At 52.6% G+C, this 139,299-nt stretch overlaps 13 protein-coding genes and 1 pseudogene across 14 annotated transcripts in view; all 14 read left to right on the top strand.

Annotated features, from left to right (window-relative positions):
• Positions 1-2,289: 2,289 nt before the first annotated feature.
• LOC309445055 (protocadherin beta-16-like) lies at positions 2,290-6,896 on the top strand (the record flags this gene model as incomplete). The annotated part of the gene is made up of 2 exons (XM_082063505.1): positions 2,290-4,725; positions 6,009-6,896. 2 exons carry the CDS (start codon positions 2,290-2,292, stop codon positions 6,126-6,128), a joined length of 2,556 nt encoding a protein of 851 aa, XP_081919631.1. The 3' UTR covers positions 6,129-6,896.
• A 949-nt stretch (positions 6,897-7,845) lies between these two features.
• On the top strand, positions 7,846-14,820 carry LOC309445304 (uncharacterized protein; the record flags this gene model as incomplete). The annotated part of the gene is made up of 2 exons (XM_082063934.1): positions 7,846-10,285; positions 10,411-14,820. The coding sequence occupies 2 exons, from the start codon at positions 7,846-7,848 to the stop codon at positions 13,590-13,592; spliced, it is 5,622 nt and encodes a 1,873-aa protein (XP_081920060.1). The 3' UTR covers positions 13,593-14,820.
• A 1,105-nt stretch (positions 14,821-15,925) lies between these two features.
• On the top strand, positions 15,926-17,327 carry LOC309445305 (protocadherin gamma-A2-like; the record flags this gene model as incomplete). Its single annotated transcript, XM_082063935.1, is given in 3 exon segments — positions 15,926-15,974; positions 16,237-16,475; positions 16,479-17,327. Coding segments are annotated over 3 exon segments (1,137 nt in total).
• Positions 17,328-18,119: 792 nt separating this feature from the next.
• LOC309445057 (protocadherin beta-15-like) lies at positions 18,120-22,266 on the top strand. Its single transcript, XM_082063507.1, has one exon. The coding sequence runs from the start codon at positions 18,283-18,285 to the stop codon at positions 20,722-20,724; it is 2,442 nt and encodes an 813-aa protein (XP_081919633.1). The 5' UTR covers positions 18,120-18,282; the 3' UTR covers positions 20,725-22,266.
• Positions 22,267-25,597: 3,331 nt separating this feature from the next.
• On the top strand, positions 25,598-28,213 carry LOC309445307 (protocadherin beta-15-like; the record flags this gene model as incomplete). Its single annotated transcript, XM_082063937.1, has 1 exon — positions 25,598-28,213. Exon 1 carries the CDS (start codon positions 25,772-25,774, stop codon positions 28,211-28,213), a length of 2,442 nt encoding a protein of 813 aa, XP_081920063.1. The 5' UTR covers positions 25,598-25,771.
• A 6,316-nt stretch (positions 28,214-34,529) lies between these two features.
• Positions 34,530-43,438, top strand: LOC309445308 (uncharacterized protein; the record flags this gene model as incomplete). The annotated part of the gene is made up of 6 exons (XM_082063938.1): positions 34,530-36,967; positions 37,594-37,647; positions 39,254-39,713; positions 39,870-40,076; positions 40,173-40,415; positions 40,638-43,438. 6 exons carry the CDS (start codon positions 34,530-34,532, stop codon positions 43,215-43,217), a joined length of 5,982 nt encoding a protein of 1,993 aa, XP_081920064.1. The 3' UTR covers positions 43,218-43,438.
• Positions 43,439-47,900: 4,462 nt separating this feature from the next.
• On the top strand, positions 47,901-61,749 carry LOC309445309 (uncharacterized protein). Its single transcript, XM_082063939.1, is given in 5 exon segments — positions 47,901-50,375; positions 56,187-56,357; positions 56,359-56,744; positions 56,786-56,981; positions 57,439-61,749. Coding segments are annotated over 5 exon segments (6,237 nt in total). The 5' UTR covers positions 47,901-47,937; the 3' UTR covers positions 60,485-61,749.
• Positions 61,750-67,328: 5,579 nt separating this feature from the next.
• Positions 67,329-87,218, top strand: LOC309445310 (uncharacterized protein). The gene is given in 9 exon segments (XM_082063940.1): positions 67,329-69,871; positions 70,214-70,260; positions 74,630-74,750; positions 74,752-75,128; positions 75,301-75,391; positions 82,565-82,948; positions 83,231-83,394; positions 83,839-84,396; positions 84,453-87,218. Coding segments are annotated over 9 exon segments (6,768 nt in total). The 5' UTR covers positions 67,329-67,433; the 3' UTR covers positions 87,041-87,218.
• Positions 76,379-80,081, top strand: LOC309445058 (protocadherin beta-15-like). The gene has a single exon (XM_082063508.1). It carries the CDS (start codon positions 76,458-76,460, stop codon positions 78,897-78,899), a length of 2,442 nt encoding a protein of 813 aa, XP_081919634.1. The 5' UTR covers positions 76,379-76,457; the 3' UTR covers positions 78,900-80,081.
• A 6,657-nt stretch (positions 87,219-93,875) lies between the features above and the next one.
• LOC309445056 (protocadherin beta-15-like) lies at positions 93,876-98,185 on the top strand. Its single transcript, XM_082063506.1, has one exon. It carries the CDS (start codon positions 94,081-94,083, stop codon positions 96,520-96,522), a length of 2,442 nt encoding a protein of 813 aa, XP_081919632.1. The 5' UTR covers positions 93,876-94,080; the 3' UTR covers positions 96,523-98,185.
• A 5,384-nt stretch (positions 98,186-103,569) lies between these two features.
• Positions 103,570-107,455, top strand: LOC309445059 (protocadherin beta-15-like). Its single transcript, XM_082063509.1, has one exon. The coding sequence runs from the start codon at positions 103,784-103,786 to the stop codon at positions 106,223-106,225; it is 2,442 nt and encodes an 813-aa protein (XP_081919635.1). The 5' UTR covers positions 103,570-103,783; the 3' UTR covers positions 106,226-107,455.
• Positions 107,456-120,465: 13,010 nt separating this feature from the next.
• Positions 120,466-127,983, top strand: LOC309445311 (uncharacterized protein; the record flags this gene model as incomplete). Its single annotated transcript, XM_082063941.1, has 2 exons — positions 120,466-122,907; positions 125,440-127,983. 2 exons carry the CDS (start codon positions 120,466-120,468, stop codon positions 127,981-127,983), a joined length of 4,986 nt encoding a protein of 1,661 aa, XP_081920067.1.
• Positions 127,984-129,651: 1,668 nt separating this feature from the next.
• LOC309445312 (protocadherin gamma-A10-like) lies at positions 129,652-132,532 on the top strand (annotated as a pseudogene). The gene has a single exon. The product of its transcript is annotated as a protocadherin gamma-A10-like (transcript).
• A 1,694-nt stretch (positions 132,533-134,226) lies between these two features.
• LOC309445313 (uncharacterized protein) overlaps positions 134,227-139,299 on the top strand; it is a gene marked incomplete at both ends in the record, with an annotated part of 9,929 nt that continues 4,856 nt past the window's right edge. Inside the window, 2 exon segments of the mRNA XM_082063942.1 lie at positions 134,227-134,232; positions 137,670-139,299. The exon segment at positions 137,670-139,299 is cut by the window's right edge and continues 1,123 nt beyond it. Of these exon segments, the coding sequence (XP_081920068.1) occupies positions 134,227-134,232; positions 137,670-139,299 (1,636 nt within the window).

Below are 139,299 nucleotides of genomic sequence, written 5' to 3' on the forward strand. Positions count from 1 at the left end.
TCCGACAGAAAACACCAGCATTAGCTATCCAGTGGTACACGTAAGTGACTTTCTTTATTTCCATTTCTCTAAAATCCGGAAGGATAGGAATTTCACTCTCAGAGCAGCGTCTTCTGATGTGCGAAGTTACTATGACAGCCAAGAGCTCCATCAAGGATCACTGTTCCTCTTATATCTTTTTACATCTGAAGCTGAAGGGCACCACTTCCCTTCTGAAATAAAGGAAGCAACAATTACCGACTTACTGCAGTCAAGGTGGGAAGTGACTTTGGAAGCTCTTCTCAGCTTGTGGCTGTTCCCTGCTGAGCAGTGGTGTTAAAGATTAGGTTATGGAGAAGCAAATCCCCCTTCCTCTCTCGGAGATGCCAAGAGCTGAGCAGGAGCACTGGGAGGAGAACATAACAAATGCCATCCAGGTGTCGCTGATTTCTGCATGGCACAAATGAGGAGAGAAGCCACGTTCTCAACGCATCTATTGCTGTACTTGGCCTATGGTTGGCTTTCCACCAAGCTTCTGTGTTGGCAATAATGACAACAACTCGAAAGATGGACACGTCCCTGGAAGTGAAAAAAGGAAGAAAGAGCTGACCTGGCCTTTTTGATTCTATCACACTTCCAAGTCAAAGGGTCGTAAGAAGAAATTACCGTAAATGGCTGCATCTGTGCAAAGTCCTCTAGTAGGTAAAATTCTGGGGAATCCTAAAGTCAACCCTACTTGTTACATTCTCCTACTGATACGGTCAGAAAGTTCTTTATTTTAAAACAAACGCAGGCATCAGCAAATTTCTAGTACTTCACCCGGTTAGTATTGTTCCACAGTGTCAGCTCTTTTAGCAAAAAAAATAAGGGGGAAACATCCAGGAAATTAAAGGAAAGGTGTCAAAACATGGAGGTTAGGATACTTTCTGTATTAAAAATAGTGTGGTTTCTTTTATAGTAAAAGCTGAATTACAATTGCTTGAACCAACGGTACGTAGTGGAAGCGTATTTTGACTTGCCCCTTTTACCGAGTTTGTTCCTGCCTCTAATCATCCCTTAATAAGATTTGCATATTCCTAGAATCCCCTTCAAACATCTCATAATGTTTGCTCTTTCCAATGAGCGTCTTTTTGTTAATCAATTATATTCCCCCCCCCTTATCGTTTACAAAGTTTCTGGTTGAACCTCTTGGACTTTACACTTGAATGTTTCCTTTAATCACCCGTCGATCGGTGTCGTTAGATCCCTGCTCTTTGAAATCGTCTCCGTTATCTCCTGCTCATTAACATCTGTGTATCTGGGGGTTTAACTTACGAGGTGTCCTGTTTGTTTCCTTGTCTTTTGTATTTAACAACTATTGGCCGTATATCCATACACAGGTAGTGGAGTTCAGTTTTGACCTCTAAGTACAGAGACCTTTAAAGTATTTCTAAACCCGTGTGATAACATCAGAGGAGAAAGGACCTCCAAAACCTCAATACAGGTTGCAGCATTTCGATGTTCGTGTACATTTTTCACGAATGTTTATACCTTATAATGGGTGCAAGGGTCAGCAGGCGGCAGGGGAGGATGCTCGTGACAGTTAAGGAGAAAAACTCTTGTCATACAGACAAGCATTCAAGTTGTTTGTTCTTTGAGGGAGGTGTGATACCTAATGTGAAGAAAACAGCATGAGGATGATGTGTCCTAGAACAGCATTGTCATCTAGGGTGATGGTGACCTAGGTGAAGATGAAGCATTTGATTTCGGGAACTTTCCCTGGCACCAGCTCTCATACTCAATAGCGGTGCTTCTCTGACCAGTCCCACTTGCTCACTCTCCTTAACAAGTGGGGAAGAGAAGGAAAATCCCGCCATGGATCCTGTGGAAGTGGCAGATCTTGCACTGCCTTCACAACACAGAGGAAAATCAGGAGCTGGGTATGGAGAGCTGGACAATGACACCCAGAGCAGCGCTCTGTAAGCGGGGAGGGACCCTGCTTCTAGGCTAGGAGAGCATTTACACTGTATCTTTTGGCTTCGGTTAGGGATGGACAGTGCAGAGTAAAGCAGCAAACTCCAAACCAGCAGCTCTGCCCCGAATAAGGCGGCAGAGGAAATATTCCCCCTTGCGACGCTGGGTGGGGATGTTGGCCACGGAGAGGCTGTTTCCTCTGTCTGCACCGGGTTTGCAGATACAAGAAGACAAAAAAATCCGTGTGAGCTGCTCGGGAAGGGCGGCGGGACACGGAGCCGGGGTGCTCCGGGGCTTTCAGACCCCCTTACCCCGGATTTCTGACAAACACCGCTGTCCCTCGGAGGCTGCTTAAAAATGCTGGGGACCACGGAGGACGGTGGATGGCTTTTCTGGAGACTAATGGCGTGTGGGAGACGGAGCAGAGGCAGAAAGAGGCAAGTGATCTTGTTTATTCTCTGCGTTTGCGTGTGTCAGAGCGGGGCCGAAACCCTCCGCTATTCTCTGGCGGAGGAAATGGAGAGGGACTCGTTTGTGGCAAATATTTCAAAGGACCTGGGGGTTTCTCTGAGCCAGCTCGCAGCTCGCAAGGCCCGCGTTGTGTCCGAGGGGAACGAGCAGCTTTTCCGCCTCAATCGAAACACCGGAGTCCTGACGGCCAAGGAGTCGCTGGACCGAGAGGAGATCTGTCCGCAGAGCGATACTTGCACGCTGTTCTTTAAGATATTCTTTGAAAATCCGTTGCAGCTGATCCGAGGGGAGGTGGAGATTCGTGACGTGAACGACAACTCCCCCGTGTTCCCGCAGAAGGAGATGGTTTTAGAGATTCTGGAAACGGCATCTCCTGGGTCCCGTTTCCCTCTGGAAAGCGCCCAGGACAAGGACGTGGGCAGCAACGGCTTGCAAAACTACAGCCTTGGGTCAAATTCGCGTTTCTCCCTTGCTCTTGGAACAGGGAAAGGTGGAGCAAAATACGCGGAGCTCGTCCTAGAGCGGCAGCTGGACCGCGAAGAGCAGCGCGAGCTGAATTTACTCCTCACCGCCACCGATGGAGGGTCACCACCCAGGTCGGGCACGGCTCAGGTCCGGATCGTGGTGCTGGATGCCAATGACAACAACCCGGTCTTTGGTCGGGAGGTCTACGAGGTTCGCCTGGCTGAGAACAGCCCCCCGGGGCAGCTGGTGCTCCGAGTCGCGGCCGCGGATCCTGACGAAGGGTCCAACGGGAAAGTGCGGTACGGCTTCACCCAGACACCGGAGCGGTCCCGGCAGCTTTTCGAGCTGAACCCGGACACCGGGGAGATACGGGTCGCGGGCAACCTGGACTTCGAGGAAGCGAAAAGCCATGAGATGGTGGTGAGAGCCACCGACGGCGGGGGGCTGTCTGCGCATTGCAAAGTGCAGGTGGAAGTCCTAGACGTGAACGACAACGCCCCGGAGATAGCGCTCACCTCCCTCACCGCCTCAATTCCGGAGGATGCCCCGCCCCGCACCGTAGTGGCTCTGTTCAGTGTGCGGGACCGGGACTCCGGGGACAACGGCAGGACGGAGTGCACAATCGACGGGGACTCGCCTTTCAGCCTCACCCCCACTTTTGATAATTACTACGAGCTGAGGACAAATGCCGCGCTGGACAGGGAGAGGACAGCTGAATATAACATCACCGTCACAGCCGTGGACTGGGGCACGATGCGGCTGAGCTCTCGGGAAAGCGTATTCGTGCAGATATCCGACGTGAACGACAATCCCCCAGAGTTCACCCAGGAGATTTACACCATGTCGGTCACGGAGAACAACAGCCCTATGCTCCGGATCGGCAGCGTGAACGCTACGGATGCCGACACGGGAAAAAACGCCCAAGTGAGATACACGCTGGTGCAGCAGCAGGGCAAGGAGCAGCCCGAAGTGTCGGTCAACTCTGAAAACGGGGACGTTTACATCCTCCGCCCGCTGGACTATGAGGAGGTGCGCGCCTTCGAGGTGGCGGTGCGCGCTGCCGATGGCGGCTCCCCGCCGCTCAGCGCCCAGGCACTGCTGCGCGTGATAGTGCGGGACGAGAACGACAACGCGCCCGTCGTGCTGTACCCGTCCCCCGACAACAGAGCGGCGGCGGGCGAGTTGGTGCCGCGCTGGGCACCGACGGGCTACCTGGTGGCCAAGGTGGTGGCGGTGGACGCGGACGCGGGGCAGAACGCGTGGCTGTCGTACGAGCTGGCCAAGGCGACAGAGCCGGCCTTATTCCGCGTGGGGATGCACAGCGGCGAGGTGCGCACGGCGCGACCCGTGGCGGAACGCGATACGCCCCGGCAGAGACTCGTTGTGCTGGTGCGAGACCGCGGGCAGCCGCCGCGCTCTGCCACTGTCACTCTCGGCATCGTCCTAGTGGACGGCTTCTCCGAAGCGCATTTGCGGGTGAGCGAGGAGGCGCCGGCCGCCGAGCCCGACGGGCCGCTGACCTTGTACCTCATCGCCTCCCTGGCCTGCGTGTCGGCGCTGTTCCTGGCCACCGCGGTGGCCACCGTGGTGGCGAAGGTGCGGCAGGCCAGGCGGAGCGAGGCGGAGACCTTGCCTACATTCCCCCAGGCTGCCACGGAGAGCGACGCGGGTTCCCTGCCCCGCTACGTGTACGACGTCTGCTTCGCCGCCGGGACCGTCAACAGCGAGTTTCGATTTCTCAGGCCCCTCTTCCCCTGCTTCCCCGCCGGGCTGCCCCCCGGCCCTGGTGAACAGCGGAGTTCGGTGTGCTCGCAAGAGGCGGCCAGTCTCGGGGCAGAAGGCGACTGGGCTGCACAGGTGAGGGACCTGGACGGGCCGAGGCGGTGGGGGTGCGAGGAGGGAGCAGTGTGGGATGTGGTTGTTTGTGGGGGAGGGCTCACCGCGGCATTAAAACTACCGATGTCGCGGAGCTGTTGATGGAGGAGCCACCGGGGCGGGAGTAGAGGGCGGAGAGGGTGTCAGAGCCTTTGACCCGCCTAGGAGGATCTGTCATAGCTCCGCTGCTCCCCAAATTCTTACTAACCCCACCCGCCACACCTTGCTCTATGCTCTGAGTATTCGCGTTAGATCAAGTTTCTGGTGCCACCACAAGGAAGGGACAGCTGGATCGTAAGAAGATGAGAAGTAGAGATATAGATGTGTGAGGCACACAGTGGGCCCTGTCCACACACGGTGTAGAACACGCAGGGACCCGGAGAAGGAACTACACCGCTCCCAGGGATACGTCCTCCCGGAGATGGCAGCACCAGGAATGTAATGGTCCTGGCCAGCTTCAAGCGGGATTGCGGGGACAACGGTGCAAAAGGCTGTCACATCCCGACTGCGTTTTCTGCACTGCCGTTCGGAGCTGGTGCTCAGTACTGCCAAGTACCGTTCACCAGGGTGGTGGCAGAGCTGAACTCAAGCTGTCTTCCAAACTGCTGGAGATCACGGAGGTGGGCACCTCTACCATTAAATCCCCTTATTTTTGTGTCCCTTATTTTTCTGGTATTGGCCAGAATAGTGTGGTTATCGGAACTTTAGAATGCACTCTTTCAGTCCTTTTCTGACCCAGCTGGGTGTTCCCAGATAGTACCAACACCTCTCTTATCAGTGCCGCTGCGAACCTGGAGTTATGTCTGAGACGTCCTTTAAACTTCCTTAAATGTCCTTTAAACTTGGGGGCAACAAGAGGTGATAAAACAAACAACTCCTTCTCTCCTCACTCTCCCACTGAGTTCAAATCCTCCCTAATCATGAGGTTACTGGTTTCCGGGAATCCATCTAGCCGTTCACAAGAGCCCGGAAGAGGAACATATATGATATTAAACCACATTCACTGTTTGTGAGAAAGTGGTTTTATTTTGGGCTCTTAAATGAAATTCAGACTCATGAAAGGTTTGCAGTAGTGCCTTTGTGATGGCCACAGTGGAGGATGGATTCTGGCTTTAGGTTTTCCCTGTTCAGGTCAGAGACTCGCTGCCTTTGGCTCTGGGTAGAGAACAACGATGTCACACCCGCAGTGGTGTGACCATCACCTTCTCGCTGATGCCTTCTTACCTTCAACGCCCAAATAACAACATCCACTCTGTTCTTTTCAGGGTGGAACTCCCCTCTCTGAAGACACGGTTCGCAGAGCTGCAGAAGCAGCTTGCACTGCAAACAGGGGAGTGGAGCTAAATGTCAGTTCTGGTCAAAACTCTTGGCTCACTCATCAGTAAATGAAGAATAAGACAAGTATGTCTGTCCTCACCGGCTAACGTCCTCACAGGGAAAAGAGGACGAAGAGACCGAACACCCATAAAAAGGGACCAGGGAGTTACAAGGTTTCTCTGTGAGGGAGTAAAAACTCCTCTTCAGCAGTACTTTATTCATGTAGGTATTTTGTAATTGTGACATGGATGGAGGAGGAGGACTGTGTTGCATGTTGATTACACAGAGGCTTGATGTATGATTGTGAGAGTATCACTTCTTCTAAATGTTAAGGAAAGTACTAAAAACTGGAAGTAGACCTTCAAGATAACATATTAATTTTCTTCCTACGTAACCTTTTTTTTTTGCCTTTTAAAAAAAATTATTATTTTTTTTTCCTTGTGAAGAGGGCTCTGTAATAACGTCTTAACTTTCTGCAGTTTGTTCAATGCCAGGCCAAACAGACGTTAAGAAAAATTAAGTGGTGTTTGCAAAGGAAATCCTTAGTAACAAGTAGAAGCTGATTGGAAACGGCTGATATCGGCACACTTAGCGTATTTGACCAGGAGTTTACAGGTTCTCCATAATGTAAAGAGTGGGCTTTGAGCAATAGTGTTTGGTTTGTTTGGTTTTTTTTTTTTTTTTTTGGTTGGTTGGTTTGTTGTTTGGGTTTTTTTGTGTGTTTTGTTTGTTTGTTTGTTGAAATGTACATTTCAGGATTTTTGAGCATAAAGGTAGTAGAGAATTAAAAGTACTGTTTGTGGTTTTACAGTAAGGCAGGCTAAACCATTTACAATAAAGGCACTGTAGAATATAGAATGTCAAGAAGCTTTCTGTTTAATTACTTTGTGTTCATCTATAAAGAGGTGTTTCCTGTCGCTCACACATTTTTAAGAGTCTAATGCCTGGTGACAGAAAACAATAAAACCTACTTGGAACTCCGTTGGATGAGTGTGCTGTCTCGAAGATCACTTGCCACAGTCATTGCCGAGGAAACAGCCATCCCAAGAGCAGATTTCAGGAATAAATCCGTGCTTCGGAGTGGATTTTATGCAGGGGAAATACAGCGACCTGGAAAGTAGTCCGTTCTCTGAAGCCGAAGCAAACTGGAGTGGGATGTTCGGAGCCAAGAGAGATGCTGCCTTTCTTGAGGGCTCCCAGCCTGAGAGGTCGTGAATCGGGGAAACAATATCGGTCCATTCCAGAAACACACCCGAGAATTACTATGGGGAACTACACGGCGATCACCGCTGTGGTTGATGGACCAGCTCAGTCATGCTGGACATCTGCAACAATACGCAACTTTTTAAGCTAAACAGCCTGAAAGTGATTCCTTCACTCTGCATAAACAGTTCAAATAGAAGTTCAAATATAGAGAGCGACATTGGTAAAAGCAGCTTTAAATAAATCTCGTTGTCAAACAGAAGCATTGGTCATTCATGTGGTGGCCATACTTCGAACAGGCTGGTAGAGTCCAGTTAAATCTGTATGCCTGGATTCCGGAAGGGAGAAATCAAGCGGTTTCTCGCTGTGCTGCAGGCTTTGCTCTGGGAAATCTCCACGTACTTCTGCAGATCGGCCGCCCGGTGCCGCTGTTGACCGCTGAGGCTCCGCACAGCTCCCGGATCCACCGCCCCCGGGACTGCGGGGCTGCACCAGCCCGGGCTGCTCCGCTCGGGGCTCGGCAGCCTAGATCGGCAGCTCCATCCAGCTCACAGGGGGAAGAGATCGCTTCGCTGGGAGGGAATGGAGCTAAGGAAGAGGGAGGAACCGCTCTCAGGGCGAGTGGTAGCTCTGATCCTGGTCCTCTGCGTATCGGGGATGAGAACAGAAGCCGCTCGGTACTCCGTACCCGAAGAGGCGGAGAGGGGCTCTTTTGTGGCGAATATCGCTAAGGATTTGGGACTAACCGGTGAGGAATTATCGGCTCGACAGGCTCGGCTCGTTCCGGAAGGAGAAAAGCGGTATTTGCAGCTGAACCAACACACCGGGGACTTGGTGGTGCGAGAGCAGATGGACCGGGAGGAGCTATGCGGGCAGAGCGAGCCCTGCCTGCTGCGTTTCGAGGTGTTGCTGGAGAGCCCGCTGCAGTCCTTCCGAGCCGAGGTAAGCCTCACCGACATAAATGATCATGCTCCCATGTTCTTAAATAGAGAGATAGTTCTAAAGATTCCGGAAACTGCAATGCCAGAAACTCGATTTTTGTTGGAAAGCGCTCAGGATCCAGATGTAGGGAACAACAGTCTTCAGCATTACAGTATCAGCTCGAACGAGTATTTCCATATCTATACCCGGAGGCGGAGTGACGGCAGGAGGTACCCCGAGCTGGTGTTGGACCGAGCCCTGGACAGGGAGCAGCAGGCAGAAGTGGCTTTCAGTGTCACGGCTGTGGATGGTGGGTCTCCACCGCGCTCTGGTACAGCCTTAATCCGTGTCGTAGTCCTAGATACAAATGACAACATCCCGGTATTTACCCGGAGTCTGTATAAAGTCCGTGTATTAGAAAATAGTTCCCAGGATACCTTAGTGGTGGCGGTGTCTGCTAGCGATTTAGACTCAGGAACGAACGGGGAAATAACCTATTCCATAGTTCAAAATTCAGAGGAAAATCACCAGACGTTTAAAATAAATTCAGAGACAGGGCAGATTCGAATCAAAAAGCCGGTGGATTATGAAGAAACAAAAATCTACGAGATAGACGTGCAGGCCACAGACGGAGGAGGACTGTCTGCACACTGCAAGGTGGAAGTGCAGGTGGAGGACGTGAATGACAATGCCCCGGAGGTGATCATCACCTCCCTCACAAGCACCCTCTCAGAAGCCGCCCCTCCGAACACCGTGGTGGCCCTTTTCAACGTGCGGGACCGGGATTCGGGGGATGACGGCAGGACGAGCTGCGAGCTGGCAGGCGAACAGCCCTTCAGCATCACGCTGCTGGCAGCCGACGCGTACGCGCTGGTGACATCGGAGGCGCTGGATCGGGAGCAGGTGGCAGAGTACAACGTGACAGTACGGGCCCGAGATGAGGGCTCCCCCGCGCTCTCGGTGTCCAAGACGCTGTTCGTGCGCCTGTTGGACGTGAACGACAATGCGCCCACCTTCACTCAGACCATTTACACCATGGTGCTGAGCGAAAACGAGCCAGCGGGTACGAGCCTGGGACGTCTGAACGCTACGGACGCCGACGCGGGAAAAAACGCCCGAGTGAGATACGCACTGGAGCCGCCCTCGTCGAAAGGCCACCCCGTCGAATCCTTCGTAAGCGTGGACGCGGAAACTAGAATCGTGCGGGCGCTGCGCCCGCTGGACTACGAAGAGGTGCGCGCCTTCGAGGTGGAGGTGCGCGCTGCCGATGGCGGCTCCCCGCCGCTCAGTGCCCAGGCGCTGCTGCGCGTGCTGGTGCGGGACGAGAATGACAACGCGCCCGTCGTGCTGTACCCGTCCCCCGACAGCAGCGCGACGGCGGGAGAGTTGGTGCCGCGCTGGGCGCCGGCAGGCTACCTGGTGGCCAAGGTGGTGGCGGTGGACGCGGACGCGGGGCAGAACGCGTGGCTGTCGTACGAGCTGGCCAAGGCGACGGAACCGGGGCTGTTCCGCGTGGGGCTGCACAGCGGCGAGGTGCGCACGGCGCGGGCCGTGGCGGAACGCGACGCACCGCGGCAGAGACTCGTTGTGCTGGTGCGAGACCGCGGGCAACCGCCGCGCACTGCCACTGTCACCATCGGTATCGCCCTGGTGCGCGAGTTCTCCGACGCCTTCCTCCAGCTCAACCACGGTACTGAGAGCAAGAGGCAGCAGCAGCCGCAGGTGGCCGAGGAAGAACTGCTCACCACCTACCTCATCGCCTCCCTGGGCTGCGTCTCCTCGCTCTTCCTCCTCTCCGTCCTCGCTTTTTCGGCGGCCAAGCTCTGCCATGCTCGCCTCCGGCCACGCCCTTCGCCTCCCTCTGCCCGCTGCTACGCTCACGGCGACTTCCCCACCGACGACGCGGGCGCGTCCCGCACGGGCACTCTGTCACCGGCTTACCACTACGAAGCCTATCTGACCAGCGCCTCGCGGAGGAGCGAATTCCAGTTCGTAAAGCCCGGCCTACCCAGCCCACCAAGCAGTGCTGAGTCAGGGGCAGGCAAGCAGGAAGAATCGCTGTGCTGGTCGCAGCCCGCTGGCGAGCGGGAAGCAGAAACGGGTAGCTCAGACCTTCCTCTCGCTCAGCCGTTTGACTGCCCGGCCGGCAGGCGCGTCCACGCCTGAGCCTTGCCGGGACCCGCCTCCGTTCCCCGTCCTCAACTTGAGATTCCCGTTTCCGTGTAGCACCGAGTCCTGCTGTTCCCTGCGTGCTGCCCCAGCGGAGGCTCTTACCCATTTTCTCCGGCCGGGGAGGGCGGCTACGTCCCTCCGAGCTACCGCCGCCGAATGGTGCCGTGGGTAACGCAATGTACTTGTCGTGCCGAAGGGCAGGGATTGGCCTCCCGAACGCCAGGTGCACAGACACCTGCTCCCGGACTCATGGCAGCGGGGAGCAGGGGAAGACACGGGGCAGGTGCCGCCATTGCTCCTGCGCTCGGGCTGACCCGGCGGCCTCGCAGGGCTCTACACTCTCCGTCCCTGCGCTTCCCTCGCGTTGTGCGGGCGTCCTGCCCCGGGACCCCAGGCGGGCGAGCGGCTGCAGCCGCACGAGTGCGCGCGGGTCCGTTCACCCGTGGGAGGCGGCAGCGCGGACAGCGGGCGGCGGCGGGCGCAGTCTGGCGGCGGGCCGCAGGGTGGCGGTCCCGGCCAAGATGTCGCCGAGCGGCTGCGAGCTGAGAGGCGGCCGAGCCCGGTCCGGCCCTGCCCTGCTCAGCCCAGCCTGGCCGGGAAGCAGCGGCGGCGGAGAGCCGGGGCGAACGGTGCCCCGTGCCATCCCCTGCCGGACTCCCCAGCCGGACTCGGCGAGAAGGAGGGAGAAACGGAGGGCTCACGACCGCGCCCGCCGCGCTGCTGCCGGGCGCCGCTTTCCGCGGAGGACTGCACGGGCGATCCGCGAGACGGAGGCTGTCCCGGACCGGCCCGACATGGCGATCGCAAGGCAAGTGCTTTGTCTCTCTGCTTTCCTGTCTCTGCCGCACGTTCGCTCGCAGCCCCTGCGCTACTCCGTAGCCGAGGAGGGGGAGAGCGGCTCGGTGGTAGCCAACGTGGCGGAGGACGCGGGGCTGGCCCCGGCGCAGCTCTCGGCCCGCCGCGCCCGCCTGGCCTCGGAGGACGGCCGGCAGCACTTTCGCTTAGAGCGCGGCACCGGCCGGCTGCTCGTGGCGGAGAGGCTGGACCGGGAGGAGCTGTGCGGGCAGGCCGCTACCTGCACGCTGCCCTTCGAGCTGGTGCTGGCCAACCCCCTGCAGTTCTTGCGGGTCGAGGTGACCGTGGAGGACATCAATGACCATGCGCCCGTTTTCCCGGAGGAACAGGTCACATTTAAGATTCTGGAAAGGAGTGACCCGGGCTCGCGTTTCCCACTGGAGGGAGCTCAGGACCTGGATGTTGGCAGCAACAGCATCCAGGCTTACAGCATCTCTCCCGAGAACGAGTACTTTAGTGTCTCCTTTGGGAGTCGGACCAATGATAACAAATATGTGGAACTGGTCTTGGAAAAGCCGCTGGACAGAGAGGAACAGGCAGAGATGCATTTCACTGTCATTGCCTTGGATGGAGGTGTTCTGCCCAGGAGTGGGACCACACAAATCCATATTGTAGTTCTAGATGTAAATGACAACGCACCAGTCTTCATGCAGGATCAGTATGTTGGGAAGGTTTTGGAAAATGCACCGGAGGGTTCTGTGGTTCTCAGCGTACTGGCGACTGATCTGGATGCAGGACCTAATGGGGACATCTCCTATCAGTTCAGCCAAGCAGTGAGCCGCAGTGACTCAGCATTTGTCATTGACCCTGTGAGTGGTGAAATTAAACTCACAAAGCCTCTGGACTTTGAGACAGCAGAGAATCATGAGCTCAGTGTACGAGCCACTGATGGTGGTGGCCTGTCAGCAATCTGCAAGGTGTTGGTGGAGGTGGTGGATGTGAATGACAATGCTCCAGAACTAATGGTCAGTTCCTTCAGCAGCCCCCTCCCAGAGAACGCATTACCTGGGACAGTGGTCGCCCTCTTTGCTGTCAGGGACAGGGATTCTGGAGCCAATGGGAAGATCTCCTGTGCCCTTGAGGACCAGCTGTCATTCTCCCTGCGTCCGGCCTATAAGAATTACTATGAGCTGGTGACCGTGAGCGAGCTGGACCGGGAAGAGACAGCACAGTACATCCTGAGTGTCACAGCAGCAGACGCGGGGTCACCTCCTCTCACAACCACCCAGACCTTCACAGTGGACATCTCTGATGTGAATGACAATGCACCTGTCTTCAACCAGACATCATACACCATGTATGTGCGTGAGAATAATGTCCCCACAGTGCTTGTTGGAGCTGTCAGTGCTGCAGATGCTGACACAGGGTCGAATGCCAAGATGACCTATTCCCTGGTACCAGCCCACCCCACAGAGCAGCCTCCCTGCTCCTGCATCTCTGTGAACTCTGAGAACGGGGATGTGTTTGTGCTGCGACCTCTGGACTATGAGCAGGTGAAGCAGATTGAAGTCTTAGTGCGTGCCTCTGATGCTGGGTCTCCTCCCCTCAGTTCCAATGTCACTGTCCGCCTTGTTGTAGTGGATGAGAATGACAATGCACCATTGGTGCTGTACCCGTCACAGGACAGCAGCCCACTGTCCAGCGAGCTGGTGCCCATGTCAGCTGAGGCAGGTTACCTTGTCACCAAAGTAGTGGCTGTTGATGCCGACTCGGGGCAGAACTCGTGGCTCTCGTACCACCTGCTGAGGGCCACCGATCCTGGGCTGTTTGTGGTGGGTGCCCAAAGTGGGGAGGTGCAGCTGAGGAGGCCCGTGACAGAGAGAGACCCCATGAAGCAGAAGCTTGTTGTTCTGGTGCGAGACAATGGGCAACCACCGCTGTCAGCCACAGCATCACTGAGTGCACTTCTGCTCAGTGACTTCTCAGATGTGCGCCTGCCACACAGCAGCCTGGCCAAAGAGGATGAGGGTGACTCCCTAACAATGTATTTAATCATTTCATTGGTCTTTGTTTCACTCCTCTTCCTCGCATCCATGGCAGCCTTTGCTCTTCACAAGATGTGCAAGAGAAAGGAGTTTAAGGGTACACATGTGTTTTACGATGCCGGTAACCTGCAGAGCAGCCTGGCAGATGCAGCCGCTGCAGGGACCCTGCCCCACCCCTATTGCTATGAGATCAGCCTCACAACAGGCTCAGGCAACAGTGAGTTCAAGTTCCTGAAGCCCATCCTCCCCAGCCTGCCACCACAGCACTGCACCATGGGCAGGGGCACAGATGATGAACAGAATTTCCCCTGTGGCCCTATCACCATAGAGGATATGGCACCAGACAACCCAGGGATGCTCCCTGTGGAGGAGTTCAATAGTCTTTCCTTTAAGTAGGTGGAGTCAGCACAGCCAGAGGCTTCGAGCCTTGTGATAGGAAGGGATTTGGGCTTCAACATTTGGCAATGGTTCCTTTAGAGTAAATCTGAATTTCCGATTGGAAACAGTGTTTCCCCTCAAATTTTAAGTCTGATGGAAGCTTGTCTCCTCCTCAGAAAATCCCTAAAGAATCTAAAGCTTCATCAGAGAGTTAATAGTACATAGCAGGTCTGTTACAGCCGTTTCCAAAATACTTCAAGAGTGTGGTTAATTCCAGGGCACGCAGCTAAGTTCTTGTCTCAGGACCCTCTTATTCTTGCTGTAAGGCAATGGCACAGTTGGACAGGCAAATCATCAGCTTGCTGAAATGCATGTAGCCCTTCTGGGTCAGGAAAGCAAGGAAATTGTGAATAGTGTGTTACACTGCAGTGCAAGCACGAGGATGTCTCTGGATGTTCTGGATGTCTCTGCCTCTGAGACATACAGGCTCTGTGTTTTGCCTTCTGGTCACTGTATCTGTCTGTACAGCCATTGTGTGTCTGCATATGCTGCTCTAGTGCTGCCTGTTGAAGCAGGGAGTTGCTCACAGCCACCCATTTTGATCTGTGAACTTCCAGATCATCAGAGAAGAAAGATATCTTGATCCTTTGAATACAGCCATCTCATCTTCTTTAGGGGGGAACAGCAACATGCATAATGAAACTTTAATTTGGCATATGAAAGGGAGGTGGGCAGGTGGACTTTCTCCCTGGGATTGCCTTGAAATTACAGCAGCAAAACAATATTTGTATACAGTATAACTGTACAGAGTTGTGAAAACACATTCATTGTCTTTGAGTGCATTGCAAGGAAAGTCCACAAGATGCTACAAAGGACATCGTCTAAAGGTAGAATCAAGATGAACTTGGAAAGAAGCTGTTGAGTTTGGTCTTGTCATTGTTGTTCCCAACTTCAGAGACTTCTTGATGGGAGTGGAAATCTGTCCTGAGATGATTTTCTGTGTTTGTGTAGAGCTTTTGCATTCTTCTATTTGCCCTTTCTCCTTCTCCTTTGTGAACTGTCTTTGAGCATTTTATTACCTATTCCTCTTAAGAAGGACTATCACCCTGTGTATAATAATGGATTGTATGAATGAAGGCAGTGTGACACACTATATTTGAAACCCTCGTACTGTCTTGTGCTTCAGTTATAAACTCTACCATTGTGAACTATAATACATTAATGTCTAAAAGTGAAATAAAAAGAATGTGCACTTGAGTAGAGAGAGTAGTCTTTGTAGAAAAGTTGTTTCTGGGAATTCTGTGTCGAAGTTTTCAAGAGGACTGGAGTTTTTTCCCCTATTATCCTCTGAAATGGGTTTGTGGGGGTGTTTTTCTGCAATTTGGAGATGCGGCTTGTAGAGCACTCAGGAAAATTGTTGGGAGGAGGGAACTGCTTTGTGAATATTCTGGGCACAGAGCTTTTGGCTGCAAACTCAAGGAGTGAATGATCGATTATCCAGTTAACTTGAATAGAATCATAGAATAATTTAGGTTTAAAAGGTCCCTGAGACCATCAAGTCCAACCATTAACCTAGCACTGCCAAGTCCCTGAGCACTACTTCCTGGGGTGGCAACCCAAAGACTTCCCTGGGCAGCCTGTGCCACTGCTTGACAATACTTCCAGTGAATAAATTATTGCTAATATTGAATCTAAATATCCCCTGACACAACTTGAAGCCATTTTTACTCATCCTATCACTTGTTACTTGGGAAAAGTGACTAACAACAACCTCACTACAATGTCATTTCAGTACTGGCCTTTGCTGTCACATGCTTGTTCTACAGTAGAAATTTTGTATCAGAACAATAAACTCCAGTCTGAGGATTGTGCAGGCAGCTCTTCATGTGCTACAGGTGAGAAAGCCACCTATGAGCAAGAAGTCTACATGCAAAGTTGTTTTAGTGTGGCAGCAGAAATGATGAAGAGAATTGATTTTCTGCAGGAAAGTTCTATGATAGCTTGAGAAAATGAAATGGGTGCATTCGTTCTTTTGTATGACTGGGTTGTGCATGGCATGCTGTGTGTGACTGCAGTCCTGTGTGAATCTCCTCTGCTCAGAGTTCTCCTCATCTAATGGGATTCAGGTTTATCTGTGTTAATTTCTTCCAACAGTGTGCGCTATCATCAACTGAATTGTGAATGAGACTTAGTCACGTCTCTCTTACTGACATGACGAGGAACAAGCAGCTCTTGGTGTATAACTGTTGCATCTCATCTTGGTCCAGTTCGAGGGTTTGTGTATCTGATGCAGTTCATAACTAGATGATCTACGGTTTTTGCCCTATGAGAGGGTGGGTCTATTTCGTGCAATGGAGGGCCTGAACATGCTGCTGAGCTTTCCCGAGGGGCTCGTCGGAGGTGCTGTACCTGAAGCAATGTGGTGGGCAGGACTTGTCGGACAGATTCTCCTGGATGCACGCATGTCCCTGTACGCACTGTTGTCAGTGATGAGGGCAAACGCGGGGCAGCTGTAGGCGCTGTTGGCTGAGCAGGTGGGAGGGCGAGGCAGAGACCGATGCCCAGCGCCAGAGCGCTGCAGTTGCTGTAGGCGAATGCGAGTGTTGCTTCCGTTCTGTTTGAATAAGTCCTTCGAGGACTCCTATCGCGTGGTGATGGCAAGAAAATGAACCGGGAGGAGGTGTGGAGTACAATGTAACGGTGTGGACGGCGGAGGGTGGGTCGCCGGCGCTGTGGAGCAGCGCGGTGCTGTGGCTGCGGGTGCTGGACGTGAACGACAACGCGCCGGTGTTCGCGGAGGCGCGCTACAGCGCCCGTGTGCCCGAGAACAACGCGGCGGGCGCGCTGGTGCTGAGGGTGCGGGCGTGGGACGCGGACTGGGGGCAGAACGGGCGCGTGCGGTAGCGGCTGGGGGAGGGGCGTGTGCGGGGCGCGCCGCTGTCGTGGTCCGTGTCGGTGGAGGCGGAGACGGGCGCGCTGTACGCGCTGCGCTCGTTGGACTACGAGGAGGTGCGCGAGGTGGGGCTGTGGGTGCGGGCGGAGGACGGCGGCGCGCCGGCGCTGAGCAGCAACGTGTCGGTGAGGCTGGACGAGAACGACAACGCGCCGCAGGTGCTGTACCCGCCGGCGGCGCCGCTTGCGGCGGGCGCGGGCTGGGCGGGCGTGGAGCTGGCGCCGCGCTCGGCGGAGCCCGGGGCGCTGGTGGCCAAGGTGGTGGCGGTGGACGCGGACGCGGGGCAGAACGCGTGGCTGTCGTACGAGCTGGCCAAGGCGACGGAGCCGGGGCTGTTCCGCGTGTTGCTGCACAGCGGCGAGGTGCGCACGGCGGGAGAAGGGGCGGAGCGGGACGTGCGTCGGCAGATGCTCGTCATGCCGGTGAGAGACCGCGGGCAGCCGCCGCCCTCCGCCGCCCCGACCATCGCATCGCGTTGTCGCGCGACTTCTTCAGCGGCTTCCTCCAGCTCAGCCACGCTCCCAGGGGCATCTGCGAACCACCTATATCATTGCCTCTCCGGTCTGGGTCTCTTTGCTATTCCTCCTCTCCGTTCTCTCCTATTCTCCAGCCAAGCTGTGTCAGGCTCGCCTCCGGACACGCTTGTCGCCTGCCTGTGCCTGCTGCTGCTGTCACCGCGAATTGAACAGGGACTGCGTGGACGACACCAGTACGGTCACTGTGTCGCCGGCTTATCGCTACGAAGCATTCCTGTGCAGCGGCTCGAGGAGCAGAGAATTCCAATTCCTGAGCAGCACTGAGGGGAGGCCGGGGAAGGACGAACAACCGCTGATCAGCTCGCTGCTCACGGGGGAGAGGAAGGTCGAACCCGGGAGCAGAGCTGCTCCTCCCACTCAGCCGCTTGACTGCCCGGCGGACAGGGGCTTTCAGGCCTGAGTCGTGTTGGGATTCTCCTCCGTTTCCCGTCTGCATCCTGAGATTCCCGAGTCCATGTAGCGACGGGCTCTGTTGTTCCCTGCATGTTGCCAAGGCGGAGCCTCTTGCCCAGATTCTCCGGCCGGGGAAGCCAGCTCCATCCCTCCGGGCTCAGCCTCCACTTCACGATGCCCGTGGGAAACGCCCTGTGCTGGCCTTGCCCCCGTGTTTCTCCAAGGGTACGGACTGACCTTCCAGGTGGCAGGAGCACCCTCCTGCCCGTTCTGGGAAACGGAGGAAGACGCGGGCAGGTGCCGGCGATGCCCGAGCACTCGGGCTGACCTGACAGCGCCTCAGGGCTCTCAGCGCTCCGTCCCTGCGCTTCTCTCCCCGGCGCGTTGTACGCCCGTCCTGCCGTGAGATCCCAGGCGGGCGAGCGACCGCAGCCGAGCCGCGCGTGTGCGCGTGGGTCCGGGTTCCGGTGCGAGACGGCAGCGCGAACAGGGGGCGGCGGCGGGTGCATTCTAGCGGCGGGCCGCAGGATGGCGCTCCCAGCTAAGACGTCGCCGAGCGGCTGCGAGTTCGGAGTCTGACGAGCCCGACCCGGCCCTGCCCAGCCCAGCCCGTCCGGGAAGCAGTTGCGGCGGCAGCGAGCGGTGCCCCCTGCCATCCGTTCCCGGACCACGGGAGCCTCGCTGTGTGTCAGAAACAGGACTCGGCGAGAAGGAAGGAAGAAGGGAGAGAGGGGAAGCGCCCGCCCGCCTGCCCTACGCCGCGCTGCTTCCGCGGAGGACTGCGCGAGCGATCCGTGATACGGAGGCTGTCCCGGACCGGCCCGACATGGCGATCGCAAGGCAAGTGCTTTGTTTCTCTGCTTTCCTGTCCCTGGTGCACTGTCGTTCTGAGCTCCTGCGCTACTCCGTAGCCGAGGAGGGGGAGAGCGGCTCGGTGGTAGCCAACGTGGCGGAGGACGCGGGGCTGGCCCCGGCGCAGCTCTCGGCTCGCCGCGCCCGCCTGGCCTCGGAGGACGGCCGGCAGCACTTTCGCTTAGAGCGCGGCACCGGCCGGCTGGTCGTGGCGGAGAGGCTGGACCGGGAGGAGCTGTGCGGGCAGGCCGCTACCTGCACGCTGCCCTTCGAGCTGGTGCTGGCCAACCCCCTGCAGTTCTTGCGGGTCGAGGTGACCGTGGAGGACATTAATGACCATGCGCCCCTTTTCCCGGAGGAACAAGTCACTTTTAAGATCCTAGAACTAAGCCACCCGGGCTCGCGTTTCCCACTGGAGGGAGCTCGGGACCTGGATATTGGCAGCAACAGCATCCAGGCTTACAGCATAACTCCTGAGAATGGGTACTTTAGTGTGTCCTTTGGGACTCGGATTAAGGGCAAGAAATATGTTGAACTGGTCCTGGAAAAGCCGCTAGACAGAGAGGAGCAGTCGGAGATGGGTTTCAGTCTCATTGCCATGGACGGGGGATCTCCGCCCAGGAGTGGAACCACCCAAATCCGCATTATTGTTCTGGATGTAAATGACAATTCTCCCATCTTTGCCCAGGATCTGTATGTTGGGCAGGTTTTGGAAAATGCACCAGAAGGCTCTGTTGTTCTCAGCGTACTGGCGACTGATCTGGATGCAGGACCTAATGGGGACATCTCCTATCAGTTCAGCCAAGCAGTGAGCCGCAGTGACTCAGCATTTGTCATTGACCCTGTGAGTGGTGAAATTAAACTCACAAAGCCTCTGGACTTTGAGACAGCAGAGAATCATGAGCTCAGTGTACGAGCCACTGATGGTGGTGGCCTGTCAGCAATCTGCAAGGTGTTGGTGGAGGTGGTGGATGTGAATGACAATGCACCAGAGTTGGTGGTCAGTTCCTTCAGCAGCCCCCTCCCTGAAAATGCATTACCGGGGACAGTGGTCGCCCTCTTTAATGTCAAGGATAAAGATTCTGGAGCCAATGGGAAGGTCTCCTGTGCCCTTGAGGACCAGCTGTCATTCTCCCTGCGACCAGCCTATAAGAATTACTATGAGCTGGTGACTGTGAGCACGCTGGACCGGGAAGAGACAGCACAGTACATCCTGAGTGTCACAGCAGCAGATGCGGGGTCACCTCCTCTCACAACCACCCAGACCTTCACAGTGGACATCTCTGATGTGAATGACAATGCTCCTGTCTTCAACCAGACCTCATACACCATGTATGTGCGTGAGAACAATGTCCCCACGGTGCTTGTTGGAGCTGTCAGCGCTGCAGATGCCGACACAGGGTCCAATGCCAAGATGACCTATTCCCTGGTACCAGCCAACCCCACAGAGCAGCCTCCCTGCTCCTGCATCTCTGTGAACTCTGAGAATGGGGATATGTTTGTGTTGCGGCCTCTGGACTATGAACAGGTGAAGCAGATTGAAGTCTTAGTGCGTGCCTCTGATGCGGGATCTCCTGCCCTCAATGCCAATGTCACTGTCCGCCTTGTTGTGGTGGATGAGAATGACAATGCGCCACTGGTGCTGTACCCCTCACAGGACACCAGCCCTCTGTCCAGTGAGCTGGTGCCCATATCAGCTGAGGCAGGGTACCTGGTCACCAAAGTGGTGGCCGTCGATGCTGACTCAGGACAGAACTCATGGCTCTCGTACCACCTGCTGAGGGCCACTGATCCTGGGCTGTTTGTGGTGGGTGCCCAAAGTGGGGAGGTGCGGCTGAGGAGGCCTGTGACAGAGAGAGACCCCATGAAGCAGAAGCTTGTTGTTCTGGTGCGAGACAATGGGCAGCCACCACTGTCAGCCACAGCGTCACTGAGCGCGCTTCTGCTCAGTGACTTCTCAGATGTTCGCCTACCACAGAGCAGCCTTGCCATGGCGGATGAGGATGGCTCCCTAACAATGTATTTAATAATTTCATTGGTCTTTGTCTCAGTCCTCTTCCTCACATCTGTGGCAGCCTTTGTTACTCACAAGGTTTGCAAGAGAAAGGAGTTGAAAGGTGGGCACGTGTTTTACGATGCCGGTAACCTGCAGAGCAGCCTGGCTGATGCAGCAGCTGCAGGGACCCTGCCCCACCCCTATTGCTATGAGATCAGCCTCACAACAGGCTCGGGCAACAGCGAGTTCAAGTTCCTGAAGCCCATCCTCCCCAGCCTGCCACCACAGCACTGCACCATGGGCAGGGGCACTGACAATGAACAGGATTTCCCCTGTGGCCCTATCTCCATGGAGCATGTGGCACCAGACAAGCCAGGGACACTCTCTGCGGAGCAGTTCGATAGTCTTTCCTTTCATTAACATTGTGTCAGCACAGCCAGAGGCTTCATGTGTTGTGATAGGAATAGTTATGGGCTACAATGTGTGGCAATGATTCCTTCAGAGTTAATCTGCATTATCAATTGGCAATATTGTGTCCCTTCAAATTTTTAGTCAGATGAAAGCTGTCTCCCCCTTGCAAAATGAACCAAAAGGCTTTGTCAGACAGTTCATCATATGTGTCAGCTCTCTTACAGCCATTTCTGAAATGCTTTAAGAGTGAGGTGTGTTCCAGAGCCCCCAGCTAATTTCTTGTCTCACTTGCTGTTAGGCAAGACCATGGCCCTCTTATTCTCTGCTGTAACCCAACAGCACAGTCTGGCAGACAAATCACCTGCTCTCTGAATTGCACATTCACCTTGTCCTGGTCAGGAAAGCAAGGAAGTTGTGAGTACTGGGTTCTGGCTGTCTCTGTTCCTGAGATATTTGGGCTCTGTGTGTTTTGTCTTCTGGTCACTATATCTGTCTGTACAGCCATTCTGTGTCTGCCTGTGGTGCCCTAGTGCTGCCTGGTGAAGCAGGGAGTAGCTCACATCCACCCATTTTGATCCGTGAACTTCCAGATCATCAGTAAGAAAGGTATCTTGACCCTTTTGATACAGCAGTCTCATCTTCTCTAGTAGGGAGCAGCAACATGTAGAATGGGGCCTTACTTTGGCACATGAGAGAGAGGTGGAAGGGTAGACATTCTCCTTGGGAGTGCCTTGAAATTACAGCAGCACAAACAATGTTGGTAGAGACTATAATTGTACTGAATTGGGAAAACACGGTCTTTGTCTTTGAATGCATTGTGTGGCAACTCCACAAGTCACTTAAAAGGAGCTTGTCTGAAGGTAGAATCAAGATGAACTGGAAAAGAGAGAATGAGCTGGGCCTTGTCATTGCTGTTCCCAAATTCAGAGGCTTCTTGATGGGAGTGGAAATCTGTCCTGAGATGATTTTCTGGGTTTGTGCAGAGCTTTTGCATTCTCCTTTCTGCCCTTTCTCTTTCTTTGTGAACCGTCTTTGACCTGTTCCTCTTAAGAAGGACTGTCACCCCATGTTTAATAAGGCATTGTGTGAATGAAGGCAGTGTAGCATGGAATTTTTGGAAACCCTCACACTCTCTTGTGCTGCAGTTATAAACTGTGTTATTCTGAATTGTAATGCATTTATGGCTAAAACTTAAATAAAAATAACAATGTTGGCATAGACTCTAACTGTACAGTTGTGAAAACACATTCATTGTCTTTGAGTGCATTGTAAGAAGACTCCAAAATTCACTTCAAATGAGTTTGTCTGAAGATAGAATCAAGATGAGCTTGGAAAGGGTTTGTTGAATTTGGTCCTGTCATTGTTGTTCCCAAATTCAGAGGCTTCTTGCTGGAAGTGGAAAGCTGTCTCAAGATTATTTTCTGGGTTTGTGTAGAGCTTTTGCATTCTCCTTTTTGCCCTTTCTCCTTCTGCTTTGTGAACTGTATTTGAGCATTTCCTTACTTATTTCTCATAAGAAGGACTGTCACCCCATGTATAATAACAGACTGTTAAAATGAATGTAGTGTGGCATGGAATATTTGGAAACCCTCAGGCTGTGCTGTGCTGCACTTACAAGCTGTACCATTGTTAACCATGATACTGTTGCATGTAAAAGTAAAATAAAGAGAACCCCTCAATGCCGTGTGTGGAGACAGTATTTGTAAAAATGTTCTTTTTGGGAAAGTTTTCAGGAGGCTAGATTGATTTTTTCTTTTTTTTCTCATTTTGTTCCCTTACTGACGTAAGGTTGAGCGGGTACATTTCTGCATTTTCAAGATGCAGACAATAGAGCATTCTGAAAAACTGTGGGAGAATGGAATTACTGGCAGGTCTCTACAGGTCTTCAGAGCAGTGAACTTCTGGCTGTGACAGGACCCAGTTGGTCCTGGTCAGGGGAAGCTGGTCCCTGCCTAAGAGTGACCCTGGGTGTGCAAAAGCCTCGTCGAAGCAGTGAGGTGTTGGGAGTGACCTTTCCGTCTCTCCAGACAACTCCAGCTGCAGATGGGAGCTCTGAGGTGTTTGAGTATGAAGTGTTTGTGACACTAAATGTGTAGGAGTTTCAGAAGATGGATGGCATGAAGATGGCACACATTTTTGGTTTGCTGCATGAATCCTGTGGTGGAAGCATAAACTCAACTCAATGTAACCAAGAAATGTACAAGCATCTCCCACATGGTGCTGGGGAGAAAGCCCTCTGCAAGCAAAAAGTCTACACGGGAACTTCTTTTACTGTGGCACAAGAAATTATGAAGACAATTTCTTTCTTTCAGAAAAGTCCTAAAATTTCTTGAACGACTGAAATGGGTGCACTCTTTATTTTCTGTGACAATGGTCTACCTTTAGATCATTGATGAAAATATTAAACAGAGCTGGGCCTAGAAATGTACCCTGATGAACATCTGTGGTGGTTGGTCACCAGCAAGATGCCACCCCATTCATTACAGCTCTTTGAGCTTTACACTTCAGCCACTTCTTCAGTCAGATCACCATGGACTTGTTCATCTCACAGTTGGACAGTGTGTCTAGAAGGATGCTGTGTGGGACAGTATCTAAAGCCTTACGAGAATCCAGGCAAACTACAGCCACCAGCTTCCCTTCATCCATGAGGCATATGACCTTATCCTAGAAAGATGTCCAATTAGTTAAACAGGACTTTCCCTTGGTGAGTCTATGTTGACTGTACCTTATTATTTTGTTGTCCTTTAAATGCCTTTCAGTAGTACCCACTATGATTGTCACCATAACTTTTCCAATAACTTTTCCTTACAATATCCATTCAGGCACAGGCTTGAGGTGTCCTGTACTGTGTTGTGCTGCAGAAATTCTGTAGCAGAGTGATAAACTCTGCTCATTGTAAACAAAAAATGCAGGGAGTTCCCACTTGGTGCTAGTGAAACAGATACCTGGAATAAAGACATCCAGACAACAGTTATTTTACTGTGACACTCAAAATAATTAAGAGAATTGCTTTTTTGCAAAGAAGTACTGTAATGTCTGGAATGACTGAAAAGGGGACGCTCATTCTTTCCTATGACCAAGGTCTGCATGGCATGCTCTGTGTGGCCGGAGTGGTGTGACGCTCTTCTGCTCAGGGTTCTCCACATCTAAAGGGACGTCGGTTTTTCTGTGCTAATCTCTCCCAATGGTGTGAGGTATAATTGACAGAGTTGTGAATGAGACTTAATCAGCATGTGTCTCTTAGTAAAATGGCAAGGAACCAACCCCTCCTGGTGTAAAACTGCTGCCTCTTGGGTTGTTTCAACTCAACGGTTCGTGTGTCTCAGGCAATTAATAACCAGATGGCTTATTCCTGTTTTTAGCTTATGAGAGGGGAGACTATTTTGTGCACTGCAGGACCTGAACACTTTGCTGAGGTTTCCGGAGGGAATCGTTGGAGGTGCCGTTATGAAGCAATGTGGTGGGCAGGGCTTGTCAGAGAGACTCTCCTGAGCGCACGCATGTCCCTGATTTTGTAAGCATTGTTTTCAGGGATGCTGGCAAGGGTGGGGCTGCAGCAGGTGCTGCTGGCTGAGCAGGAGTGGGAGGGGGGCGAGGCGGAGGTCGCAGTCGAGCGCCAGAGCGCTGCAGTTGCTGTCGGTGGCTGCGAGTGACGCTCCCGTTCCCTCTGGACCGGTGAGATGCGAACGGCGGGGACCGGGCAGGCCTCCATACGCCCCGGCAGAGCCTCTTCGTGCTGCTGCGAGACCGCGGACAGCCGCCGCGCTCCGTCACTGGCACCCTCAGCACCGCCCTGTGTGGGGCTTCTGCTTTCTCCAGCTCAACCACGCTTCTGAGGGGAGGAGCCTCCATAGCCGATGGCGGCCGAAGGCACCTGCGTACCCTCTACCTGATCGCCTCCCTGGGATGATACTCTTCGTTCTTGAACCTCTCCGTCGTCGCCTTTTCGGCGGCCGAGCTGCATGAGACTCGACTCCGAGCACGACTTTCGCCTCCCTCTGCTCCGTTGCGGCGCTAACAGCTACTTCCACACAGAAGGCGTAGACGGGGTTGATAAGGGCGCTCTGTCTCCGGCTTACCGCTATGCATCATGCCTGACCAGCGGCTCGAGGAAGAGCGAATTCCAGTTCTCGTTCAGCGCTGAGGCAGGGCCGGGCAAGGATGAAGAGCCGCTGCGTAGCTTCTGCGCGGTGGAGAGAGGGAAGCACAGCCCCTCCTCCCGCTCAAGTCACCGCTTGAACCTTGCTGGGACCCGCCTCCATTCCCTGCCCACAGTCTGATATCCCAGAGTCCATCTAACGCAGTCTCCTGCTATTCTCTGTGTGCTACACCCGTGGAGACTCTTGCCGTGTTTCTCCGTCCGGGGAAGGCGTCTCAGACCCTCCGGGCTCAGCCTTCGCTTCATCTTGCCCGTGGGAAATGCCCTGTGCCGGCTTTGTCTCCGTGTTTCTCCAATGCCACAGCTTGACCGGCCGGCAGGCAGGCGCACACATGCTCGCGGGCTAATGGCAGCGGGGAGTGAGGAAAGACGCGGGGCAGGTGTCAACGCGGCCCGTTCGCACGGAGGGCTCTCGTCTCTCCGTCCCTGCGCTTCCCTCCCCGGCGCGCTGAGTGCCCGTCCTGCCGCGGGACCCCAGGGAGGAGAGCGGCCACAGCCGCGCGTGTGCGCGCAGGTCCGTGCGCCGGTGCAAGGCGGGTGCTAAGCGGCAGCGAGCGGCGGCGGGCGCAGTCTGGCGGCGGGCCGCAGGGTGGCGCTCCCGGCCAAGGCGTCGCCGAGCGGCTGCGAGCGGGGAGGCGGCCGAGCCCGGTCCGGCCCTGCCCAGCCGAGCCCGGCCGGACAGCAGCGGTGGTGGCGAGCGGGAGTGAGCGGTGCCCTGTGCCATTCGCTGCCGGGCTACGGCAGCCGCGCTCTGGTCCACCAACAGGACTCGGCGAGAAGGAAGGAAGAAGGGAGTCAGATAAAGAAGGCGCCCGCTGCGTTGCTGCCGGGCGCCGCTTTCCGCGGAGGACTGCGCGGGCGATCCGCGAGACGGAGGCTGTCCCGGACCGGCCCGACATGGCGATCGCAAGGCAAGTGCTTTGTCTCTCTGCTTTCCTGTCCCTGCCGCACGTTCGCTCCCAGCTCCTGCGCTACTCCGTAGCCGAGGAGGGGGAGAGCGGCTCGGTGGTAGCCAACGTGGCGGAGGACGCGGGGCTGGCCCCGGCGCAGCTCTGGGCTCGCCGCGCCCGCCTGGCCTCGGAGGACGGCCGGCAGCACTTTCGCTTAGAGCGCGGCACCGGCCGGCTGGTCGTGGCGGAGAGGCTGGACCGGGAGGAGCTGTGCGGGCAGGCCGCTACCTGCACGCTGCCCTTCGAGCTGGTGCTGGCCAACCCCCTGCAGTTCTTGCGGGTCGAGGTGACCGTGGAGGACATTAATGACCATGCGCCCGTTTTTTCCGAGGAACAAGTCACTTTTAAGATCCCGGAAACAAGCAACCCGGGTTCACGTTTCCCACTGGTGGGGGCTCGGGACCTGGATATTGGCAGCAACAGCATCCAGGCTTACAGCATCTCTCCCGAGAACGAGTACTTTAGTGTGTCCTTTGGGGGTCAGAGTGAGGATGAGAAGTACGTGGAACTGGTCTTGGAAAAGCCGCTGGACAGAGAGGAGCAGGCAGAGATTGGTTTCACACTTATTGCGATGGATGGGGACTCTCCTTCCAGGAGTGGGACCACACAAATCCACATTGTTGTTCTAGATGCAAATGACAATGCTCCAGTCTTCACGAAGAGAGTGTATGTTGGGAAGGTTTTGGAAAATGCACCAGAAGGCTCTGTTGTTCTCAGTGTGGTGGCAGCTGATCTGGATGAAGGACCTAATGGGGACATTTCCTATCAGTTCAGGCAAGTTGTGGGCCAGAGTGGCTCGGCATTTGTGATTGATCCTGTGAGTGGCGAAATTAAACTAAGAAAGCCTCTGGACTTTGAGGCTGCAGAGAAATATGAACTCAGTGTGCAGGCCACTGATGGTGGTGGCCTGTCAGCAATCTGCAAGGTGTTGGTGGAGGTGGTGGATGTGAATGACAATGCTCCAGAATTGGTGGTCAGAACCTTCAGCAGCCCCCTCCCTGAAAACGCATTACCTGGGACAGTGGTCGCCCTCTTTGCTGTCAGGGACAGAGATTCTGGAGCCAATGGGAAGATCTCCTGTGCCCTTGAGGACCAGCTGTCATTCTCCCTGCAACCAGCCTATAAGAATTACTATGAGCTGGTAACTGTGAGCTTACTGGACCGGGAAGAGACAGCACAGTACATCCTGAGGGTCACAGCAGCAGACGCGGGGTCACCTCCTCTCACAGCCACCCAGACCTTCACAGTGGACATCTCTGATGTGAATGACAATGCACCTGTCTTCAACCAGACATCGTACACCATGTATGTGCATGAGAATAATGTCCCTACAGTGCTTGTTGGAGCTGTCAGCGCTGTGGATGCTGACACAGGGTCGAATGCCAAGGTGACCTATTCCCTGTTACCAGCCCACCCCACAGAGCAGCCTCCCTGCTCCTGTATCTCTGTGAATTCTGAGAATGGGGATGTGTTTGTGTTGCGGCCTCTGGACTATGAGCAAGTGAAGCAGATCGAGGTCTTTGTGAGTGCTTCTGACGCAGGGTCTCCTGCTCTCAGTGCCAACGTCACTGTCCGCCTTGTTGTGGTAGATGAGAATGACAATGCACCACTGGTGCTGTACCCCTCACAGGACAGCAGCCCACCATCCAGTGAGCTGGTGCCCATGTCAGCTGAGGCCGGGTACCTTGTCACCAAAGTGGTGGCTGTTGATACTGACTCGGGGCAGAACTCATGGCTCTCGTACCACCTGCTGAGGGCCACTGACCCTGGGCTATTTGTTGTGGGTGCCCAAAGTGGGGAGGTGCGGCTGAGGAGGCCCGTGACAGAGAGAGACCCTGTGAAGCAGAAGCTTGTCATTCTGGTGCGAGACAATGGTCAGCCACCACTGTCAGCCACAGCATCGCTGAGTGCACTCCTGCTGCATGACTTCTCAGACCTGCACCTACCACACAGCAGCCTGGCCACAGAGGATGAGGGTGACTCCCTAACAATGTATTTAATCATTTCATTGGTCTTTGTCTCACTCCTCTTCCTTGCATCCATGGCAGCATTTGTCACTCGCAAGGTGTGCATGAGAAGGGAAATGAAGGGTGGGCACGTGTTCTACAGTGTTGGAACAATGCAGGGCGGCCTGGCTGATGCAGCAGCTGCAGCTACCCTGCCCCACCCCGATTGCTATGAGATCAGCCTCACAACAGGCTCAGGCAACAGCGAGTTCAAGTTCCTGAAGCCCATCCTCCCCAGCCTGCCACCACAGCACTGCACCATGGGCAGGGGAACTGATGATGAACAGGATTTCACCTGTGGCCCTATCACCCTGGAGGATGTGGCACCAGACAACCAAGGGATGCTCTCTGCAGAGCAGTTCAATAGTCTTTCTTTTAAATAGTGTGGAGTCAGCACAGCCACAGTTTTCAGGCCTCATGATAGGAAGGGATGTGGGCTTCAACATACGGCCATGTTTCCATCAGAGTTAATTTGCATTTGCAACTAATGTCACTGATTTGCCTCAAGTGTTAAGTACAATGAAAGATTGTCTCCCCCTCCAAAAAATCCTCCAAACCCTCTAATGGTTCTCTGATAGGGAACAATGTTTCAGCTGTGATATAGGTCTTTCCGAAATGCTTCAAGAGTGGGATTAGTTCCAGTGCCCCAGATAATTTCCTGTCTCACTTGCTGTAAGAGGGCCTCTTTTTCTCTGCTGTAACACAATGGCACCATTGGACAGACAGACCACCTCCATGTAGCCCTTCTCCTGGGTCAGGAAAGCAAGGAAGTTGTGAGTACTGTGTTACCATGTGGTGCAAGCATGGGGCTTTTTCTGCTCTGAGTTCTGGATGTCTCTGTGTCTGAGATGTGTGACATCTGTGTGTTGTGCCTTCTTGTCACTAGGTCTGTCCATACAGCCATTGTGTGTCTGCATATGCTGCCCTAGTGCTGTCTGCTGAAGCAGGGAGTTGCTCACATCAAACTGTTTGTGATGCAATGTTTACTCTTGGAGAACAGCAATCTTGTTTTCTCTAGGGGAGAACAGCAACATGCAGAATGAGACTTTGCTTTGGCATGTGTGATGAAGGTGCATGGACTGTCTGTCTGCTTGGGATTAGCTTGAAATTATAAGAATACAAACAGTGTTGGCATAGACTGTAAGCGTACAGAGTTATAAAGACACATTCATTGTCTTTGAGTGCATTGTAAGGAAACTCCAGAATTCAATTCTAAGGAGTTTCTCTGAAGACAGAATCAAGATGATCTTGGAAATAGGGTGTTGAATTTGTTCTTGGCATTGTTGTTCGCAAATTCAGAGGCTTCATGATGGGAGTACAACACTGTCCTGAGATGATTTCCTGGGTTTGTGCAGAGCTTTTGCATTCTCCTTTTTGCCCTTTCTCCTTCTGCTTTGTGAACTGTGTTTAAGCATTATCTTACCTATTCCTCTTGAGAAGGACTGTCACCCCATGTATAATAACAGACTGATTGAATACAGTGTGGCATGGAGTATTGGGAAACCCTCAGACTCTGTTGTGCTGTACTTATATACTGTAACATTGTTAACCATGATACAGTTGTGTATAAAAGTGAAATAAACACCTCAATGCTGTGTGTGGAGACAGTCTTTTTAGAGATATTCATTTTGGGAAAGCTTTCAGGAGGCTGGGTGTTTGGTATTTTTTTCACACTTTCTTCCCTTACTGAGGTAAGGTTGAGCAGGTACATATCTTAATTTTGGAGATACAGCAATAGAGCTTTCTGGAAAACTGTGGGAGAAGGGAATTGCTGGCAGGTCTCTACAGGTCTTCAGAGCACTGAGCTGCTGGCTGCGACAGGACCCAGTTCGATCCAGGTCAGGACAAACACTCCTGCCCTAAGAGTGACCTTGGGTGTGCAAAGGCCTCATCAAAGCAGTGAGGTGGGTGGAGTGGCCTTTCCAACTTCCCCAGCAGCTCCAGCTGTGGATGGGAACTGGGAGGTGTGTGAGCACAAAGTTTTTGTGACAGTGTGTAGGGGTTTCAGATGATGGATGGCAGATGGACAGCACACTTGTTACTTTGGGAATCATTGGTGGGCATCTGGTGGGTGAAAACAGCTACCACGGAGAGGCTTGGTTCTTGGGAAATGCAAAGGAATACAGCCATCCCTTCCACAAGTCCCTGATGAAAAGATAAGTCTGGAAGACAGGTTGGTGAAGTGCTGCTGACCACAAGATGACTGCATGCAGAGGAGCGAATGATCCGGTATCCAATTAACCTCAGTAGGATCACAGAAACATTTAGGTTAGAAAAGATCCTTGAGACCATTAAGTCCAACCATAAACATAGAACTACCAAGTCCATCACTAAACCATGTCTCTGAGTGCTACATTGAGGGATTGTGAGTCAGCTGCTTCCCTGGGGAGCTTGTTCCAGTGCTTGACAATCCTTTTGGTGAAGAAATTTTTCTTAACCTCCAATATAAACTTCTCCTGGCACGACTTAAGCGAATTTACTCTTGTCCTATCACTTACTACTTGGGAAGAGACTGACATCCACCTCCTAGGATGCTCCTTTCAGACACAGGCCTGAGTGTACTGTCCTGTGCTTTGTTGTGCTGCACAAATCCTGTGGTGGAAAGATAAACTCAACTCATCGTAACCAAGGAATGTGCAAGCATCTCCCATGTGGTGCTGGTGAGAAAACCCCCTGGAAGCAAGAAGTCTACATAGGAACTTCTTTTACTGTGACACCATTAATGATGAAAAGAATTTTACTCTTGCAGGAAAATCCTAAAATGGCTTGAATGTCTGAAATGGGGCACTCTTTCTTTTCAATTATGAGGGTCTGCATCTATATCATTGATGAAATTTTAAACAGAGCTGAGACTAGAAATGTACCGTGAGGAACACCTGTGATAATTGGTCACCAGTGAGATGTCATCCCATTCACTATAGCCCTTTGTGCTTTACACTTCGGCCACTTCTTCACCCAGCACACCGTGACCTGCTTTTCTCACAGCTGGACAATGTGTCCAGAAGGATACTGTGCAGGACAGTATCTAAAGCCTTACTAAAATCCAGGAAAAATATAGCCACCACCTTCGCTTCATCCTTGAGGCAGGTGACCTTATCCTAGAAAGGTGTCAAATTAGTTAAACAGGACTTTTGCTTGGTGAGCCCGCGTTGACTGTGCCTGATTATTGTGTTGTTCTTTAAATGTTCTTTCATTAGTACCCACTATGATTGTCACCATATTTTTTCCAGGAACTGAGGTTAGACAAACAGGTCTGTAGATTCCTGGGTCTGGAAGACCCTCACACACTTCCTGTAGATTGGAAGAACACTGGCCAGCTTCCCATCAGCAGGGACCTCTGTAGATACGCAAGACCTTTGCAGGTAATCAAGAGGGTCCTCCTGTAACATCCATCAGCTCTTTCAGTCCTCTGGGATGAATCCCATCAGCCCCATGGACTTGTGAACATTCAACTGGTAGAGCTGGTCCCTTAAAACTTCAGTGTCCACAAAAGGCAAGTCACTGTTCCTGAACTTGTCCTCTGACTCAGTGGATGGGAGAGCACAAGATCTATCAGTATAATTGAAGCCTGAGGCAAGAAAAGCATTCAATACCTCCAGTTCTTCTTCATCCCTGTCAGTCAAGTGACCAGCTTCAACAACTATCAATCCAATGTTTTCTTTGGACCTCCTCTTGTTATTAATGTACTTTAGAAACCCTTTCTTGTTGTCTGATACACCACTGGCCAGTTTCATCTCTACTGGTCTCTGGCCTTTCATGTCCTATATCTACATATAGGAATCAAAGCTCTGCAATCTTCCTGCAAAGCCTGACCATACTTTCAGAGATGATACAATTTCTTTTTCCTCATGAACTCTCTGAGGAGTTCCCTGTTTTGCCAAGCTTGTCTTCTGTCCCACTTGTTAAATTTTGATGTAGTGGAAGTGCCTGCTAAAAGGTGATAAGTATACAGAGTTGTGAAAACACATTCATTGTCTTTGAGTGCATTGTAAAGAAACTCCAGAAGTTGCTTCAAAGGATTTTGTTGGAAGGCACAATTGAGATGAATTGGCCATCGATTTTGGTCTTATCATTGTTGTTCCCAAATTCAGTGAGTTCTTGAAGGGAGTGGGAAACTGTCCTGAGATGATTTTCTGGTTTTGTGTTAGAGCATTTGCATTCTCATTTTTGCCTGTTCTTCTTCTACTCTAAGAACCATCTTTGAGTATTGTCTTACATATTTCTCTTAAGAATGACTCTCACCCCGTGTATAATAACAGATTTTTTGAATGAAGGCAGTGTGGCACAGAACATCTGAAACCCTAACGCTATGTTGTGGTGCAGTCATAAACTGTGACCTTCTGAACTGTAATAGTTGTGTGTAAAAGTGAAATAAGAAGAACACCCACTTGAATTGAGAGAGTAGTCTTTGTAGAGATGTTCTTATTGGAAAACCTCGGTCAAAGTTCTCAAGAGGCTGGGAGTTTTTTTCTCATTTGGTCCCCTGGCTGAGGAAGGTGGAGTGGTTACATTTCTGCAGTTTGCAGATGCAGCCAATCGAGCATTGAGGAAAATTTTGGAGAGGAGGGTATTGTTGGCAGGCCTCTATGGCTCTCCTAATCCCTGAGCTTCTGGCTGGGACACGAAGCTGTAAGTGATAGACTATCCAGTTAACCCGAGTAGCTGTTATAGACAGAGTTGTGAATGAGACTTAATCAGCATGTGTCAGTTAGATGACAAGGAACCAACCCCTCCTGGTGTAAAACTGCTGCCTCTTGGTTTGTTCCAGCTTGACGGTTCGTGTGTCTCAAGCAGTTCATAACTAGATGGCTTATTACTATCTTTACCTTATGAGAGGGAGAGACTATTTTGTGCACTGGATGGCCTGAACAAGCTGCCGAGGTTTCCCGAGGTGCTCGTCGGAAGCGCCGTTTAGAAAGCAATGGGAATGGCAGGACTTTTCAGAGAGACTCTTCTGAACGCACGCTTGTCCCTGATGGTGTAAGCGCTGTTGTCAGGGATGCTGGCAAGCGCGGGGCTGCAGCAAGCGGTGTTGGCTGAGCAGGCGGCGATGCAGTGGCCGCTGCCCAGCGGCAGAGCGCAGCAGTTGCTGTAGGCGAATGCGAGTGTTGCTCCCGTTCTGTTTGAATAAGTCCTTCGAGGACTCCTATCGCGTGGTGATGGCAAGAAAATGAACCGGGAGGAGGTGTGGAGTACAACGTAACGGTGCGGGCGGCGGACGGCGAGTCTCGGGCGCTGTGGAGCTGCACGGTGCTGTGGCTGCGGGTGCTGGACGTGAACAACGCGCCGGTGTTCGCGGAGGCGCTACAGCGCCGTGTGCCGGAGAACAACGCGGGGGGCGCGCTGGTGCTGAGGGTGCGGGCGTGGGACGCGGACTGGGGGCAGAACGGGCGCGTGCGGTACCGGCTGGGGGAGGGGCGTGTGCGGGGCGCGCCGCTGTCGTCGTCCGTGTCGGTGGAGGCGGAGACGGGCGCGCTGTACGCGCTGCGCTCGTTGGACTACGAGGAGGTGCGCGAGGTGGGGCTGTGGGTGCGGGCGGAGGACGGCGGCGCGCCGGCGCTGAGCAGCAACGTGTCGGTGCGGCTGGTGATCGTGGACGAGAACGACGACGCGCCGCAGGTGCTGTACCCGCCGGCGGCGTCGGTTGCGCTGGTGCGAGAGCGCGGGCAGTAGCCGCGTTCCGACAGTTTCTCCGACATCACGCTGCTTTCTCCGCTCAGAAACACTCCTGAGCAGAGGATGAAGCAGTAAACGCTGGCGTCCACCGCTGAGTCGGGGCGGCCAAGGACGAAGAATCGCTGTACAGGTCGCACCCCACTGGTGACATGGAAAACGACCCAGGGAGCTCAGCCCGTCCTCCGTTTCAGCCGCTTTAATAGCCGGCCGGCAGGCATGTCCACGCCTAAGCCTTGCTGTGACCCGCCTCCCTTCCAGTTCCTCAGGCTGAGATTCCTGAGTCCATGACTCGCCGAGCCTTTCTGTTCCCCGCGTGCTGCCCAGGCTGTGACCCTTGCCTGGTTTCCGCAGCCGGGGAAGGCGGCTTCGTCCCTCCGGGCTCAGCCTTCGTCGTACTGTAGGAAACACCTCGCGTTTGTCGTGCAGAAAGGCACGTATTGGCCGGGTGCTGCATAGAGCAGGGGAAAACGTGAGGCAGGTGCCGGCATTGCCCGTGCGCTCGGGCTGACCCGGCGGCCCCATATGGCTCCCGGCTCTCCGTCCCTACGCATCCCACCCCGGCGCGCTGTGCGCGCGTCCTGCCGCGGTACCTCAAGCGGTCGAGCGGCCGAAGCCTCGCGTGTGCGCGCGGGTCCGTGTGCCGGTGCAAGGCGGCAGCACGGACAGCGGGCGGCGGCGGGCGCAGTCTGGCGGCGGATCGCAGGGTGGCGCTCCCGGCCAAGGCATCGCCGAGAGGTTGCGAGATGAGAGGTGGCCGAGCCCGGTCTGGTACTGCCGAGCCCAGCCCAGGCCGACCGGGCAGCACCGGTGGCGACGGACGGAGGTGAGCGGTGCCCCGTGACATCCGCTGCCAGACTGCGGCAGCCGCCCTCCGAACCCCGCAGCCGGACTCGGCGAGAAGCAGGAGGGAGACAAGAAAGGTGGCCGCATCCCCCCCTACTCCACGCTGCTGCCGGGCGCCGATTTCCGCGGAGGATTGCGCGGTTGATCCGCGAGACGGAGGCTGTCCCGGACCGGCCCGACATGGCGATCGCAAGGCAAGTGCTTTGTTTCTCTGCTTTCCTGTCCCTGGTGCACTGTCGTTCTGAGCTCCTGCGCTACTCCGTAGCCGAGGAGGGGGAGAGCGGCTCGGTGGTAGCCAACGTGGCGGAGGACGCGGGGCTGGCCCCGGCGCAGCTCTCGGCTCGCCGCGCCCGCCTGGCCTCGGAGGACGGCCGGCAGCACTTTCGCTTAGAGCGCGGCACCGGCCGGCTGGTCGTGGCGGAGAGGCTGGACCGGGAGGAGCTGTGCGGGCAGGCCGCTACCTGCACGCTGCCCTTCGAGCTGGTGCTGGCCAACCCCCTGCAGTTCCTGCGGGTCGAGGTGACCGTGCAGGACATTAATGACCATGCGCCCGTTTTCCCGGAGGAACAAGTCACTTTTAAGATTCTGGAAACGAGCAACCCGCGGTCGCGTTTCCCGCTGGAGGGAGCTCGGGACCTGGATATTGGCAGCAACAGCATCCAGACTTACAGCATCTCTCCTGAGAATGAGTACTTTAGTGTCTCCTTTGGGACTCGGAGTAATGGTGACAAATATGTGGAACTAGTCTTGCAAAAACCACTAGACAGAGAGGAACAGGCAGACATGCATTTCACTGTCATTGCCATGGATGGAGGTGTTCTGCCCAGGAGTGGGACCACACAAATCCATATTGTAGTTCTAGATGTAAATGACAATGCACCAGTCTTCACACAGGATCGGTATGTTGGCCATATTTTGGAAAATGCACCAGAGGGTTCTGTGGTTCTCAGAGTGGTGGCAACCGATGAGGATGCAGGACATAATGGGGACATCACCTATCAGTTCAGCCAAGCAGTGGGCCAGATTCCTTTGGGATTTGTGATTGACCCCATCAGTGGTGAAATTAAACTCACAAAGTCTTTGGACTTTGAGGCTGCAGAGAAATATGAGCTCAGCGTACGAGCCACTGATGGTGGTGGCCTGTCAGCAATCTGCAAGGTGTTGGTGGAGGTGGTGGATGTGAATGACAATGCTCCAGAACTGGTGGTCAGTTCCTTCAGCAGCCCCCTCCCTGAGAATGCATTACCTGGGACAGTGGTCGCCCTCTTTAATGTCAAGGATAGAGATTCTGGAGCCAATGGGAAGGTCTCCTGTACCCTTGAGGACCAGCTGTCATTCTCCCTGCGTCTGGCCTATAAGAATTACTATGAGCTGGTGACTGTGAGCACGCTGGACCGGGAAGAGACAGCACAGTACATCCTCATTGTCACAGCAGCAGACGCGGGGTCACCTCCTCTCACAACCACCCAGACCTTCACAGTGGACATCTCTGATGTGAATGACAATGCACCTGTCTTCAGCCAGACATCGTACACCATGTATGTGCGTGAGAATAATGTCCCCACGGTGCTTGTTGGAGCTGTCAGCGCTGCAGATGCTGACACAGGGTCGAATGCCAAGGTGACCTATTCCCTGGTACCAGCCCACCCCACAGAGCAGCCTCCCTGCTCCTGCATCTCTGTGAACTCTGAGAATGGGGATGTGTTTGTGTTGCGGCCTCTGGACTATGAGCGGGTGAAGCAAATCGAGGTCTTGGTGAGTGCTTCTGATGTGGGGTCTCCTGCCCTCAGTGCTAATGTCACTGTCCGCCTTGTTGTGGTGGATGAGAATGACAATGCACCACTGGTGCTGTACCCCTCGCAGGACAGCAACCCACCATCCACTGAGCTGGTGCCCATGTCAGCTGAGGCAGGGTACCTTGTCACCAAAGTGGTGGCTGTTGATGCTGACTCTGGGCAGAACTCGTGGCTCTCGTACCACCCGCTGAGGGCCACTGACCCTGGGCTGTTTGTGGTGGGTGCCCAAAGTGGGGAGGTGCGGCTGAGGAGGCCCGTGACAGAGAGAGATGCTGTGAAGCAGAAGCTTGTTGTTCTGGTGCGAGACAACGGGCAACCACCACTGTCAGCCACAGCGTCACTGAGCGCGCTTCTGCTCCATGACTTCTCAGATGTGCGCATAACGCACAGCAGCCAGGCCACAGAGGATAAGGGGGATTCCCTGACAATGTATTTAATAATTTCATTGGTCTTTGTCTCACTCCTGTTCCTCGCTTCCATGGCTGCCTTTGTCACTCACAAGGTTTGCAAGAGAAAGGAGTTGAAGGGTGGGCATGTTCTTTATGGTGCCAGCAACTTGCAGAGCAGCCTGGCTGATGCAGTTGCTGCAGGGACCCTGCCCCACCCCTATTGCTATGAGATCAGCCTCACAACAGGCTCAGGCAACAGTGAGTTCAAGTTCCTGAAGCCCATCCTCCCCAGCCTGCCACCACAGCACTGCACCACGGGTAGAGGCACAGATGAGCAGGATTTCACCTGTGGCCCTGTTACCATAGAGGGCATGACACCAAACAACGCAGGGACACTCTCTGAGGAGCAGTTGAATAGTCTTTCCTTTAACTAGTGTGAGTCTTTCCTTTAACTAGGCAGAGGCTTCATGTCTTGTGATAGGAAGAGATATGGGCTACATGTAGTGATGATTCCTTCCAAGTTAATCTGCATTATCATTTGGCAGCATTGTTTCCCTTCAAATTTTTAGTTATATGCAATCTTGTCTCCCCCTTGCAAAATGAGCCTAAAGGCTTTGTCAGACAGTTCATAATGTCTGTCAGCTCTGTTACAGCCATTTATGAAATGCTTTAAGAGTCAGGTGAGTTCCAGGGACCCCAGCGAAGTTCTTGTCACTTTTCCTGTTAGGCAAGACCATGGCCCTCTTCTTGTCTGCTGTAATGCAATGGCCTGGTCTGGCAGACAAATCACTTGCTCTCTGAATTGCACGTACTCCTTGTCCTGTTCCGGAGAGCAAGGAAGTTGTGATTTCTGTGTTACAATGTGGTGCACTCATGGGGCTTTTTCTGATTTGGGTTCTGGATGTCTCTGTTTCTGACATGTGTGGGGTTTTTGTGTTTTGCCTTCTGGTCACTATATCTGTCCATACAGCCATTCTGTGTCTGCATATGCTCTCCTAGTGCTTCCCAGTGCAGCAGGGAGTTGCTCACATCCAGCCTTTGTGTTTCATGCAATTCCAGCTCATCAGGGAAGAAAGATATTTTGGCCCGTGGAGAACAACCATCTCATCTTCTGTAGGGGAGAACATCAAAATGCAGATGAGATTTTCCTTTGCTGCATGAGAGAGAGGTGGGTGGAAGGGCTTTCTCCCTGGGATTACCTTGAAATTATAGCAGAACAAACAATGTTGGCATAGACTGTAACTGTACAGAGTTGTGAAAACACATTCTTTGTCTTTGAGTGCGCTATAAGGAAACTCCACAACTCATTTTAAAGGACCTTATCTCAAGGTAGATTTGAGATAAACTTAGAAAGAGCCATTAATTTGGTCTCATCATTGTTTTTCCTGGATTCAGAGTCTTCTTGATGGGAGTAAAAAGCTGTTCTGAGATGATTTTCCGGGTTTGTGTAGAGCTTTTGCATCCTCTTTTTTTGTCCTCACCCCTTCTGCTCTGTGAACTGCCTTGAGCATTATCTTACCTATTCCTCTTAAGGAGGACTGTCACCCCATCTATAATAGCAGATGGTTTGAGTGAAGGCAGTGTGGCACAGAATGTTTGGAAACCCCTCTTACTGTCTTGTGCTTCATTTATAAACTCTGGTGTTGTGAATTGTGTTGCATTTGTGTGTAAAAGTGAAATAAAAATGACACCCACTTGAGTTGAAAAAATAGTCTTTGTAGAGATGTTCTTTCTGGGCGAGCTCTGTCAAAGTTGTCAACAGGCTCTGAGGTTTTTTTCTTTTTTCTTTGTCTTCCACTGAGGTGAATATGAGTGGGTAATTTTCTGTAGTTTGGAGATACAAAAGTAGAGCACTCAGGAAAATTGTTGGGAGGAGGGAATTGCTGGCAGGCTTCTCTGGGTCTTCGAAGCACTGAGCTACTGGCTGCAAACTCAAGCAGTGAATGATCAGCTATCCAGTTACCCTGAGTACAATCATATAATCATTTAGGTTGGAGAAAGTTAATGAGACCACCAAGTCCAGCTGTTAACCTAGCACTACCAAGTCCACCACTAAGCCATGTCCCTGAGCACCATGTCCTTGCATGGCAACTCAAAGACTTCCCTGGAAAGCCTGTGCCACTGCTTGACAATACTTTCAGTGAATAATTTTTTGCTCAAATCCAATCTAAATCTCCCCTGGCACAACTCGAAGCCATTTTTTCTCATCCTATCACTTGTTACTTGGGAAAAGAGACTGACACCGACCTAACTCGAACCTCCTTTCAGCACGTCTGTGCTGTCTCATGCTTGTTGTTCTGCAGAAATTTTGTAGCAGAACAATAAACTCAAGTCTGAGGAATGTGCAGGCAGCTCTGCTGTGGTAGAGGTGAGAAAGCCACATACGAGCAAAAAAAAATCTGCATGCAAAGTTGTTTTACTGTGGCAGCAGAAATGATGAAGAGAATTGCTTTCCTGCAGGAAAGTGCTATAATAGCTTGAAAAACTGAAATGGGTGCATTCATTCTTCTCTATGACTGGGGTCCGCATGGCACGCTCTGTGCTGCTCCTCTGCTCAGGGTTCTCCTCATCTGGTGGGAGGCAGGCTTATCTCTGCTCATTTATTCCAAGAGTGTGAGCTATGAGGGACTGAATTGTGAATGACACTTAGAGAGTTGCGTCTTTCTTACTGCCATGAGGAGGAACAAGCAGCTCCTCGTGTACAACTGCTGCCTGTCAGGTTGTTCCAGCTCGAGGGTTTGCGTATGGGTGGACGGCTGGGGGAGGGGCGGGTGCGGGGTGTGTCGTTGTCGTCCGTGTCGGTGGAGGCGGAGACGGGCGCGCTGCACGCGCTGCGCTCGTTCGACTACGAGGAGGTGCGCGAGGTGGGGCTGTGGGTGCGGGCGGAGGACGGCGGCGCGCCGGCGCTGAGCAGCAACGTGTCGGTGCGGCTGGTGATCGTGGACGAGAACGACAACGCGCCGCAGGTGCTGCTCCCGCCGGCGGCGCCGCTTGCGGCGGGCGCGGGCTGGGCGGGCGTGGAGCTGGCGCCGCGCTCGGCGGAGCCCGGGGCGCTGGTGGCCGAGGTGGTGGCGGTGGACGCGGACGCGGGGCGGAACGCGTGGCTGTCGTTCGAGCTGGCCAAGGCGATGGAGCCGGGGCTGTTCTGCCTGTTGCTGCACAGCGGCGAGGTGCGCAAGGTGAGAGACGGGACTGACCTCGAGTCGCCCCGGCGAAGTGTCTTTGTGCTGCTGCGAGAGTGGGGGCGGCCGCCGCGCTCCGTCACCTGGCACCCTCAGCATCGCCCTGCTGCGGGGTTGAATCTTACTCCAGCTCGACCACGCTCCTGAGGGGAGGAGGCAGCAGTAGTCGTAGGTGGCCAAGGGAACCTGCGCACCCTCTACTTCATCGCCTTCCTTGGCTGCGACTCCGCGCTCTTAATCCTCTCCGTCGTCGCCTTTTCGGCGGCCAAGCTGAGTCAGGCTCTCTTCCAAGTACGGCTTTTGCCCTTCTCTACTCCGCTGCAGCGTTCACGGCGACTTCAAACCGACGGCGTAGACGGGGTAGGAACGGACAATCTGCCTCCGGCTTACCCCTAAGAAGCGTTCCTGACCAGCAGCTGGAGTGGGAGCGAATTCCCGTTACTGAACACCGCTAAGGCAGGGACGGGCAAGGACGAAGAACCGCTGCACATCTTCAACCCGCTGACGAGAAGGAAACAGACCAAGGGAGAACAACGTTCCTCCCGCTCGGGCCACCGACCTCGCCGGCCGACAGAAGAGTCACTCTCGTCTCTCCGTCCCTGCGCTTCTCTCCCCAGCGCCCTAAGCGCCCGTCCTGCCGAGGGACCGCAGGCGGGCGAGGGACCGCAGCCGCCCGAGTACGCGCGGGTCCGTGGGTTGGTGAGAGGCGGCAGCGCGGGCAGCGGCAGGCGCAGTCTGGCGGCGGGCCGCAGGGTGGCGCTCCCGGCCAAGGCGTCGCCGAGCGGCTGCGAGCGGGGAGGCAGCCGAGCCCAGCCCGGCCCTGCCCAGCCCAGCCCGGCCGGGAAGCAGCGGCGGCGGCGAGCGGTGCCCCGTGCCTTACGCCGCCGGGACAAGGCAGCTGCGTTTAGGACCCCCCAGTAGGACTCGGCGAGAAAGAAAAGACGGAGAGAAGGAGGGAGGGCAGACGACCGCGTCCGCTGCGCTGCTGCCGGGCGCCGCTTTCCGCGGAGGACTGCGCGGACGATCCGCGAGACGGAGGCTGTCCCGAACCGGCCCGACATGGCGATCGCAAGGCAAGTGCTTTGTCTCTCTGCTTTCCTGTCCCTGCCGCACGTTCGCTCCCAGCCCCTGCGCTACTCCGTAGCCGAGGAGGGGGAGAGCGGCTCGGTGGTAGCCAACGTGGCGGAGGACGCGGGGCTGGCCCCGGCGCAGCTCTCGGCTCGCCGCGCCCGCCTGGCCTCGGAGGACGGCCGGCAGCACTTTCGCTTAGAGCGCGGCACCGGCCGGCTGGTCGTGGCGGAGAGGCTGGACCGGGAGGAGCTGTGCGGGCAGGCCGCTACCTGCACGCTGCCCTTCGAGCTGGTGCTGGCCAACCCCCTGCAGTTCTTGCGGGTCGAGGTGACCGTGGAGGACATTAATGACCATGCGCCCGTTTTCCCGGAGGAACACGTCACCGTTAAGATTCTGGAAACGAGCAACCCGGGTTCACGTTTCCCACTGGAGGGAGCTCGGGACCTGGATATTGGCAGCAACAGCATCCAGACTTACAGCATCTCTCCCGAGAACGAGTACTTTAGTGTCTTCTTTGGGAGTCACAGTGATTATGAGAAGTACGTGGAACTGGTCCTGGAAAAGCCGCTGGACAGAGAGGAGCAGGCAGATATGCGTTTCAGTCTCATTGCTATGGATGGCGGCTCTCCTCCCAGGAGTGGGACCATGGAAATCCACATTGTTGTTCTGGACGTAAATGACAACACTCCAGTCTTCACACAGACAGTGTACTTTGGGAAGGTTTTGGAAAACGCACCAGAGGGCTCTGTGGTTCTCAGAGTGGTGGCGACAGATGTGGATGTTGGACCTAATGGGGACATCTCCTATCAGTTCAGCCAAGCAGTGAGCCAGAGCCACTTCGCATTTTTGCTTGACCCTGTGAGTGGTGAAATTAAACTAAGAAAGCCTCTGGACTTTGAGTCTGCAGAGAAATATGAGTTTAGTGTGCGGGCCACAGATGGTGGTGGCCTGTCAGCAATCTGCAAGGTGTTGGTGGAGGTGGTCGATGTGAATGACAATGCACCCGAGCTCGTGGTCAGTTCCTTCAGCAGCCCCCTCCCTGAGAATGCATTACCCGGAACAGTGGTTGCCCTATTTAATGTCAAGGACAGGGATTCTGGAGCCAATGGGAAGATCTCCTGTGCCCTTGAGGACCAGCTGTCATTCTCCCTGCGTCCGGCCTATAAGAATTACTATGAGCTGGTGACTGTGAGCACATTGGACCGGGAAGAGACTGCACAGTACATCCTGAGTGTCACAGCAGCAGATGCGGGGTCACCTCCTCTCACAACCACCCAGACCTTCACAGTGGACATCTCTGATGTGAATGACAATGCACCTGTCTTCAACCAGACATCATACACCATGTATGTGCATGAGAATAATGTCCCCACGGTGCTTGTTGGAGCTGTCAGTGCTGCAGATGCTGACACAGGGTCGAATGCCAAGGTGACCTATTCCCTGGTACCAGCCCACCCCACAGAGCAGCCTCCCTGTTCCTGCATCTCTGTGAACTCTGAGAATGGGGATGTGTTTGTGTTGCGACCGCTGGACTATGAGCAGGTGAAGCAAATTGAAGTCTTAGTGCGTGCCTCTGATGCGGGGTCTCCTGCCCTCAGTGCCAATGTCACTGTCCGCCTTGTTGTGGTGGATGAGAATGACAATGCGCCACTGGTGCTGTACCCCTCACAGGACAGCAGCCCACCATCCAGTGAGCTGGTGCCCATGTCAGGTGAGGCAGGGTACCTTGTCACCAAAGTGGTGGCTGTTGATGCTGACTCGGGGCAGAACTCATGGCTCTCGTACCACCTGCTGAGGGCCACCGACCCTGGGCTGTTTGTGGTGAGTGCCCAAAGTGGGGAGGTGCGGCTGAGACGGCCTGTGACAGAGAGAGACCCCACGAAGCAGAAGCTTGTTGTTCTGGTGCGAGACAACGGGCAACCACCGCTGTCAGCCACAGTGTCACTGAGTGCACTCCTGCTCAGTGACTTCTCAGATGTGCGCATAACACACAGCAGCCTTGCCACAGAGGATGAGAGTGACTCCCTAACAATGTATTTAATAATTTCACTGGTCTTTGTCTCACTTCTCTTCTTCGCATCCATGGCAGCCTTTGTTCTTCGCAAGATGTGTAAGAGAAAGGAGCTGAAATGTGGGCATGTGCTTTATGGTGCTGGAAACTTACAGAGTGGCCTGGCTGATGCAGCAGCTGCAGGGACCCTGCCCCACCCCTATTGCTATGAGATCAGCCTCACAACAGGCTCAGGCAACAGCGAGTTCAAGTTCCTGAAGCCCATCCTCCCCAGCCTGCCACCACAGCACTGCACCATGGGCAGGGGAACTGATGATGAACAGGGTTTCACCTGTGGCCCTATCACCCTGGAGGACGTGGCACCAGACAACCCAGGGGTGCTCTGTGCAGATCAGTTCAATAGTCTTTCATTTAGTTAAATGTGGAGTCAGCTCAGCCAGGGGCTTCAGGCCTCATGATACGAAGGCATGTAGGCTACAACATGTGATAATGATTCCATCAGAGTAAATCTGCATTTGCAATTGGCAATATAGATTTCCCTCAAATCTTTATTCAGATTGAAGGTTTTCTTCCCCTCTAAAAAGAGAGAAAAGAAGCTAACAGCCCTGTTACCCTGGAAACAACGTGTTCCATTTCTGTTACAGCCTTTTCTGAAATTTTTCAGGAGTGGGGTTAGTTCCAGGGTCCCCCAGCTAAGTTCTTGTGTCACTTGCTGTTAGGCAAGACCATGGCCCTTTTTTTCTGTCCTGTAACACAATGGCACAGGCAGTCAAGTCACCTGCTCACTGAAATACACGTAGCCCTTCTCCTGGGTCAGGAGAGCAAGGAAGTTTTGTGTACTGTATTGCAATGTGGCACACACACAGGGCTCTTTCTGTTCCGCATTCTGGATGTTTCTGTGTCTGAGATGTGTGGGCTCTGTGTGTTTTGCCTTTTGGTCACTATGTCTGTTCATACAGCCATTTTGTGGCTGCATATGCTGCCGTAGTGCTGTCTGGTGAAGCAGTTAGCTGCTGACATCCAACCTGTCATGATGCAATGTAGATATCTTTACCCCTGCAGAATAGCAATCTCATCTTCTCTAGGGGAGAACAGCAGCATGCAGAATGAGACTTTGCTTTGGCACATGTGATAAACGTGCACAGACAGGCTGTCTGCTTGGGACTGGCTTGAAATTATAGCAACACCAACCATGTTGGTAGAGACTATAACTGTAAAGAGTTATGAAAACACTTTCATTGTCTTTGAGTGCATTGTAAGGAAACTCCACAAGTTGCTTCAAAGGACTTTGTCTGAAGGTAGAATCAAGATGAACTTAGAAAGGGGCCATTGATTTTGGTGTTGTCAGTGTTGTTCCCAAATTCAGTCAGTTCTTGATGGGAGTGGGAAACTGCACTGAGATGACTTTCTGGGTTTGTGTCACAGCATTTGCATTCTCCTTTTTGTCTGTACTGTTTCTACTCTAAGAACCATCTTTGAGCATGGTCTTATATATTTCACTTAAGAATGCCACCCCATGTATAATAACAGATTGTTTGAATGAAGAAAGTGTGGCACAGAACATCTGAAACCCTCGCGCTGTGTTGTGCTGCAGTCATAAACTGTGCCCTTCTGAACTGCAATAGAGTTATGTGTAAAAGTGAAATAGAAAGAATGCCCACTTGAGTTGTGAGAGTATACTTTATCACAGTATCACAGTATGTTTGGGATTGGAAGGGACCTCAAAAGATCATCTAGTCCAATCCCCCTGCCAGAGCAGGAACGCCTAGATGAGGTCACACAGGAACATGTCCAGGTGGGTTTTGAATGTCTCCAGGGAAGGAGACTCCACAACCCCCCTGGGCAGCCTGGGCCAGTGCTCTGTCACCCTCACTGAGAAGTTTCTTCTCAAATTTAAGTGGAACCTCTTGTGTTCCAGCTTGGTCCCATTACCCCTTGTCCTATCATTGTTTGCCACTGAGAAGAGCCTGGCTCCATCCTCATGGCACTCACCTTTTATATATTTATAGACATTAATAAGGTGCCCCCTTAGCCTCCTCTTCTCCAAACTAAAGAGCCCCAGCTCCCTCAGCCTTTCCTCATAAGGGAGATGCTCCACTCCCTTAATCATCTTTGTTGCCCTACGCTGGACTCTCTCCAGCAGTTCCCTGTCCTTCTGGAATGGAGGGGCCCAGAACTGGACACAATATTCCAGATGTTCTCATTGGAAAACCTCTGTCAAAGTTTTCAAGAGGCTGGGAGTTTTTTTCTCGTTTGGTCTCCTGGCTGAGGAAGGTGGGGTGGTTACATTTCTGCAGTTTGGAGATGCAGCCAATAGAGCATTGAGAAAAATTGTGGGGAGAAGGGAATTGCTGGTGAGCATCTATGGCTTTCCTAAACCCTGAACGTCTGGCTCTGACACTGAGGTGGAAATGATTGACTATCCAGTTAACCTGAGTGCAATCATAGAATCATTTTAGTTGGAAAAGGTCCCTGAGATGACCAAGTCCATCTGTTAACCTGAAGACTACCAAGTCCACCACTAAACCACGTCCCTGAGCACCGTGTCCAGGGATGGCAACTCAACCGCTTCCCTGGGCAGCCTGTGCCAATGCTTGACAATACTTCATGGGAATTAGGTCTTCTTAGCATCCAAATTTAAACTTCCCCTGGTGGAACTTGAGGGTATTTCCTCTCATGCTGTCACCTGTTCCTTGGGAAGAGACTGACACCCAGCTCCTTACAATCTCAAATCAGGTACAGACTTCAGATGTCCTGTACTGTGTTGTGCTGCAGAAATTTTGTAGCAGAACGATAAACTCAGCTCATTGTAAAAAGGAACATGCAGGGAACTCCCACCTGGTACTGGTGAGTCAGCCACCTGTGATAAAGAGATATGGGTTTTTTTTACTGTGACACTCAAAATAATTAAGAGAATTGTTTTCTTGCAAAGCAGCATTGTAATGTCTTGAATGCCTGAAAAGTGGGTGCTGATTCGTTTCTATGACCAGGGTCTGCATGTCACATTGTTTGTGGCTGGAGTCCTGTGTAATGCTCCTCTGCTCAGGGTTCTCCACATCTAAAGGGACGTCAGTTTTTCTGTGCTAATCTCTCCCAATGGTGTGAGGTATAATCGACAGAGTTGTGAATGAGACTTAATCAGCATGTGTCTCATAGTGAGATGACAAGGAACCAGCCCCTCCTGGTGTAAAACTGCTGCCTCTCGGATTCTTCCAGCTCGACAGTTCGTATGTGTCATGTAATTCATAACGAGATGGCTTATTACTATCTTTACCTTATGAGAGAGGGAGACTATTTTGTGCACTGGAGAGTCTGAACAAGCTGCTGAAGTTTCCCGAGGGGCTCGTTGGAGGTGCTGTTTAGGAAGCAATGCTGTTGGCAGGACTTGTCAGACTCTCCTGGATTCACGCACGTCCCTGATTCTGTAAGCATTGTTGTCAGGGATGCAGGCAAGCGTGGGGCTGCAGCAGGCGCTCTTGGCTGAGCAGGAGTGGGAGGGCGGCGAGGCAGTGGCCGCTGCCCAGTGCCAGATCGCAGCAGTTGCTCTCGGCGGAAGCGAGTATCGCTCCCATTTCGTTTGCAGAAGTCCGTCGCGGAGTGTTACTGCCTGGTGATGCCGAGGAAACGGACAGGGAGGAACTGTCGAATAACAACGTGACGGTGCGGGCGGCGGACGGCGAGTCTCCGGCGCTGTGGAGCAGCGCGGTGCTGTGGAGCAGCGCGGTGCTGTGGCTGCGGGTGCTGGACGTGAACGACAACGCGCCGGTGTTCGCGGAGGCGCTACAGCGCCCGTCTGCCCGAGAACAACGCGGCGGGCGCGCTGGTGCGGCTGGCTCGTTGGACTACGAGGAGGTGCGCGAGGTGGGGCTGTGGGTGCGGGCGGAGGACGGCGGCGCGCCGGCGCTGAGCAGCAACGTGTCGGTGCGGCTGGTGATCGTGGGCGAGAACGACAACGCGCCGCAGGTGCTGTACCTGCTGCCAGTACCGGTTATGCTGGTGCGAGAGCGCGGGCAGCAGCAGCGCTCCGACACTGCTTCTCCGGCATCACACTGGTTTCTGCAGCTCGGATACGCTCCTGAGCGGAGGACGAAACAGTAGCCGCTGGCGTCCAGCGCTGTGTCTGGGCGAAAATTAGAAGAATCGCTGTACATGTCGCAGCCCGCTGTCGACAGGGAAAGAGACCCACGGAGCTCAACCCGTCGTCCCTCTTAGCCGTTTGTATAGCCGGCCGGGAGGCGCGTTCACGCCTAAGTCTTGCCTCCCTTCCCGTTCCTCAGGCTGAGACCCTGAATCAATGTCTCGCTGATCCCTTCCGTTCCCTCCGTGCTGCCCCGGCAGAGGACCTTGCCTGGTTTCCCCAGCCGGGGAAGGCGGCTCCGTCCCTCCGGGCTCAGCCTTCGTCTTACCGTCAGAAACACCTTGCGTTTGTCGTGCAGAAAGGATTGGCCGGGTGCTGCATAGAGAGGGGACTGACGTGGGGCAGGTGCCGGCGCTGCCCATGTGCTCGGGCTGACGCGGCAGCCCCGCAGAACTCTCGTGTCTCCGTCCTTGCGAGTGTGTAGAAAGACACTGAATGGCCGGGCGCTGCACAGGACGGGGGAAGACGGGGGCAGGTACCAGCGCTGCCCGTGCGCTCGGGCCGACGCGGCGGCTGCGCAAAGCTCTTGTCTCTCCGTCCCTGAGCTTCCCTCCCCGGCGCGCTGTTCGCCTGTCCTTCCGCGGGACCCCAGGCGGACGAACGACCGCAGCCGCGCAAGTGCGCGCGGGTCCGTGTGCCGGTGCGAGGCGGCAGCGCAGGCGGCGGCGGGCGCAGTCTCGCGGCGGGCCGCAGGGTGGCGCTCCCGGCCAAGACGTCGCCGAGCGGCCGCCAGCGCAGAGGCGGCCGAGCCAGATCCGTCCCTGCCCAGCCCAGCCCGGCCGGGCAGCAGCGGCGGCGAATGGAGGTGTGCGGCGTACTGTGCCACCCGCTGCCAGACCGTGGCAGCCGCTCTCCGGGTCGCTAGCCGGAGTCTGTGAGAAAGAAAGAGGGAGAGAGGGAGAGAAAGTGACCGCGCCCGCCGCGCTGCTGCCGGGCGCCGCTTTCCTCGGAGGACTGCGCGGACGATCCGCGAGACGGAGGCTGTCCCGGACCGGCCCGACATGGCGATCGCAAGGCAAGTGCTTTGTCTCTCTGCTTTCCTGTCTCTGCCGCACGTTCGCTCCCAGCCCCTGCGCTACTCCGTAGCCGAGGAGGGGGAGAGCGGCTCGGTGGTAGCCAACGTGGCGGAGGACGCGGGGCTGGCCCCGGCGCAGCTCTCGGCTCGCCGCGCCCGCCTGGCCTCGGAGGACGGCCGGCAGCACTTTCGCTTAGAGCGCGGCACCGGCCGCCTGGTCGTGGCGGAGAGGCTGGACCGGGAGGAGCTGTGCGGGCAGGCCGCTACCTGCACGCTGCCCTTCGAGCTCGTGTTGGCCAACCCCCTGCAGTTCTTGCGGGTCGAGGTGGCCGTGGAGGACATTAATGACCATGCGCCCGTTTTCCCGGAAGAACAAGTCACTTTTACGATTCCTGAAACGAGCAACCTGGGCTCGCGTTTCCAACTGGTAGGGGCTCAGGACCTGGATATTGGCAGCAACAGCATCCAGGCTTACAGCATCTCTCCCGAGAATGAGTACTTTAGTGTCTCCTTTGGAATTCAGAGTGGGGGTGAGAAGTATATTGAACTGGTCTTGGAAAAGCCGCTAGACAGAGAGGGGCAGGCAGACATGCATTTCACTGTCATTGCCATGGATGGGGGCTCTCCGCCCAGGAGTGGGACCACTGAAATCCTCATTATTGTTCTGGATGTAAATGACAATGCTCCAGTCTTCACACAGAAAGTGTACATTGCGAAGGTTTTGGAAAATGTGCCAGAGGGCTCTGTGGTTCTCAGTGTGGTGGCAACTGATCTGGATGCAGGACCTAATGGGGACATCTCCTATCAGTTCATCCCAGCGCTGGGCCAGAGTGACTCGGCATTTGTGATTGACCCTGTCAGTGGTGAAATTAGACTCTCAAAGCCTCTGGACTTCGAGGCAACAGAGAATCATGAGCTCACCGTGCAAGCCAGGGATGGTGGTGGCTTGTCAGCAATCTGCAAGGTGTTGGTGGAGGTGGTGGATGTGAATGACAATGCACCTGAGCTTGTGGTCAGTTCCTTCAGCAGCCCCCTCCCTGAAAACGCATTACCTGGGACAGTGTTCGCCCTCTTTGCTGTCAGGGACAGGGATTCTGGAGCCAATGGAAAGACCTCCTGTGCCCTTGAGGATCAGCTGTTGTTCTCTCTGCGTCCGGCCTATAAGAATTACTATGAGCTGGTGACTGTGAGCACGTTGGACCGGGAGGAGACTGCACAGTACATCCTGAGTGTCACAGCAGCAGATGCGGGGTCACCTCCTCTCACAACCACCCAGACCTTCACAGTGGACATCTCTGATGTGAATGACAATGCACCTGTCTTCAACCAGACATCATACACCATGTATGTGCGCGAGAATAATGTCCCCACGGTGCTTGTTGGAGTTGTCAGTGCTGCAGATGCTGACACAGGGTCGAATGCCAAGGTGACCTATTCCCTGTTACCAGCCCACCCCACAGAGCAGCCTCCCTGCTCCTGCATCTCTGTGAACTCTGAGAATGGGGATGTGTTTGTGCTGCGGCCTCTGGACTATGAGCAGATTAGGCAGGTTGAGGTCTTGGTGAGTGCTTCTGACACAGGGTCTCCTGTCCTCAGTGCCAACGTCACTGTCCGCCTTGTTGTGGTGGATGAGAATGACAATGCGCCACTGGTGCTGTACCCCTCACAGGACAGCAGCCCACCTTCCAGTGAGCTGGTGCCCATGTCAGCTGAGGCTGGGTACCTGGTCACCAAAGTGGTGGCTGTCGATGCCGACTCAGGGCAGAACTCGTGGCTCTCATACCATCTGCTGAAGGCCACTGACCCCGGGCTGTTTGTGGTGGGTGCCCAAAGTGGGGAGGTGCGGCTGAGGAGACCTGTGACGGAGAGAGATGCTGTGAAGCAGAAGCTTGTTGTTCTGGTGCGAGACAATGGGCAACCGCCGCTGTCAGCCACAGCGTCACTGAGCGCGCTCCTGCTCAGTGACTTCTCAGACGTGCGCATAACGCACAGCAGCCTGGCCACAGAGGATGATGGTGACTCCTTGACAATGTATTTAATCATTTCATTGGTCTTTGTCTCACTCCTCTTCCTCACATCCGTGGCAGCCTTAATTGCTCGCAAGGTGTGCATGAGAAGGGAGATCAAGGGTGGGCACGTGCTCTACGGTGCTGGCACCTTGCAGGGCGGCCTGGCCGATGTGGCTGCTGCAGGGACCCTGCCCCACCCCTATTGCTATGAGATCAGCCTCACAACAGGCTCGGGCAACAGCGAGTTCAAGTTCCTGAAGCCCATCCTCCCCAGCCTGCCACCACAGCACTGCACCATGGGCAGGGGCACTGATGGTGAACAGGATTTCCCCAGTTGCCCTATCACTATGGAGGACGTGGCACCAGACAACACAGGAATTCTTTCTGCGGAGCAGTTCAATAATCTTTCGTTTAAGTAGTGTGGAGTCAGCACAGCCAGAAGTTTCAGGCCTCATGAGTGGAAAGGATGTGGGTTCCAACATGTGGCAATGTTTCCTCCAGAGTAAATCTGCATTTGCAATTTGCAACATTGATTTCCCTCAGATTTTTAGTCAGGTGAAAACTTGTTTCCCCCTCAGAAGAAGAAACAGAATCATATAAAGGCTCCCTCAGATAGTTAATAGTATGTTCCAGTTCTCTTGGAGCCATTTCTGAAGTATTTCAAGAGTGAAGTTAGTTCCAGGCCCCCAGCTGAGTTCTTGGTTTTCTGTTAGGCAAGACAGTGGCCCTCTTCTGTGCTGTAAGACTATGGCACAGTCATGCAGACCAATTACCTGCTCACTGAAATACAGGTAGTCCTTCTGCTGGATTAAGAGAGCAAGGAAGTTGTGAGTATTGTGTTACAATATAAGTCAAGCACGGGGCTCTTTCTACTCTGGGTTCTGGATGTTTTTGTCTCTGGGATGTATGGCCTGTGTGTTTCACCTTCTGGTCACTATGTCTGTCTGTACAGATTTTGTGTGTCTGCATACGCTGCCCTACGGCTGTCTGTTGAAGCAGGGGGTTGCTCGCATTGAACCACTCTGATGCACAGAGTTCCAGCTCATCACGCAAGAAAGGTATTCTGCTGCATGTAAAAGAGCAGTCCCAGCTTCTCCAGGGGAGAGCAGCACCATGCACAATTAGACTTTGCTTTGGCACATTAAAGGGCAGTGCACAGGAGAGCTTTCTTCTTGTGATTGCCTTGAAATTGCAGCAGCAGGAACAATGTTGGTATAGACTGTAACTGTACAGAATTGTGAAGAACCATTCTTTGTCTCTGAGTACATTGTAAGGAAACTCCATGAGTCACCTCAAAGGAGTTTGTCCGAAGGTAGAATCAGATGAACTTGGAAAGGGTCATTGAGTTTGGTCCTGTCATTGTTGTTGCAGAATTCAGAGTCTTCTTGATGGGACTGGAAAGGTATCTTGAGATGATTTGCAGGGTTTGTGCAGAGCTTTTGTATTCACCTTTTGCCCTTTCTCCTTTGTGTACCATGTTTGACCTCTTCCTCTTAAGAAGGACTGTCATCCCACGTACAGTAACGGATTGTGTGAATGAAGGCAGTGTGACAGAATTTTTAGAAACCCTCAAGCTATCTTGTCTTACAATTATAAACTGTACCATCGTGAACTGCAATATATTTATGTCTAAAACATAAATGAAAAGAACAATGTTGGCATAGACTGTAACTGTACAGTTGTAAAAACACATTGATTGTCTTTGAGTGCATTGTAAGGAAACTCCTGAATTCACTTCCAAGGAGTTTGTCTAAAGGTAGAATTGATATGAACTTGGAAGTGGGCTATTGTGTTTGATCTTGTCATTGTTGTTGCCAAATTCAGAGACTTTTGCTGAGAGTGGAAAGATGTCCTGAGATAATTTTCTAGGTTTTTGTAGAGCTTTTGCATTCTCACTTTCGCCCTTTCTCGTTCTGCTTAGTGAATTGTATTTGAGCATTTCCTGGCCTATTCTTCATAAGAAGGACTGTCAACCCATGTATAATAACAGACTGTTCGAATGAATGCAGTGTGGCATGGAATATTTAGAAACACTCTGGCTGTGTTGTGCTGTTTTTATGTACTGCACCACTGTTAACCACGGTAGAGTTGTGTGTAAAAGTGAAATAAAGAGAACCCCTCAATGCCTTGTGTGGAGACAGTATTTGTAGAGATGTTCTTTTTGGGAAAGCTTTCAGGAGGCTGGATTTTTTTTCTCATTTTGTTCCCTTACTGAGGTAAGGTTGAGCAGGTACATTTCTGCAGTTTGGAGATGCAGCTGATAGAACATTCTGGAAAATCACAGGGGAAGGGAATTGCTGGCAGCTGTCTACAGGTCTTCAGAGCACTGAGCTTCTGGCTGTGACAGGACCCAGTTCGATCCAGATCAGGGGAAATACACCACTGCCCTAAGACTGACCCTGAGTGTGCAAAAGCCTCGTCCAAGCAATGAGGTGTTGGGAGTGACCTTTCCAACTCTCTGGACAGCTGAAGCTGCAGATGTGAACTGGGAGGTGTGTGAACATACAGTGTTTGTGACACTAAATGTGTAGGAGTTTCAGAAGATGGATGGCAGATGGACAGCACACTTCTTCCTTTGGGCAGTATTTGGGGGACTGCCAGGAAGTGAGCATTTGGTGGTTGAAAACAGCTACCAGGGAGAGGCTTTGCTCTCAGGAAATGCAGAGGACTACAGCTGTCCCTTCCACAAGCCCTGATGAAAAGTTAAGTCCTGAAGACAGACATCTTAAGTGCTGCTGACCACAAGATGATTGCATATGAAGAAGCGAATGGATCACTATCCACCTAACCTCAGTAGAATCATAGGATCATTTCAGTTGGAAAAGATCCTTGAGACAATTGAGTTCAACTGTAAAGAGAGAACTACCAAGTCCATCACTAAACCATGTCCCTGAGTGCTACATCAAGGGATGATGACTCAACTGCTTCCCAGGGGAGCTTGTTCCAGTGCTTGGCAATCCTTTTGCTGAAGAAATTTTTCTTATAATCCAATTTAAACTTCTTCTGGCGCTACTTAAGCAAATTTACTCTTGTTCTATCACTTGCTACTTGGGAAGAGACTGACATCTCTGTGCCTTTCAGGCACAGGCCTGTGCTGTGCTGTCCTGTACTTTGTTGTGCTGCACAAATCCTGTGGTGGAAGGATAAACTCAACTCATTGTAACTGAGGAATGTGCAAGCATCTCCCACATGGTGCTGGTGAGAAAGCCCTTTGCAAGCAAAATGTCCACATGGGAACTTCTTTTACTGTGACATCAAAAATGAGAATCTCTTTCTTGCAGAGAAGTCCTAAAATGGCTTGAATGACTGAAATGGGGGCACTCTTTCTTTTTTATGACAAGGGTCTGCATCTAGATCATTGATGATAATATTAAACAGACCTGGGCCTAGACCTGTACCCTGAGGAATAGCTGTGGTGACTGGTCACCAGTGAGGTGTCACCCCATTCATTTCAGCTATTTGAACTCTACACTTCAGCCACTTCTTCACCCAGTGCACTGTGAACCCGCTCATCTCACAGTTAGACAATGTGTTCAGAAGGATGCTGTGAGCCTTACTAAAATCCAGGAAAACTACAGCCACTGCCTTCATCCATGAGGCAGGTGACCTTATAATAGACAGATGTCAAATTAAACAGGAGTTTCCCTCGGTGAGCCCATGTTGACTGTGCCTGATTATTGTGTTGTTCTTTAAATGTTCTTTGATTAGTACCCACTATGATTTTCACCATAATTTTTCCAATAACTAAGGTTAGACAAACAGGTCTGTAGTTTCCTGGGTCTGTCCTCACGTCTTTCTTGTAAATTGGAAGGACACTGGCCAACTTCCAGTCAGCAGGGATGTCTGCAGACTCCCAAGACCTTTGGCAGATGATCAAGAGGGGTCCTCCTGTAAAATCCACCAGCTCTTTCAGTACTCTGGGATGAATCCCATCAGCCCCATGGACTTGTGAATATTCAGCTGATAGAGCTGGTCATTTACAACTTCAGTGTCCACCAATTCAAAGTCACTGTTCCCAAACTTGTGGTCCTCTGACTCAGTGGATGGGACAGCACAAGGTCTATCAGTATAATTGAAGCCTGAGGCAAGAAAAGCCTTTAGTGCCTCCACTTCTTCTTCATCCCTGTTATTCAAGTGACCAGCTTCAACAACTATCAATCCAGTGTTTTCTTTGGACCTCCTCTTGCTATTAATGTACTTTAAAAACCCTTTCTTGTTGTCCAACACACCACTGGCCAGTTTCATCTCTACTGATCTCTGGCCTTTCATCTCTTTTCCCTGCATAAGGGTACTGAACTATGCAATCTTCCTGCAAAGCCTGACCTTGCTTCCAGAGATGATACAATTGCTTTTTCCTCATGAGCTCTGTGAGTTCCCTGTTTTGCCAAGCTGCTCTTCTGTCCCACTTGTTAAATTTTGATGTAGTGGAATTGCCTGCTAAAAGCCCTTAACTGTACAGAGTTTTGAAAATCTGAAAAAGGGATCACTGATTTTGGTCTTATCATTTTTGCTCCCAAATTCAGACGCTTCTTGATGGGAGTGGAAAATTGTCCTGAGATGATTTTCTGAGTTTGTGTCAGAACATTTGCATTCTCCTTTTTGCCTGTACTACTTCTACTCTAAGAACCATCTTTGAGCATGGTCTTACATATTTCACTTAAGAATGACTGTCAACCCATGCAGATTGTTTGAATGAAGGCAGTGTGGCACAGGACATCTGAAACCTTCGCGCTATGTTGTGCTGCAGTCACAAACTGTGCCCTTCCGAACTGCAGTAGTGTTATGTGTAAAAGGGAAATAAAAATAATGCCTACTTGAATTGAGAAAGTAGTCTTTGTAGAAATGTTCTTATTGGGAAATCCCTGTCAAAGTTTTGGGAGTTTTTTGGAGATTTTTTTCTCATTTGGTCCCCTGCCTGAGGAAGGTGGAATGGTTATATTTCTGCAGTTTGGAGATGCAGCCAATAGAGCATTGAGAAAAATTGTGGGGAGGAGAGAAGTGCTGGCAGGTGTCTATGGCTCTCCTAAACCCCGAACTTCTGGCCATGACATCGAGATGTAAATGACTGACTATAGACTTAATCTGAGTAGAATTATAGAATAATTTCAATTGGAACAGGTCTCTGTTCAGGAACAGGTCCCAAGTCCAACTGTTAACCTTAAGACTACCAAGTCCACCAGTAAACCATATCGTTGAGCACCACGTCCTGGGGTGGCAACTTCCCTGGGCAGCCTTTGCCAATGCTTGACAATACTTCACGTGGATGAAGTTTTCCTAGCACCCGATCTAAACTTCCCCCAGTGCAGCTTGAGGCTAATTCCTGTCATGCTATCACCTGTTCCTTGGGAAGAGACTGACACCCAGCTCCTTACAATCTCCATTCAGCCACAGGCCTGAGATGTCCTGTACCGTGTTGTGCTGCAGAAATTTTGTAGCAGAATGATAAACTCAGCTCATTGTAAACAAGGAACATGCAGGGAGCTCCCACTTTGGACTGGTGAGTCAACCACCTGTGATAAAGAGATTTTTTTTTTTTTTTTTTTACTGTGACACTCAAAATAATTAAGAGAATTATTTTCTTGCAAAGAAGCATTGTAATGTCTTGAATGCCTGAAAAGTGGGTGCTGATTCGTTTCTATGACCAGGATCTGCATGTCACATTGTTGGTGGCTGAAGTCTGTGTAATGCTCCTCTGCTCAGGGTTCTCCACATCTAAAAGGAAGTAGATTTATCTGTGCTAATCTGTCCCAATGGTGTGAGGTATAATCGACACAGTTGTGAATGAGACTAAATGAGCACTTGTCTCTCAGTGAGATGAAAGGAACCAGGCTCTCCTGATGTAAGACTGCTGGCCTTTTGGGATGATCCAGTTTGACGGTTCGTGTGTCTCATGCAGTTCATGACCCGATGGCTTATTCCTGTTTCTACCCCAAGAGAGGGAGGAGACTATTTTGTGCACTGGGTGGCCTGAACAAGCTTCTGAGGTTTCCCGAGGTGCTCGTCGGAAGTGCCGTTGAGGAAGCAATGGGAATGGCAGGGCTTGTCAGAGAGACTCCTGGATTCACGCATGTCCCTGATGGTGTAAGCACTTTTGTCAGGGATGCTGGCAAACGCAGGCATGCAGCAAGCGCTGTTGGCAGAACAGGCGGCGATGCAGTGGCCGCTGCCCAGCGCCAGAGCGCAGAAGGTGCTATCGGCAGATGAGTGTTTTCACCGTTCGGTCTAGAGAAGTCCTTCGAGTACTGTTATCGTGTGGTGACGGCGAGAGAGCTGGACCGGGAGGAACTTTCTTAGAACAACGTGACGGTGAGGACGGCGGGTCGCCGGCGCTGTGGAGCAGCGCAGTGCTGTGGCTGCGGGTGCTGGACGTGAACGACAACGCGCCGGTGTTCGCGGAGGCGCTACAGCGCCCGTGTGCCCGAGAACAACGCGGCGCGCGCGCTGGTGCGGCTGGTGCGGAGGGTGCGGGCGTGGGACGCGGACTGGGGGCAGAACGCGCGCGTGCGGTACCGGCTGGGGGAGGGGCGTGTGCGGGGCGCGCCGCTGTCGTCGTACGTGTCGGTGGAGGCGGAGACGGGCGCGCTGTACGCGCTGCGCTCGTTCGACTACGAGGAGGTGCGCGAGGTGGGGCTGTGGGTGCGGGCGGAGGACGGCGGCGCGCCGGCGCTGAGCAGCAACGTGTCGGTGCGGCTGGTGATCGTGGACGAGAACGACAACGCGCCGCAGGTGCTGTACCCGCCGGCGACGCCGTTTATGCTGGTGCGAGAGCGCGGGCAGCAGCCGCGTTCCGACACTGCTTCTCTGGCATCACGCTGCTTCTTCTAGCTCAGCTACCCTCCCAAGCAGAGGACGAAGCAGTAACCGCTGGCGTCCAGTGGGACCTGCTCACCACCTACCTCATCACCTCCCTGCGCTACGTCTCGTTCTGGGCTTTTCCTCCTCTCCGTCCTCGCCAGTTCTTCAGCCAAGCTCTGCTATGCTCGTCTCCGGCACGCCTCTCGCATCGATTTCGAAACCGACAGTGTGGATAGGGCAGCAACGGGCACCCTGGAGCCGGCTTACCACTAGGAATAGCGTATGAACAGCGCCTCGGTCAGGAGCCAATACTCGTTCCTCAGCAGCGCTGAGTCGCCGCGGGCAAGGACTAAGAATCGCTGTGCACGTCGCAGCCCGTAGGCCACAGGGAAACCGATCCAGGGAGCTCAGACCCTCTTTCCAATCAGCCGATTGACTATCCGGCCGTCAGGCACGTCCACGCCTGAGTCTTCCTGGGACCAGCCTCCATTCACCTTCCTCAGCCTGAGACTCCTGAGTTCATGTCGCGCCAAGACCTTACGTTCCCTGCTTGCTGCCCCGGCGGAAGCCCTTGCCCGGTTTCTGCGACCGGGTTAAGAGGCTCCGTCCCTACGGGTGCAGCCTCCGCCGGACGGTGTCCGTGGTTAACACCCTGTATTTGCTTGTCTCTCTGTTTCTCCAAGCTTACGGATTGGCAACCCTGAAACCAGGCGCGCACACCTATTCGCGTGCGCTGAGCAGCGAAGACAGGGGGAAGAGCGGGGAGGAAAGTGGCGGAGCGGCCCGTGCTCTCGGGTTGAGGCGGCGGACCCGCAGCAGTCTCGTCACTCCGTTCCTGCGCTTCCTTCCGCGGCGCGGTGTGCGGGTCCCAGGCGGGCGAGCGGCCGCAGCCGCGCGAGTGCATACGGGTCCGTGTGCCAGTGCGAGGCGGCGGCGCGGGCAGCGGCGGGCGCAGTCTGGCGGCGGGCCGCGGGGTGGCGCTCCTGGCCAAGGCGTCGCCGAGCGGCTGCGAGCGGGTTGGCTGCCGAGCCCAGCCCGGCCCTGCCCAGCCGAGCCCAGCCCGGCCGTGCAGAAGCGACGGGGGAGATCGGCAGTGAGCGGTGCCCCGTGCCATCCGCTGCCGGACCGCGGCAGCCGCTCTTCGGACCGCGCAGCCGGACTCGGCGAGAAGCAGGAGGGAGGGAGGGCGGGCGGCCGTCAGCCGCTGCGCCGCGCGGCGTTGCTGCCGGGCGCCTCTTTTCGCGGAGGAGTACGCGGACGATCCGCGAGACGGAGGCTGTCCCGGACCGGCCCGACATGGCGATCGCAAGGCAAGTGCTTTGTCTCTCTGCTTTCCTGTCCCTGACGCACGTTCGCTCGCAGCCCCTGCGCTACTCCGTAGCCGAGGAGGGGGAGAGCGGCTCGGTGGTAGCCAACGTGGCGGAGGACGCGGGGCTGGCCCCGGCGCAGCTCTCGGCTCGCCGCGCCCGCCTGGCCTCGGAGGACGGCCGGCAGCACTTTCGCTTAGAGCGCGGCACCGGCCGGCTGCTCGTGGCGGAGAGGCTGGACCGGGAGGAGCTGTGCGGGCAGGCCGCTACCTGCACGCTGCCCTTCGAGCTGGTGCTGGTCAACCCTCTGCAGTTTTTGCGGGTCGAGGTGACCGTGGAGGACATTAATGACCATGCGCCCGTTTTCCCGGAGGAACAAATTACTTTTAAGATCCCTGAAACGAGCAACCCGGGCTCACGTTTCCCATTGGTGGGGGCTCAGGACCTGGATATTGGCAGCAAAAGCATCCAGGCTTACAGCATCTCTCCTGAGAACGTATACTTTAATGTCTCTTTTGGGATTCGTAGTAACGGTGACAAATACGCGGAACTGGTCTTGGAAAAGTCATTAGACAGAGAGGAGCAGTTGGAGATGGGATTCAGACTCATTGCGATGGATGGTGGCTCTCCGCCCAGGAGTGGGACCACACATATCCGCATTATTGTTCTAGATGTAAATGACAATGCTCCAGTCTTCACGCAAGATCGGTATGTTGGGAAGGTTTTGGAAAACGCACCAGAGGGCTTTGTGATTCTCAGTGTGGTAGCAACTGATCTGGATGTTGGACCTAATGGGGACATCTCCTATCAGTTCAGCCAAGGAGGGAGCCAGAGTGACTCAGCATTTGTCATTGACCATGTGAGTGGTGAAATAAAACTCACAAAGCCTCTGGACTTTGAAGCTGCAGAGAGATATGAACTCAGTGTGCAGGCCACAGATGGTGGTGGCCTCTCAGCAATCTGCAAGGTGTTGGTGGAGGTGGTGGATGTGAATGACAATGCACCCGAGCTCGTGGTCAGTACCTTCAGCAACCCCCTCCCTGAGAACGCATTACCTGGGACAGTGGCTGCTGTCTTTAATGTCAAGGACAGAGATTCTGGAGCCAATGGGAAGATCTCCTGTGCCCTTGAGGACCAGCTGTCATTCTCCCTGCGTCCAGCTTATAAGAATTACTATGAGCTGGTGACTGTGAGCACGTTGGACCGGGAAGAGACTGCACAGTACATCCTGAGTGTCACAGCAACTGACGCAGGGTCACCTCCTCTAACAACCACCCAGACCTTCACAGTGGACATCTCTGATGTGAATGACAATGCACCTGTCTTCAGCCAGACATCATACACCATGTATGTGCATGAGAATAATGTCCCCATGGTGCTTGTTGGAGCTGTGAGTGCTGCAGATGCTGACACAGGGTCCAATGCCAAGGTGACCTATTCCCTGTTACCAGCCCACCCCACAGAGCAGCCTCCCTGCTCCTGCATCTCTGTGAACTCTGAGAATGGGGATGTGTTTGTGTTGCGGCCTCTGGACTATGAGCAGGTGAAGCAGATCGAGGTCTTGGTGAGTGCTTCTGATGCTGGGTCTCCTGCCCTCAGTGCCAACGTCACTGTCCACCTTGTTGTGGTGGATGAGAATGACAATGCACCACTGGTGCTGTACCCCTCACAGGACAGCAGCCCTCTGTCCAGTGAGCTCGTGCCCATGTCATCTGAGGCAGGTTACCTGGTCACCAAAGTGGTGGCTGTCGATGCTGACTCAGGGCAGAACTCGTGGCTCTCGTACCACCTGCTGAAGGCCACTGACCCTGGGCTGTTTGTGGTGGGTGCCCAAAGTGGGGAGGTGCGGCTGAGGAGGCCCGTGACAGAGAGAGATGCTGTGAAGCAAAAGCTTGTTGTTCTGGTGCGAGACAATGGACAACCACCGCTGTCAGCCACAGGGTCACTGAGTGCTCTCCTGATTAATGACTTCTCAGATGTGCGGACAACACACAGCAGCCTGGCTATGGAGGATGAGGGTGATTCCCTAACAATGTATTTAATAATTTCATTGGTCTTTGTTTCAATCCTCTTCCTCACTTCTATGGCAGCCTTCGTCACTCACAAGGTGTGCAAGGGAAAGGAGCTGAAGGGTGGGCATGTGCTTTATGGTGCTGGAAACTTGCAGGGTGGCCTGGCTGATGCAGTTGCTGCAGGGACCCTGCCCCACCCCTATTGCTATGAGATCAGCCTCACAACAGGCTCGGGCAACAGTGAGTTCAAGTTCCTGAAGCCCATCCTCCCCAGCCTGCCACCACAGCACTGCACCATGGGCAGGGGCACAGATGATGAACAGGATTTCACCTGTGGCCCTATCACCCTGGAGGATGTGGCACCAGCCCAGCCAGGGATGCTCTCTGCAGAGCAGTTCAATAGTCTTTAACTAGTGTGGAGTCAGCACAGCCAGAGGTTTCAGGCATTGTGATAGGAAGGGATGTAAGTTTCAACATGTGGCAATGTTTTCTCCAGAGTAAATCTGCATTTGCAATTTGCAACATTGACTTCCCTCAGATTTTTAGTCAGGTGAAAACTTGTTTCCCCCTCAGAAGAGAAACAGAATCATCTAAGGGCTCCCTCAGACAATAATATGTTCCAGTTCTCTTGGAGCCATTTCTGAAATATTTCAAGAGTGAAGTTAGTTCCAGGCCCCCAGCTGAGTTCTTGGTTTTCTGTTAGGCAAGACAGTGGCCCTCTTCTGTGCTGTAAGACTATGGCACAGTCATGCAGACCGGTTACCTGCTCACTGAATGCACATAGTCCTTGTGCTGGATCAAGAGAGCAAGGAAGTTGTGAGTATTGTGTTACAATAAGGTGCAAACACAAGGCTCTTTCTACTCTGGGTTCTGGATGTTTTTGTCTCTGGGGTGTGTGGCCTGTGTGTTTTGCCTTATGGTCACTATGTCTGTCCGTACAGATTTTGTGTGTCTGCATACACTGCCCTACGGCTGTCTGTTCAAGTAGGGAGTTGCTCACATTCAACCACTCTGATGCACAGAGTTCCAGCTCATCAGGCAAGAAAGGTATTTTGATGCACGTAAAAAAGTAGTTCCAGCTTCTCCAGTGGAGAGCAGCAACATGCAGAATGAGACTTCGCTTTGGCACATGAAAGGGGGGTGGGCGAGAGGGCTTTCTCCTTGGGATTGCCTTGAAATAACAGCAGCACAAATAATGTTGGTAGAGACTGTAACTGTACAGAATGGTTAAGAACCGTTCTTTGTCTCTGAGTACATTGTAAGGAAACTCCATGAGTCACCTCAAAGGAGTTTGTCCGAAGGTAGAACCAGATGAACTTGTAAAGGTCATTGAGTTTGGTCCTGTCATTGTTGTTCCTGAATTCAGAGTCTTCTTGATGGGACTGGGAAGGTATCTTGAGATGATTTGCAGGATTTGTGTAAAGCTTTTTGCATTCTCCTTTTTGCCCTTTCTCCTTCTTTGTGAGCTGTGTTTGAGTATTATCTTACTTATTCCTCATAAGAAGGACTGTCACTGCATCTATAGTAACAGAGTGTGAAAGAATGCAGTGTGGCATGGAATATTTGGAAACCATTGTACTGTGTTGTGTTGCACTTATAAACTGTACCATTATTAACCATGATACTGTTGTGTGTAAAAGTGAAATAAAGAGGACCTTCAATTCCTTGTGTGGAACAGAGATGTCCTTTTTCAGAAGGATTTCAGGAGGCTGGAGTATGTTTTTTCTCATTTTGTTCCTTTACTGAGGTAAGATTGAGCAGCTACATTTCTGCAGTTTGGAGATGCAGCTGATTGAGCATTCTGGAAAGATGCGGGAGAAGGGAATTGCTGGCAGGTCTCTACAGGTCTTCAGAGCACTGAGCTTCTGGCTGTGACAGGACCCAGTTTGATCCACATTAGGGGAAACTGGCCTCTGCCCTAAGAGTGATCCTGGGTGTGCAAAGGCCTCATTAAAGCAGTGAGGGGTGGGGAGGAGTGAGCTTTCCAACTCTCCTGACAGCTCCAGCTTCAGATGGGAACTGGGAGGTGTTTGAACATAAAGTTTTTGTGACACTACAGGCATCTGGTGGGTGAAAACAGCTACCAGGGGGAGGCTTGATTGTTGGGAAATGCAGAGGACTACAGCTGTCCCTTCCACAAGCCCTGATGAAGAGATAAGTCTGGAAGACAGGCTGGTGAAGTGCTGCTGACCACAAGATGACTGCACACAGAGGAGTGAATGGTCCACTATCCAGTTAATCTCAGTAGAATCGCAAACATTTATGTTGGTAAAAATCCTTGAGACCATTGAGTCCAACTGTAAACATGGATCCACCAGGTCTGTCATTAACAATGTCCCTGAGTGCTCCATCAAGGGATGATGACTCAACTACTTCCATGGGGAGCTTGTTGTAGTGCTTGACAATCCTTTTGCTGAAGAAATTCTTCTTAACATCCAATCTAAACTTCTCCTGGTGCTACTTAAGCAAATTTGCTCTTGTCCTATCACTTGTTACTTGGGAAGAGACTGACATCCACTTCCTTCCAGCCTCCTTTCAGGCACAGACCCCGCACAGTGCTGTCCTGTACTTTGTTGTGCTGTGCAAATTCTGTGGTAGAAGGATAAATTCAGCTCATTGAAACTGAGGAATGTGCAAGCATCTCCCACGTGGTACTGGTGAGAAAGCCCTCTGCAAGCAAAAAGCCTACATGGGAACTTCTTTTACTGCGACAACAGAACTAACAAAGAGAATTTCTTTCTTGGACGAAAGTCCTAAAAGTGCTTGAATGACTGAAACAGGGGCACTCTTCTTTTCTATGACAAGGGTCTGCATCTAGATCATTGATGAAAGTATTAAACAGAGCTGGGCCTAGAAATGTACCGTGAGGAACACCTGTGGTGATTGGTCACCAGCAAGATGTCCCACCATTCATTACAGTGCTTTGCGCTATACACTTCAGCCACTTCTTCATTCAGACCACTGTGAACCTGCTTTTCTCACAGTTGTTCAATGTGTCCAGAAGGATGCTGTGAGGGACAGTATCTAAAGCCTTACTAAAAACCAGAAAAAATACAGCCACCACCTTCCCTTCATCTGTGAGGCGGGTGAGCTTCTCATAGACAGATGTCAAATTAAACAGGACTTTCCCTTGGTGAGCCCATGTTGACTTGTGCCTGATTATTATGTTGTTCTTTAAATGTTCTTTCAGTAGTACCCACTATGATTTTCACCATATTTTTTCCAGGAACTGAGGTTAGACAAACAGGTCTGTAGTTTCCTGGGTCTGTCCTCACACCCTCTTGTAAACTGGAAGAACCCTGGTCAGCTTCCAGTCAGCAGGGACGTCTGCAGACTCCCAAGACCTTTGGCAGACGATCAAGAGGGGTCCTCCTGTAAAATCCACCAGCTCTTTATGTACTCTGGGATTAATCCCATCAGCCCCATGGACTTGTGAACATTCAGCTGATAGAGCTGGTCCCTTACATTTCAGTGTCCACCAATGGCAAGTCACTGTTCCCAAACTTGTGGTCCTCTGACTCAGTGGATGGGACAGCACAGGTTCTATAGGTATAATTGAAGCCTGAGGCAAGAAAAGCTTTTAGTACCTCCAGTTCTTCTTCATCCCTGTCAGTCAAGTGACCAGCTTCAACAACTATCAATCCAATGTTTTCTTTGGACCTCCTCTTGCTATTAGTGTACTTTAAAAACCCTTTCTTGTTGTCTGATACACCACTGGCCAGTTTCATCTCTACTGGTCTCTGGCCTTTCATGTCTTTTCCGTGCATAAGGGAACCAAACTATGCAATGTTCCTGCAAAGCCTGACCTTGCTTCCAGAGATGATATGATTTCTTTTTCCTCATGAACTCTCTGAGGAGTTCCCTATTTACCAAGCAGGTCTTCTGTCCCACTTGTTAAATTTTGATGCAGTGGAATAGCCTGTTAAAAGGTGGTAAGTATACAGAGTTGTGAAAACACATTAATTGTCTTGAATGTATTGTAAGGGAACTCCAGAAGTTGCTTCAAAGGATTTTGTCTGAAGGCAGAATCAAGATGAACTTGGAAATGGGCCATTGACTTTTGTCTTATCATTGTTTTTCCCAAATTCAGACGCTTCTTGATGGGAATGGAAAACTGTCCTGAGATGATTTTTCTGGTTTTGTGTTAGAGCATTTGTATTCTCATTTTTGCCTGTTCTCCTTCTACTATAAGAACCATCTTTGAGCATTGTCTTGCGTATTTCTCGTAGGAATGACTCTTACCCGATGTATAATAACAGACTGTTTCAATGAAGGCAGTGTGGCACAGAACATCTGAAACCCTCACGCTGTGTTGTGCTATAGTCATAAACTGTGACCTTCAGAAGTGCAATGCAGTTATGTGTAAAAGTAAAAGAAAAATAACGCCCATTTGAGTTGAGAGAGTAGCTTGTAGTGATGTCCTTATTGGAAAACCTCTGTCAAAGTTTTCAAGAGGCTGGGAGGTTTTTTTCTCATTTCTTCCCCTGGCTGAGGAAGGTGGAGTGGGTACATTTCTGCAGTTTGGAGATGCAGCCAATAGAGCACTGAGGAAAATTTTGGGGAGGACAGAATTGCTGGCAGGCCTCTATGGCTCTCCTAAACCTTGAGTTCTGGCGGGACATCGAGGTATAAAAGATTGACTATTCAATTAACCTGAGTAGAATAATTTCAGTTAGAACAGATCCCTGGGACGACCAAGTCCAACAGTTAACCTTAAGACTACCAAGTCCACCGGTAAACCATGTCCTTGAGCACCACGTCCTGGGAAGGCAGCTCAACCACTTCCCTGGGCAGCCTTTGCCAATGCTTGACAATATTTGATGTGCATGAAGTTTTCTTAGCATCCAAATTTAAACTTCCCCTGGTGCAACTTGAGGCTGTATCCTCTCATGCTCTCACCTGTTCCTTGGGAAGAGACTGACACCCAGCTCCTTACAATCTCCATTCAGGCACAGGCCTGAGATGCCTTGTACTGTGTTGTGCTGCAGAAATTTTGTAGCAAAAGGATAAACTCCACTCATTGTAAACAAGGAACATGCAGGGAGCTCCCACTTTGGTCTGCTGAGATCGTCACCTGTGATAGAGAGGTCCATATGGGAATTCTTTTACTGTGACACTCAAAATAATTACGAGAATAGCTTTCTTGCAAAGAAGTATTGTAATGTCTTGAATGACTGAAATGCAAGTGCTTATTCTTTTCCATGAACAGGTTCTGCATGGCATGGTCTGTATGGCTGGAGTGCTGTGTGATGCTTCTATGCTCAGGGTTTCCCACATCAAAAGGGATGTCGTTTTATATGTGTTAATCTCTAGAAACGGTGTGAGCTATAATAGACAGAGTTGTGAATGAGACTAAATGAGCATGTATCTCTCAGTGAGCTGAAAGGAACCAGGCTCTCTCTCAGGTGGTGTAAGACTGCTGGCCTTTTGGGATGATCCATTTTGACGGTTCGTGTGTCTCATGCAGTTCATGACCCGATGGCTTATTCCCGTTTCTACCCCAAGAGAGGGAGGAGACTATTTTGTGCAATAGAGGGCCTGAACACGCTGCTGAGGTTTCCCGAGGAGCTCGTCGGAGGTGCCGTTTAGGAAGCAATACGGTGGCCAGGACTTTTCAGAGAGACTCTCCTAAACGCACGCATGTCCGTGATGGTGTAAGCGCTGTTGTCAGGGATGCTGGCAAGCGCGGGGATGCAGCAGGCGTTGTTGGCTGAACAGGAGTGGGAGGGCGGCGATGTAGTGGCCGCTGCCCAACACCAGAGCTTAGCAGTTGCTATCGGCAGATGAGTGTTTCCACCGTTGCGTCTAGAGAAGTCCTTCGAGGAGTGTTACCGTGTGGTGACGGCGAGAAAATAGACTAGCAGGAGGTGTGGGAGTACAACGTGACGGTGCGGGCGGCGGACAGCGGGTCGCCGGTGCTGTGGAGCAGCGCGGTGCTGTGACTGCGGGTGCTGGATGTGAACGACAACGCGCCGGTGTTCGCGGAGGCGCGCTACAGCGCCCGCGTGCCCGAGAACAACGCGGCGGGCGCGCGGGTGCGGAGGGTGCGGGCGTGGGACGCGGACTGGGGGCAGAAAGCACGCGTGCGGTACCGGCTGGGGGAGGGGCGTGTGCGGGGCGCGCCGCTGTCGTGGTCCGTGTCGGTGGAGGCGGAGACGGGCGCGCTGTACGCGCTGCGCTCGTTCGACTACGAGGAGGTGCGCGAGGTGGGGCTGTGGGTGCGGGCGGAGGACGGCGGCGCGCCGGCGCTGAGCAGCAACGTGTCGGTGCGGCTGGTGATCGTGGACGAGAACGACGACGCGCCGCAGGTGCTGTACCTGCTGCCAGCACCGGTTGCGGAGGGCAGCAGCCGGGTTCCGACACTGCTTCTCAGGCATCATGCTGCTCTCTCAGCTTAGATACACTCCCGAGCTGAGGACGAAGCAGTAACCGCTGGAGTCCACCGCTGAGTCGGGGCGGGCAAGAACGAAGAATCGCTGTGCAGGTCGCAGCCCGCAGGATACCGGGAAACCGACCCAGGGAGCTCAGCCCCTCCTCCGTCTCAGCCGCTTGAATAGCCGGCCGGTTGGCATGTCCACTCCTAAGCTTTGCTGTGACCCGCCTCCCTTCCCGTTGCTCAGCCTGAGATTCCTGAGTCCATGTCTCGCGGAGCCATTCTGTTCCCTCCGTGCCTCCCCGGCTGTGACCCTTGCCTGGTTTCCGCAGCCGGGGAAGGCGGCTTCGTCCCTCCGGGCTCAGCCTTCGTTCTACCTACCGTGGGAAACACCTCGCGTTTGTCGTGCAGAAAGGCACGGATTGCCGGGTTCTGCATAGAGAGGGGGAACATGGGGCAGGTGCCGGCGCTGCCCTTGCACTCGGGCTGACGCGGCGGCCCCGCAGGGCTCTTGTCTCACCGTTAATGCGCTTCCCTCCCCGGCGCGGTCTGCGCGCTTCATGTCCCCAGGCGGGCGAGCCGCCCCAGCCTCGCGTGTGCGCACGCGTCCGTCTGCCGGTAAGAAGCGTCAGCGCGGACAGCGGGCGGCGGCGGGCGCAGTCTGGCGACGGGCCGCAGGGTGGCGCTCCCGGCCAAGGCGTCGCCGAGCTGCTGAGACCGGGGAGGCGGCCGAGCCCAGCCCGGCCCTTCCCTTGCCAGCCCGGCCGGGAAGCAGCGGCGGCGGCGAGCGGTGCCCCGTGCCTTCCGCCGCCGGGACAAGGCAGCCGCGTCTAGGACCCCCCGAGTAGGACCCGGCGAGAAAGAAAAGAGGAAGAGAAGGAAGGAGCGCAGACGACCGCGTCCGCCGCGCCGCTGCCGGGCGCCGCTTTCCGCGGAGGACTGCGCGGGCGATCCGCGAGACGGAGGCTGTCCCGGACCGGCCCGACATGGCGATCGCAAGGCAAGTGCTTTGTCTCTCTGCTTTCCTGTCCCTGCCGCACGCTCTCTCGCAGCCCCTGCGCTACTCCGTAGCCGAGGAGGGGGAGAGCGGCTCGGTGGTAGCCAACGTGGCGGAGGACGCGGGGCTGGCCCCGGCGCAGCTCTCGGCTCGCCGCGCCCGCCTGGCCTCGGAGGACGGCCGGCAGCACTTTCGCTTAGAGCGCGGCACCGGCCGGCTGCTCGTGGCGGAGAGGCTGGACCGGGAGGAGCTGTGCGGGCAGGCCGCTACCTGCACGCTGCCCTTCGAGCTGGTGCTGGCCAACCCCCTGCAGTTCTTGCGGGTCGAGGTGACCGTGGAGGACATTAATGACCATGCGCCCCTTTTCCCGGAGGAACAAATCACTTTTAAGATCCTAGAACTAAGCCACCCGGGCTCGCGTTTCCCACTGGAGGGAGCTCGGGACCTGGATATTGGCAGCAACAGCATCCAGGCTTACAGCATCTCTCCAGAGAACGAGTACTTTAGTGTCTTTTTTGGGAGTCACAGTGATTATGAGAAGTACGTGGAACTGGTCCTGGAAAAGCCGCTGGACAGAGAGGAGCAGGCAGAGATGGGTTTCAGTCTCATTGCCATGGATGGTGGCTCTCCTCCCAGGAGTGGGACCATAGAAATCCACATTGTTGTTCTGGACGTAAATGACAATTCTCCAGTCTTCACACAGAGAGTGTACTTTGGGAAGGTTTTGGAAAATGCACCAGAAGGCTCTGTGGTTCTCAGAGTGGTGGCGACAGATGTGGATGTTGGACCTAATGGGGACATCTCCTATCAGTTCAGCCAAGGAGTGAGCCAGAGTGACTCAGCATTTGTCATTGACCCTGTGAGTGGTGAAATTAAACTCAAAACGCCTCTAGACTTTGAGTCTGCAGAGAAATATGAGCTCAGTGTGCGGGCCACTGATGGTGGTGGCCTGTCAGCAATCTGCAAGGTGTTGGTGGAGGTGGTGGATGTGAATGACAATGCACCCGAGCTGGTGGTCAGTTCCTTCAGCAGCCCCCTCCCTGAGAACACATTACCTGGGACAGTGGTTGCCCTCTTTAACGTGAAAGACAGAGATTCTGGAGCCAATGGGAAGATCTCCTGTGCCCTTGAGGACCAGCTGTTGTTCTCCCTGCAGCCAACCTATAAGAATTACTATGAGCTGGTGACCGTGAACACACTGGACCGGGAAGAGACTGCACAGTACATCCTGAGTGTCACAGCAGCAGATGCGGGGTCACCTCCTCTCACAACCACCCAGACCTTCACAGTGGACATCTCTGATGTGAATGACAATGCACCTGTCTTCAACCAGACATCATACACCATGTATGTGCGTGAGAATAATGTCCCCACGGTGCTTGTTGGAGCTGTCAGTGCAGCAGATGCTGATGTGGGACCCAATGCCAAGGTGACCTATTCCCTGGTGCCAGCCCACCCCACAGAACAGCCTTCCTGTTCCTGCATCTCTGTGAACTCTGAGAATGGGGATGTGTTTGTGTTGCGACCTCTGGACTATGAGCAGGTGAAGCAGATTGAGGTCTTGGTGAGTGCTTCTGATGCTGGGTCTCCTGCCCTCAGTTCCAATGTCACTGTCCACCTTGTTGTGGTGGATGAGAATGACAACGCACCACTGGTGCTGTACCCCTCACAGGACAGCAGCCCACCTTCCAGCGAGCTGGTGCCCATGTCAGCTGAGGCAGGTTACCTGGTCACCAAAGTGGTGGCTGTTGATGCTGACTCGGGGCAGAACTCATGGCTCTCATACCACCTGCTGAGGGCCACTGACCCTGGGCTGTTTGTGGTGGGTGCCCAAAGTGGGGAGGTGCGGCTGAGGAGGCCCGTGACAGAGAGAGATGCTGTAAAGCAGAAGCTTGTTGTTCTGGTGCGAGACAACGGGCAACCACCACTGTCAGCCACAGCGTCACTGAGTGCGCTTCTGCTCAGTGACTTCTCAGACGTGCGCCTACCACAGAACAGCCTGGCCAAAGAGGATGAGGGTGACTCCCTGACAATGTATTTAATCATTTCATTGGTCTTTGTCTCACTCCTCTTCTTCGCATCCATGGCAGCCTTCATTACTCTCAAGGTGTGCAAGAGAAATGAGCTGAAGGATGGGCACGTGCTTTATGATGCTGCAAACTTGCAGGGTGGTCTGGCCGATGTGGCTGCTGCAGGGACCCTGCCCCACCCCTATTGCTATGAGATCAGCCTCACAACAGGCTCAGGCAACAGTGAGTTCAAGTTCCTGAAGCCCATCCTCCCCAGCCTGCCACCACAGCACTGCACCATGGGCAGGGGCACAGATGATGAACAGGATTTCCCCTGTGACCCTATCACCCTGGAGGACATGCCACCAGACAACCCAGGGATGCTCACTGCGAAGCAGTTCAACAGTCTTTCCTTTAAGTAGTGTGGAGTCAGAACAGCCAGAGACTTAAGGTCTCATGAGGGGAAGGGATGTGGGCTTCAACATGTGGCAATGGTTCCTTTAGAGTAAATCTGTATTTGTAATTGGTGTCACTGATTTGCCTCAAATATTTTGTACAATGAAAGATTGTTTCCCCGTCCAAAAATCCCCCAATTCCCCTAATGATTTTCTGAGAGGAAATAATGTTTCAGCTGTGGTAAAGCTGTTTCTGAAATGCTTCAAGAGTGGGATTAGTTCCAGGGCCTCAGCTAAGTTCATGTTTTACTTGCTCAAAGTGGGCCTCTTACTATGTGCTGTAAGACAATGGCATGGTCACGCAGACAGATCACCTGCTTGCTGAACTGCACGTACCCTTTTCCTGGGTCAGGTGAGCAAGGAAGTTGTGAGTACTGTGTTACAATGTGGTGCAAGCATGGGGCTTTTTCTGCTCTGGGTTCTGGATGTCTCTGTGTCTGAGATGTGTGGGCTCTGTGTGTTTTGCCTTGTGGTCACTATGTCTGTCCATACAGTGATTTTGTGGCTGTATAAGCTGCCCTAGTGCTGTCTGTTGCTCACATCCAACTGGTCGTGATGCAATGTAGATATCTTGAGTCTTGGAAAACAGCAATCTTGTTTTCTCTAGGGGAGAACCGCAACATGCAGAATGAGACTTTGCTTTGTCATGTGTGATGAAGGTGCACACACAGGCTGTCTGCTTGGGATTGGCTTGAAATTATAGCAACACAAACAACCTTGTCATAGAGTGTAACTATACAGTTGTAAAAACACATTGATTGTCTTTGAGTGCATTGTAAGGAAACTCCAGAATTCACTTCAAAGGAGTTTGTCTGAAAATAGGATCAAGATGAACTTGGAAAGGGGTTGTTGAATTTGTTCTTGTCATTGTTGTTCCCAAATTCAGAGGTTTCACTATGGGAATGCAAAGCTGCCCTGAGATCACTTTAGGGGTTAGTGCAGAGCATTTGCATTCTAATTTTTGCCCTTTCTCCTTCTCTTTGTGAATTGTATTTGAGCATTTCCTTACTTATTCCTCATAAGAAGGACTGTCACCCCATGTATAATAACAGACTGTTTGACAGAATGCAGTGTGGCATGGAATATTTAGAAACACTCAGGCTGTGTTGTGCTGCACTTATAAAATGCACCATTGTTAACCACAATACCGTTGTGTGTAAAAGTGAAATAAAGAGGATCCCTCAATGCCTTGTGTGGAGACAGTCTTTGTAGATATGTTCTTTTGGGGAAAGTTTTCAGGAGGCTGTATTTTTTTTTTCTCATTTTGTTCCCTTACTGAGTTAAGGTTGAGCAGGTACATTTCTGCAGTTTGGAGATGCAGCTGACAGAGCATTCTGGAAAACTGCAGGATAAGTGAATTGCTGGCAGGTCGCTACAGGTCTTGAGAGTACTGAGCTACTGGCTGCGACAGGGCCCAGGTCAGGGGAAACACACCCCTGCCCTAAGAGTGACGCTGAGTGTGCAAAAGCCTCATCAAAGCAGTGAGGTGGGGGGAGTAACCTCTCCAACTCTCTGGACAGCTGCAGCTGGGAAGTGGGAGGTGTTCAAACACAATTTTTTTTTGTGACATTAAATTTGTAGCAGTTTCAGAAGTTGGATGGCAGATGGACAGCACACTTGTTCCTTTGGGAAGTATTTGGGGGAGTGCCAGGAGGTGGGCATCTGGTGTGTGAAAACAGCTACCAGGGAGAGGCTTTGCTCTCAGGAAGTGCAGAGGACTACAGCTGTCCCTTCCACAAGCCCTGATGAAAAGTTAAGTCCTGAAGACAGGCTTCTTAAGTGCTGCTGACCACAAGATGATTGCATATGAAGAAGCGAATGGATCACTATCCACCTAACCTCAGTAGAATCACAGGATCATTTCAGTTGGAAAAGATCCTTGAGACCATTGAGTTCAACTGTAAAGAGAGAACTACCAAGTCCATCACTAAACCATGTCCCTGAGTGCTACATCAAGGGATGGTGACTCAACTAGTACCATGAGGAGCTTGTTCCAGTGCTTGACAACCCTTTTTGGTGAAGAATTTTTTCTTAACATCCAATTTAAACTTCTCCTGGTGCGACTTAAGCAATTTTACTCTCATCCTATCACTTGGGAAGAGACTGACATCCACCTCCTTCCAGGCTCCTTCCAGGCACAGGCCTGTGCTGTGCTATCCTGTACTTTGCTGTGCTGCACAAATCCTGTGGTGGAAGGATAAACTCAACTCATTGTAACCGAGGAATGTGCAAGCATCTCCCCCATGGTACTGGTGAGAAAGCCGTTTGCAAGCAAAAAGTCTACACGGGAACTTCTTTTACTGCGACATCAAAAATGACAAAGGGATTTTCTTTCTTGCAGAAAAGTCCTAAAAGGTCTTGAATGACTGAAACAGGGGCACTCTTTCTTTTCTATGACAAGGGTCTGCATCTAGATCATTGATGAAAGTATTAAACAGAGCTGGGCCTAGCAATGTACCCTGAGAAACACCTGTCACCAGTGAGAGATCACCCCATTCAATACAGCGCTTTGAACTCTACACTTCAGCCACTTCTTCAGTCGGACGACTGTGAACCCTTTTATCTCACAGTTGGTTAATGTGTCCAGAAGGATGCTGCGGGGGACAGTGTCCACCGATGGCAAGTCACTGTACCCAAACTTGTGGTCCTCTGACTCAGTGGATGGGACAGCACAAGGTCTATCAGTATAGCTGAAGCCCGAGGCAAGAAAAGCCTTTAGTGCCTCCACTTCTTCATCCCTGCTACTCAAGCGACAAGCTTCAACAACTACAAATCTAATGTTTTCTTTGGACTTCCTCTTGTTATTAATGTACTTAAAAAAGCCTTTCTTGTTGTCTGACACACCTCTGGCCGGTTTCATCTCTACTGATCTCTGGCCTTTCATGTCTTCTCTCTACATATAGGAACGAAAGCTCTGCAATCAATCTTTCTGCAAAGCCTGATCTGCCTTTGAGAGATGATATGATTTCTTTTTCCTCATGAACTCTCTGAGGAGTTCCCTGTTTTGCCAAGCAGGTCTTCTGTCCCACTTGTTAAATTTTGATGCAGTGGAAGTGCCTGCTAAAAGGCGGTAACTGTACAGAGTTCTGAAAAGACATTCATTCTCTGGGTGCATTCTAAGGAAACTCAACACGTTTCTTCAAAGGATTTTTTTCTAAAGGCTGAATCAAGATGAACTCGGAAATGGGCCATTGATTTTGGTCATATCATTTTTGCTCCCAAATTCAGAGGCCTCTTGATGGGAATGGAAAGCTGTCCTGAGACAATTTTCTGGGTTTGTGTTAGAGCATTTGCACTCCTCTATTTGCCCTTTCTCCTTCTCCTTTGTGAACTGTCTTTGAGCATTTTATTACCTATTCCTCTTAAGAAGGACTGTCACCCCGCGTATAATAGCAGATTGTGTGAATGAAGGCAGTGTGGCACAGTATATTTGGAAACTCACGTACTGGCTTGAGCCTCAGTTATAAACTGTACTTTTGTGAACTGCAATACATTTATGTCTAAAAGTGAAATAAAAAGAATGCCCTCTTGAGGAGAGAGAGTAGTCTTTGTAGAGACGTTGTTTCTGGGAATGCTGTGTCAAAGTTTTCAGGATGCTGGGAGTTCTTTTCTCTTTTTGTCCTCGGAAATGGATTTGTGGGTGCGCTTTTCTGCAGTTTGGAGATGCAGCTCAGGGAAATGTTGGGAGGAGGGAACTGCTGGAATACCTGTGTGGATAGTCTGAGCACTGAGCACAACTTGAACCAATTTTTCTCATCCTGTCACTTGTTACTTGAGAAAAGAGACTGACACTGACCTAATTCCAACCTCCTTTCAGCATGTCTGTGCTGTCTCATGCTTGTTGTTCTGCAGAAATTTTGTAGCAGAGCAATAATCCCAAGTCTGAGGAATGTGCAGGCAGCTCTGCTGTGGTAGAGCTGAGAAAGCCACATACGAGCAAAAAAAAATCTGCATGCAAAGTTGTTTTACTGTGACAGCAGAAATGATGAAGAGAATTGCTTTCCTACAGGAAAGTGCTATAATAGCTTGAAAAACTGAAATAGATGTATTCATTCTTCTCTATGACTGGGGTCTGCATGGCATGCTGGATGTGCCCGCAGTCCTGTGTGCTGCTCCTCTGCTCAGGGTTCTCCTCATCTGGTGGGAGGTAGGCTTATCTCTGCTCATTTCTTCCAAGAGCGTGAGCTATAAGGAACTGAATTGTGAATGACACTTAGAGAGTTGCGTCTCTCTTACTGCCATGAGGAGGAACAAGCAGCTCCTCGTGTACAACTGCTGCCTCTCAGGTTGTTCCAGCTCGAGGGTTTGTATGTCTCATGCCGTTCATAACTAGATGTTTTATTGAGGTTTTTACCCTATGAGAGGTTTAGGGCTGTTTCCTGCACTGGTGGGCCTGAAAACACCGCTGAGCTTTCCCGAGGGCCTCGTCGGAGGTGCCGTTTAGAAAGCAATACGGTAGGCAGGAGTTTTCAGAGAGACTCTCCTGAACGCACGCATGTCCGTGATGGTGTAAGCACTGTTGTCAGGGGTGCAGGCAAGAGCGGGGCAGCTGCAGGCGCTGTATGCTGAGCAGGAGTGGGAGGGGGGCGAGGCAGAGGCCGCTGCCCAGCGCCGGAGCGCTGCAGTTACTTTCGGCGGATGCGAGTGTCGCTCCCGTTCCGTTTGGAGAAGCCCTTCGAGGAGTGTTACCGACTGGTGATGCCGAGAAAATGGACTAGCAGGAGGTGTGGGAGTACAATGTGACGTGCGGGCGGCGGACGGCGGGTCGCCTGCGCTGTGGAGCAGCGCGGTGCTGTGTCTGCGGGTGCTGGACGTGAACGACAACGCGCCGGTGTTCGCGGAGGCGCTACAGCGCCCGTGTGCCCGAGAACAACGCGGCGGGCGCGCTGGTGCTGAGGGTGCGGGCGTGGGACGCGGACTGGGGGCAGAACGCGCGCGTGCGGTACCGGCTGGGGGAGGGGCGTGTGCGGGGCGCGCCGCTGTCGTCGTACGTGTCGGTGGAGGCGGAGACGGGCGCGCTGTACGCGCTGCGCTCGTTCGACTACGAGGAGGTGCGCGAGGTGGGGCTGTGGGTGCGGGCGGAGGACGGCGGCGCGCCGGCGCTGAGCAGCAACGTGTCGGTGCGGCTGGTGATCGTGGACGGGAACGACAAAGCGCCGCAGGTGCTGTACCCGCCGGCGGCGCCGGCTGTGCCGGTGCGAGAGCGCGAGCAGGAGCCGCGTTCCGACACTGTTTCTCTGGCATCACGATTCTTTTTCTAGCTCAGCTAGTCTCCCGAGCAGAGGACGAGGCAGTAACCTCTGGCGTCCAGGGGGACCTGCTCACCACCTACCTTATCGCCTCCCTGGGCTATGTCTCGTTCTGGGCTTTACCTCCTCTCCGTCCTCGCCAGTTCTTCAGCCAAGATCTGCCATGCTTGCCTTCGGCACGGCTTTCGCCCCCCTCTGCCTGTTGTTACTCTCGCTGCGATTTCGAAACCGACAGTATGGACCGAGCCAGAAACAGGAACTCTGGAGCCGGCTTACCTCTAGGAATAGCGTATGAACAGCGCCTCGGACAGAAGCCAATACCCGTTCTCAGCAGCGCTGAGTCGGGACGGGCAAGAAGAATCGCTGTGCACGTCGCAGCCCACAGTCCACAGGGAAACCGATCCAGGGAGCTCAGCCCCTCCTTCTGATCAGCCGTTTCACTAGCCGGCCGTTACACGAGTCCACGCCTGTGTCTTCCTGGGACCAGCCTCCATTCACCTTCCTCAATCTGAGACTCCTGAGTTTATGTCGCGCCAAGAGCTTCTGTTCCCTGCGTGCTGCCCCGGCGGAGGCTGTTGCCGGGTTTCTGCGACCGGGTTAAGAGGCTCCGTCCCTCCGGGTGCAGCCTCCGCCGGACGGTGCCCGTGGCAAACGCCGTGTATTTGCTTGTCCCTGTGTTTCTCCAAAGGTACGGACTGACCTGCCTGGAGCCAGGCGCACACACTATTTGTGTGCTCCGGGCAGGGGAGATGGGCAAGATGGGGGGCAAGTGGCGGCGCTGCCCGTGCGCTCGGTCTGACGCGGTGTCCCCGCAAGGCTCTCGTCACTCCGTCCCTGCGCTTCCCTCCCCGGCGCGCTGTGCACCCGTTCTGCTGTGGGAACCCAGGCGGGCGGGCGAGCGGCCGCAGCTGCGCGTCTGCGCGCGGGTCCGTATGCCGGTGAGAAGCGTAAGCGCGGGCGGCGGGCGCAGTTTGGCGACGGGCCGCAGGGTGGCGCTCCCGGCCAAGGCGTCGCCGAGCGGCTGCGAGCGGGGAGGCTGCCGAGCCCGACCCTGCCCAGCCCAGCCCAGCCCGGCCGGACAGCAGTTGCGGCGGCGAGCAGCGGTGAGCGGTGCCCCGTGCCATCCGCTGCCGGACCGCGGCAGCTGCGTTCAGTGTGGGCAGCCGGACTTGTCGAGAAATAAACGAGGGAGAGAGGGAGTGCATCCGACCGCGTCTGCCGCGCTGCTGCCGGGCGCCGCTTTCCGCGGAGGACTGCGCGGGCGATCCGCGAGACGGCGGCTGTCCCGGACCGGCCCGACATGGCGATCGCAAGGCAAGTGCTTTGTCTCTCTGCTTTCCTGTCCCTGCCGCACGTTCGCTCCCAGCCCCTGCGCTACTCCGTAGCCGAGGAGGGGGAGAGCGGCTCGGTGGTAGCCAACGTGGCGGAGGACGCGGGGCTGGCCCCGGCGCAGCTCTCGGCTCGCCGCGCCCGCCTGGCCTCGGAGGACGGCCGGCAGCACTTTCGCTTAGAGCGCGGCACCGGCCGGCTGGTCGTGGCGGAGAGGCTGGACCGGGAGGAGCTGTGCGGGCAGGCCGCTACCTGCACGCTGCCCTTCGAGCTGGTGCTGGCCAACCCCCTGCAGTTCTTGCGGGTCGAGGTGACCGTGGAGGACATTAATGACCATGCGCCCCTTTTCCCGGAGGAACAAATTACTTTTAAGATCCCGGAAACGAGCAACCCCGGCTCGCGTTTCCCGCTGGAGGGCGCTCGGGACCTGGATATTGGCAGCAACAGCATCCAGACTTACAGCATCTCTCCTGAGAATGACTACTTCAGTGTATCTTTTGGGAATCGGAAAAAGGGCAAGAAGTATGTTGAACTGGTCTTGGAAAAGCCGCTAGACAGAGAGGAACAGTCAGAGATGGATTTCAGACTCATTGCCACGGACGGTGGCTCTCCACCCAGGAGTGGTGCTACACAAATTCACATTGTAGTTCTAGATGCCAATGACAATGCCCCGGTCTTCACACAGGAGCTTTATGTTGTGCAGATTTTGGAAAACGCACCAGAGGGCTCAGTAGTTCTCAGTGTGGTGGCAACCGATCAGGATGCAGGACCTAATGGGGACATCTCCTATCAGTTCAGCCAAGCAGTGAGCCACAGTGAGTTCGCATTTGTCATTGACCATATGAGTGGTGAAATTAAACTCACAAAGCCTCTGGACTTTGAGACGACAGAGAATCACGAACTCAGTGTTCGAGCCACTGATGGTGGTGGCCTCTCAGCACACTGCAGGGTGTTGGTGGAGGTGGTGGATGTGAATGACAATGCACCGGAGCTGGTGGTCAGTTCCTTCAGCAGCCCCCTCCCTGAGAATGCATTACCCGGGACAGTGGTCGCCCTCTTTTATGTCAAGGACAGAGATTCTGGAGACAATGGGAAGATCTCCTGTGCCCTTGAGAATCAGCTGTCATTCTCCCTGCATCCAGCCTATAAGAATTACTATGAGCTGGTGACTGTGAGCACGCTGGACCGAGAAGAGACAGCACAGTACATCCTGAGTGTCACAGCAGCAGACGCGGGGTCACCTCCTCTCACAACCACCCAGACCTTCACAGTGGACATCTCTGATGTGAATGACAATGCACCTGTCTTCAACCAGACATCATACACCATGTATGTGCATGAGAATAATGTCCCCACGGTGCTTGTTGGAGCTGTGAGTGCTGCAGATGCCGACACAGGGTCCAATGCCAAGGTGACCTATTCCCTGGTACCAGCCCACCCCACAGAGCAGCCTCCCTGCTCCTGTATCTCTGTGAACTCTGAGAATGGGGATGTGTTTGTGTTGCGGCCTCTGGACTATGAGCGGGTGAAGCAGATTGAAGTCTTAGTGCGTGCCTCTGATGCTGGGTCTCCTGCCCTCAGTGCCAATGTCACTGTCCACCTTGTTGTGGTTGATGAGAATGACAATGCGCCACTGGTGCTGTACCCCTCACAGGACAGCAGCCCACCATCCAGTGAGCTGGTGCCCATGTCAGCTGATGCAGGGTACCTTGTCACCAAAGTGGTGGCTGTCGATGCTGACTCAGGGCAGAACTCGTGGCTCTCGTACCACCTGCTGAGGGCCACTGACCCTGGGCTGTTTGTGGTGGGTGCCCAAAGTGGGGAGGTGCAGCTGAGGAGGCCCGTGACAGAGAGAGATGCTGTAAAGCAGAAGCTTATTGTTCTGGTGCGAGACAACGGGCAGCCACCACTGTCAGCCACAGCGTCACTGAGTGCACTTCTGCTCAGTGACTTCTCAGATGTGCGCATAACACACAGCAGCCAGGCCACAGAGGATGAGGGTGATTCCCTAACAATGTATTTAATAATTTCATTGGTCTTTGTCTCACTCCTCTTCCTTGCATCCATGACAGCCTTTGTTGTTCACAAGGTGTGCAAAAGAAAGGAGCTGAAAGGTGGGCATGTGCTTTATGGTGCTGGCACCTTGCAGGGTGGCCTGGCTGATGCAGTAGCTGCAGGGACCCTGCCCCACCCCTATTGCTATGAGATCAGCCTCACAACAGGCTCGGGCAACAGTGAGTTCAAGTTCCTGAAGCCCATCCTCCCCAGCCTGCCACCACAGCACTGCACCACAGGTGGGGTCAGTGATGATGAACAGGATTTCACCTGTGGCCCTATCACCCTGGAGGACGTGGCAGCAGCCCACCCAGGGATGCTCTCTGCAGAGCAGTTCAACAGTCTTTCCTTTAAGTAGTGTGGAGTCAGCACAGCCAGAGGTTTCAGATGTCATGATATGAAGGCATGCGGGCTATGATTCCTTCAGAGTAGATCTGCATTATCAGTTGGCAACATTGTTTCCCTTTGAGTTTTTAGTCAGATTAAACTTGTCTCCCCCTTGAAAAATGAATCTAAAGCCTTTGTCAGAAGTTAATCATATGTGTCAGGTCTGTTACAGCCATTTCTAAAATGCTTCAAGAGAGATTTTATTACAGGGCCCCTAGCTAACTTCTTGTCTCACTTGCTGTAGGCAAGATCATAGCCGTCTTTTTGTGTGCTGTGATGCAATGGCAAGGTCAGACAGACAAATCATCTGCTCACTGAAATGCATGTAGCCCTACTCCTGGGTCAGGAGAACAAGGAAGTTGTGAATATTGTGTTACAATATGGTACAACCATGGGGCTCTTTCTGCTCTGGGGTCTGGATGTCTCTGTTCCTGAGACATGTGGGCTCTGTGTGTTTTGCCTTCTGGTAACTCTGTCCTTTGTGAGCCTGCATATGCTGCCCTTGTGTGCCCAGTGCAGCAGGGAGTTGGTTGTATCTACCCTTTGTGATTCACGCAATTTCAACTCACCAGGCAAGAAAGCTGTTTTGACACTTGGAGAACAGCGTTATCTTCCGTAGGGGAGAACATCTAAACGCAGAATGAGTTTTTCCTTTGGTGTATGAGAAAGAGGTGGGTGGAAAGGCTTTCTCCTTCAGATTGCCTTGAAATTACAGCAGCACAAATGATATTGGCACAGACTGTAACTGTAGAGAGCTGTCAAAACACATTCTTTGTCTTTGAGTGCTATGTAAGGAAACTTCACTAGTCACTTCAAAGGAGTTTATTTGAAGGTAGAATCAAGATGAATTTGAAAAGGAGCCACTGATTATGGTCTTATCATGGTTGTTCCCAGATTCAGAGGCTTCTTGATGGGAGTGGAAAGCTTTCCTGAGATGTTTGACAGAGTTTTTGTAAGGCTTCTGCATCACACATGTGAACTGTGTTTGTGCAGTATCTTACCTATTCCTTTTGAGAAGGACTCTCACCCCATGTATAATAACAGATGGTTCGAGTGAAAGCAGTGTGGCACAGAGTATTTGGAAACTCTTGTGCTGTGTTTTGCTGTGGTTATAGACTGTACCATTGTAAAATGGCATACCCTTGTGTGTGAAAGTAGAATAAAGAGTACAATCAAATGGATTGAGTTTAGAGTGTTATTTCTTGGAAAGCTCTGGGAAAGTGTTAAAAATACCAGGAGATTTTTCTCATTTTGTGTCATGACTGAGGTTGAGCAGGTACATTTATGCAATTTTGAGGTGTGGCCAATTGAACATTTAGAAAATTGTGGGATAAGGAATTGTTGGCAGGCCTCTATGGCACTTCTGTGTACTGATCTTCTGCCTGCGCCAAGGCCCAGGTTCATCCAGGTCAGGAGAAACACACCCCTGCCCTAACAGTGTCCCTGGGTGTGCAAAGGCCTCATCAAAGCAGTGAGGGGGTGGGGAGTGACCTTTCCAACTCTCCCAACAGCTCCAGCTGCAGATGGGAACTGGGAGGTGTTTGAGCTCAAAGTGTTTGTGACACTAAAGCTGCAGGAGTTTCAGAAGATGGATGGCAGATGGACGGCACACTTGTTCCTTTGGGAAGTATTTGAGGGAGCCACAGGAGGTGGCATTTGGTGGATGAAAACAGCTACAATGGAGAGGCTTGGTTCTCAGAAAATGCAGAGGACTACAGGCATCTCTTCCACAAGGCCCTGATGAAAAGCTAAGTCCCGAGAACACCCTGGTCTAGGGATGCTGACCAGAAGACCATTGTACATGGAGAAGTGAATATTCTACTATCCAGTTAATATGAGTAGAATCACAGAATCATTTAGGTTGGAAAGGATCCTAGAGACCATTGAGTCCAACTGTTAACATAGCACTGCCAAGTCTACCACTAACCCATATCTCTAAGTGCTACATCTGGGGATGGTGTGCTTGTTTGGCTGGGAAAGGGTTAATTTTCACCAGAAGCTGATAATGTCCTGGTTTCAGCTCCAAAAGAGTTAAGTTTCACTGGAAGGTGGGAGTGGTCACAGCCAGGACAGCTGAGCCAAAGGTAGATTTGACAGCGTATAACATCATGCTCAGTAGCATCTGGGGGAGCTGACTATGAGAGGAACTAGCTTCTTGGGGAATTGCTGCTGTCTGGGTCTTTGTTTTCTGCTGTTGGTGGTGTGGTGCATTTATGTTCGAGCATGAAGCGTGTCTGGGTCTCTGGACTTCTGGCATCAGTCGAACAGGACCAGTGTTCAGGATTGCTGCTTAGGAGTGAGCTGGGCATCATTTTTTCCAAGTTGGTGATTGCTTTGTGGATCCCTCACCTGTATAGTCTTTTATTGTTGTCATTTATCTCTTCCTTCCCTGTTCTGTTAAATTGGTTTTATCTAAACTTTTACCTTTTGTTTCCCAATTCACCTTCCATTCCACCAGGGTGGGTTAGAAATGAGTGAGTGGCCACATTGACCCAGCTACTGGCAGGGGTTAAACCATGGCAGCTGATGACTTGATCACTTCCCCGGGCAGTCAGTGCCAATTCTTGTAAATTCTTTTGGTCAATACATTTTTCCTAATATCCTTTCTAGAGCTCCCCTGCCACATCCTGAGATCATTTCATGTTATCTTATCACTTCTAACTTGGGAAAAGAGACTGAAACCCACTGCCCCACAACCTCTTTTCAGGACAGACCTGTGCTGTCCCATGCTTGATGCACTGCACAAATTTGGTAGCAAAATGATAAATTCAGCTCATTGTGACCAAGGAGATAGCAGGGAGCTCCCACTTGGTACTGGTGAGGAAGCCACATGTGAGCAAGTATTCTGCATGCAAACTTATAGCTTTCTTGCAGGAAAGTTCTATAATAGGTTGAAAGTCTGAAACAGAGCACCTTTTCTTTCTATGACCGTGGTCTCCATGGTTTGCTGTGCATGTCTGGAGTCCTGTGTGAAACTCCTCTGCACAGGGCTCTCCACATATAAATGAATGTAAGTTTGTCTGTGCTAATCTCTTCCAACAGTATGAGCTTTAACAGAGTGAGTTGTGAATGACAGAGGGTTAGCATGTCTGTCCTACTGAGATGATGAGAAACCAGCACCTCCTGATGGAAAACAGCTGCCTATGGGGTCATTCCAGCTCGAGGGTTCATGCGTCTAATACAGTTAATCACTGGAAGGTTTATTACAGTTAGTCTATGAGAGGGGGAGGCTGTTTCATGCACTGCAGGGCCTGAACACACTGTTGACCATTCACGAGGGACACGTCAGAGGTGTCTTGTTTAAGAAGCAATGCAGTGGGCAGGACTTGTCAAAGAGAGTCTTCTGAACACACGCATGTCCCTGATTCTGTAAGCATTGCTGTCAGGGATGCTGGCAAGTGTGGGGCTACAGCAGGTGCTGTTGGCTGAGCAGGAGTGGGAGGGCGACGAGACAGAGGTCGATGCCCAGCGCCAGAGCGCTGCAGTTGCTGACGGCAGATGGGTGTTTCCACCATTCTGTTTGGAGGAGTCTTTCGAGGAGTGTTACCGCGTGATGACGGCGAGAAAATAGACTAGCAGGAGGTGTTAGAGTACAAGGTGACGTGTGGACGGCGGGTCGCCGGCGCTGTGGAGCAGCGCGGTGCTGTGGCTGCGGGTGCTGGACGTGAACGACAACGCGCCGGTGTTCGCGGAGGCGCGCTACAGCGCCCGTGTGGCCGAGAACAACGCGGCGGGCGCGCTGGTGCTGAGGGTGCGGGCGTGGGACGCGGACTGGGGGCAGAATGCGCGCGTGCGGTACCGGCTGGGCGAGGAGCGTGTGCGGGGCGCGCCGCTGTCGTGGTCCGTGTCTGTGGAGGCGGAGACGGGCGCGCTGTACGCGCTGCGCTCGTTCGACTACGAGGAGGTGCGCGAGGTGGGGCTGTGGGTGCGGGCGGAGGACGGCGGCGCGCCGGCGCTGAGCAGCAACGTGTCGGTGCGGCTGGTGATCGTGGACGAGAAAGACAATGCGCCGCAGATGCTGTAACTGCTGCCAACGCCGGTTGTGCCGGTCTGAGAGCACGGGCAGCTGCCACCCTCCGACACTGCTGCTCCGGCATCACGCTTTCTCCGGCTCAGATACGCTCCTGGACAGAGGATGAAACAGTAACCGCTGGCGTCCACCGCTGAGTCGGGGCGGGCAAGGACGAAGAATCGCTGTGCAGGTCGCAGCCCGCTGGTGACAGGGAAACCGACCCAGAAAGCTCAGCCCCGTGCGTCCACTCCTAAGCCTTGTCATGACCCGCCTCCCTTCCCGTTCGTCAGGCTGAGATTCCTGAGTCGATGTCTCGCCGAGCCCTTCTGTTACCTGCGTGATGTCCCGACGGAGGCCCTTGCCCTGTTTCTCCAGACAGGGAAGGCGGCTCTGACCCTCTGTGCTCAGCTTTCGTCGTACCGTGGGAAACATTTTGTGGTTGTCGTGCCGAAAGGTACGGATTGGCCTCCCGGGATCCAAGCGCAGACGAAGCCCGGCGCTTCATAGAGCGAGGAAAGACGCGGGGCAGGCGCCGGCGCTTCTCGTGCGCTCTGGAAGGCGACGCGCCGCAGGTGCTGTACCCGCCGGCAGCGCCGGTTATGCCGCTGCGAGAGCGCGAGCAGCAGCCGCGTTCCGACACTGCTTCTCCGGCATCACGCTGCTTTCTTCAGCTCAGATACGCTCCTGAGCAGAAGACGAAACAGTAACCGCTGGAGTCCACCGCTGAGTCGGGGCGGGCAAGGACGAAGAATCGCTGTGCACGTCGCAACCCCCTGATGACAGGGAAATCGACCAGTGGAGCTCAACCCCTCCTCCCTTTCAGCCGCTTGAATAGCCGGCCGGCAGCCGCGTCCACGCCTAAGTCTTGCTGTGACATGCCTCACATCCCGTTCCTCAGGCTGTGATTCCCGAGTCCATGTCTCGCCGAGTCCTTCTGCTCCCTGCGTGCTGCACCGGGGGTGGCCTTTGCCCGGTTTCTTCAGCCGGGGAAGGCGGCTCCGTCCCTCCGGGCTCAGCCTTCGTCCTGCCGTGGGAAACACCTTGTGCTTGTCGTTCAGAAAGGCACGGATTAGCCTCCCGGGAACCAAGCGCAGACGAGGCCGAGGGCTGCATACAGCGGGGGAAGACTGGGGACAGGTGCGGTCGCTGCTCGTGCGCTCGTGTTTATGGGGCGGCCGCGCAGGACTCTCCTCTCTCCGTCTCTGCGCTTCCATCCCCGGCGCGCTGTGCGTCCGTCCTTCCGCGGAATCCCAGGCGGGCGAGCGGCTGCAGCCGCGCGTGTGCGCGCAGGTCCGTGTGCGGGTGCGAGGCGGCAGCGCGGGCAGCGAGCGGCGGCGGGCGCAGTCTGGCGGCGGGCCGCAGGGTGGCGCTCCCGGCCAAGACGTCGCCGAGCGGCTGCGAGGCGGCGGAGACCGGCCCGGCCCTGCCCAGCCCAGCCCAGCCCGGCCGGGCAGCAGTTGCGGCGGCGGCGAGCAGCGGTGCCCCGTACCATCCGCTGCCGGACCGCGGCAGCCGCCCTCCGGGTCGCCAGCCGGACTCAGCGAAAAAGAAGAAGGGAGAACACCGGACCGCGTCGCCGCGCTGCTGCCGGGCGCCGCTTTCCGCGGAGGACTGCGCGGGCGATCCGCGAGACGGAGGCTGTCCCGGACCGGCCCGACATGGCGATCGCAAGGCAAGTGCTTTGTCTCTCTGCTTTCCTGTCCCTGCCGCACGTTCGCTCCCAGCCCCTGCGCTACTCCGTAGCCGAGGAGGGGGAGAGCGGCTCGGTGGTAGCCAACGTGGCGGAGGACGCGGGGCTGGCCCCGGCGCAGCTCTCGGCTCGCCGCGCCCGCCTGGCCTCGGAGGACGGCCGGCAGCACTTTCGCTTAGAGCGCGGCACCGGCCGGCTGGTCGTGGCGGAGAGGCTGGACCGGGAGGAGCTGTGCGGGCAGGCTGCTACCTGCACGCTGCCCTTCGAGCTGGTGCTGGCCAACCCCCTGCAGTTCTTGCGGGTCGAGGTGACCGTGGAGGACATTAATGACCATGCGCCCGTTTTCCCGGAGGAACAAATCACTTTTAAGATTCTGGAAAGGAGCGACCAGGGCTCACGTTTCCCCCTGGAGGGCGCTAGGGACCTGGACGTTGGCAGCAACAGCATCCAGGCTTACAGCATCTCTCCCGAGAATGAGTACTTTAGTGTGTCTTTTGGGAGCCACAGTCATGATGAGAAGTACGTGGAACTGGTCTTGGAAAAGCCGCTAGACAGAGAGGAGCAGGCAGAGATGGGTTTCAGTCTCATTGCCATGGATGGGGGCTCTCCACCCAGGAGTGGGACCATGGAAATCCACATTGTTGTTCTGGATGTAAATGACAATTCTCCAGTCTTCACACAGAGAGTGTACTTTGGGAAGGTTTTGGAAAATGCGCCAGAGGGCTCTGTGGTTCTCAGAGTGGTGGCGACAGATGTGGATGTTGGACCTAATGGGGACATCTCCTATCAGTTCAGCCAAGGAGGGAGCCAGAGTGACTCCGCATTTTTGATTGACCCTGTGAGTGGTGAAATTAAACTTACAAAGCCTCTGGACTTTGAGGCTGCAGAGAAATATGAGCTCAGTGTGCGGGCCACTGATGGTGGTGGCCTGTCAGCAATCTGCAAGGTGTTGGTGGAGGTGGTGGATGTGAATGACAATGCACCCGAGCTCGTGGCCAGTTCCTTCAGCAGCCCCCTCCCTGAGAACGCATTACCTGGGACAGTGGTCGCCCTCTTTAACGTGAAGGACAGAGATTCTGGAGCCAATGGGAAGATCTCCTGTGCCCTTGAGAACCAGCTGTCATTCTCCCTGCGTCCGGCCTATAAGAATTACTATGAGCTGGTGACTGTGAGCACGCTGGACCGGGAGGAGACTGCACAGTACATCCTGAGTGTCACAGCAGCAGATGCGGGGTCACCTCCTCTCACAACCACCCAGACCTTCACAGTGGACATCTCTGATGTGAATGACAATGCTCCTGTCTTCAACCAGACATCGTACACCATGTATGTGCGTGAGAATAATGTCCCCACAGTGCTTGTTGGAGCTGTGAGTGCTGCAGATGCTGACACAGGGTCCAATGCCAAGGTGACCTATTCCCTGTTACCAGCCCACCCCACAGAGCAGCCTCCCTGCTCCTGCATCTCTGTGAACTCTGAGAATGGGGATGTGTTTGTGCTGCGGCCTCTGGACTACGAGCAGGTGAAACAGATTGAAGTCTTAGTGCGTGCCTCTGATGCTGGGTCTCCTGCCCTCAGTGCCAATGTCACTGTCCGCCTTGTTGTGGTGGATGAGAATGACAATGCGCCACTGGTGCTGTACCCCTCGCAGGACAGCAACCCACCATCCAGTGAGCTGGTGCCCATGTCAGCTGATGCAGGGTACCTGGTCACGAAAGTGGTGGCTGTTGATGCCGACTCAGGACAGAACTCGTGGCTCTCGTACCACCTGCTGAGGGCCACTGACCCTGGGCTGTTTGTGGTGGGTGCCCAAAGTGGGGAGGTGAGGCTGAGGAGGCCTGTAACAGAGAGAGATGCTGCGAAGCAGAAGCTTGTTGTTCTGGTGCGAGACAACGGGCAGCCACCACTGTCAGCCACAGCCTCTCTGAGTGCGCTTCTGCTCCATGACTTCTCAGACGTGCGCATAACGCACAGCAGCCTGGCCGTGGAGGATGAAGGTGACTCCCTAACACTGTATTTAATCATTTCATTGGTCTTTGTTTCACTCCTCTTCCTTGCATCCATGGGAGCCTTTGTTGTTCACAAGTCATGCAGGAGAAAGGAGCTGAAAAGTGGGCATGTTCTGTATGGTGCTGGCACCTTGCAGGGAGGCCTGGCTGATGCAGTAGCTGCAGGGACCCTGCCCCACCCCTATTGCTATGAGATCAGCCTCACAACAGGCTCAGGCAACAGTGAGTTCAAGTTCCTGAAGCCCATCCTCCCCAGCCTGCCACCACAGCACTGCACCACAGGTGGGGTCACTGTTGATGAACAGGATTTCACCTGTGGCCCTATCACCCTGGAGGATGTGGCACCAGCCCAGCCAGGGATGCTCTCTGCAGAGCAGTTCAACAGTCTTTCCTTTAAGTAGTGTGGAGTCAGCACAGTCAGAGACTTAAAGCCTCGTGAGGGGAAGGGATGTGGGCTTCAACATGTCGCAATGGCTCCTTCAGAGTAAATCTCAATTTGCAATTGGTGTCACTGATTTGCCTCAGATGTTATGTACGGGGACAGATTGTCTTCCCCTCAAAAAAAAAAAAAAAAACAAAGCCATACACCAAACAACAACCAAAATCCCCTAATGGTTCTCTGCTAGGAAACCATGTTTCAGCTGTGGTGAAGCTGTTTCTGAAATGCTTCAAGAGTGGGACTAGTTCCGGTGCCCCAGATAATTTCTTGTCTCACCTGCTGTAGAGGGCCTCTTTTTCTCTGCTGTAACACAATGGCACCATTGGACAGACAGATCACCTGCTTGCTGAAATGCACATAGCCCTTCTCCTGGGTCAGGAAAGCAAGGAAGTTGTGAGTACTGCGTTACAATGTGGTGCAAGCATGGGGCTTTTTCTGCTCTGGGTTCTGGATGTTTCTGTGTCTGAGATGTATGGGCTCCGTGTGTTTTGCTTTCTGGTCACTATGTTTGTCCATACTGCCAGTTTGTGGCTACATATGCTGCCATAGTGCTGTCTGTTGAAGCAGGGAGCTGCTCACATCCAACTGGTTGTGATGCAATGTAGATATCCTTACCCCTGGAGAACAGCAATCTTGTTTTTTCTAGGGGAGAACAGCAACATGCAGAATGAGATTTTGGCATGTGTGATGAAGGTGCACACACAGGCTGTCTGCTTGGGATTGGCTTGAAATTATAGCAACACAAACAACCTTGTCATAGAGTGTAACTTTAAAGAGTTGTAAAGACACATTCATTATCTTTGAGTGCATTGTAAGGAAACTCCAGAATTCACTTCAAAGGAGTTTGTCTGAAGATAGAATCACGATGTACTTGGAAATGGGCTATTGAATTTGTTCTTGTCATTGTTGTTCCCAAATTCAGAGGCTTCATGATGGGAGTACAAAGCTCTCTGAGGTGATTTTCAGGGTTTGCTGAGACCTTTTGCATTCTCCTTTTTGGCCTTTGTCCTTCTGCTTTGTGAACTATGTTTGAGCATGGTCTTACCTATTCTTCTTAAGAAGGACTGCAATCCCATGAATAATAACAGACTGTTTGATAGAGTGCAGTGTAGCATGGAATATTTGGAAACACTCAGGCTGTGTTGTGCTGCACTTATAAACTGTAACATTGTTAACCACAATACCGTTGTGTGTAAAAGTGAAATAAACACCTCAATGCTGTGTGTGGAGACAGTCTTTGTAGATATGTTCTTTTGAAGAAAGCTTTCAGGAGGCTGGATTTTTATTTTTTCACTTTCTTCCTTTACTGAGGTGAAGTTGAGCGGGTACATTTCTGCATTTTGAAGGCACACCTGGTAGAGCTTTCTGGAAAATCGTGGGAGAAGGGAATTGCTGGCAGGTCTCTACGGGTCTTCAGAGCACTGAGCTTCTGGCTGTGACAGGACTCAGTTCAATCCAGGTCAGAAGAAACACATCCCAGCACTAAGAGTGACCCTGGGTGTGCAAAAGCCTCGTCAAAGCAGTGAGGTGTTGGGAGTGACCTTTCCAACTCTCTGGACAGCTGAAGCTGCAGATGTGAACTGGGAGGTGTGTGAGCACAAAGTGTTTGTGACACTAAAGCTGTAGGAGTTTCAGAAGATGGATGGCAGATGAACAGCACACTTGTTCCTTTGGGAAGTTCTTCATGGAGTGCCATGAGGTGGCATTTGGTGGGTGAAAACAGCTACCAGGAGAGGCTTTGCTCTCAGGAAATGCAGAAGACTACAGCCATCCCTTCCACAAGGCGCTGATGAAAAAGTAAGTATTGAAGACGGGCTGGTGAAGTGCTGCTGACCACAAGATGATTGCACATGGGGAGCAAATTGTCCAGTGTCCACTTGACCTCAGTAGAATCATAGGATCATTTCAGCTGGAAAAGATCCTTGAAACCATTGAGTCCAACTGTAAACAGAGAACTACCAAGTCCATCACTAAACCATGTCCCTGAGTGCTACGTCAAAGGATGGTGACTCAACTGGTTCCCTGGGGAGCTTGTTCCAGTGCTTGACAACCCTTTTGGTGAAGAATTTTTTCTTAACATCCAATTTAAACTTCTCCTGGTGTGACTTAAGCAATTTTACTCTCATCCTATCACTTGCTACTTGGGAAGAGACTGACATCCACCTCCTTCCAGGCTCCTTCCAGGCACAGGCCTGTGCTGTGCTATCCTGTACTTTGCTGTGCTGCGCAAATCCTGTGGTGGAAGGATAAACTCAACTCATTGTAACCGAGGAATGTGCAAGCATCTCCCACGTGGTACTGGTGAGAAAGCCGTTTGCAAGCAAAAAGTCTATACGTGAACTTCTTTTATTGTGACACCAGAAATGACAAAGGGATTTTCTTTCTTGCAGAAAAGTCCTAAAATGGCTTGAATGACTGAAATGGGGGCACTCTTTCTTTTCTATGACAAGGGTCTGCATCTAGATCATTGATGAAAGTATTAAACAGAGCTGGGCCTGGAAATGTACCCTGAGAAACGCCTGTCACCAGTGAGGTGTCACCCCATTCAATACAGCGCTTTGAACTCTACACTTCAGCCACTTCTTCACCCGGGCAACTGTGAACCTGCTCATCTCACAGTTGGTTAAGGTGTCCAGAAGGATACTGTGAGGGACAGTATCTAAAGCTTTACTAAAATCCGGGAAAACTACAGCCACTGCCTTCCCTTCATCTGTGAGGCAGGTGACCTTATAATAGATGGATGTGAAATTAAACAGGACTTTCCCTTGGTGAGCCCATGTTCTTTCATTAGTACCCACTATGATTGTCACCATAATTTTTCCAATAACTGAGGTTAGACGAACAGGTCTGTAGTTTCCTGGGTCTGTCCTAACACCCTCTTGTAAACTGGAAGAACCCTGGCCAGCTTCCAGTCAGCAGGGACGTCTGCAGACTCCCAAGACCTTTGGCAGATGATCAAGAGGGGTCCTCCTGTAACATGCACCAGCTCTTTCAGTACTCTGGGATGAATCCCATCAGTCCCATGGACTTGTGAAGATTCAGCTGGTAGAGCTGGTCCCTTACAACTTCAGTGTCCACTACTGGCAAGTCACTGTACCCAAACTTGTGGTCCTTTGACTCAGGGGATGGGACAGCACAAGGTCTATCAGTATAATTGAAGCCTGAGGCAAGAAAAGCATTCAATACCTCCACTTCTTCTTCCCCGCTAGTCAAGCGACAAGCTTCAACAACTACAAATCTAATGTTTTCTTTGGACCTCATCTTGTTATTAATGTACTTAAAAAGGCCTTTCTTGTTGTCTGACACACCTCTAGCCAGTTTCATCTCTACTGATCTCTGGCCTTTCATGTCTTTTCTCTACATATAGGAACCAAAGCTCTGCAGTCTTCCTGCAAAACCTGACCTTCCTTCGAGAGATGATAAGATTTCTTTTTCTCATGAAGTCTGTGAGGAGTTCCCTGTTTTGCCAAGCAGGTCTTCTGTCCCACTTGTTAAATTTTGATGCAGTGGAAGTGCCTGCTAAAGGGTGGTAACTGTACAGAGTCCTGAAAAGACATTAATTGTCTTTGAGTGCATTCTAAGGAAACTCAACACGTTTCTTCAAAGGATTTTTTTCTAAAGGCTGAATCAAGATGAACTTGGAAAGGGGCCATTAATTTTGGTCATACCATTTTTGCTCCCAAATTCAGAGGCCTCTTGATGGGGGTAGAAAGCTGTCCTGAGACAATTTTCTGGGTTTGTGTTAGAGCATTTGCATTCCTCTATTTGCCCTTTCTCCTTCTCCTTTGTGAACTGTATTTGAGCATTTTATTACCTATTCCTCTTAAGAAGGACTGTCACCCCCTGTATAATAATGGTGTGAATGAAGGCAGTGTGGCACAGTATATTTGGAAACTCACGTACTGTCTTGAGCCTCAGTTATAAACTGTACTTTTGTGAACTGCAATACATTTATGTCTAAAAGTGAAATAAAAAGAATGCCCTCTTGAGGAGAGAGAGTAGTCTTTGTAGAGACGTTGTTTCTGGGAATGCTGTGTCAAAGTTTTCAGGATGCTGGGAGTTCTTTTCTCTTTTTGTCCTCGGAAATGGATTTGTGGGTGTGCTTTTCTGCAGTTTGGAGATGCAGCTCAGGGAAATGTTGGGAGGAGGGAACTGCTGGAATACCTGTGTGGATAGTCTGAGCACAACTTGAAGCCATTTTTTTCTCATCCTATCACTTGTTACTTGAGAAAAGAGACTGACACTGACCTAATTCCAACCTCCTTTCAGCATGTCTGTGCTGTCTCATGCTTGTTGTTCTGCAGAAATTTTGTAGCAGAGCAATAATCTCAAGTCTGAGGAATGTGTGGGCAGCTCTGCTGTGGTAGAGGTGAGAAAGCCACATACGAGCAAAAAAAAATCTGCATGCAAAGTTGTTTTACTGTGACAGCAGAAATGATGAAAAGAATTGCTTTCCTGCAGGAAAGGTCTGTAATAGCTTGAAAAAATGAATTGGGTGCATTAATTCTTCTCTATGACTGGGGTCTGCATGGCATGCTGTGTGTGCCTGCAGTCCTGTGTGCTGCTCCTCTGCTCAGGGTTCTCCTCATCTGGTGGGAGGTAGACTTATCTCTGCTCATTTCTTCCAAGAGCGTGAGCTATAAGGGACTGAATTGTGAATGACACTCAGAGAGTTGCGTCTCTCTTACTGCCATGAGGAGGAACAAGCAGCTCCTCATGTAAAACTGCTGCCTCTCAGGTTGTTGCAGCTCGAGGGTTTGTATGTCTCATGCCGTTCATAACTAGATGTTTTATTACGGTTTTTACCCTATGAGAGGGTTTGGGCTGTTTCCTGCACTGGAGGGCCTGAAAACACCGCTGAGCTTTCCTGAAGGGCTCGTCGGAGGTGCCGTTTAGAAAGCAATACGGTAGGCAGGACATTTCAGAGAGACTCTCCTGAACGCACGCATGTTCCTGATCCTGTAAGCACTGTTGTCAGGGATGCAGGCAAGTGCGGCGCATCTGCAGGTGCTCTTGGCTGAGCAGGTGTGGGAGGGCGGCGATGTAGTGGCTGCTGCCCAGCGCCAGAGCGCTGCAGTTGCTGTCGGCAGATGAGTGTCGCTTCCCTTCCGGCTGGAGAAGCCCTTCGAGGAGTGTTACTGCCTGGTGCTGGCGAGAAAATGGACCGGGAGGAGGTGTGGGAGTACAAGGTGACGTGCGGGCGGCGGACGGCAGGTCGCCTGCGCAGTGCTGTGGCTGCGGGTGCTGGACGTGAACGACAACGCGCCGGTGTTCGCGGAGGCGCTACAGCGCCCGTGTGCCCGAGAACAACGCGGCGGGCGCGCTGGTGCTGAGGGTGCGGGCGTGGGACGCGGACTGGGGGCAGAACGCACGCAGGCGGTACCGGCTGGAGGAGGGGCGTGTGCGGGGCGCGCCGCTGTCGTGGTCCGTGTCGGTGGAGGCGGAGACGGGCGCGCTGTACGCGCTGCGCTCGTTCGACTACGAGGAGGTGCGCGAGGTGGGGCTGTGGGTGCGGGCGGAGGACGGCGGCGCGCCGGCGCTGAGCAGCAACGTGTCGGTGCGGCTGGTGATCGTGGACGAGAACGACGACGCGCCGCAGGTGCTGTACCCGCCCTCGGCGCCGGTTTTGCTGGTGCGAGAGCGCGGGCAGCAGCCGCGTTCCGACACTGCTTCTCTGGCATCACGCTGCTTCTTCTAGCTCAGCTAGTCTCCCGAGCAGAGGACGAGGCAGTAACCTCTGGCGTCCAGGGGGACCTGCTCACCACCTACCTCATCGCCTCCCTGCGCTACGTCTCGTTCCGGGCTTTTCCTCCTCTCCGTCCTCGCCAGTTCTTCAGCCAAGATCTGCCATGCTTGCCTTCGGCACGGCTTTCGCCCCCCTCTGCCTGTTGTTACTCTCGCAGCGATTTCGAAACCGACAGTATGGACCGGACCAGAAACAGCACTCTGGAGCCGGCTTACCCCTAGGAATAGCGTATGAACAGCGCCTCGGACAGAAGCCAATACCCGTTCCTCAGCAGCGCTGAGTCGGGACGGGCAAGGACTAAGAATCCCTGTGCACGTCGCAGCCCACAGGCCACAGGGAAACCGATCCAGGGAGCTCAGCCCCTCCTTCTGATCAGCCGCTTGACTAGCCGGCCGTTACACGAGTCCACGCCTGTGTCTTCCCGGTACCAGCCTCCATGCACCTTCCTCAGCCTGAGACTCCTGAGTTTATGTCGCGCCAAGAGCTTCTGCTCCCTGCGTGCTGCCCCGGCGGAGGCTCTTGCCGGGTTTCTGCGACCGGGTTAAGAGGCTCCGTCCCTCCGGGTGCAGCCTCCGCCGGACGGTGCCCGTGGCAAACGCCGTGTATTTGCTTGTCCCTGTGTTTCTCCAAAGGTACGGACTGACCTGCCTGGAGCCAGGCGCACACACTATTTGTGTGCTCCGGGCAGGGGAGAGGGGCAAGACGGGGGGCAAGTGGCGGCGCTGCCCGTGCGCTCGGTCTGACGCGGTGTCCCCGCAAGGCTCTCGTCTCTGCGTCCCAGCTGCTTCCCTCCCCGGCGCGCTGTGCACCCGTTCTGCTGTTGGACCCCAGGCGGGCGAGCGGCTGCAGCCGCGCGTGTACGCGCGGGTCCGTGTGCCGGTGCGAAGCGTAAGCGCGGGCAGCGGCGGGCGCAGTCTGGCGGCGGGCCGCAGGGTGGCGCTCCCGGCCAAGGCGCTGCCGAGTTGCTGCGAGCGGGGAGGCTGCCGAGCCCGATCCGGCCCTGCCCAGCCCAGCCCAGCCCAGCCCGGCCGGGCAGCAGTTGCGGCGGCGAGCGGCGGTGAGCGGTGCCCCGTGCCATCCGCTGCCAGACCGCGGCAGCTGCGTTCAGTGTGGGCAGCCGGACTTGTCGAGAAATAAACGAGGGAGAGAGGGAGAGCGGCCGCCCTCCGCTCCGCCGCGCTGCTGCCGGGCGCCGCTTTCCGCGGAGGACTGTGCGGGCGACCCGCGAGACGGAGGCTGTCCCGGACCGGCCCGACATGGCGATCGCAAGGCAAGTGCTTTGTCTCTCTGCTTTCCTGTCCCTGCCGCACGCTCGCTCCCAGCCCCTGCGTTACTCCGTAGCCGAGGAGGGGGAGAGCGGCTCGGTGGTAGCCAACGTGGCGGAGGACGCGGGGCTGGCCCCGGCGCAGCTCTCGGCTCGCCGCGCCCGCCTGGCCTCGGAGGACGGCCGGCAGCACTTTCGCTTAGAGCGCGGCACCGGCCGGCTGCTCGTGGCGGAGAGGCTGGACCGGGAGGAGCTGTGCGGGCAGGCCGCTACCTGCACGCTGCCCTTCGAGCTGGTGCTGGCCAACCCGCTGCAGTTCTTGCGGGTTGAGGTGACCGTGCAGGACATTAACGACCATGCGCCCGTTTTCCCGAAGGAACAAGTCACATTTAAGATTCTGGAAACGAGCGACCCGGGCTCGCGTTTCCCACTGGTGGGCGCTCGTGACCTGGATATTGGCAGCAACAGCATCCAGGCTTACAGCATCTCTCCCGAGAATGGGTACTTTAGTGTGTCCTTCGGGGGTCAGAGTGAGAATGAGAAGTTTGTGGAACTGGTCCTGGAAAAGCCGCTGGACAGAGAGGAGAAGGTGGAGATGCATTTCACTGTCATTGCGATGGATGGGGGCTCTCCACCCAGGAGTGGGACAACCCAAATTTGCATTATTGTTCTGGATGTAAATGACAATGCTCCAGTCTTCACAAAGAAAGTGTACGTTGGGAAGGTTTTGGAAAACACGCCAGAGGGCTCTGTGGTTCTCAGTGTGGTGGCAACCGATCTCGATGCAGGACCTAATGGAGATATCTCCTATCAGTTCAGCCAGGTTGTGGGCCAGAGTGACTCCGCATTTGTGATTGATCCTGCGAGTGGTGAAATTAAACTTACAAAGCCTTTGGACTTTGAGGTAGCTGAGAAATATGAACTCGCTGTGCAGGCCACAGATGGTGGTGGCCTGTCAGCAATCTGCAAGGTGTTGGTGGAGGTGGTGGATGTGAATGACAATGCACCTGAGCTGGTGGTCAGTTCCTTCAGCAGCCCCCTCCCTGAGAACACATTACGTGGGACAGTGGTCGCCCTCTTTGCTGTCAGAGACAGAGATTCTGGAGTCAATGGGAAGATCTCCTGTGCCCTTGAGGACCAGCGGTCATTCTCCCTGCGTCCGGCCTATAAGAATTACTATGAGCTGGTGACTGTGAACACACTGGACCGGGAAGAAACTGCACAGTACATCCTGAGGGTCACAGCAGCAGATGCAGGGTCACCTCCTCTCACAACCACCCAGACCTTCACAGTGAACATCTCTGATGTGAATGACAATGCACCTGTCTTCAACCAGACCTCATACACCATGTATGTGCATGAGAATAATGTCCCCACGGTGCTTGTTGGAGCTGTGAGTGCTGCAGATGCTGATGTGGGGCCCAATGCCAAGGTGACCTATTCCCTGGTACCAGCCCACCCCACAGAGCAGCCTCCCTGCTCCTGCATCTCTGTGAACTCTGAGAATGGGGATGTGTTTGTGTTGCAGCCTCTGGACTATGAGCAGATGAAGCAATTCGAGGTCCTGGTGAGTGCCTCTGATGCTGGGTCTCCTGCCCTCAGTGCTAATGTCTCTGTCCGCCTTGTTGTAGTGGATGAGAATGACAATGCGCCACTGGTGCTGTACCCCTCACAGGACAGCAACCCACCATCCAGTGAGCTGGTGCCCAAGTCAGCTGAGGCAGGTTACCTGGTCACCAAAGTGGTGGCTGTTGATGCTGACTCGGGGCAGAACTCGTGGCTCTCGTACCACCTGCTGAGGGCCACTGACCCTGGGCTGTTTGTGGTGGGTGCCCAAAATGGGGAGGTGCGGCTGAGGAGGCCCGTGACAGGGAGAGACCCCATGAAGCAGAAGCTTGTTGTTCTGGTGCGAGACAACGGGCAACCACCACTGTCAGCCACAGCCTCTCTGAGTGCGCTTCTGCTCCATGACTTCTCAGACGTGCGCATAACGCACAGCAGCCTGGCCACAGAGTATGAGGGTGACTCCCTAACAATGTATTTAATTATTTCATTGGTCTTTGTCTCACTCGTCTTCCTCACATCCATGGCAGCCTTTGTTGCTTGCAAGGTGTGCAAGAGAAAGGAGCTGAAGGGTGGGCGTGGACTCTATGGTGCTGGCACCTTGCAGGGTGGCCTGGCTGATGCAGCAGCTGCAGGGACCCTGCCCCACCCCTATTGCTATGAGATCAGCCTCACAACAGGCTCGGGCAACAGTGAGTTCAAGTTCCTGAAGCCCATCCTCCCCAGCCTGCCACCACAGCACTGCACCATGGGCAGGGGCACAGACAATGAACAGGATTTCCCCTGTAACCCTATCACCACAGAAGATGTCGCACCAGGCAACCCAGGGGTGCTCTCTGCAGAGCAGTTCAATAGTCTCTCCTTCAGGTAGTGTGGAGTCAGCAGAGACAGAGGTTTGAGGCCTCATGATAGGAAAGGTTGTGGGCTTCAACATGTCACAATGGTGTCTCCAGAGTAAATCTGCATTTGCAATCTTCAACATTGATTTCCCTCAGAATTTTACTCAGGTGAAAGCTTGTGTCCCCCTCAAAATAGAAAACAGGATCATCTAAAGGCTCCCTCAGACAATAGTATGTGCCAGCTCTCTTGGAGCCATTTCTTTAATGTTTCAAGAGTAAAGTTAGTTTCAGGCCCCCAGCTGAGTCCTTGTTTTTCTGTTAGGTAAGACCGTGGGCCTCTTCTTTTGTGTTGTAAGACAGTGGCACAGTCATGCAGACTAATTACCTGCTCCTTGAAATGCACGTGGCCCTTCTGGGTTTGGAGAGCAAGGATGTCGTGAGTACTGTGTTACAATGTGGTGCAAGCACAGGGCTCTTTCTGCTCTGGGTTCTCCATGTCTCTGAGTCTGACATGTGTGGGCTCTGTGTATTTTGCCTTTTGGTCACTATGTCCATCCATAGAGCTGTTTTGTGTCTGCATATGCTGCCCTAGTGCTGTCTGCTGAAGCAGGGAGTTGCTCACATTCATCCACTCTGATGCACAGAGTTTCAGCTCATCAGGCAAGAAACGTATTTTGATGCATGTAAAACAACACCCTCAGCTTCTCCATGGGAGAGTGGCAACATGCAGAATGAGACTTTGTTTTGGCACATGAAAGGGGGATGGGCAGGAGGGTTTTGTCCTTGGGATTGCCTTGACATTACAGCAGCACAAATAACGTTGCTAGAGACTGTAACTGTACGGAGTGGCGAAGAACCGTTCTTTGTCTGAATACATTGTAAGGAATCTCCACGAGTCACCTCAAAGGAGTTTGTCTGAATGTAGAATCAGATGAACTTGGAAAGGGTCACTGAGTTTGGTCCTGTCATTGTTGTTCCTGATTTCAGAGGTTTCTTGAAGGACTGGAAAGGTGTCTTGAGATGATTTGCAGGGTTTGTGTAGAGCTTTTTGCATTCTTGTTTTTGCCCTTTCTCCTTCTTTGTGAACTGTCTTTAATGTATTCCTCTTAAGAAGGACTCTCATCCCATGTACAGTAACGGATTGGGTGAATGAAGGCAGTGTGACATGGAATTTTCAGAAAACCTCAAGCTGTCTCGTGTTGCAATTGTAAGCTGTACCATTGTGAACTGCAATACAGTTATGTCTAAAACTTAAATAAAAAGAACTATGTTGGTATAGACTATAACTGTACAGAGTTGTGTAAACACATTGATTGTCTTTGAGTGCATTGTAAGGAAACTTCAGAATTCACTTCAAATAAGTTTGTCAGAGGTAGAATTGATATGAACTTGGAAAGAAGCTGTTGAGTTTGGTCTTGACACTGTTGTTCCCAAATTCAGAGGCTTTGTAATGGGAATGCAAAGCTGTCCTGAGATGAAATTCTGGGTTTGTGTAGAGCTTTTGCATTCTAATTTTTGCCCTTTCTGCTTTGTGAACTGTGTTTGAGTATTATCTTACCTATTCCTCATAAGAAAGACTGGCACCACATGTGTAGTAAGAGACTTTGAAAGAATGCCGTGTGGCATGGAATGTTTAGGAACACTCTGGCTGTGTTGTGCTGCACTTATAAACTGTACCATTGTTAATCACGATACCGTTGTGCGTAAAAGTGAAATAAAGAGAATACCTCAATGCCATGTGTTAAGACAATCTTTATAGAGACATTCTTCTGTGGAAAGGTTTCAGGAGGCTGGAATTTTTTTTCTCATTTTGTTCCCTTACTGAGGTAAGGTTGAGCAGGTACATTTCTGCATTTTGGAGATACAGCCGATAGAGCTTTCTGGAAACCTGCGGGAGAAGGGAATTGCTGGCAGGTGTCTACAGGTCTTCAGAGCACTGAGCTTCTGGCTGTGACAGGGCCCAGTTCAATCCAGGTCTGGGGAAACTGGCCCCTGCCCTAAGAGTTGCCCTGGGTGTGCAAAAATGTCATCAAAGCAGTGAGGTGGGGGGAGTGACCTCTCCAACTCTTTGGACAACTCCAGCTGCAGATGGGAACTCTGAGGTGTTTGAGCACAAAATGTTTGTGACACTAAATGTGTAGAAGTTTCAGATGATGGATGGCAGACGGACAGCACACTTGTTTCTTTGGAAAGTACTTGGGGGAGTGCCAGGAGGTGGCATTTGATGGGTGAAAACAGCTACCAGGGAGAGTCTTTGCTCTCACGAGAAGCAGAGGAATAAAGCCGTCCCTTTCACAAGGCCCTGATGAAAAGGTAAGTCCTGAAGACAGACCGGTGAAATGCTGCTGACTGTAAGACCATTGCACACGGGGTAGTGAATGATCCACTATCCGGTTAACCCAAGTAGAATCACAGAATCATTTAGGTTCCAAAAGGTCCTTGAGACCATTTGAGTCCAACTGTAAACATAGAACTACCAACTCCAATACTAAACCATGTCCCTGCGTGCTATGTCAAGGGATGGTGACTCAACTGCTTTCCTGGGAGCTTGTTCCATTGCTTGACAATCCTTTTGGCGAAGATTTTTCTCTTAATATCCAATCTAAACTTCTCCTGGTACTACTTAAGCAAATTTACTCTTGTCCTATCACTTACTACTTGGGAAGAGACAGACATCCAACTTCTTACAGCATCCTTTCAGGTGCAGGCCTGTGCTGTGCTGTCCTGTACTTTGCTGTGCTGCACAAATCCTGTGGTGGAAGGAAAAGCTCAGCTCATTGTAACCAAGGAATGTGCAAACATCTCCCACATGGTGCTGGTGAGAAAGCCCTCCACAAGCAAAAAGCCTACATGGGAACTTCTTTTACTGTGACATCAGAAATGACAAAGAGAATTTCTTTCATGCAGGAAAGTCCTAAAAGGTCTTGAATGACTGAAACAGGGGCACTCTTTCTTTTCAATGACAAGGATTTGCATCTAGATCATTGATGAAAATATTAAACAGACCTGGGCCTAGAAATGTACCCTGAGAAACACCTGTCATCAGTGAGAGATCACCCCATTCAGTACAGTGCTTTGAACTCTACACTTCAGCCACTTCTTCACCCAGAGCACCATGAACCTGCTCATCTCAAAGCTGGACAATGTGTCCAGAAGGATGCTGCGAGGGTCAGTAACTAAAGCCTTACTAAAATCCAGGAAAACTACAGTGACCACCTTCCCTTTATCTGTGAGGCAAGTGACCTTATCATAGAAGAAGGTCACAATAGTTAAACAGGACTTTCCCTTGGTGAGCCCATGTTGAATATGCCTGGTTATTGTGTTGTTCTTTAAATGCCTTTCAGTAGTACCCACTATGATTGTCACCATATTTTTTCCAGGAACTGAGGTTAGACCAACAGGTCTGTAGATTCCTGGGTCTGCTTTTAGGCCCTTCTTGTAAGTTGGAAGAACCCTGGCCAGCTTCCAGTCAGCAGGGACGTCTGCAGACTCTCAAGACCTTTGGCAGATGATCAAGAAAGGTCCTCCTGTAATATCTATCAGCCCTTTCAGTACTCTGGAATGAATCCCATCAGCCCCGTGGACTTGTGAACATTCAGCTGATAGAGCTGGTCATTTACAACTTCAGTGTCCACCAACTGAAAGTCACTGTTCCCAAACTTGTGGTCCTCTGACTCAGTGGATGGGACAGCACAAGGTCTATCAGTATAATTGAAGCCCGAGGCAAGAAAAGCCTTTAGTGCCTCCACTTCTTCATCCCTGTCAGTCAAGTGACCAGCTTCAACAACTATCAATCCAATGTTTTCTTCGGACCTCCTCTTGCTGTTAATGTACTTTAAAAAGCCTTTCTTGTTGTCCAACACACCACTGGCCAGTTTCATCTCTATTGATCTCTGGCCTTCCATGTCTTCTCCCTGCATGTAAGAACCAAAGCTTTACAATCTTCCTGCAAAGCCTGACCTTGCTCCCAGAGATGATATGATTTCTTTTTCCTCATGAACTCTCTGAGGAGTTCCCTCTTTTGCCAAGCTTGTCTTCTGTCCCACTTGTTAAATTTTGATGTAGTGGAATTACCTGCTAAAAGGTGGTAAGTATACAGAGTTGTGAAAACACATTCATTGTCTTTGAGCATGTTGTAAGGAAACTCCAGAAGTTGCTTCAAAGGATTTTGTTGGAAGATAGAGTCGAGATGAACTTGGAAAGGGGCCATTGATTTTGTTCATATCGTTGTTGTTCCCAAATTCAGAGGCTTCTTGATGGGAGTAGAAAACTGTCCTGAGGTAATTTTCTGGGTTTCTGGGTTTATATTCTCCTTTTTGCCTGTTCTTCTGCTCTAAGAACCATCTTTGAGCATTGTCTTACACATTTCTCTTAAGAATGACTGTCACTCCATGTATAATAACAGATTGTTTCAATGAAGGCAGTGTAGCACAGAACATCTGGAAACCCTTACGCTGTGTTGTGCTGCAGTCGTAAACTGTGCCCTTCTGAACTGTAATAGAGTTATGTGTAAAAGTGAAATAAGAAGAATGCCTACTTTAGTTGAGAAAGTAGTCTTTGTAGAGATGTTCTTATTAGAAAACCTCTGTTAAAGATTTCAGGAGGCTGGGAGTTTTTTTTCTCATTTGGTCCTCTGGATGAGGAAGGTGGAGTGGGTACATTTCTGCCATTTGGAGATACAAACAATAGAGCATTGAGGAAAATTTTGGGGAGGACAGAATTGTTGGAAGGTATCTGTGGGTCTGTTTAACCCTGAGCTTCTGGCTGTGACACAGAGGTGGAAATTATTTGCTATCCAGTTAACCTGAGTAGAATCATAGAATCATTTCAGTTGGAAAAGGTCCCTGAGATCACCAGTTCCGACTGTTAACCTGAAGACTACCAAGTCCACCGGTAAACCATGTCCCTGAGCACCACATCCTGGGATGGCAACTCAACCACTGCCCTGGGCAGCCTTTGCCAATGCTTGACAATACTTCATATGTACGAAGTTTTCTTAGTATCCAATCTAAACTTCCCCTGGTGCAACTTGAGGCTATTTCCTCTCATGCTGTCACCTGTACCTTGGGAAGAGACTGACACCCAGCTCCTTACAATCTCAAATCAGGTACAGACTTCAGATGTCCTGTACTGTGTTGTGCCACAGAAATTTTGTAGCAGAATGATAAAATCCACTCATTGTAAACAAGGAAGTTGCAGGGAACTCCCACTTGGTATAGGTGAGACTGTCACCTGTGATAGAGAGGTCCATATGGGAATTCTTTTATTGTGACACTCAAAATAATTAAGAGAATAGCTTTCTTGCAAATAAGTATTGTAATGTCTTGCATGACTGCAATGCGGGTACTCATTCTTTTCTGTGACCAGGGTCTGCATGGCATGCTCTGTATGGCTGGAGTGCTGTGTGATGCTCCTATGCTCGGGGTTTTCCACTTCTAAAGGGATGTTGTTTTATCTGTGTTAATATCTTCCAATTGTGTGAACAATTATAGTCAGAATTTGTCACGGTCCGAGAATCAGCGTGTGTCTCTTGGTGAGATGACAAGGAACCAGCCCCTCCTGGTGTAAGACTGCAGGCCTTTTGGGATGTTCCAGTTCGACAGTTCGTCTCCTGCAGTTCATATCCGGATGGCTTATTCTTATTTTTACCCTATGAGAGGGAGAGACTATTTTGTGCACTGCAGGGCCTGAACACGCTGCTGAGCTTTCTGAGTGGCTCGTCGGAGGTGCCGTTATAAGAAGCAATGCAGTGGGCAGGACTTGTCAGAGACGCATGTCCCTGATTCTGTAAGCACTGCTGTCAGGTATGCTGGCAAGCGCGGGGCTGCAGCAAGCGGTGTTGGCTAAGCGGGAGTGGGAGGGCTGCGATGCATTGGCCGCTGCCCAGCGGCAGAGCGCTGCCGATGCTGTCGGCGGATGAGTATTTCCACCGTTCCGTCTAGAGAAGTCCTTCGAGTACTGTTATCGTGTGGTGACGGCGAGAGAGCTGGACCGGGAGGTACCGGCTGGGGGAGAGGCGCGGCGCTGTCGTGGTCCGTGTCGGTGGAGGCGGAGACGGGCGCGCTGTACGCGCTGCGCTCGTTCGACTACGAGGAGGTGCGCGAGGTGGGGCTGTGGGTGCGGGCGGAGGACGGCGGCGCGCCGGCGCTGAGCAGCAACGTGTCGGTGCGGCTGGTGATCGTGGACGAGAACGACGACGCGCCGAAGGTGCTGTACCCGCCGGCGGCGCCGGTTGTGCCGGTCCGAGAGCGCGAGCAGCAGCCGCGTTCCGACACTGCTTCTCCGGCATCACGCTGCTTTCTCCAGCTCAGATACGCTCCTGGGCAGAGGACGAAACAGTAACCGCTGGCGTCCACCGCTGAGTCGGGGTGGGCAAGGTCGAAGAATCGCTGTGCAGGTCGCAGCCCGCTGGTGACAGGGAAACTGACCCAGAAAGCTCAGCCCCGTGCGTCCACTCCTAAGCCTTGTCATGACCCGCCTTCCTTCCCGTTCGTCAGGCTGAGATTCCTGAGTCGATGTCTCGCCGAGCCCTTCTGTTACCTGCGTGATGTCCCGACGGAGGCCCTTGCCCGTTTTCTCCAGCCGGGGAAGGCGGCTCTGTCCCTCTGTGCTCAGCCTTCGTCGCACCGTGGGAAACACTTTGTGGTTGTGTGCGGAAAGGTACGGATTGGCCTCCCGGGATCCAAGTGCAGACGAAGCCGGGCGCTACACAGAGCGAGGAAAGACGCGGGGCAGGCGCCGGCGCTTCTCGTGCGCTCTGGAAGGCGCGGCGGCCCCGCAGGGCTCTTGTCTCTCTGCCCCTTCACTTCACTCCCTAGCGCGCTGTGCACTCGTTCTGCCGCGGGACCCCAGGCGGACGAGCGGCCGCAGACGTGCGTGTGCGCGCGGGTCCGTGTGCCGGTGCGAAGCGGCAGCGCAGGCAGCGGGCGGCGGCGGGCGCAGTCTGGCGACGGGCCGCAGGGTGGCGCTCCCGGCCAAGACGTCGCCGAGCGGCTGCGAGCGGGGAGACGGTCGTACCCGGCCCGCCCTGCCCAGCTCAGCGCAGCCCAGCCCAGCCCGGCCGGGAAGCAGCAGCAGCGGCGGCGAGCGGCGGTAAGCGGTGCCCCGTGCCAGTCGCTGCCGCACCATGACAGTCGTTCTCCGGGCCGCCAGGCGGACTCGGCGATAAAGAAGAGGGAAGAGAGGGAGAACGCCCTCCGGCCGGCCCACCGCCGCGCTGCTGCCGGGCGCCGCTTTCCGCGGAGGACTGTGCGGGCGATCCGCGAGACGGAGGCTGTCCCGGACCGGCCCGACATGGCGATCGCAAGGCAAGTGCTTTGTCTCTCTGCTTTCCTGTCCCTGCCGCACGTTCGCTCCCAGCCCCTGCGCTACTCCGTAGCCGAGGAGGGGGAGAGCGGCTCGGTGGTAGCCAACGTGGCGGAGGACGCGGGGCTGGCCCCGGCGCAGCTCTCGGCTCGCCGCGCCCGCCTGGCCTCGGAGGACGGCCGGCAGCACTTTCGCTTAGAGCGCGGCACCGGCCGGCTGCTCGTGGCGGAGAGGCTGGACCGGGAGGAGCTGTGCGGGCAGGCCACTACCTGCACGCTGCCCTTCGAGCTGGTGCTGGCCAACCCCCTGCAGTTCTTGCGGGTCGAGGTGACCGTGCAGGACATTAATGACCATGCGCCCGTTTTCCCGGAGGAACAAGTCACTTTTAAGATTCTGGAAACCAGCAACCCGGGCTCACGTTTCCCACTGGTGGGCGCTCGGGACCTGGATGTTGGCAGCAACAGCATCCAGGCTTACAGCATCTCTCCAGAGAATGCATACTTTAGTATCGCTTTTGGGACTCGGATTAAGGGCAAGAAATATGTGGAACTGGTTTTGGAAAAGCCGCTAGACAGAGAGGAGCAATCAGAGATGGGTTTCAGTCTCATTGCAACAGACGGGGGCTCTCCGCCCAGGAGTGGGACCACACAAATCCACATTGTTGTCCTAGACGTAAATGACAACTCTCCAGTGTTTTTGCAGGAGTTATATGTTGCGCACATTTTGGAAAATGCACCAGAAGGCTCTATTATTCTCAGCGTGGTGGCGACTGATCTGGATGAAGGACCTAATGGAGACATCTCCTATCAGTTCAGCCAAGCAGTGGGTGAGAGTGACTCCGCATTCATAATTGACCCTGTGAGTGGTGAGATTAAACTCACAAAGCCTTTGGACTTTGAGACGACAGAGAATCATGAGCTCAATGTGCAGGCCACAGACGGTGGTGGCCTGTCAGCAATCTGCAAGGTGTTGGTGGAGGTGGTGGATGTGAATGACAACGCTCCAGAACTGGTGGTCAGTTCCTTCAGCAGCCCCCTCCCTGAGAACGCATTACCTGGGACAGTGGTCGCCCTCTTTGCTCTCAGGGACAGGGATTCTGGAGCCAACGGGAAGATCTCCTGTGCCCTTGAGGACCAGCTGTCCTTCTCCCTGCATCCAGCCTATAAGAATTACTATGAGCTGGTGACTGTGAGCACACTGGACCGGGAGGAGACTGCACAGTACATCCTGAGTGTCACAGCAGCAGATGCGGGGTCACCTCCTCTCACAACCACCCAGACCTTCACGGTGGACATCTCTGATGTGAATGACAATGCACCTGTCTTCAACCAGACATCGTACACCATGTATGTGCGTGAGAATAATGTCCCCACGGTGCTTGTTGGAGCTGTGAGTGCTGCAGATGCTGATGTGGGGCCCAATGCCAAGGTGACCTATTCCCTGGTACCAGCCCACCCTGCAGAGCAGCCTCCCTGCTCCTGCATCTCTGTGAACTCTGAGAATGGGGATGTGTTTGTGTTGCGGCCTCTGGACTATGAGCAAGTGAAGCAGATTGAAGTCTTAGTGCGTGCCTCTGATGCTGGGTCTCCTGCCCTCAGTGCCAACGTCACTGTCCGCCTTGTTGTGGTGGATGAGAATGACAATGCGCCACTGGTGCTGTACCCCTCACAGGACAGCAGCCCACCATCCAGCGAGCTGGTGCCCATGTCAGCTGATGCAGGGTACCTGGTCACCAAAGTGGTGGCTGTCGATGCTGACTCAGGACAGAACTCATGGCTCTCGTACCACCTGCTGAGGGCCACCGACCCTGGGCTGTTTGTGGTGGGTGCCCAAAGTGGGGAGGTGCGGCTGAGGAGGCCTGTGACCGAGAGAGATGCTGTGAAGCAGAAGCTTGTTGTTCTGGTGCGAGACAATGGGCAACCACCACTGTCAGCCACAGCCTCTCTGAGTGCACTTCTGCTCAGTGACTTCTCAGACGTGCGCATAACACACAGCAGCCTGACCGTGGAGGATGAGGGTGACTCCCTGACAATGTATTTAATAATTTCTTTGGTCTTTGTCTCACTTCTCTTCCTTGCATCTATGGGAGCCTTTGTTGCTATCAAGGTTTGCAAGAGAAAGGAGCTGAAGGGTGGGCAAGTACTCTGCAGTGCTGGAAACTTGCAGAGCAGCTTGGCTGATGCAGCAGCTGCAGGCACCCTGCCCCACCCCTATTGCTATGAGATCAGCCTCACAACAGGCTCGGGCAACAGTGAGTTCAAGTTCCTGAAGCCCATCCTCCCCAGCCTGCCACCACAGCACTGCACCATGGGCAGGGGAACTGATGATGAACAGGATTTCCCCCTTGGCCCTATCACCCTGGAGGACGTGGCAGCAAACAACCCAGGCATGCTCTCTGCAGAACAGTTCAATAGTCTTTCCTTTAAGTAGTTTGGAGTCAGCACAGCCAGAGTCTTCAGGTCTTGTGATAGGAAGGAATGTGCGCTACAACATGTGACAATGGTTTCCTCAGAGTTCATCTGCATTTGCAGTTGTTGTCAGCAGTTTACCCTCCGATTTTTCGTCAGATGAATACTTTTCTCCCCCTGAAAACAGCAAACAGATGAAGCTAAAGGATTCCTCAGACAAGTAACAGTATATTTTTGCTGTTACATCCATTTCTGAAGTGCTTCAAGTGTGGGGTTAATCCCTGTGTCCCCAGCTAAGTTCTTGTCTCACTTGCTGTTCGGCAAGACCATGGCCCTCTTATTCTCTGCTGTAACTCAATGGCCTGGTCAAGGAGACAAGTCACCTTCTTGCTGAAATGGACGTAGCCCTTCTCCTGGGTCAGGAAAGCAAGGAAGTTGTGAGTACTGTGTTACAATGTGGTGCAAGCATGGGGCTTTTTCTGCTCTGGGTTCTGGATGTCTCTGTGTCTGAGATGTGTGACATCTGTGTGTTGTGTCTTCTGGTCGCTATGTCTCTCTATACATATGTTGTGTGTCTGCATATGCTGCCCTAGTGCTGTTCAGTGAAGCTGGGAGTTGCTCACATACAGCTCCTCAGGAAACAAAGATATTTTGACCCTTGTAGAATGGAAGTCTTATCATCTCCATGGGAGAGCAGCAAAAAGCAGATTGAGATTTTGCTTTGACACATGAAAGGTGGGTTCATGGCTGGGCTTCGTCCTTGTGATTGCCTTGAAATTACAGGAGCACAAATGATGTTGGCATAGACTGTAACTGTACAGGGTTGTGAACACACATTTGTTGTCTTTGAGTGCATTGTAAGAAAACTCCATAGGTCACTTCAAAGGAGTTCATCTGAAGGTAGAACTGAGATGAACTTAGAAAGGGTCATTGTGTTTGGTCTCATCACTGTTGTTCCCAAATTCAGAGGGATGGGAGTGAAAAGCTTTTCCGAGATTATTTTCTGGGTTTGTGTAGAGCTTTTACATTCTTCCTTTTGCCCTTTCTCCTTCTACTCTGTGTGCTGTATTTGAGAATTTTCTTCTGTATTTTATCTAAGGACTGCCACACAATGTATAATATTAGTTTTTGTGAATGAAGGCAGAGTGGCACAGAATTTTTGGAAACACTCATGCTGTGTTATGCTGCAGTTATAAACTGTACTCTTGTGAACTGCGATACATTTCTGTGTAAAAGTGGAATAAAAAGAATACCCAACTGACTTGAGTTGCAAAAGTACTCTTTGTAGAGATGTTCTTTCTGGGAAAGCTCTGTTGAAGTGTTAAAAATGGTGGGAATTTTTTCTCCTGGCTGAGGTAAGGTTTAGCATTTTGGAGATGTGGCTGATAGAACATTAAGGAAAAACATGAACAGAAGGGGATTGCTGGCAGGTGTCTACAGCACTTTTGAGCACTGAGCTTCTGGCTACAACAGGGCCCAGTTCGATCCAGGTCAGGGGATACTGGCCCCTGCCCTAACAGGAACCTGTTTTGTAAAGGCCTTGTCAAAGTAGTGAGGTGGGGGGAGTGACCTTTCAACTCACCCGGCAGCTCCAGCTGCAGATGGGAACTGTGAGGTGTCCGAGTGCAGAGTGCTTTGATTTAAAGGTTTTGGGGTGTGGATGGCACGAAGACAGCACACTTGTCCCTTTGCAAGGTGTTTGGGGAGTGCCCAGAGGTGGTATTTGTTGAGTGAAGATAGTTACCAGGGAGAGGCTTTGCTCTCAGGAAATGCAGAGGACTACAGCCATCCCTTCCACAAGGACCTGATGAAAGGTAAGTCCTGAGTACAGGCTGGTGTCATGATTGTGACCGCATGCAATCTTTTTTTACTGTGACAGTAGAAATGATGAATAGAATTGCTTTATTGCATGAAAGTCCTAAATGGCTTGAAAGACTGAAACAGAAGCACTCGTGTTTTTTTATGACAGGGGTTTGCATGTCTTGCTGTGTTTGACTGGAGTGCTGTGTGAAGCTCCTCTGTACAGGGCTCTCCGCATCTAAAGGATTGTAGGTTTATCTGTGCTAATCTCTTCCAGTAGTGTGAGCTATAATAAACAGAGTTGTGAACAACATCTTAGAGAATCGGCGTGTCTGTCTTAATGAGATGACAGGGAACCAGCCTCTCCTGGTGTAAAACTGCTGCCTCTTGGGTTGCTCCAGCTCAAGGGTTTGTGTACTGCAGTTCCTCACTATATGGTTCATGACGGTTTTTACCCTGTGAGAGAGGGAGGCAGTTTCCTGCATTGGACAGCCTGAACACACTGCTGAGCTTTCCTGAGGGGCTTGTCAGAGGTGCCCTTTAGATAGAATAACTTCTTAGGCCAAGTGATAGACAGCTGTACCAGAGGGGATGTGTTACTGGACCTGTTGGTCACCAACACAAGTGAGATAATCAGATCCATTAAGATTGGAGCCAACCTGGGCTGCAGTGATCACGCACTGTTGGAGCTCACAGTCCTGAGGGTTATGGGACAATTGAAGCTTAAAGCCAGTGTGCTGGTGTGATGGAAAGAGTGATAATTTTCTTCATGCAGTTAGAAACTGTTCTTTTTCATAGCTAGCACAGTAGTTGTTTTGATTTAGTTTGAGAACAAGAAGATAACACCCTGGGACAGAGTTAATGTTTTTTAGTTTTTGTCTGGGAGCCAAGGTCTCTGAGTTCTCTGTCTTCGGGTGTGAGGTAGCTGGGAAGGGGTACATGGATAATCAGTAAAAATATTCCATGCCATTAGAGTCATGCTTCATATTTAAGGAGAGTGGGATATTCTGGCTAGGAGGGGAGATGGAGACCCGTTCTGGTTTATGCTCCATTTTGGTGGAGTTCCGATCAGGAGTTCTCCTAGTTTGACTTTTTTTGTACTTGGCCTCTGGGCCTTTCTGCCTTTTTCTGTCTTCTGTCCCCAGGACTGGCTGTTCAGTACCTGGGTGCTCTCTCTCTTTCTGGGCCTGGCTGCTCAGCATGGATGGAGTTCATGAGGAATTGCTTTGAATATCTTTTATTTTATATTCCATTTCCATTCTACGTGCATTAGTAGTAGTAGTGGTATGTTAGTATTATTTTGTTATTTTATTAAGTTGTGTTTATCTCAATCCTTGAGTTTCTCCCTTTCGGGAGGTGGGAGCAGGGAGTACACAAGCAGCTATTGTAGTTTAGAATTTCTAGCTCAGTCTTTTTTGGCAACCAGCATGGGGCCTGAGACACTAAAATTTGGTAATAGAGGAGGGCTAAAATTTAAAGATTTTGGTGGTTTTACTGTTGTGATTCAATTTCAGTTTTCTTGACCAGGTGTCAAGTCACAGGGTTGAGATAACCACAGGTCCATGTGCTTTGCGGGTCATTTGGCAGTGTTAAAGCAGATCACATTTATTATGTTGGTTTAAAAATACCGCGGCAAACATTTCAGCTACTCTCTATATTGTGTTCTTCAGTGCCTTACTTGTGCTGGATATATTTTACCAATAATTTTGTGCAGTCTGTCACCTCTGGAAATTGGTCTACAGTGATGGTCTTGCTGTGTTTTGTACCAGTGACCTACTTCATCATACTTCAGCTGGTAGTGAATTTATATTCATTTTTGTTGTACCTTGGGAGCCCTCTGGTAAAGATTAAAGAAATCTGTGCCTATGTTGTTTTCAATTGGACAAGCCAATCTATAGAAAAGCTACTTAACACCTTTCCATTTTTTGTTAGGACAGATTACACATGTTTTTGACAATTTTGAATATCCTTGGGGATTTGATCATACCCTGTTGGTATTGTCATGTTTGCTGCATGTGTGTCTGTTATTGCTAGTGATACGATTACTGAGGGAGATAAGGCTATTTAGGCAGACTGCAGCTACTGCAGCTCCTGCAACATATGTTGTGTCTGTTTGAGCCTTGATGACATGCAGAGCAGCTGCTACAACTTCCAAGGCAGCTACTCCAGCCCCCACACTGGGCATTGCTGCTGCTTCGACCTCGACAACAGGCACTGTAGCTATGCCAATCCCAGTGACAGTCATTTCAGCCACCACTGTGACATGCACTGTGACTCCCTAGACTCTGGAAATAAGATGACGATGAGCCCATGTCAGCATCAATTGCCCCTGTAAAGAAAGTGACACAAAAGACTATTCATGCGGCAGGTGAGGACGAAAGCATGTTATCATCATTGTAAAGAAGAGAGCAAGAGATAACCACTAAATCCTTTTCTCAAAGTGAGCTGTGAGACATGTGAAAATATTTCAGTCATCGTGAAGGTAAGAACATCATAATGTGGCTGCTCTGATGCTGGAATAATGGAGCCAGTGGTCTGGAATGAGAGGGTAAGGAAGCCAAGCAGCTGGGATCTCTGTTGAGGGCTGCAGCCATTGACAGGACAATTGCAAGAAAACAAAAAGTCCTCCAGCCTCTGGAGTCGACTCCTGACAGTCATGAAGCAAAAGTTTCCCTTCAAGGAAGATGTTGTATATCACCCACGGAAGTGGAACACTATGGAGAGAGATATCCAGTGTCTGAGAGAATTAGCTGTGTAGGAGACTATTTATTTCAGCCCAGACAGTCAGGAGGGGACAGATCCAGATTGAATCAATTGTAGACAACCCATGTGGCAGAATATCATACAAAACACACCACCGGCATATGCTAGATCATTGGCAGGAATGAACTGAACAAGTAGAGGTGTACAAAACATGAATGATGTGGCTGACCAACTACAGGACTTCAAGGACAATCTTGCTACCTCTCTATGGGCCTGTGTCTTGACTGTAGTGAAACTGTCAAAAAAATCTGACGACTGGTTTGAAAAGCTGCTACTGGAAATCAAAGCACTCAGAGATGACAGGTTCCACTCACCACCTGTACAAAACAATATTTCAGCTATTAGGAGTAGGCATTTCTGATCTCAAGAGAGAGGACATAAAAAGTGCACAAAAAGAGGCACACAGCAGTGTTTCCTGTGTGATAATGGAGAAAACATGAAGAGTTGGGACAGAATGGATATGTGAATTGAAAGGAAAAACTTCTCGGAAAATTGATGCTCCAGTTTCCAGAAGGGGTAGAAGAAATTCTGTTCTTCTTGAAGGAACTTCTAATTCATACCCACAAAAAGTGCATAACAAATTCATTAGTCGATGCCTATTAGTGGGGCCCTGCCTCCAGCCAGGCAGAGGAAAGGGACAACAGGGTTTACTGAACTGTGCAGATACGATGACCTGGTACAACAGAGCTCCAGGAGCACAGAGCCTTGGTAGACACCAGTGCTCAGTGCACAATAACCACATCAAACCATAAAGGAACAAAATCCATCTGTATTTCTGCAGTGACTGGGGGATCCCAGGAGCTGACTCTATTAGAGACTGAAATGAATGTGGCTGGGAAGGACTGGCAAAAGCGTCCCATTGTGACTGGCCCAGATGCTCCATGCATCCTTGGCATAGACTTCCTCAGGAGAGGGTATTTTAAGGACCCGAAATGGTATTGGGGGGCTTTTGACATAGCAGCTGTGGAGACAGAGGACATTAAACAGCTGTCTGCTTTGCCTGGTCTCTCAGAAGACCCTTCTGTTGTAGGATTGCTGAGGGTCAAAGAACAGCACGTACCAATTGCTACCACAGCAGTGCATCACTGGCAATATCACACCAATTGAGACTTTCTGATTCCTTTCTGTAAGTTAATTTGTCAACCGGAGAGACAGAGAGTGATCAATTAGACTGACTCACCTTTTTACAGCCTGAAGTCAAGTGAGGAGTGGAGACTAACAGTAGACTATCATGGCCTGAATGAAGTTATGCCACCATTAAATGCTGCTGTGTGAGACATGTTAGAACTACAATTTGAACTGGAGTCCAAGGCAGCTCAGTGGTATGCCACAATTGACATTGCTAAGGTGTTTTCTCTATTCGTTTGGCAACAGAGTGCAGGCCACAGTTTGCTTTCACCTGGAAGGGCATCCAGTACACCTGGAATCAGCTGCCCCAGGGGTGGAAACACAGCCTGACCATCTGCCATGAACTGATCCAAACCATGCTGGAACAAGGTAAAGCTCCAGAACATCTGCAATATATTGATGACATCATTGTATGGGGCAACATAGCAAAAGAAGTTTTTGAGAAAGGTGAGAGAATAATTCAAATTATTTTGAAAGCCAGTTTTACCATAAAATGAAACAAGACCTGCATGAGAGACCCAGTTTTTGGGAATAAAATGGCAAGATGGGCGTCCACAGATCCCAATGGATGTGATCAACAAAATAGCAACTATGTCTCCACTAACTAATTAAAAGGAGATGCAAACTTCCTTGGGCATTTTAGGTTTTTGGAGAATGCACATTCCAGACCACAGTCAGATTATGCACTGCAGCAGAGACAATGGCTTTACCTGGAGTCTCTGGCAGAAAGCATCAGGGAAGACTCAAGGTCAACCCTTTGGTTTTTGGAGTTGAGGATACAGAGGCTTGGAAGCCAACTACACTCCAGCTGAAAAAGAAATACTAGTGGCATATGAAGGCGTCTGAGCTGCTTCAGAAGTGGTTGGTACTGAAGCACAGCTACTCCTGGAACCTTAAATGCTGGTGCTGGGCTGGATGTTCAAAGAGAAGGTCCCCTCTACACATCATGCAACTGATGCTATGTGGAGGAAGTGGATCACACTGGTCACACAACAGGCTCAAATGGGGAATTCTGGTGACCCAGGAATCCTAGAAGTGATCACAGATTGGCCAGAAGGCTAAGACTTCAGAATGTTGCCAGGTGAAAAGGAAGAAGCCCCACCATATAATAAGCTACCAGAGAATGAAAGCAGTATGGCCTGCTCACCAATGGATCCTGCTGTCTCGTAGGAAAGCATCAGAGATGGAAAGCTGCTGTGTGGAGTCCCACACAACAAGTCATAGAAGACACTGAGGGACAAGGTGAATCAAGCCAATTTGAAGAGATGAAAGCCATCCAGCTGGCTTTGGACATTGCTGAATGAGACAAGTGGCCAGTAGTTTATCTCCACACTGACTCATGGATGGTGGCAAATGCCCTATAGGGTGGTTACAGCAACGGAAGCAGAGCAACTGGCAGTGAAGAGGCAAACCCGTTTGCACTGCTGCATTGTTGTAAGATATTGCTGCTTGGCTGGAGAACCTGCCTGTAAACGTACATCATGTAGGTGCTCATGTGCCTAAAAGTTGGTCCACTGAAGAACATCAAAGCAGATCAGGCTGCTAAGATTAAGGTAGCTGAGGTGGATTTGGACTGGCAACATGAACTTTTTCTAGCTTTGTGGACCCATGATGCTCCAGGTCATCAGTGAAGGGATGCAACATATAAATGGGCTCATGACTGAGAGGTGGACTTAACTATGGACAGTATTGCACAGGTTATCCATTAATGTAAAACATGCTCCACAATCAAATGAGGTAAGTGGTTAAAGCTTGTGTGGTATGGAGGGTGATGGTTAAAACATAAGTATGGAGAGGCTTGGGAGATGGATTTATTGCACTTCCACAAACCTGCCAAAAAAGTGCTATGTACTTACGATAGTGGAAGCAACCACTGGATGACTGGAAACATATGCTGTACCCCATGCTGCTGCCCAGAACACTATACTGGGTCTTGAAAAGCAAGTCTTTTGTTGACATGGTACACTAGAAAGAATTGAGTCAGACAATGGGACTAATTTCAAAACCAGTCTTATATACACTTGGGCCAAAGAGCATGGTATTGAGTGAGTGTATCACATCCGATATCATGCACCAGCCTCTGGGAAAACTGAAAGGTAAAATGGTCTGTTAAAAACTACACTAAAGGCAATGGGGGGGTGGAACCTTCAAAAACTGAGATTCACATTTAGCAAAGGCCACTTGGTTGGTCAACACTAAAGGATTCATCAATTGAGCCAGGCCTGACCCATCAGAAGTTCTACATACTGCAGAAAGCTATGAAGTCCCTGTAGTGCACATGAAGAATGTGTTAAGGAAGGCAGTCCGGGTTATTTCTGCCTCAGGTAAAGGCAAACAATTCATAGGATTGTTTTCACCCAAGAACCCAGAAGCACTTGGTGGGTGACGCTGAAGGACGGTGAGGTCTGATGTGTACCTCAGGGGGATTTGATTCTGGGTGAGAATACTCAGTATTGAACTGCATGATGTTAATTGCCACATAATACTACATACCATACTAACAGTGTTCAATAAGTGTCTTTCAGGTTAATGCAGTGGGGATGAAACCAGAGCTGGCTTCAACAAGTGGCGCCTGACAGCTTCCTTGAAGTTGACATCTTTAACCCACAAATCATGGGCACGAGCTGCACTAGATACACCATCTTTCCTGCCCTGGGAGACTATTGTGACAAATGAAGCTCAAAGTCATCAACTAAATGAACTTAATGAACATTTCAAAAGGATGGCCCATTGATTAAGGGAATGGTGGATGATATTTGTATGTATATATGTGTGTATGTACATTTGTATAGTAGTAGTAATTAATTAGAGTGTATTGGTAAGGCCTCAGCAAATTGTATAAAATAAGGGGTGGAATGTGCTAGTTGACTGAAAGTGAGTTAATTTTCTCAATGCAATTAGAAATTTTTCTTTTTGTAGCTAGCATACTCATTATTTTGATTCAGTTTGAGAGCAAGAAGATAACACCCCAGGACAGAGTTAATGTTTTTCTTGAAGTAACTTCCCAGTGTCCTTGAGTTAGAAAGAAGAGAAAGTACGAGCTTGCTGTTATCTTAGTTGTTGTCTGGGAATGAAGGTCTCTGAGCTCTCTGGCTGCACGTGTGATGCAGTTGGGAAGGAAGGGAATAGATGTGGCAGACTTTGAGACCCAGAATGATCAGTAAGAATATTCCATGGCATTAGTGTCATGCTCCATATTTAAGGGATTTTCCATCTAGGGAAGTGGTATCAAGATGAAATTGAGAAGGGTCATTGAGTCTGTTCTTGTCATTGTTATTCCAAAATTCAGAGGCTTTTTGCTGGGAGTAGAGAGCTGTCCTGAGATTATTTTCTGGGTTTGTGTAGAGCTTTTGCATTCTCATTTTTACCCTTTCTCCTTCTATTTTGTGAACTGTGTTTGAGCACTGTCTCACTTATTCCTCTTAAGAAGGACTGTCACCCCATGTATTATAACAGATGTTTGAATTAAGGCAGCATGGCATGGAATATTTGGAAACCCTCAGGCTGTGTTGTGCTGCAGTTAAAAACTGTACCCTTGTGAAGTGTAAGACCTCTGTGTGTAAAAGCAAAATAAAGATACCACCTCAATGACTTGTGTGGAGACAGTCTTTGTAGAGATGTTCTTTCTGAGGAAGCTCTGTGAAAGATTTCAAAACTCTGGGCTTTTTTTTCCTCATTTTGTCCTCTGACTGAGATAAGGTTGAGCAGATACATTTCTTCTGTTTGGAGATGTGGCTGATGGAGCATTCAGGAAAATTGTGGGGAGCACAGAATATCTGGCAGGTGTCTATGCATCTTCTAAGCGCTGAGCTTCTGGTTGCCACAAGGTCCAGTTTGATCCAGGACAGGGGAACCGGCGCCTCGTCTAACAGGAGCCCTGGGTGTGCAAAGGCCTCATCAAAGCAGCTGGGGGAAGGAGTGACCTTTGCAACTCTCCAGACGGCTCCAGCTGCAGATGGGAACTGGAAGGTGTGCAAGTGCAAAGTGTTTTGATTTTAAAGGTTTTGGGGGATGGACGTCACAAAGACGGCACACAAGTTCCTCTGGGAAGTGTTTGGGGGAGCACCAGGAGGTGGGCATTTGATGGATCAAAACAGCTACCAGGGAGAGGCTTTGCTCTCAGGAAATGAAGAAGACTGCAGCTGTCGCTTCCACAAGGCCCTGTTGAAAAGGTAAGTCCTGAGGACAGGCTGGTGTAGTGCTGCTGACCAGAAGATTGTTGTACACCAAGGACTAAGTAGTCCACTATCCACTAATATGGGAAGGCCTGTGTTGTGCTGTCCAATTCTGTATTGTCCTGTGTAAATCACTGGTTGCTCAGATAAACTCAGCTTATTGTAACCAAGGAGCCTGCAGGCAGTTCCCACATGCTACTGGTGTGAAAACCACTTGTGAGCAAGAAGTCTGCACAGGAACTACTGTGACAGTAGAAATTATGAATAGAAGTGATTTATTACATGAAAGTGCTAAAATGGCTTGAATGACTGAAACAGGGACATTCTTTTCTATATCCAGGGTCATAGATAGGATAACTTCTCAGGCCAGGCAATAGACAGCCCTACAAGAAGGGAGGTGTTTCTGGGCCTGTTGGTCACCAACATAAGTGAGCTAATCGGAGATGTCAAGATTGGAGGCAACCTAGGCTGCAGTGGTCATGTACTGGTGCAGTTCACAGTCCTGAGGCATACAGGACAAGCAAAGGGTAAAGCCAGGTCCCTGAATTTTTGGAAAGTGTGTTTCCAGCTGTTCAAGGAGTTAGTCAATGGGACCCCCTGGGAAACTGTCCCCAGGGCCAAGGAAGCAGAACAAAGCTGGCAAATCTTTAAGGGTGTTTTCCATAGAGCTCAAGACCTCTCAGTCTTCACATGTAAGAGATCAGGAAATGAAGGCAAGAGGATGGTATGAGTAAAGATTTTCAGGTCAAAGTAAAGGGCAAGAAGAAAATGCACAGTCGGTGCAAGGAGGGACGGGTATCCTGGGAAGTGTACAGGAATGTTGCCTGGTTGCGTAGTGATGGGCTCAGGAAAGCCAAAGTGCAACTGGAGCTGAACTCAGCAAGGGACACAAAGGAGGTCTTCTACAGGTATGTCAGCCAGGAAGAGAAGCTCAAAGAAAGTGTACCCTCTCAAGGAATATGACTGGCAAACTGACAACAACAGACAAGAAGGCTGAGGTAATCAACAAGTTTTTTGCCTCCATCTTCAAAGGTGATCTCTCTTCCTAAACCTCTCGAGTGGATAGGCAGGAAATAGGGAGCAAAGCCTCTCCCACTGTATCATGGTTTAGCCCCAGCTCCCCCACACAGCCAGCATCTAAAACCACATGTTGCTCACTCACCCCTCTCTTGCCCCTGGTGGCATGTAGAGGAGCATCAGGAAACAAAAGGCAAAACCCATGGGTTGGGATAGGAACAGTTTAATGGAATCGTGAAAAAACAAACAAACAATAATAACAACAATAACTAAAGAATATACAAAGTGATGGATACACAACATGATCTCTCACCACGTGGCAATTCCAACGCTGCAGCTTCCCTCCTCTGAAGCAGCAAGTGTGGATTACTGATCGTAGCCTGTGACAAAATCTGCCCCCTCTCCTGGATAGCTGCTCACACCTGGAACACAATCACTCCAAAATGCACTGTCCAGAGAGAAACAGAGAGAACCCAGAGCATCCCAGACCACCTGCCCCCTGGCAGCAAGATAGGGACACCTCTCCTGACCAACCCCCCTTTTATAACTGAGCATGACCTTATATCACAGAATCACGGAATCGACTGGGTTGGAAAAGACCTCAGAGATCATCGAGTCCAACCCTTGGTCCAACTCTAGTCCGTTTATTAGATCATGGCACTAAGTGCCATGTCCAATCTCAGTTTAATATGTTATCAAACACCCATTTGGCTAGTTTTGGGTCAGCTGCCTTGACTGCATCATCTCCCAAAACAGCTGTGGAAATGAATCCTGTCTCAGCCAACCCAACACACACTGTAAGAGGAGGTCAGGTTCGAGACCACCTGAGGAACCTGAACATACACAAGTCCATGGAACCTGATGACATGCATCCCCAAGTCCTGAGATAATTCACTGATGTAGTTGTGAAGCCACTCTCCATGATATTTGAAAAGTTGTGGCAGTGAGGTAGTCACCAGTGACTGGAAAAAGTGAAACACTGTCCTAATTTCTAAAAAAGGTAGAAAGGAGGACCCTGGGAACTACTGACTTGTCAGCCTCACCTCTGTGCCTGAGAAGTTCGTGGAACAGATCTTCCTAGAAGCTATGATGAAGCACATAGAGGACAAGGAGGTGATTTGAGACAGCCAGCATATCTTCACCAAGGGCAAGTCCTGCCTGACTAACCTAGTGACCTTCTATGATGGAGTGACTACATCTATGGATAAGGAAAATGCTATGGTTGTCATCTGTCTGGACATCTGTAAGGCCTTTGACATGGTCCCCCACAACATCCCTCTCTGCACTGGAAAGATAAGTATTTGATGGGTGGACTAATCGGTGGATAAGGAATTGGGCAAATGGTTACATTCACATAAGAGTGGTCAATGGCTCAATGTCCAGATGGAGATGAGTGACACGAGGTGTCCCATGGGGGTCCATATGGAACCAGTACTATTTAATATCATAGAATCACGGAATCACAGAATGTCCTGAGTTGGAATGGACTCACAAGGGTCATTGAGTCCAACTCCTGTCCCTGCATATGACAACCCCACATTTCACAACATGTGGCTGAGGATGTTGTCCAGTCTGTTCTTGAATACTGTCAGGCTTGGGGCTGTGACTACCTCCCTGTGGAGCCTGTTCCAGTGCTCCAGCACCCTCTGGGTGAAGAAGCTTCTCCTCATGTCCAATCTAACCCTCCCCTGGCACATCTTCCTGCCATTCCCTCAGGTTCTGTCATTGGTAACCAGAGAGAAAAGATTAGCACCTACCTTTCCTCCTCCCCTTGTGAGGAAGCCACAGACCATGATGAGGTCTTCCCTCAGTCTCCTCCAAGCTGAACAAACCAAATTACTTTCACCACTTCTCATATGGCTTCCCATCCAAAACCTTCATCAGCTTCTGGACACTCTTCAGTAGCTCTTTTTCAGTGTCTTTTTTATATTGTGGTGCCTGGAACTGCACCCAGTGCTCCAGGTGAGGTCACAGCTGGGGAAAATTAGAGCAGGACAATCACCTTCCTCGAGCAGGTGGCAATACTGTGCTTGATGAACCTTCATCAACAACATTAGACAGTGGGACTGAGTGCACCCTCAGCACATTTACAGATGACATCAAGCTGAGTGGTGTGGCTGACATGCCTGAGGGACAGGATGCCATTTAGAGGAACCTGGACAAGCTCAGGAACTGGGTCCGTGTGAACGTCATAAGGTTTAACAGGGTCAAATGCAAGATCCTGCACCTGTGTTATGGCAACCCACAGTATCAATACAGGGTGGGGGATGAAGGGATTGAGAGCAGCCCTGTGAAGAAGGACTTGGGGGTGCAGTGGCATGAAAGACTGGACATTAGTCACCCATGTGTGCTTGTAGCCCAGAAGGCAGAACATATCCTGGGCTGCATGAAAAGAAGCATGACCAGTAGGTCAAGCTAGCTGATTCTGTTCCTCTACTCCACCCTAGTGACGCTCTACGTGGAGTACTGTGTCCGGGGGTCCTCAGTGCAAGAAAGACATGGATCTGTTGGAGAGAGTCCAGAGGATGGCCACAAAAATTATCAGAGGGATGGGAGACCTCTCCTGTGAGAAAAGGTTGGGAAACTTGGGGTTGTTTAACCTGGAGAAGTGAAGGCTATGGGGAGACCTTATCGCAGTCTTTTAGTACTCAAAGTGGGCTTACAAGATGGAAACAGACCTTTTAATAGCACCTCTAGGGACAGGACAAAGGGTTATGGTTGAAAACTAAAAGAGGGTATATTCAGACTAGAAATAAGGTAACATGCAAGATCAGCTTGGATGGGGCTCTGAAAACCTAATCTAGTAGAAGATATCCCTGCTCATTGCATGGGGGGTGAATTAAATGAACTTTAAAGGTCACTTCCAACGCAAACTATTCTATAATTCTATGATTAGATGCCTCTATTCTGTCATTCTGTCATTCTGTCATTCTCTCTTCTTATGAAACAATGCAGGGGGCAGAACTTGTCAGAGAGACTCTCCTGAACGCACGCACGTCCCCTAATTCTGTAAGCCCTGTTATCAGGGATGCTGGCAATCGCGGGGCTGCAGCAGGTGCCGTCGGCTGAGCGGGAGTGGGAGGGCAAAGAGGCGGAGGCCGCTGCCCTGCACCAGAGCGCTGCAGTTGCTGTCGGCGGCTGCGGGTGTCGCTGGTGGCTCACGATGGGTCTAAAGGCGGGCGGCGGCAGCCACCGAAGCAACGGCGAGCGGGCGAGAGACGGGTAATGCACGACCCAATCCTGAAGTAGCGCGGTGGGAGCGAACCGAACCGGGTTACTCAGGGGAAGGCTCGGCGGGAGGAGAGCGGAAATAGGAGGGAACCGCAATCCGGCGCCGGCGGGCGGAGGGGTGAGCGGACAGCTGCTGCCGGGCTTTGCAATGGCGGAGAGAGGAGGGCGCTGGAGCCGGTGGGAGCGAGCCCTGCTCTGGGGAGTGCTGGTGGCGGCGTGGGAGGCGGCGTGGGGGCAGCTGCGCTACTCGATACCCGAGGAGATGCCGAAGGGCTCGTTCGTAGGCGACGTTGCCAAGGACCTGGGGCTGCAGCTGCCGGCGGTCGCCGACCGCGGCGTCCGCATCTTGGACAAAGGTAGGACACAGTATTTTGCTCTTTACGGGAAGACGGGACATTTAGCGACGGCGGAGAGGATAGACAGAGAGCAGCTCTGCGAGAGTGTGCAGCAATGTGTGCTGCGCTGCGAGGTGATAGTGGAGGGAGAAATAAAGATTTACGGAATCGAAGTAGAGATCACGGACATTAACGACAACGCCCCCAGCTTCCGAGAGACAGAAAAAGAACTGAGACTGAGCGAGACGACAACTCCTGGGTCCCGGTTTCCTCTGCCCGGGGCTCATGACCCGGACTCGGGCATGAATTCTCTGCAGAACTACGAGCTAAGCGGCGACGAGCACTTCTCGCTGGCCGTGCAGGCGGGTCCCGGCGGGGATCAGCGTCCCGAGCTGGTGCTGACGAAGGCGCTGGACCGGGAGGAGGCGGCGTTTCACGAGCTGGTGCTGAGGGCGAGCGACGGCGGCGAGCCGGCGCGGACGGGCACGGCGCGGATCCGCGTGGCGGTGCTGGACGCCAACGACAACGCGCCCGTGTTCAGCCAGGCGGAGTACACGGTGCGTGTGCCGGAGGACGTGCCCGTGGGCTCCACCCTTGTCACCGTCACGGCCACGGACGCCGACGAGGGGCTCAACGGGCACGTGAAGTACTCATTGCAAAAGGTCTCGGTTAAAGCATCACAGATTTTCCACCTAGACGCTGACGCGGGAGCGATGACGCTGGTGCGGAGCCTGGACTTCGAGGAAGGCGACTCCTATGAAATAGAAGTGCAGGCAGAAGACGGCGGCGGTCTTTCCGACACTGCAAAATTCGTGATAACAGTGACAGACGTCAACGACAACACACCCCGGATTTCGGTACAATCGGTGTTGAGCGAGATCTCTGAGGACGCCCCGTTGGGGACGATGGTGGCTCTGCTGCACGTTCAGGACCGGGACTCGGGGGCGAACGGCGAGGTGCGGTGCAGCATCTCCGAGAACCTTCCATTCCGGCTGGAAAAATCCTTTGACGACTATTACAGCGTGGTCACGGCTGAGGAGCTGGACCGGGAGGAGATGTCGGAGTACAACGTGACTGTGCGGGCGACGGACGGCGGGTCGCCGGCGCTGTGGAGCAGCGCGGTGCTGTGGCTGCGCGTGCTGGACGTGAACGACAACGCGCCGGTGTTCGCGGAGGCGCGCTACAGCGCCCGTGTGCCCGAGAACAACGCGGCGGGCGCGCTGGTGCTGAGGGTGCGGGCGTGGGACGCGGACTGGGGTCAGAACGCGCGCGTGCGGTACCGGCTGGGGGAGGGGCGTGTGCGGGGCGCGCCGCTGTCGTCGTACGTGTCGGTGGAGGCGGAGACGGGCGCGCTGTACGCGCTGCGCTCGTTCGACTACGAGGAGGTGCGCGAGGTGGGGCTGTGGGTGCGGGCGGAGGACGGCGGCGCGCCGGCGCTGAGCAGCAACGTGTCGGTGCGGCTGGTGATCGTGGACGAGAACGACAACGCGCCGCAGGTGCTGTACCCGCCGGCGGCGCCGCTTGCGGCGGGCGCGGGCTGGGCGGGCGTGGAGCTGGCGCCGCGCTCGGCGGAGCCCGGGGCGCTGGTGGCCAAGGTGGTGGCGGTGGACGCGGACGCGGGGCAGAACGCGTGGCTGTCGTACGAGCTGGCCAAGGCGACGGAGCCGGGGCTGTTCCGCGTGGGGCTGCACAGCGGCGAGGTGCGCACGGCGCGCTTCCCGCTGGCCCGCGACGCGGCGCGGCAGAGCCTGGTGGTGGTGGTGAAGGACCACGGGCGGCCGGCGCTGTCGGCCACGGCCACGCTGACGGTGGTGCTGGCCGAGAGCGTGGCCGAGCTGCTGGCCGAGCTGGGCAGCGCGGCATCGGCGGCGGCGCCGGGCGAGCCGGCCGGCAGCCTGACGCGCTGGCTGGTGCTGGCCGTGGCGGCCGTGTCCTGCCTCTTCCTCGCCTTCCTGCTGCTGCTGCTGGCGCTGCGCCTGCGGCGCTGGCGCCGCTCGCAGCTGCTGCCGGCGGACAGCGGCGCCTTGCGCGGCGTGCCGGCCTCGCACTTCGTGGGCATCGACGGCGTCCGCGCCTTCCTGCACTCCTACTCGCACGAGGTGTCGCTCACGGCCGACTCGCGCAAGAGCCAGCTCCGCTTCTCGGGCGCCAGCTGCTGCGACACCCTCCCCGCCCGCCCGCCGGCTGAGGCGTCCGGTGATCTCGTTCCTACGGGAGATCACATTGCTGAGAATGGCGAACAAGTTTCCTTTCAGGTACGCTCACTTTTTTGTTAACATTCTTTTGTGTACGCAATGCTTATGATTCTTAGGGTAGCCACGGACATTTCACAGTTCATGGTTCACAGGCTAGGAAATCATATTTTACGGTGGTCACCAGATTGTGAATGTCACCTCCTGAACGTGTGCTGAGTCTGTTGTGCATGTTTTACATGCCATGTTCTGTACCGTCTGCGCTGATCTCATCGTATCTGCATTTCTCTTAGGCCTGAAGGTTCTGTTGCATGTGGAACTGCACAAGGAAATTTGAGTCTCTAGGTCTTTCCCTGACACATCCCCGAAATTGGTTATATACTTCCCAGTACACAGTTCTCAGAATTCCGTTTTCAACCCCTCTAGTAGCTCTCAAATGCTGGTAGAAGCAGGCAGCTGTGTAGCCCGAAAGCCATCATCTCTGATGTTCCAGTTTACCTGGAAATCGGCCTTCAACAAGCGAGTTAATCGATCACACTTAAGGACCTCAAAGTTCTACGAATAAATCCTTATTACATGGTGAAAAATTGTTCTGATATCCTATCGAGTTTTTTTACCACTGCTGGGCTTTGTGACCTAACCTTTGGATTCGATACAAATGTAATGGTCGATTACTGTATAAACATAGACATCGAGACAGAGTATATTTACTAGAATATAGCGGGAAAAATATTTTAAAACCAATCACGATTCACAGTCTGGTTGTCATGTGTCTGATATTGGAATGCGAGTTAATCTGAGAACATGAAACATTTCACTCCTTGATTCCCGTATAGTATTAAAACATTTCCCTGACAAACATGCTATTCTGTTTTGAAAACACATCTACCAAACAGGCTGCTTGGAAGCGGTCTGCCCTATTTCCTCTATTACCGATCGTTCATCATACACTGAACAGGCTTTTAGGACTTCAGGAATATAATTAATGAATAATATTAAGTTGCTCTATTGGTCGTTAATCTGCTACGTAAGTTGGTCATACATTGTGTCGTTGCATTTTAAACAAAATAAACTAGTGGCTCATAAAAATTACTGCTTCCAAGTCGAGTCAAAAATCATACTACAAAGTTCCTGGTGAAGGTCCGCGTAGATTGTTTCGTTCTGATCCTAGATCCTTCCAAAATATTGTGACTTTGTATCGGTGCTTTTGTGTGTTCATGTCTCAGCAGTGTCCCTCCATCCCTATATAAATATCTACATTCTTCTTTCGACCTCATATAGAGATACCCACACGCTTGCTACCTCCAGACTCGTGAAACACTGCAAATTCAAGCCAACTTCTTATTCTGATGAGTTATTAATTTGTTACCATGGGTTTTGTATAGGTGCAGCTGGAGGAAAACAGCTTGTCCTCTACGGGATGAATGGCCAGAGTTAACATTAAAGCATTACTTACTGAAAAGGGGAGAAGGTCTTCACATTAACATCTACAGAGACTCAGAGTTTGTGTATCTACACGGCGTAGATAGCCCAGAGAGTTTCCTGAACTTTCTTGCCTTGTGCATAAGGGGCTGTGGTGATACAGCCCTCTTTCAGGTTCGTTTGGTTTGGTTTTTATTTCTTCAGCGTAAGAGAGGCTAGGTTTTAATGTGCAGGTGAGATACAACAGCTTTTCATGAGGGTGGGATCTGTGGGTTTTATCTTGGCTTGTTCAAGAAACAGTAGATGCTGTCGACATTTGCCACAAAATATTTTTAACGTTTGAGAAAGCTGCAATAACGGCCGGCTTAAGAGGTGAGAACGCGGTTTGTCAGAGACATAGATAAAACAAATTCGGGGTTGGGTTGTATGACACTGATACAATCATGCTGGGTTTTCATTGTCGAAAGAGATGGGATCCAGTAGGTCTGGTGTGTCCACTGTGCTTTTCTCAGTGTCTAGGGTTCCCCGCTTTGCTCGTCCATCAATGATCACCGTTCAAAGTGAGAAAGCTGACTGCTAGCTAGGGATCTCCCAGCTGTCAGAAAAAAAACCCACCACTATCTACTAGCAGTGCTTCGGCGTTCGTCCCGTCCTGCTGTTTTTCTTACGGTGGTGAGGAGATGGCAGCGGGGACACTCCCGTGCTTAACCCTAGAGAGCAGCAAGACTGTGGGGCAGAGACAGAGATCCTGACCTACATCCTCCGAGCAGGGGAGGAGAATCTGTCCGGCAGAGGACTTGCAAGTGTAAGGAATTCAGACAATGTGAATTCTTAGATGCACTGTTTCAGCACAGATAGAAGATTTCAGTTTCGCGCCTCTGACAGCATCTCTATTTTCCAACCCGCGTGTGAGTGCGATTCCAGGAGGTGCGCAGCAGGACCTTCGGGCTGTTATCTTCCTCTTGGACGCTGCCGTTCTCAGGCACGGACTCCGGGTGTCACTGTTGGCCAAGGCGGAGAAACGGCTCCTGCGTCGGCTCCTCCCCGGCCCGGCGCCCGTTCAGTGCCACTCCACACGGAGCAGAGCAGAGAGCAGAGCAGGAGCTGCCCGACTCAGCCCGTCCTCCGACCGGCAAGCTGGATTTCATTTCTTTCTCTCAGGTACTGATTTAGCTGCTCGGAAAACCTTATTTTAAATCGCCTGTAGAATACCCTTCAGAGAAGCAGAGCATGGAGGCCCGACCGACAGCGCAGGGCCGCGCAGCCGCCGGGCGGGTCGCGCTGTTGGCCGTGCTGCTACTGCCGGTGTGCTGCCGGGAGCCACCGGAGCGGCTCCGCTACGCTATCCCCGAGGAGCTGGGCAGAGGTTCGCTGGTGGGGCCGCTGGCGCGGGACCTGGGGTTGAGCCCGGCGGACCTGCCGGCACGCAAGCTGCGGATTGTCTCTAGTGACGAAAAGCAATACTTCGCTCTCGGGGAAGACAAAACAAATCTCCGGGTAAACGAGAGGATAGACCGAGAGGGCATCTGCGGGGCCGTGTCGCCCTGTGTCCTCAGTTTGGAGGCAGTCGTGGAAAACCCTTTCAATATATTTCATATGAGCATTATTATCCAGGATATCAATGACAATGCGCCGCAGTTTGACAGAGAAATTTTTGCCATAGAAATTATCGAGTCCACTCCTCCTGGGGTCAAATTCCCACTGGGAAGTGGCAGAGACCCCGACATTGGGACGAACTCACTACAGAACTACCAACTTACCCCCAACCCGCTCTTCTCCCTTGTAGTGAGAGAGAGTCCTGACGGGACGAAGCAGCCGGAACTAGTACTAGAGAAAAACTTAGATCGAGAAAAACAAAGAAATCACAATTTGATACTGACGGCGGTAGACGGCGGAGATCCAGTCCGATCCGGGACTGCCCAGATTAAGATTAACGTGACCGACGCAAATGACAACCCACCAGCATTCACCAAAGAGATCTACAAGGTCCAGCTGCTGGAAAACCTGCCAGAGGGCTCCTTAGCTTTTCAGGTGAAAGCCACTGACAGCGACGAAGGTACGAATGCAGAAATTACATATTCTTTCAGTGACATTTCAAACAGGGCTCTCCAGCTATTCAGTCTGGACTCCAGGACAGGGGACGTAAAGATTAAAGGCTCCTTAGATTATGAAGAAGGGAAACATCATGAAGCAACGGTTGAAGCCAAGGACGGGGGCGGGCTGAGTGCGCATGCCAAAGTGCACATAGACATTCTAGACGCGAACGACAATGCGCCAACACTTTCCCTCCTGCCTATCTTGAACCCGATACCCGAAGACTCAGTCCCGAGCACAGTCGTAGCTGTGATCAATGTCCGTGACAGAGACTCGGGAGATAACGGAGCAGTGAGCTGCAACATCGACGGTGATTTGCCTTTCAGACTAGAACCGTCATCAGAGAACACGCACAAACTAATAATAGCCAGTGCCCTGGATCGAGAAAAGGTGTCCGCTTACAATATCACCATCACTGCCAGGGACCGGGGCCGGCCGTCGCTGTCGAGCAGCACGGCGCTGGTGCTGGAGGTGTCGGACGTGAACGACAACGCGCCGGTGTTCGAGGAGGACGCCTACAGCGCCTACGTGGCGGAGAACAACGCCGTGGGCGCGCCGGTGCTGCGCGTGCTCGCGCGGGACGTCGACGCGGGCGCCAACGGGCGCGTGAGCTACTGGCTGGCGGGCGGCAGCGCGGACGCGGCGGCGTACGTGTCGGTGGAGGCGCGGAGCGGCGCGCTGTACGCGCAGCGCTCCTTCGACTACGAGCAGTGCCGCGAGTTCGCCGTGGTCGTGCGGGCGCAGGACGGCGGGGAGCCGGCGCGGAGCTCGACGGCGACGGTGCGCGTCTTCGTGCTGGACCGCAACGACAACGCGCCGCGGGTGCTCTGGCCGGCGCCGGAAGAGAGAGTACCGGGAGCGGTCCCGGCGTTGGAGCCGTTCGAGGTGGTGCCGCGTTCGGCCGAGGCCGGGTACCTGGTGGCCAAGGTGGTGGCGGTGGACGCAGACGCGGGGCGCAACGCGTGGCTGTCGTACGAGCTGGTGCAGGCGGCGGAGCCGGCGCTGTTCCGCGTGGGGCTGCACAGCGGCGAGGTGCGCACGGCGCGGGCCGTGTCGGAGAGGGACGCGGCCAAGCAGCGGCTGGTGGCCGTGGTGAAGGACCACGGGCAGCCGGCGCTGTCGGCCACGGCCACGCTGCACGTGGTGCTGGCCGAGAGCTTGCAGGAGGCGCTGCCGGAGCTGAGCGAGCGGGCGGCGGGCGCCGAGTCGGCGGCGGAGCTGCAGTTCTACCTGGTGCTGGCGCTGGCGCTGCTGTCCGCGCTGTTCTTGCTGAGCGTGGCGCTGGCCGTGCTGGCGCGGCTGCGCCGGGCCGGGCCGCCCGCCGTCCTGCGCTGCCTGGGCGCGCAGCGCTTGTCCGTGGCCGGCGCCGCCTTCCCGGCCGACTTCTGCGAGGGCACCTTGCCCTACTCCTACAACCTGTGCGTGGCGCCGGGCCGCGCCGTGGCCGAGGCCGCTTGGTTGCCGCCGCCGCCGCCGCTGCCCAGCCTGCCCGCGGAGGAGCTTCTGGTCGGGGAGCCCAGCGGGAAGAGGAGCCCGATCAGCAGCGCCGGCGCAGGAGAGCCGCCCGCCGACCCCGACGCACCTCAGGTCTGTAAGCCCGTGCTCTCTCGCGTTTTCCCTTGAGCTTCTCTGAACCTTCTTCCCTGTTCCCCTGGGTTTTCCTGAGTAGTGTGAATGGGGAGTGCTGCTCCGTGTCTCCGTGAAGAAATGAAGCAACCGGGTATCCCTCTCCCACTCAGAGCAGGCAGCTCGTGGCGTCACTTCTTGCTTCCTCGGTGTTCGCACATTCAGGTTCAGCTAAGAGATGCTAACTACTATTCTCATAGGCGTTAGTAAAGTGGTTAATTAATTGTTTTGGACATTGACAAATGTGACGGACGCTTGGTGTTAGAGATTTTTCCTTCTAATAATTTTTTTTCCAAGCCGATGTACTTGAACCTGGTACGCGTAGTTTAGGGTATGCAGCTGTACTTATCTCTTGCTTTCCTACAGTATTTTGTTGAAAAAATTGTCCTACCTACATTAAGATCCAAGGATTAGAATAATACTTTGCTAATAAGCCTTTACCTTTTACACAGTGATTTCTGAGGCGGGGGGGGAGGAAGTTTCTTCCTCGTCACTCAAGCTATTGAATTATTTGGATAAATACAAATCTAAATTTGTATAAGCTCTACAAAAGTAAATCTCTGTGGCCTGTAAAAATGGGAAATCCCACCTTAAGTCCTTCAAATTTTCACATCAATTCTTAGCTCTTTCTGTAGATGTACCAGCAGTTCAATGCAATTTAATTGCTCTCTCCCAGTTCAAAAAGATTGTTGAGAATAGACAAATATCGGAAAAATCGGAAAAAAAAATCCGTTCTGTCGTATGTTTGCGATGTATCTCCATTCTCGTAATGTGGGATACAGAAAAGGAGAAAATATTTTCAAGCAGCAGGGGAGCCTCCTCCTGCCCTGTGTTCTCAGGACGGTCTTCCTGGGAGAAATCCCTGAGCCCACGCAGGTGCCTGAGCATCACCTCCTCAGGAGCTGTCATATGGAACAATGTCTAAATTAACTGTTCCATCACTATTGACTGAGACCGAGTGTCTCTGTTTCAGTGGCCAAATTCTTCAGCATTTAAATGTCTACTTCAAATGTCTAATGTCAGTCGGTGGTGGAGTAGTTAATTTCGATTATATTCCATATGAAGTGAAGTATTGAAAGAAGAGTTTCTGCTGCTTGGGTTAATGAGTACCTTGCATGCCTTGGGGGTGTGAATATCACGGTTTATATTTTAGAGCCTGTATTATTTTGTTATCCTTGTACAAGCCATTCAAGCATGATCACTACAAAAAATCGTGGTGGGGATTGTAGTTTTGGACAGATAGGAATAGAATGGTAATATTTTGCACGTCAAAATAAGAAAATATATTTTACTTTACAAATATTGCCAATAGCAATAGTGTTTTTTTTCCAGTGAAGTAGAAATAACGGGCATCGTTAAAGAAAAACACTGCTACTTTGTTCTATTTGTCGGGATATGATGTGACTCTATTAGGGACTTCTGGTCTTCAGAAACCGTGAGAGAAAAATAATTCAATCACGACTCTTACAAAGAGCTGTGCAATTTATGGGGGAGATTGTGCTTTGAGACTAATGGAATAAACCTCGTTATATTCTACACGTCATATTTTACATTGCATATACACTGGAGGCCTCTGCCTTCCCCCTGGCTGTCATTACCTTGAAGAAAAAAGAAAAGCTCGGCTGAAGAAAAGCCGACGCAGGAGATCACCGCTGGAGAGAGGCAATGCCTCCGTGGCCACTGTCCCGTGGCCGCGAGCTGTGGGTGGGACAGGCCGGACGGGCAGCGCTGGGCAGCGTTCGGTATCTGCAGTGCCGGGAGGAGGCTGCGGGCGCCGCTGTTGACCGAGGAGGAGCGAGAGGAAGGCCGGAGCGCTGCAGGCAGCCCCGCCCGCTGCGGCCCGGCTCGCTCGCTCTCTGGCTCTGGCTGGCTCGGCGTCCGGGCGGTCTGCGAGCGTCCCCGTGGTGCGGAGCCGTGCTGCAGCGAGGCGCAGGGGCCGGCGGCAGCTCCTGGAAGTGGCGAGCAGGGTCCGAAGCCGGAGGCGGCGGCAGGGAGCTTCCGTTGTTGGTGCGGTGCTGGCGGGGCCGCGTTGGAGATGTGGGTGGCGGGGAGCCCCTCGGGCCGGCGGGAGCGAGCCCTGCTGTGGGGCGTACTGGTGGCAGCGTGGGAGGCGGTGTGGGGGCAGCTGCGCTACTCGATTCCCGAGGAGATGCCGAAGGGCTCGTTCGTGGGCGACGTGGCCAAGGACCTGGGGCTGCAGCTGCCGGCGCTCGCCTACCGCGGCGTCCGCATCTTGGACAAAGGTAGGACGCAGTATTTCGCTCTGCACGGGAAGACGGGACATTTAGTGACTACAGAAAGGATAGACAGAGAGCAGCTGTGCCGGCTACAGGACAAATGCGTGCTGCGCTGTGAATTGTTAGTGGAGGGGAAAATGAACATTTACGGAATCGAAGTAGAGATCACAGACATTAACGACAACGCCCCCAGCTTCAAGGAAGTTGAGCAGGAGGAGAAAATAAGCGAGACGACAGCCCCAGGGTCGCGGTTTCCCCTGCTCAAGGCTCAAGACCCGGACTCGGGACCGAATTCTGTGCAGAGCTACGAGCTAAGCGGCGACGAGCACTTCTCGCTGGCCGTGCAGACGGGTCCCGGCGGGGATCAGCGTCCCGAGCTGGTGCTGGCGAAGGCGCTGGACCGGGAGGAGGCGGCGTTTCACGAGCTGGTGCTGAGGGCGAGCGACGGCGGCGAGCCGGCGCGGACGGGCACGGCGCGGATCCGCGTGGCGGTGCTGGACGCCAACGACAACGCGCCCGTGTTCAGCCAGGCGGAGTACACGGTGCGTGTGCCGGAGGACGTGCCCGTGGGCTCCACCCTCGTCACCGTCACGGCCACGGACGCCGACGAGGCGCTCAGCGGGTACCTGAAATACTCACTGAAGAAAGTCTCTGATATAGAACTGGGAAATTTCCAGCTGGACAGTGAGACGGGAGCAATCACTCTGGTGCGGAGCCTGGACTTCGAAGAAAGTGACTCATACGAAATGGAAGTGCAGGCACGGGATGGAGGGGGGCTTTCCAACACAGCCAAAGTGGAGATAACAGTGACAGACGTTAACGACAACGTACCCGAACTGACAGTGTCGTCAGTGCAGAGTGAGATTTCTGAGGATGCCCCATCGGGGACAATAGTGGCCCTGCTGCACGTACAGGATCGGGACTCGGGGGTAAACGGCGAGGTGCGGTGCAGCATCACCGATAGTCTTCCATTCCATTTGGAGAAGTCGTTTGAGAATTACTACCGCGTGGTGACGACTCGGGAGCTGGACCGGGAGCAGGTGTCAGAGTACAACGTGACTGTGCGGGCGGCGGACGGCGGGTCGCCGGCGCTGTGGAGCAGCGCGGTGCTGTGCCTGCGGGTGCTGGACGTGAACGACAACGCGCCGGTGTTCGCGGAGGCGCGCTACAGCGCCCGTGTGCCCGAGAACAACGCGGCTGGCGCGCTGGTGCTGAGCGTGCGGGCGTGGGACGCGGACTGGGGTCAGAACGCGCGCGTGCGGTACCGGCTGGGGGAGGGGCGTGTGCGGGGCGCGCCGCTGTCGTCGTACGTGTCGGTGGAGGCGGAGACGGGCGCGCTGTACGCGCTGCGCTCGTTCGACTACGAGGAGGTGCGCGAGGTGGGGCTGTGGGTGCGGGCGGAGGACGGCGGCGCGCCGGCGCTGAGCAGCAACGTGTCGGTGCGGCTGGTGATCGTGGACGAGAACGACAACGCGCCGCAGGTGCTGTACCCGCCGGCGGCGCCGCTTGCGGCGGGCGCGGGCTGGGCGGGCGTGGAGCTGGCGCCGCGCTCGGCGGAGCCCGGCGCGTTGGTGGCCAAGGTGGTGGCGGTGGACGCGGACGCGGGGCAGAACGCGTGGCTGTCGTACGAGCTGGCCAAGGCGACGGAGCCGGGGCTGTTCCGCGTGGGGCTGCACAGCGGCGAGGTGCGCACGGCGCGCTTCCCGCTGGCCCGCGACGCGGCGCGGCAGAGCCTGGTGGTGGTGGTGAAGGACCACGGGCGGCCGGCGCTGTCGGCCACGGCCACGCTGACCGTGGTGCTGGCCGAGAGCGTGGCCGAGCTGCTGGCCGAGCTGGGCAGCGCGGCATCGGCGGCGGCGCCGGGCGAGCCGGCCGGCAGCCTGACGCGCTGGCTGGTGCTGGCCGTGGCGGCCGTGTCCTGCCTCTTCCTCGCCTTCCTGCTGCTGCTGCTGGCGCAGCGCCTGCGGCGCTGGCGCCGCTCGCAGCTGCTGGCGGCGGGCGGCGGCGCCTTGCGCGGCGTGCCGGCCTCGCACTTCGTGGGCATCGACGGCGTCCGCGCCTTCCTGCACTCCTACTCGCACGAGGTGTCGCTCACGGCCGACTCGCGCAGGAGCCAGCTCCGCTTCTCGGGCGCCAGCTGCTGCGACACCCTCCCGGCCCGCCCGCCGCCCGACGAGCCCGCGCCGCTGCTCGGGGAGGACCCCGCCGCTCCCCCGGTGAGTTCCAATGACCGCCCTTTCTCCGCGACGGTTCCCTCTGCTGCTTCTCTGCCCTTTCCCCGCCGCGTTCTGCTGCATCCCGCCTACTGAGGTTTGGTTACAGGGAAGGCAAAGCTTCGTTCAGCAACGCGCTGTGTGCTGGTGGCTCTTGCTCCTTGGAGGTGAACTTGGGATCGTTGTTCACTGTTACCGTGGGCGTGGGAGGGGGGAAAAGTGGGGTTGTTGCTGCCTTGAGCTTCGTTATTGGAGGGCTTTGTGTTTTTATCACGTTGTTACTGTATTACAGGATGTTGAGTGACCAAGTCTTGTCCTGAAGGATAACATCTCGTTTACTTTTAGAACCTTGATGTAGTGAGGAGAAAATGTAGCTTCATCTATGCTAAATATTCCTTTATGAAGTCACTTATATGATCTAGTGCATGTAGTAATAGCTTAATTGTGTACTAATTATAAATGCGTTGAGCCAAATATTTCTTCTTTGCCTACTGAATACCTGGGTTATGTATCCTCACTAAGATCTATAATTTAGAAGAATATGTTCTGACCCCTTCATTTTTTATTCCTTTCCTCGTTGTAATGATGTGAAGGTGAGCCTTTGTCTCTGACAATGTGTGTAAGATCGAAATGCAACATTTGCCTGATTGTCACATGCATGCCTTTCATGTTTACAGCTGTAAAGAGTAAGATTTCCATAGATGTGTTTCAATAAAATGTTACTCGAAGAAATACTCTTTCTTGTCGCATACATATACTGAGAACTCAAATATTATCCACGGTAAGGAGAATCTGTATAGATTTCATTAGGTGTTGTCCATGTGCAAGTGATGAAGATCATTGACAGTGATGTGATCTGTGAAGTGTCTGAGCAGAGTTCTTGGGGTACTTTGTGTAAGGAGGTATTAGTGGAGACAAGGCATGTGTTTTGTTAATTCCCAAGGTTACTTGCTGGGCTACAGAAAATGATTCTGAAAGTGTCTTGATTTTGGATATCACATGGCTTAAATTCCAGTTGACCAAGTTGTGGGTTCATCAGTTTGTTTTCCTGTTGCATGATGTCTCCTGTGAATGGCAGTTGTTGAGCACAGACAGACAATTTACATTAAGAGTTAATGTCTGCATCTTTATCAGAGCTGCATGTTGTGAGAGCATTTAACATTTCTTTGAATTACTGTGATGTTTGGGTAGGGTGAAGACTGACTGTTTCGAGACAGGACAGGTCAAAACATGTGCTATGGTATAATCAAAATGCTTAGAAGTCAGGTTTTTATGATTCAATTGGTTCTACTTGTTAGACAGGGCCCACAGTTGTGGCTCCACACATTTTCCTTTTCTATTGTCTGAAGGAATTGCATGGAAGAACTGTGGCTGTGGTCTATGGTGCGAGATGCTGTCTGAGTCTCCTGTGGACTCTTTACCAACCAGATACCTGTCTTGTATACTTACTACAGTTGACATAATCTATGATTCCTTTACTTGTGCAAGTTTCCCATTCTTGCCTTGTTTGTTATCCAGGTCTAGAGCTGAGCGTCATTGTGAGTGGTGGCCCTGAAAACAATAAAAGATCTCTTAAAATTGTTTGACTGGGGAAGCAGTTTCTAGCCATACTTGGAAGGTGTTCAGCTGCAAGACAAAGATTGTCATAGACTTCTGTTTCACTAAAATGTCACTGAATGACATGTTCTTTTGCCTGTAGTTACCATATTGTCAAAACAGTGGATAGTGATTTTGATTCAAGTAAAGGCTGTGAATGCAGAGTGAGGAGGGTGAGCAGCTGGCTTAGAACCATGAAAGTATGTGGGTTAATGTTGCTTTGATTTCATGCCTGGTGCCAAGGCCTGTGCCATGTTTGCTGTGATCCTGGATTCCCTATCCTGAAAGACAATGGTAGTTCTCCAATCATGAAGTGTTTGCACAATAACTGTGTATGTAGAATGACGAGGCATCAGCAGAATGGCTTATAATTCCTGTGTGAAAACTCCTTTACCCATCTCTGTCTCCCTATTACTTCCCTGCTTCTGGACAGTGTTTTTGCATTTGAAAGTGTGCGTGTTGTTTTTCAGCAACTACTTCCTTCAAACACCTAAGAGAGTTTTTTGTTTGGTTGGTTTTGGTTTTTCTGTTTTTGGTTTTGGTTTTGGTTTTTTTTGTGTGTGGGTTTTTTTTTTTTGTTTGTTTTTGTTTTTGTTTTTGGTGGGTTTTTTGTGAGGAAAATGAAGCAGAAGATAAAAGAGAATCTGTGGTAGTTTCTCAGGAGCCTTTAACTTGAGAATGAGGCCCATGATAAGGTCTTTATGCATACGGTTTCAAATATGTGAGAGATGAGAAGGCCACATATTAGAAGACGTGATGAGAGCCAATGACTCTTTCTTAAAAAGAAACCCCCATCAACGCTGTACAGAGTAAGACTGTAGGGTTGCACTTGCAGTGTGAGGCTGCAATGACTTCCAATGCTCTCAGGGATTAACTTCCACATATATAGTGAATCCTGAGACAACCTTCCAATCAGTTTCTCTGACAACACTTTAATTCTTCCTTATATTGCTTGTCTGGTTTATGGTTCTGTTTTTCTTCTCTTTGTTTCTAAGTATGAAGGTTAACTTATAATTATCGGCATACCTGGTTTAGCAATGTGTTGTGTGTTCATGTCTCTTGCTCATGCTATACCGGGTGTTAAAGGCAAGAGATGGGAGGCTGCCTTTGTGTTATGTTTTGGTAGGGAGAATAGATGAAAGTATGACTATAGGAGAAGTCACATCTCTGTAGAGTGTTGTTTGTTATGAAAGAAGAGAATAGATTCCACCTAAGCTATTAGTATGATGACCACTCCTGTTTTCTTTTGTCTGTTTATCCTTTGTGTGCTTCAGAATCCTGTTTCTCCTCAGAATGGTGGTGAGCAGACAAATGTACCTCCCTTCTTGATGTGATCATAGTGTGTTATCATCTCATGATATGCTTTTGCCAATTCTGAGAAGGTCAGAAGCAAATCTGCAAGTTGTCTAGGGTTGGAGAGAAGACAGAGTAGCTCTGGTGAGGCCTATAGAAAAGAGGTGATCGTTTCCTTGCTTGCCACAGTTAAAACAAGCATGTGTTTAATGGAGTACAATGCAATTTGAGTTGCTTCTGCTGAATAAGTTTGACCTAAGAAATATTATTCCAACTGATCCGTTCACTTCTGTATGTTTATAACTCTTTCTTTGCTTCTTGTCATGACCTCAGCCTCAGGGTATCTGCTCATATTTGGAAAGTTTCATCTGCTCTAATTCCCATACACACCTTTTATGTTCACAGCTGTGGAGAGGAGGGCTTCCATAGACGTAGTACACGTACTCCCAGAGACACAGTTGTCTCTAGCAAAATAAAGCAAAGCCATCTGTCCTGCAGTCCTCAGAGTGCCAAGTGGCCACCCAGCCCAGTCAGGGTTTCCATGAACAAACTAGCGGTCAGTGGCAGAACGTGTGCAGGATGTCTCCCACATAGTCCCCCAAAACATGCTGACTGCTAAACTGGAGAGATATTGGTTTGACTGGTGGACTGTTGGGTGGAGAAAGAACTGGCTGGACATCCACATCCCAAGTTATAGTCAGTAGTTTGATGTCCAGCTGGCGATCAGTAACATATTGTGTCCCTCAAGAGTCCATACTGGGACCAGTACTATTTAGTATCTTCATAGACAGTGGGATTGAGTGCACCCTCAGCAAGTTTGCAGACAACACCAAGGTGAGTGCTGCAGTTGATTCACTCGAGGGAAGAGATGCCATTCAGAGGGACCCTGACAGGCTTGAGAAGTGGACTCACATGTGCACCTTAGGAAGTTCAACAAGGCCAAGTGCAAGGTCCTGCACCCAGGTCAGGACAATACCCGGTTTCAATACAGACAGTGGGTGAATGGATTGAGAGCAGCCTTGCAGAGAAGGACTCAGGGGTACTGGTGAGTGATGAATGGGACATGAGCTGGAAATGGCCCAGAAGGCCAATTGTATCCTGGTCTGTATAACACGTAGCATGACCAGGAGGTCAAGGGAGGTGGTTCTCCCATTCTACTCTGCTTTTGCAAGAACCCACCTGGCATAGCACACACTACAATAAATGGACTTGTTAGAGTAGGCCCAGAGAAGTACCATGCAGTTGTCAAAGAGCTGGAACATGTCTGCTGTAAAGAAGAGCTGAGAGTAGAGGTGCTTCAGCCTGAAGAAGTGAAGGCTCTCAGCAGATGTTATTGCACCTTTTCAATAAACAAAGGAAGGTTATAAGAAAGAGTTTTTAGCAGGTCCTGTCATGACAGGTCAAGGGTCAAAGATTTTAAGCTGAAAGAGGGTAGGTTTAGATTGGACATAAGGAAGAAAAGTTTTATAATGAAGGTATTGAGACACTGAAACAAGTTGCCCAGAGAAGTTATGGATGCATCATCATTTGAAGGGTTTAAGGTCAGGACGTATGGGGCTTTTGAGCAACATGATCTTTTGATGAATGTCCCTGACCATGGCAGAGGGGTGGACTAGATCTTTAAACATAATTTCCAATCCAAATCATTCTATGATTCTATGAAAAGTTTTACCTGGCTATACATTTTCCCATTGTCAGCCCCTCGAGTATGGAGACATAAGAGAAGGAACCTTTGTGAATCAAAATAATAAATGTTAATCTGCTTTCTTAGCATAAAATGATACACATTACTGTTGGGCTGATATATTTTTATCAGTGTAATTGTTCTACGAAAATATATAAATCAGCAGGACAGAAGTCAGAGACTTAAATGAACAAAAGGAAGAAATGTTTGGAAGAGGGAAAACCTTTACAGGCCTGCCATTAAAGGATTGAAATTGCTTTTGCTTTACTCTGTTTGTGATTACTTATTGATTACTCCATTACAAATATTTCCTTCTTGGTATTTGCTCCAGGTAAGGGAAACAGAATTCCCAATAGATGACAAAGTGCTAAAGAGCTCTTCTCTACTTATACTTCCGTATCTTACTCTTAAACTTCCCTCTTGATTTTATTAATAGAACTTGAATTCCTTTATTTCTTGATCGGCTGTAAATATTTAAAGCACACTATTCATTGTGGCTCAAGGAGATGACCTAAAAGCACCTGACAGCGTCTCCACGTTTTAAACACCTTTGGTGTTGCAGCAAGCGAGAGCTTCTTCCCTTTTTGATTCTAATGACACCAGGGCCACGCAACAGACTGCAGGCACCAAACCCCTGTGAGAAGCCCGGGCCTCCGGTAGCGCGGCCATCAGGCGGCTGCGGTGGCGTCGCGGCGCCTCCAGGTGCCGCTGTTGGCCGAGGCGGAGCGGCGCTGGAGCCGGAGCCGCAGCCGCCGCAGCGTCCTGCCCCCGCAGGCTGTTCGCTCGCCCGGCGCCGGCCAGAGCGGCAGCGGCACAGGGAGCAGCGGCGAGAGGCGGCGCGGATTGGGAAGCAGCGCCCACATCGCTCGCTGCCCTCCGGCGGCCCCTGCGCTCTTTGCGGAGAGGGTCTGGAAGGAGGGAGGGCAGCGGCAGGAGGGAGAAGCGCGGCGAGCGCTGCCGAGAATGGCGGGCGGACAGAGGCAGAAGTGGCGGCGAGCAGGCGGGCGAGTGCTGCTGCCCGCTTTGCTGCTGGCCTTGTGCTGGCGGGCGGCGGCAGAGCGGCTTCGTTACACCATCCCCGAGGAGCTGGGCAGAGGTTCGCTGGTGGGGCCGCTGGCGCGGGACCTGGGGCTGAGCCCGGCGGACCTGCCGGCACGCAAGCTACGGCTCAGTGCCGAGAAGCAATACTTCACGGTGAGCGGGGAGAACGGGAACCTGTACGTGAGCGAGAGGCTGGACCGGGAGGAGATGTGCGGTGAGGCGGCGTCCTGCTCCGTCAGCTTCGAGGCGCTGGTGCAGAACCCTCTCAACGTTTTCCTCGTCGAGGTGGCCATCCAGGACGTCAACGACAACGCACCGCACTTCTTGAGAGACAGTTTCCTGCTGGAGATCAACGAGTTCACTTCTCCTGGTGCCCGTTTTGCATTGGGCAAGGCGCAAGACGCGGACGTGGGCAGCAACTCGCTGCAAGGCTACGAGCTGGAGGCCAACGGGTATTTCGCAGTGGAGGTGAAGGAGAGCCCGGACGGCAGCAAGTTCGCGGAGCTGGTTCTGCGCCGTGCGCTGGACCGGGAGCGCGAGCCGAGCCTGCGTCTGGTGCTGACTGCCCTAGACGGCGGCGACCCGCCCCGGAGCGGCACCGCCCAGCTCTGCATCAACGTCACCGACGCCAACGACAACGCGCCGGTGTTCACGCAGGACCGGTACCGCGCGAGCCTGCGGGAGGACGCACCCCCAGGATCGACGGTTCTCAATGTCTCCGCCTCTGACGCTGATGCCGGGACCTACGCTCGCATCACGTATGGCTTCGGTGAAACGCCGGCCAAGGTGCTTCAGAAGTTTAGGCTGGACGCGGAAAGCGGAACGATCACGCTGCAGGAGGCGCTGGACTTCGAGGACACGCGAGGCTACACGCTGCTGGTGGAGGCGAGGGACGGAGGTGGTTTGGTGGCTCACTGCGAAGTGGACGTGGAGGTACTGGACGTCAACGACAACGCGCCCGAGGTGACACTGACGTCGGTGTCGTCTCCGGTGCCCGAGGACGCACCGGAAGGCACGGTGGTGGCGCTGGTGAAAGTGCGAGACCGGGACTCCGGGGAGAACGGGGAGGTGTCGTGCGAGCTGTCGGGCGAGGCGCCGCTGTCGCTCGTGGCGTCGTCGGGCGGCTCGTACAAGGTGGTGACGGCGAGCGCACTGGACCGGGAGCAGGCGGCCGAGCACCGGGTGACGGTGGTGGCCAGGGACCGGGGCCGGCCGGCGCTGTCGAGCAGCACGGCGCTGGTGCTGGAGG

The sequence above is a fragment of the Streptopelia decaocto genome (genome assembly GCF_964273445.1).
Source record: "Streptopelia decaocto genome assembly, chromosome: 12".
NCBI classification, from domain to species: Eukaryota; Metazoa; Chordata; class Aves; order Columbiformes; family Columbidae; genus Streptopelia; species Streptopelia decaocto.

Bases quoted from the DNA above. Each gene is read 5' to 3' on its own strand.
- LOC309445057 (XM_082063507.1), top strand. From the start codon at position 18,283: ATGGCGATCGCAAGGCAAGTGCTTTGTTTCTCTGCTTTCCTGTCCCTG.
- LOC309445058 (XM_082063508.1), top strand. From the start codon at position 76,458: ATGGCGATCGCAAGGCAAGTGCTTTGTCTCTCTGCTTTCCTGTCCCTG.
- LOC309445059 (XM_082063509.1), top strand. From the start codon at position 103,784: ATGGCGATCGCAAGGCAAGTGCTTTGTCTCTCTGCTTTCCTGTCCCTG.
- LOC309445056 (XM_082063506.1), top strand. From the start codon at position 94,081: ATGGCGATCGCAAGGCAAGTGCTTTGTCTCTCTGCTTTCCTGTCCCTG.